Source organism: Dermacentor andersoni, chromosome 2, assembly GCF_023375885.2.
Source record: "Dermacentor andersoni chromosome 2, qqDerAnde1_hic_scaffold, whole genome shotgun sequence".
Lineage (NCBI taxonomy): Eukaryota > Metazoa > Arthropoda > Arachnida > Ixodida > Ixodidae > Dermacentor > Dermacentor andersoni.
In genome coordinates, this window is record NC_092815.1 from 19,141,703 (window position 1) to 19,285,881 (window position 144,179).

General features: G+C 46.3%; 3 protein-coding genes across 8 annotated transcripts; all 3 read left to right on the forward strand.

Moving 5' to 3' along the window:
• Positions 1–5,849: 5,849 nt before the first annotated feature.
• On the forward strand, positions 5,850–33,874 carry LOC126542812 (motile sperm domain-containing protein 2-like). The gene is made up of 8 exons (XM_050189916.3): positions 5,850–6,353; positions 17,932–18,078; positions 19,317–19,403; positions 19,754–19,908; positions 27,728–27,788; positions 29,514–29,552; positions 29,735–29,859; positions 32,536–33,874. The coding sequence occupies exons 1-8, from the start codon at positions 6,236–6,238 to the stop codon at positions 32,593–32,595; spliced, it is 792 nt and encodes a 263-aa protein (XP_050045873.1). The 5' UTR covers positions 5,850–6,235; the 3' UTR covers positions 32,596–33,874.
• A 14,644-nt stretch (positions 33,875–48,518) lies between these two features.
• On the forward strand, positions 48,519–73,605 carry LOC126542810 (motile sperm domain-containing protein 2-like). 3 transcript variants are annotated; one of them, XM_050189914.3, is made up of 8 exons: positions 48,520–48,936; positions 59,971–60,117; positions 65,255–65,341; positions 68,198–68,352; positions 69,161–69,221; positions 70,089–70,127; positions 71,881–72,002; positions 72,558–73,605. In XM_050189914.3, the coding sequence occupies exons 1-8, from the start codon at positions 48,822–48,824 to the stop codon at positions 72,615–72,617; spliced, it is 786 nt and encodes a 261-aa protein (XP_050045871.2). In that variant the 5' UTR covers positions 48,520–48,821; the 3' UTR covers positions 72,618–73,605. The 3 variants fall into 3 exon arrangements, with proteins under 3 accessions (XP_054933445.2, XP_050045871.2, XP_054933446.2); XM_055077471.2 differs by lacking the exon at positions 48,520–48,936 and adding an exon at positions 57,049–57,695; XM_055077470.2 differs by lacking the exon at positions 70,089–70,127 and having other exon boundaries at positions 48,519–48,936.
• A 2,189-nt stretch (positions 73,606–75,794) lies between these two features.
• LOC126542807 (uncharacterized) lies at positions 75,795–115,304 on the forward strand. Of its 4 annotated transcripts, none has more exons than XM_055077469.2 (7): positions 75,795–75,845; positions 96,590–96,614; positions 104,687–107,067; positions 108,918–109,012; positions 109,858–110,153; positions 112,816–112,961; positions 114,313–115,304. In XM_055077469.2, exons 1-7 carry the CDS (start codon positions 75,810–75,812, stop codon positions 114,562–114,564), a joined length of 3,231 nt encoding a protein of 1,076 aa, XP_054933444.2. In that variant the 5' UTR covers positions 75,795–75,809; the 3' UTR covers positions 114,565–115,304. The 4 variants fall into 4 exon arrangements, with proteins under 4 accessions (XP_054933444.2, XP_050045870.2, XP_050045845.2 ...); XM_050189888.3 differs by lacking the exon at positions 75,795–75,845 and adding an exon at positions 94,155–94,471; XM_050189897.3 differs by lacking the exons at positions 75,795–75,845; positions 96,590–96,614 and adding an exon at positions 94,396–94,471.
• The last annotated feature ends 28,875 nt before the right edge of the window (positions 115,305–144,179 follow it).

The following is a 144,179-nucleotide window of genomic DNA, read 5'->3' on the forward strand; positions in this document are numbered from 1 at the left end:
TTTCGACCACCTGGGGTTCTTTAACGTGCACCTAATTCTAAGTACACGGGTGTTTTCGCATTTCGCCCCCATCGAAATGCGGCCGCCGTGGTCGGGGTCCGATCCCGCGACCTCATGCTCAGCAGTCTAACACCATAACCACTGAGCAACCACGGCGGGTCCCGCAGGAGTTGTACGCCTCATTTAACCTACAGTGGTGCCCTATTTGATCAGTCAAGGTGGACCAATCTGAGCTCGGTTATACCGCATGGATGGCACTCGGCTAGAGAACCTGGTATTTATGACCTGCACATGTGAGGCCATACATATTTGAAGATATATCTTTCTTTTTTTTTTTTACGAGGGTTCCCGTACAGTGATAAAATAAAGGAAAAGACATTAAAAGAAGGAAAAAAAAAAGAAAGAAAAAGGGGCCAAAAAGAAAGGAACATAACAGCTGATTTGAACTCGTGACCCTTCGATGTTGCCCGAAAAGATAGCTCAGTCGGTTGGTTCGTCAGGCCCCAGGCTAATTTCAAGCGCCACAGCTCCTGCTCCGAGCCTCACACTTACGTGGAAAGAGACTCATGTTGTCCGCGATAGTCGGTTGACCGCGATAGTCGGTTGTGCGCGATAGTGGTTGGAAGGCATACTTTCTAGGAAAAATGGCCGCTCGAGGAGAAGAGCCAACTCGAGCGGCTTTATAGGCTAGGAAAACTGCCTTAAAATATTTAGACTTGAGGGAAAGCTTCGTTAACAAACTATAACACGGCAATCAGCACTCGAATACGACGAGAGAAATTACTGAGACGTGGAAAATTCCCTTGAAAAAAATCTGGTTTGCGAGACAAATGCTTGTATGTATTGAACCTCTTAAAAGATGAGGGGGGAAATATGCGCTCACCGAGAGGGCATCGTCAGCACGAGACCACCACAAGGCACCTTACAGAGATGTGGAGAGCTTCGCGGCCGGAACGAAGCCTCCCCTCTCCGCCGGCCAAGAGGGGAAAACGCGCTTTCCGATCGCTCAAGGTTGCGCGGACAAAGCATAACTCTAGCGTCTAGGAAAAGCTTAACCAGGTGCGATGGCGGCACGCATAGCGTGGGAACCTAGCCGCCAGAATAACTATACCAAGGACTGCTGCTGACGAGGGCGAAATACCTTCGTGTAATTATAATAACCCTAATAGGACTACTTTCGAAATAAAAAAAAAAGGAAACGGCCCAGAGGGCTATACTACGAGAGCTATGACTGATAGTTTTCTATATATATATATATATATATATATATATATATATATATATATATATATATATATATATATATATTCATCTCATCTATGGGATCGCATGCGCGCGCTGTTGCTTTGTCTCTGCGTGTAGTAGTTAAGAGAGCCAGTTTAAGGGCGGAGAAGAAGAAAGGAAAGAAAAGCAAAAACTGCAGCGCCGTGGTTTTAAAGCGCACCCGTGGTAGAGAAACGGAATGCGATATAAGCGTGCGTAGCCATGATACGCACACGACAAACTGCCTTACAATATTTAGACTTGAGGGAAAGCTTCGGTAACAAACGATAGCACAGCAATCAGCACTCGAATATAATTATAACCCTAATACTAATTGTAAATATTCGGGTATTCGGGAGCTCGGGTGCTCCTATCTAAATACATGTAAAAGGAGAATTCGTTTTTCTCGGCAACCACTGCACCAAATTTGACGAGGTTTGTTGCATTAAAAAAAACTATAAATCTAGTGACTGTTGGTTTTGAATTTTTGATTTAAGTTGTGAATTTTTTATTAAACATTGGCGAAAATCGAAAATTTTCAAAAGACGAAACTATCAAGTTTACAACTTTGTAACTCATCAACAAAAATATAATACAATTCAATGAATTACATCTAATAGTACATCTAAAGCGGACAAAATTGATATGTTATACATTAATCTCAAAAACATTAATAACATGGAAATACAGCTTTTGCAGAACCCTTGTAAGCAACGGAACAAATTCACGTAAGATGTAAACTGACATATCAAATTTGTTCGCTTTCAATGATCTAATGGATGCCGTTCACATAACCACGATATCTGTTCTTGATGAAGAGCTATGAATTTGTAAACTTCGTGCTTCTATTTTTTTCGAACGGTCGAATATTTCAAAATCTGTTTAACAATATTCAAGCTCTGAATCGAAATTCCGCTTTAAATAAATCGTTATTATTATTATTATTATTATTGCTATTATTGTTATTATTATTATTATTATTATTATTATTATTATTATTATTATTATTATTATTATTATTATTATTATTATTATTATTATTATTATTATTATAACAGTAACTAGAATATAACTTTCTCTCTCAAATGCAACAAATTTCATTAAAATCGGTCCAGGGGTTATCTCAGAAAAATGTTTCGTTTTTGCGTTTTACATGTATTTGAATAGGCTGCGTCGGAGTTGGACCGGAGCTAAAGCTTCTTCTTAAGAAGGAGTGTGCAATAGAAGTCGGTGGTACCTTCGTTAGACAGGATACCCGTAAGCTATTGCAGGAGACGAATGATCTGATTAAGAAACGCCAATGTATGAAAGCCTCTAACCCTACAGCTAGAATAGAACTGGCAGAACTTTCCAAGTTAATCAAAAAGCGTAATATAGCTGACATAAGGAAGTATAATATGGATAGAATCGAGCATGCTCTCAGGAACGGAGGAAGCATAAAAGCAGTGAAGAAAAAACTAGGAATAGGCAAGAATCAGATGTATGCGTTAAGAGACAAAGCCGGCAGTATCATTACTATAATATGGATAAGATATTTCAAGTGGCTGAGGAGTTCTATAGAGATTTATACAGTACCAGTGGCACCCACGACGATAATTGAAAAGGGAATAGCCCAGAGGAATTTGACATCAAACAAGTAACGCCGGAAGAAGTAAACAAAGCCTTGGGAGCTATTCAAAGGGGGAAGGCAGGTGGGGAGGATCAGGTAACAGCAGATTTGTTGAAAGATGGTGGGCAGATTGTTCTAGAAAAACTGGCCACCCTGTATACGCAATGCCTCATGACCTCGAGCGTACCGGAATCTTGGAAGAACGCCAACATAATCTTAATCCATAAGAAAGGGGACGCCAAAGACTTGAAATGTTATAGACCAATCAGCTTACTGTCCGTTGCCTACAAAGTATTTACTAAGGTAATCGCAAATAGAATCAGGAACACCTTAACCTTAGTCTTCTGTCAACCAAAGGACCAGGCAGGATTTCGTAGAGGCTACTCAACAATATACCACATTTACACTATGAATCATGGGATAGAGAAATGTGCGGAATATAACCAACCCTTATATATAGCTTTCATTGATTACGAGAAAGCGTTTGATTCAGTCGAAACCTCAGCAGTCATGCAGGCATTACGGAATCAGGGTGTAGGCGATCCGTATGTAAAAATACTGAAAAATATCTATAGCGGCTCCATAGCCACCGGGGTCCTCCATAAAGAAAGCAACAAAATCCCAATAAAGAAGGGCGTCAGGCAGGGAGATACGATCTCTGCAATGGTATTCACAGCGTGTTTGCAGGATGTATTCAGAGACCTGGATTGGGAAGAATTGGGGATAAGAGTTAATGGGGAATACCTTATTAACTTGCGATTCGCTGATGATATTGCCTTGCTTAGTAACTCAAAGGACCAATTTCAATGCATGCTCACTGACCTGGACAGGCAAAGCAGAAGTGTGGGTCTAAAAATGAATCTGCAGAAAACTCAAGTAACGTTTAACAGTCTCGGAAGAGAACAGCAGTTTACGATAGGTAGCGAGGCACTGGAAGTGGTAAGGGAATACATCTACTTAGAGCAGGTAGTGACCGCGGATCCGGATCATGAGACTGCAATAATCAGAAGAATAAGAATGGGCGGGGGTGCGTTTGGCAGGCATTCTCAGATCATGATATCCCTCAAGAGAAAAGTGTATAACAGCTGTGTCTTACCAGTACTCACCTACGGTGCAGAAACCTGGAGGCTTACGAAAAGGTTTCTAACGCAACGAGCTATGAAAAGAAGAATGATGGGTGTAACGTTAAGGGGGGGGGGGGGGGGGGGGGTTAAGAACAGAGCAGATTGGGTGAGGCAACAAACGCGAGTTCATGACATCTTTGTTGAAATCAAGAAAAAGAAATGGGCATGGGCAGGGCATGTAATGAGGAGGGAACATAACCAATGGTCATTAAGGGTTACGGACTGGATTTCAAGAGAAGGGAAGCGTAGCAGGGGGCGGCAGATAGTTAGGTGGGCGGATGAGATTAAGAAGTTTGCAGGGACAACATGGCCACAATTAGCACATGACCGGGGTAATTGGAGAAGTATGGGAGAGGCGTTTGCCCTGCAGTGGGCGTAGCCAAGCTGATGATGATGATGATGATGATGATGATGATGATGATAGAGCAGTAGTGGTAGAGTTAAAAAATATGTCGTTGCACTCTAAGACGACGTGACCAAATGCATGTTGCTCACTTTTGTATGTCTTAATTTGTTTTATGCCTAAATTCATGGTGTATTGTATCCTTGTGCATGTGTACGGCGAGTAAGCTCGTGTGAAAGAAAGTTAAATGCGCAAGTGAACGTTGGGCGCCTAGTAGCAACAGGAAGCACAAGGAAATTGCAGAGTGGAGTTACTAATCTCTTAAAATCATATAACAGTTGAAGGATAACTCCTTCTTCCGCCCATTCGAGTTGTAGACGATTTATCAACAATACTGTCAGGTTGATTTCACCATGTCAAGGGCTGCAGCGCACGAAAGCGTCCTTAACGTCTAAAACTAAAGGGCCATAATGCAAAGCTCGAAGAACGTCAGATAACGATAAGGTGACCGGACAACGAAACCTCCACACTGTTTTGCTGACGGCAGCGCCCTTGCCTCAGACGTTATTTTTGCTTTGCGGGCACAATCATTACAGTGACGTTTGTAATCGCACGTCTACAAGTGCTTGGTAATAGAACTCATGGCCCCAAAGCTGACACGAAATGCATAACGTATGACCACAGAAGAAAGAAAAATGAAGAAGTGGCGTTGAGATGCTGAAATGTGATAAGGCTTTTCGAAAGAGATAAAATCCATGGAAACGCGTTAGAGCGTCTTATCCACATATCTTCTATCTAGCCCGCTGTCCGTCGTCCCTGATTGTTATGGACGCCCGAAGAGAAATTTCCCACCGCCCACGAAACACACACCAAGAGCAGCTCGATAAACAGTCATGCACCGTTGAGTCCGAAGCCTTTGGACGTTTGGAAAACACGGCTCCTTGAGTTGCGTGGCCTGCCTCTCGATGTGAGTACAGTTCCAGAAAGTCCCTGAGTGCTTTTCTTCTCGCTCTGTCTTTTCATTTCTTCAAAAACCTCTCTGCGTCACTGCTCTTGAAGCGAGCGAGCGCTCGAGGGCCGAACCGAACGCCGTTGAAACCGGTTAACCTTCGCTCCGCGCCGGGGTCGCTTGTCCCACGATTCCTACAGACGTCGGCGACGGCTGCAGCCCGCAGGCCGCTCGTTACCGCCGCCACTCTCACGTCACCTTCTCCTAGCTTCATTTTTATCAGAGGTGTCTTTTCTCGATACGCGATACGATTGCCTCCCCGCAGTTTCTTCTGATTGCGCTCCACGCAACGGATATGACGTCGGTGCGCCGGTGTTTTGTTTCTTCGCCCCTTGAGAGCGCCGCGAGGCTCCTGTCGCGAGGTTGGCGGCGAAACGTACGCGACGGTAGCTCTGCGCGGTAGAGAGGGGGGAAGGGTATAAGGCGAGACGGGAAAGGGGGCGAGGCCTTCCGTCGCGGAAGTCTGGTGGTCGACGCATGACGCTCGGCCCTCGCTCGCCCGCTTGCTTATTATTACGGCGCGTAGAGAAAGGAGGTCCAAGGTTGCCACCGCGCGTACAAAGGCAGCCACCGAGGAGAAGCTATAATGCAAGATGAAAAAACACAAATCAAAGGCGGTGAGAGCGTCGATGCGAAAAAATAGAGAAGGATTACTCGAGCACAGCGCGTCGCGTGTACGAAAGGGAAAGCACGCCGAACCACCGTTGCAGTCCGCCAAGTGTCACGGTGCGCGAAACGCACGTTGTTCTGCGAGACAGCAATCGGAGTAGTCACTCGCTCGACCGGCGCCGCGGACTGAACAATTCTTCATCCCCTCACTCCTCACACGGACTTGTCGCTTGCTCCGAGGCGATTTAGTGTATCTAACAGCAGCAACAGCAGCAGCCATGCCGTACATGTTGGAGAACGACGTATTTGGAGAAGAGAAGAACTGGGATCTGGTAACGCCGGAACAGATCCGCGAGCTGCGCCAGCACTTCCTCGACACCTGGAATGAGGAGGACGGTGAGTGCGCGCGCCGGGTCGAAACTCCGCGACCTAAGCGTGAGGCACGCCTGAGCAGTCAGTAGACGCAAATCCTGCGCTGTCCAACTGAAGCACGTATGGTTTCAGGCGTTTAAAGGTACTACATACGTAAACGTTAGAATGCGTTTGAACTTCTGATTAGCTAAAGACAGCTGAAGTGCAAGAAAATGTGCCCACAAGAATAAACTGTGCACTTGCTTGGGACTTGACGTTTTTCAATGTTAAAAAAGCTGCGCCGTGGCATTTATCAGTGCACTTAAGGCAATCAAGTGTTCATTTAGATAAATCTCGCAGATTCCTTTGTGGTAAGTTATGTCTGAGGAGGGACGGTGTATTAATGTCAGCAAATAGAGCATAGGAAAAGCAAGCAAATAACCATACATAAACAAAAGAAAAGAAAATATACAAAGTCTAAATGCAACGGTAATTAGTTACAATGCAAGTTGTCATTGTGCATAAGAAGTTACGTTGTAAAGATATTGTGTATAGTCTACAGTCCTTGACGTTGGTGCCTGAAATATGGAGTTGAGCGATATTGAGGAGTAAGGTGACGTTGACGGTAAAGATGTAATAGAGGGATGATGTAGAATTGGAAAATGCAGGATTTGTCCTAGTTGAGAAAAAGTTGGTAACCTTGCGAACTACTGCATGAAACAGTGCGTCTCGACAGCGACCGTTTTTATGCTGCGTGACCATAGATGTGAGCCGAGGCTGGGTCGCCCATGACTTTTTGTTTCATTTCACTTGAAATAGTTTCAGAATGGTCACTGTGGGCAAATTCTGAAAATTCGAGTGTTTCGCCGAGTTCACACGGCTTTGTGCTTGATGACTTTTCATGATACGATTTCATAAAATGTTTGCGACGTGCCTTCAATAGCAGAAGCGACTGAAATGTGTTGTTCTGTGAAATCGCATGCACTGACACTGAGGCAAAACGCGCCTGATGCAGTGTGCTAAACTCCAACTACCTGTACAAGTAAATAAGATGTATTCAACGTAAAAAGGAGCAACAACACTGAGACGATGTTGTAGGCACAATAATATGCGCCAAATGACGAGACGTCTTATTTTGCTCTGATACATTGTTCTGATCATGCTGTTCGTGCCCAGAAAGCCATTCTTTTGGGCAACTAAAAATGCCATTCACGCACATAGATCGCATTAAGTAACACTAAATGTCCACGCGTCCAGTGAGAAGTCAAGACTGTTCTCCTATCAGCGACACTGTCGCAACCTCGTCGCAGAATTATGCCGGAAAGTTCTGCAGGATATTACGCGCAGCTCCTCGCCAGATACTGAAGATACGGGCAGTACGAAGGAGATTCGGTTTTCCTTATAGCGCGTTATTCTGCATGCTGCATTGCATGCTGAATAAGTACCTCGTATTCGTGGCGAATCGTGTTTGGAAGTCTCATTTTACGTCGTTCACGACAACTATAGCATAGTAATAAGGCGACTTTAAACAGCGCCTTGAAGAGAGGCAGGGAAATCTCCCCCACCGCAGAGAAAAAAGTCATCATACAGCTATTCGAACCTGAAGGCAGTATATTCTACTTGCTCTTCAAAATATTAGTCCGGTTACGCAGCTTGCCTCTGCGCCGTCTCATTGTGAAAACCTTTCAGTTTTTGCACGCAGCCAACAACGCTTCCTCCAAGAAAGCTTTCGAATTCTCCAAAACTAGCTGTGATGCCCATCAGAAGCACAATATACATAAGATTTTGTAGGAACAGAAATGGACGCCCTTTCTCTTTAGAATATCCCGATTCCTATTGAGTTTCCTCACCCTTTTTATTCCGATGAACAGCATATCTTGACATGCCTGTGGGGTCGGATATGATAATTGCGATATATATGCCGCTGCAAGACAAAAACGGAATGGTAATTAAAGGACCAGCTCGCGCAGTCGTGAAGGGAACTACGCGTGCCACCGAACCGCGGCGATGTGAGAGCCGATGTTTGGATAACAATAAAAAAATGCCATCTTCCACGCATGCGTCGCGCGCTCGTTAGACTCCGGAGAGTAACGCTGGCCCACGAAGTATAAAACGTGCAAGTATAGCTGGCCACACGTTCTGCCAAGATGAGGGCGACAGAAAGCACCAGAAGTAACTTGATGCCAAGAAAACGACGCTTCTCTGCTCATAACACTAATAATTCGCTCGCTCAGTGCAGCTTCCGGGCATTACACAAGCGCTGCAATGAAATTTGAAACGACCTCTTAGGTTTTAATTTAATTGTGCCTGTAATACCCCCGTGGTCTATTGCCCAGGATTACATATGCGCTTCTGTAAGCATTTTGATTTATTTTTGTTTGAAGAGTAGAGCACTTGGCTCGCTTTTGTTCGTCTGTTTTATTTCTATAACGGTCCTAACATGTTCTCGCGCTGTCTCTGTGCACGCTTGAGAGCTTCAAATGCAGAGCGCGCATGTAAAATGATTTTGCTTCGCTTTTGTCAGTAGTCGTAAGCAGGGCGGGCCAGTGTACGTGGTCATTTGCGTTCCGCCCACATGGGTTCTCGGCTACGGCCTGCAACAGAAACTGCGGCCGCCCGCTCAGCTCGCCGACTGTCTGTTACAATATCTCTCATTTCTGGGCAGCCTTCGTGGATGCTTTAGCATGAGCGTTGTCTTGCCGTAGCAAACGAAAAAATAAAAAGCAGGAAAATGCGATTGACGTTTTTCGTGGCGTTTAAGCAGTTTGACCCAGCTTGAAACAAGGAAAACCTTTCTTTTCCTTTTTTTTTTGTACAGGGGAAGGCGAGAGGGGACGCTTATCTTCACGCCTCGCCACACGTCTCTCTACCCCTCTCTCTCTATTTTCTTTCTATTCACTGCTTCCTCCTCCAGCGTAGGGTAGCCAACCGGACTCTTTACTGGTTAACATCCCCGCCGTCCTTATATATATATATATATATATATATATATATATATATATAGATTATAAGAAGCCAACCAACACTCACACCAAGGACCACATAAGGGAAATTACTTGTGCTTAATAAAGGAAATAAAGAACCGACATATGGTTGGATCGTTCCCCACCTGCGGCAAGTTGTTTTTTCATCCACTTTCATTTCCATATATCGTTTCTTTATTTCCTTTATTAAGCAGAAGTAGTTTCCCTTATGTTGTCTTTGGTGTCAGTGTTTGTTGGCTTCTTATAATATCGCTAATAAAAATCGGGCCCCTCGGTTAACCCCCTTTCTTCTTCTCGTTTATATATATATATATATATATATATATATATATATATATATGGAAATTTGTACTTTATACCTTTACTGTTTAATATGCCCCCCTTACTTTATGCCCTGCCATAGGGCCTGTAAGGTTCTTTGAATAAATAAATAAATAAATATATATATATGGCCGCGCGAAGTGCTCAACATGCACTCTGGTAGTAGTTAACGGGAAATGCTGCAACTTGAGCATGCTAAATGACACGAAAGAAAGCTTTTCATGCCTGGGTGCGACTTAAACAACACTACTTTGGAAGAAACTGCAGATCATGTTTAGTCCGTTTCTTGTGGCAAACGCGACAGAAAGAGAGGCTGAAAATTCTTTTGTAGTTGCACAATTCTCTGGCCAGGATCTCGGCTTCACTTTAATTCAATTAGCTCATGTTATGTAAGCAATTCTGCAAGGGCTTAATGAGCCTCACGCCATAAGAAGACTGAGCGTGTTGTCAAATAGTAAAAAAGAAAGGACTATCTCAATAGACGCAGTCATCGTCGCTTCTCCATAATGGAGCCCTTATTTATTCCACTCATCGCAAGATGTCGATTTCTTTAAACACACTTCTACTACATTTCATACATTACGTGCAACGCTGGAAAGGCTAGCGCGACTTCTAGCTGTAGCTGCGTTGGCACCAAGAAATAGTTTTGTGTTTCTCTAAGCAATCACGTGAAATCGTTCTTTATTGAGGCTCAGTAATAAAGAAAAAAATCATGGGCCCTTCCACTCTGTGAAGGTGGTTGACCAGTGAAGTTGTTTAGCACACGACACGGAGGTGAGACAATTTTGAACAAAGGTACGAACTTGATGGGTGGTCATCGTGACGAAAGGTACGCACACTAATTTATTGTTTTGATCCGTGGTCACTATTTCACTCGCAGCTTCAAACACATTCTTTCATAATGTCCTCTGGATGCACGTACGCTGCTGGGTGGCCGGTTGGGCCGGATCGGTGCGGCATCGCAAGGGATATGTCTGCGACACGGAGCGTGTAAACCACTCCCTTTTCGGTACCGACACATCCACATTGAAATCAACGACAACGACAACGTAGATTGTGTCATTGTAGATAATTCACGCAAAGTGAGTAGCCATGAACCTTGCGGGACTACGAGTAATTGCATTTTTTGCTTGCTCACGGGGATAGAGCCACTGATGATGACAGTTTTGGACATGCTGTTCTGAACGCTGTATTGGTAATTAGAAAGAACTTATGCACTGTTCGCTTCATTTTTCTGGGTGCTTGTAGCCTCTGCCTTGCGGGGCTATGAGCCATTGCATTTTTTGCTTGCATACGGGAGCATGAATGCTTACGAGGGTATGAACAACTGATGATGATAGTTTTTGTTCACGGCGAATAAAAACGCACGGAATCATAGCCATATACAGCTTCGCGGTAAAAAGTTTCTCACCTTAAAAATGAACAAATTGCGCTATACCACTGTTATTATTGTTACGAAGCGGAAGCCCGATGCACAGACGTATGTATAATTGCTTACATAGGAAAAAGTTAGTGTTGAACGCGCAGGCTGGTACAAAGGTCACGGCTCCAGTAGACAGTCTACCACTTCCTCTTCGTCTCCCTCTTGCGCGCATGGTCCTCTCCAAATGCACCGTAACAATATGTCGTTTGAGATCTTTTGTTTTTCGTTGTTTTCCTTTCAAAGTTTTTTTTTCATTAGCAGCCCGTCGCGGCTCCTCACGCGCAGGCTCGCGAAAACATGTGTGACCACGAAGATTGAGCACGAAACGCGCTGATTTATGCATTTCAATGACCTAATCATTGCCTAGCTTGGACAGCGTTGCACGCTAAGTATAAAACGGAGTATAAAAATAGTCCTCTCGTACAAGAGCCGTGCTGTCTGCAATGGTTCTACGCAAATTGGTCAGCTATAGATCTGGTTGCAGGAGAAATGTTATCGTTTTCTTGCCCAGTTGTTCTCAGACCTTTCGCGACAGGCAGTAAGCAAACTGTTCTGCCAGGTGTTTAAAAACCCTGTCGACTTTTGGTCATTATCGTTAATGTCTCCCGCTAAGCTACTGAACGTATTTTCTGTTTCTGTACCTGCACATCGCCCTCTCCCTTACCAGAATTTATATATATAATTGATTAACTGTTGCCAAGGTTCGCGGTGGTACGAGACAAAATGTAATGGTAGCGTTTTTCTGCCAAAACACTTTCAATCAGAAACTTTTCCTCTCGACGAGACGAGAGGATAAACAACAAGCTTGCTCAAAGTAATCATTCATTTGTGTAGTTAACCTTCACGACGATAACCTTTATTTCCTGAGCGCGGAGAAAGAGTACGTCAGTAGGCCTGTTTTGATTTTCTGCTGCTCAGAAATGACCATATCTACCGGACTTTTCCTGCTCGTGCACGTGAGTGTTTAGCTTCATAGGGGCAAGCGGTAAAAAAAAAATAAGAAAGAAGGAAATGTCTCGTGTAACTACCATGGATTGCTTGTCGTTTCTCGCAGGCCATTGAGGAAAAGGGACATAAAGATCATTTCGCGCCCAACACGCTGTCCCACATGCGTGTTACACAATGCATGCGATGAAGCACACCGGTGACTGAAAGCAACGGCGACGGTTTTGTCATCAAGAGGGCTCTTTGTCACACACACGCACAAAAAGAAAGAAGGGAAGAAAAGGAACAAAGCACTTCAGCATTTGTGGTCCCTCAGGTAGCCCCTCATAATGCATAGCTACGCGTGTTATGTAGATCAACAGACGTACGGGGCCAAGGAAACACCAAGGGCCGGCAGCATGTTTGGAGAAAGCGTTTCTTGGCCATGCAGTATGCGCAAAGAACACGCATTTAAACGTCACAAGATGTCAATTATAGCGTAGACGACCGTCCGGCGCGAGGCTCCCTTTGTTGTAATCCGGCGCGCATTAGTGTCTCCAGCGTGCGCAGATGAGAGTGCAGAGACGTTTCGGGTCAGGGAGAACGGAGCGACAGCCGCTCATACGTGGCTCTCTCGAATAGGGACAAGGTTGACGAAACGTCGCGATGGCTTCGCTTTTCTCTCTCTATTTCTTTTTCTTTCTTTTTGTTTCGCATTTCCGTGTAAGCATCAGTAGAATATACGTAAAGCTGTGCGGACATATCTCTTCAAGCTAGCACGGTTGTTTGCTAGTCGCCCGCTTTGTTAAACATGACCCTTGAAGGACTTCCTAGCCTGCGACGGTGCATAAAAAAAAACCAAAGAAGAAAGAAATCGCTAGTTTCCCGCTTACTTGGCCAGTGATTCACTTAGACCCGTTGAAGTGAGCAGGCCTTGGCTCAGTGCTCGAATCTGGGGCGTGAAATCTTTCTGCGGCCTTCCGTTACTAAACAATACCTCCCGGTCTGCGGCGGACCGTGCCTACGTGGCCTGCACTCTGGAAGCTTGGGGAGAAAGAATGCAGTGACCCTGTTAACGCATGCGCGAGTTTTTAAAACACCGTGATGTTTGTGTAGTCGACCTTATGTCTAAATATTGTTTCACTGCAATTGTAGAGTTTCAAGGTCCAGTTTTGCTCTGCTGACGCACTTAGCGAAGGACATATTGAGTAAAGATTTCCTCTTGTTTCCATGCAAGAAAGTAGATAATGAATGTCTGTTATTTGACTTTTCTTTTATTTCTGCGTATTACATTCTTGTTGTTACACTCAAGGAATTTGAAAACTGCACTCAAGTGGAACTTATGCGCGCTTTGCTCGACGGCAATTGTGCTCATTGTTGTCTGCATCAGTGCGGACATTTCCTATGCGCGAGTAAACGTGGCCTGCATTTTCGCTATCAGTCAGCATAATTCACCAGACATCGCTACTTCTGAACCCCGACCATATGATCACTTGTACAACGCCTTATTATGGATAATTACGCATGTGTAAACAACGAACTTAAGTGAAAATAATTATATTCTGGTACCCTAAATATTGGATCTTACAGTAGAGTTGATATTCCGCTGAATCCAGTGATAATAATTTTTCTCAGGGCACTCGCTAACTACCCCACGCCGCTTCACTTATTAGAAAATGCTTAGCAATTATTTCTCTTTCTTGTGCTAACTGGTGTCATCTACTTTTAGTTACTGCGCGGAATATCTGTAATAAAATGTCAAGGCAACTGCTTAAAGGCTATTTTGTCGCAGTACTCTGCAATGAGTACATATTCTATAGGTCCTGTTGGAACCATCCATGTTCAGGTCAGATCTCTTACCCGACCATCGAAAGGCTTGAAGTATTGCGTATTAAAGTAGTGAAACGGCCTTCAGCTGGTGCTCTCTGCAAAGGCGCTTGCGTATTTACTAAAGCGTTAATTGACCAACGTTGACCTCGCGCCTTCACTGTGCCTCCTCCAATACTGAGAGCCGAATTCACGAAGCTTATTGCTCGCAGCAACCGTTTGTCATTGGGCGCGCCTGTCTTTGCCGATATTATCTCTGCTATCACGACTATCCAACGCCTGTTCTTGCAGATTTCTTAGTCATGCGTTGCCATTTGGACCGCAGCGTTTGACTTTACTATATTAGAGCGATTCGTTGGTCCTTTGTATTGTTACCCCCTTCCCCCCTACTGTAATACCTTCCGGCAAATGTAGATATCGAAATAAAATTTGGCAGCATGTTACACTCTCAGACTATCCGTGAAGGCGAAAGCCTGCAACGCACGTGGTAATACATTAAGTTATACGATCGGAGAGGTCAGACTTCTTGCAAAACATAACAAGCCGCAGTGTGAAGTAAACGTATGGCGCTGTAAGTCGACCTCCTCAATGACACACGCGACCACCTAATGCTCTACCTAAAGGTAATTTCGTTCTTTCTTTCGTTCTCTCTTTCTTTCGTTCTTTCTCTATTGTTCTTTTTTTCTTTGTTCTTTCGTTCGTTCTTTCTTTCTGTTCCTTCATTCTTTCTTCCTTTCGTTTCTTCATGACTACACGCCGCTTTTTTCGGTAAGCCATTGCAACGAGCCACTAAAGGCTTTCACCTTAAAAAGAAAAGTGTACACACTGTTGTGAGAATGCGGCACCTGCTGTGACATAAGTTGAGAGAGAGAGAGAGAGATTTCTGAGAGAGATGGGAGAGATTGCCGTAACAGGAAGGAACGCGGCCAGCTCCACGCATATTGAACAGGAAGGATGGTGATGACGAAACAAAAAATTAGCAGGAACAAATATGAAGCGCTCACAAATCCGAGCTTTGAAGACAAATACGCAGTAGCTAACGCAAACCCAGGTTAGCATACAGAACAAACGCTTGGTATTGTTTGCAACAATTATACCACGCACGTCCATATGTGGTCTCACTAATCATGCAGAGAATAAATCTTTGTTCATGTAAGCACGTGCGCACACGAATTCAAATCTACATAAATCTAATTAGTATCAGTTTTACAAATCAGCAATCTTTGCGTCTTTTAGGAGAATGTAGCAATTCACATCCAAACTGAGAAGCACTTACATCGCCGCAATAAATGTTTCGATGGCGTATGATACACCCGGTCTCTGCGTTATGAAAAGCCTTACTCAAGTGCAGTGTGATCGGAACCTATATTTTGGCACACGTGTAGCGTCCTAGTAAAAACTGGCTGCACACACGAATTCACTACGAATTGGTATCACGCCACGCACAAGCGCGCGCTAACCGACAGGTCTCCCTGCAGGATGGACCTCCTTCCAAATATGAACGTCGTCTTTTGGATACTCGCCCATCGTGCTTTTCTGACCTTGCGCACGAGGAAAAAGAAATCGCAGCTCTCGAACAAGGACAAACGTTATAGTGCACAGCAGTCCTCTTCCTCTTCCACGTATAAAGAGGCCGTCGGAGCAGCGGGGTTAACGTTGCATCATTCTTACGTTCTACGTTCCGCTGACTTCCAGGAACGCCGTCTTTGTGCCACACAGTACACGCCTTCTATAGCGGGTAGTCCAGCAAGATGTGCGCACATGCGTGCACTTGATTGTTATGTTGATTACTTATAATTACAGTGGCAACGGCCTTGCCAGCGGGCGCGTGGTTACGGGGCACGCGACGACTGCGACACCTCCTGGATCTCATAAACTTCCCTACGATAGTATATGTACTTAGGCGCATTCCGTCACTGAGTTTCGGTGTCTAGAAGATGTAGCTCCACTTCAGTGTAACCGCTTCTCCACTATTCCAGCGTGTACTGCAGGACGCATCGACTGCTGTGCCGCATGAATAATTCGCACCTTTTGAATACGTCAGTTATCAGGCAGTCATTAGGACTTGCAACTACTTTTATTCTCCATTGTTTACTCTAAAGGCCCGAACATTAATGCAATGCTATGCAACTATTTAGTTCACAATTCATATTCAAGTTTGCCATATGGGGTCCGTTCGGCGAAGACTGATAGCACTTTGTATGTGGGCGTGTCGGTGAGGTCAGCCGTCGCCATTGTAATCATAAGCAATTACCATAACAAATAAGTGCACAAATGTGCGCACATCTCGCTGGACTGCCAGCTCTATATAGAAGGCGTGCACTGTGCGGCACAAAGACGGCGTTCCTGGAACATGTGCGCGCCACGTGTACTTAGGCCAAACGTCCTGATTATGCCCTGTGGCATAATCCTAACGCGATGGCGGAACGATGCACTTCTCTCACGGACACTGCGCTTAGCCTTGTCTAACTCGTGCACCACCAAGAGCCAACGTGCACAGCTACCACTGTGGTGAGTTACGCTGGACACGAACGGACACGAGAAAAGCGGACGGCATTTTTCTACCATAGCAACGCCTACGAAAACGCCCGTGCAATGTGTTCGGCTCTCAACTCGACCCACAAGGGTTCTGAGAGTGCCGTTGCGCCGCTGCCAGCGACAGATGAGCGCTTGTCTTCCACCTTCCGACGAAGATCTGAAGCCGCGTTTGTTTTGTTAATTCTTCTAGTACCGTAAAGTGCACTTTTTCTTTAGGTCAAACAGCCACTTTATTGATAACTTCATCTCTAGTCATCATACTACCCGAACGTTATCGTCCGCGCCCCTTTGATATCTGCCGGTACGCTCCTCTCCTAATTCTTTTTTTATCATGTTACTTTATAGTGTTGCCTGTGATCAACTGCCGCAGTAAAATTCTTTTTCTTATTTTATCCTTCACCGTGTTCTCATTTTGCTCATCCTTCTAAATTGTTATACGAGAACTCACGAACATTCTTAGCGAGAAAAAGCAATAAATATATAAGCGTATTTTGTCATTGTTATGGCAAGGGGGGATCATAAAGCAGTTGAACGAGAATTCGAAGACATATTTGATCTTGCCTTATTAAAATGTGCTGCTGCAGAAATCGCACCTGCGTTAGTTGCCACGGCCAGGCCGCTGTCAAGTCGGAGGGGAATTTTCGGTCAATATTGCTAGATTTTATATTTCTGCCTCTCTAAAATAGAAAAGGCAGAATCCTGAGTGTTGTCACTTTGCATATGAGCCTTCATGAATATGCGACAGGTAGCAACACTTCTTTTCCTAAAGTATTTGTGGTGTTGATCTTTACTAAGAAGAACCGTTATTTTCAAACATTATTGTGTTTGAATTTCGTCCAAGCCTAAGCGTTATTCATACGTGTTTATCGTAACCATTATTCGTTGTTTAAGCGATAACAGTTTCGATTCCTTTGTTACTGCGGTGTTTTGAGCAAATGTAGTGCGAGGAATGAGATCTACGACCAGTATTATTGAAGAAAATCAGCACTGTATAAGCAATATCCTCAATTCTGGGCTGTTCTAAAGGCGGTAGAACATCAGGCCGTTTTCATAAAGCGCATATTTTTACCAAATAATAATATAGGCTTCCGATATAGGGCAAAGATATGAAACATTTGGTAGGATATATAAACTTGACTCGTATATCACATTCATGCACACACGCATGCACCGGCGCTCGAACACATTCGCGTAATGCGTCCAAATCACACAAGTTGCGTCGTACAGTGACGGTAAAAAAAGAAAAAAAAAGGGGGGGAGGGGGTAGGATAAGTTCCTACCCGTCCCTCGATTTACAATGATCCATGAATGCGCGCCTACATGAGGTTGCCATTTTGTTTTTTCCAGTTCCCTCATTTAGGTCAAGTAAAGCTTTTCGGCCTGTATTCTTAAGTGATCCCGTGTTTCTATTTCTTTTGTTTTCGGGTACCTGTGATCATTTATGGATCTTTAATTCGGACACTGCACGCTTCAAATGCGCTAAAAACGTTCCACTGGAGTGATCCATGACCAGTTCACCGGAATGCATGCACCTCGCTTCTATGCGTGTGACTGACGATTCCTTTTGCTCATGGCCACGTGCGCTTCACCCTTTCCTACTTCGCAGATGTGTACTACGACGAAGATGTGAAGAAGATAAAGGAGAGCGATGATTTCTGTCGGAAGATAATCGCCCACGTGCGGCTCGACATGGAGTTGGCCCACAAGGTCGCCGCGTACCATCTTCGCTGGAGACGTTATGTCAAGATCCGAGGTACGGTTATCGTTACCGTGTTCGTTATTCCTGTTTTCGTTGTCATAATCATTATTGCCATCATATAACTAAAAGGGCTTTGACAGCGCATAGAGTAGAAAAAAGGGCGATAGAAACGGGGATAAAGAGCGAATTGGACATTTCCTCGTTTCGTACTTTCTTTGAGCTCGCGTCATCAGTGGTGCTCGTATCGACAGAAAGTCCCTTCGTATGCCATCACCATGTTGCACGCGTTGTGACAGCGGAGGACACATTTTGAGACAGCACGCGCGGTTATACTGACTCAGAGGTCGATTACAAATGCAGGAAGAGTGCACTGCTGTGTGGCCTTGCTTGTGCCCGTCGTCTTGCCTGCTTCGTCTACAGAGCACGTGGCTCCAGATTACATTTAATAGGTGTGACCGTGAAGAAGGAAAGCAAGACCCAGAGGGGTTCAAAGCTTGCGTGGTTAAAGACAGCATTGCCAAGCCCTCCTTATTTTCCTTCAGTGCACTACTCGGCTGAAGCAGAGCGTTCTTATTTTCGTCGTCTCGTGGCGATGAACAACTGGAAACGTCGATTCGTTATTTTATTTTTCCGCGTGATGGAATAGAATTATCGTTCATCGGAGATCAGTCGTGTTAACGCAACCGCCAAGCAAACGCTTGCTCGCTTTCAAGGCTGTGGCCGTCAGCAGGTTCACTGCGCTCGGCCAGAACCGCTCAAGGACAGCCTCTTGGGCCGATGCATTATCGATGAAATCGCCCAGCGCGTTTGCGTCGTGATCCAGACGGCAAAAAGCGATATTTCACTGGGAACACACTTTTCGCTAGACCCTGGAGATGAAAACCAGGGGCGAAAAGCCAGGCGGCGCTTGATCTGTCTGCGAGATAAGGCTGAGCTCTTGCCGAGTTCTGTTATGCCTGCCGTCACGGCCTCAGATAAAAAGCACAGGTAGACGATTAACTACAGTTTCATTCGAATTTATTATAACTGTACAAATATAAACAAATACCTGCACAGACTTTGATGGCATCTGTTATTGAACATAGGTTTGGCAGGCTTGTGAGCCCTTTATTTCGCTGATGAACCACTCAACTAGTGCGGAGCTGACCTGAATCACAACATGAACATGCGTGCTACAGAAATGCAAATTCATTGTCATCATCACCAGCCATACATGGAATGTTATAAACGCTGCTTTTGAAATTTAAGCGTAACTTTGCATGCTACACGATTAAAGAGATGTGCTCTTGCAGATATCAAGGAGGAATCCATACCTAAGGAGTATTTTGAGCAAAACGCAATCTACCCATACGGCAAAGACAAGCTTGGATGCCACGTGTGTAAGTACTCACAAAACTAAGTTCAACTTTTTTTCTATCACAGTATGTTGAGGTCTTAAGCTAGTTTATTGACAAAATATTTATAAAAGCGAGGCTTCACAGCGCTATGCCGTTGATGACAACATGTGCAGGAGAGCTTGTCACCTGGGCACTTGCAACACAACATCCGTAGCAGTTCTTAATTCCTTTGTCATATTTGCAGGCAACCCTTCTTGAGCTGTAATGAGACAAAAGCGTAAAAATTAGGCATCCAAGATAACCGTGCGCGCAACCTTACATTATTCACGAAAAGTGTTCACACTGTGATTGCTATCGGTCATTTAGTATCTTGCCTTTCCTCGACTCACCAGTGGTGCTCCGGTGCAAGAACTACACCAAGGGTCAAGCCGACGTTCTTGAAGTGAAGCGGGTGTTCCTGTTCTTCCTGGAAAAGCTGTATAATGATCATGGCGCCAAGAAGGTCACTATGGTGTTCGACTGCAGTGGGGCCGGCCTGAGCAACATGGTACGCGCCTTTTGTTCCTTGCCTAGCTCGTTCGCGCTGTTGGTAGAGGACAACGGCAGCACTTCCTTTCACCCCGTTTCACTACCTTTCACCGTCCGCTACGTATCAGAAAGAGAGCGCGCCTTTGAAGGCGGTACTGCACCTTCAATGGGGCTCGAGCTTGGCAATAAGGCACATTCTCGGCCCATGGGAGAGCACCACTTGTGCGTTACGGGCCATGAAAGCGCTGCTGGCGTTTTTGCGGGCCTCGAGCCTTAACTAAATTCACTAAACCTTGCAAATATCTCTATAATATATATAGGCTACAGCGCACGCGCTAGGAGGCCTTCAAACTGCACGGAAAGACCTAATGTTTTATTTAGATTGACTGTAGTTTATGAACCACGCCTATAGCAACAGGCTGAGCAACGGCGGGGTGCAGACTTGGTGTACCAGAGCACATCAACGAGAAAAGTGCCGTGCTGCGAGCATCGACCACGCGACGCCTTCCCGTGTGTCTCGCCCGGCGCGAGAGCTTCACCGCTGCCGCGAGTACTCGGCGCTCGCATAACTGCGGCAGCCTTCACCGCAGTAAGACAGAAATGCAGGTGCTCGATGGCAGTGAAAAATGTTCCAAGCCTACGTTGGTACGACCCCGTAGGCGAAAAGTTTATCGAAGGAACTTAAGTGCTACAACATATTCACGCATGGCGAGAACTGCGGACGTCGTCGTGAAAATACTCGCTTGGTGGAAGTACAGACGGGTGAGCACGGTTGGCAGAAATGCACGACATGATGACAGGGCAAGGTAATGTAACTTACGTGAAAATCTTGGTCGACGTCACCAGTTACGTAAAGGCTACTTCAGCTATGAAAAGTTTATCTTCCGTGCAATATACGGGGTGTTTCAGCGAACACATTCAAAAATCTTTAAATGTTGCCTATGGCAGATATCACAATTCTAGTTCATGAGCTGGTCTACTCGAAGCGGCGGACAATACTTGCACAAAAAATTTAAATGCAAAATCGACTAATTAACGACAATTTACTGATTAACTTCTAGCTAATTATCTTATGACCCATATTGCAATTTACAAATTCTAGCAGTGGACTTCGCAAGGCGGATCCACTTGGAACGAATCTTCAAGATGATACCAATTTCGAGATGTAAATTCCCACACTTTGCGGAGAAATGCATTGGCGTTCCAGTTAATTTGTTAACGAAACGTCGTTTCATGCACTGAAGCACACAAGTAACTGGAACGCCAATGCATTTTTCCGCAAAGTTCGGGAATTTATATCTCGAAACTGTTGTCCTGAGAATTCGTTCCAAGTGGATCCGCCTTGCGAAGTCCTGTGCTAGAATTTGTAAATTGCAATATGGGTCATTAGATAATTAGCTAGAAAGTTAATTAGTGAATTATGTTAATTCATCGATTTTGCATTTCAATTTTTTGTGCAAGTAGTGTGCGCCGCTTCGAGTGGACCGGCTCATAAACTAGAATTGAGCTATCTGCCACAGGCAACCTTTAAATATTTTGAAAGTGTTAGCTGAAACACCCTGTATATGAAAAATATGTTACTCAGGTGTACTATTAAGATAACGACAGACGACTTTAAGCCCCGACACATGTTATAGCACATCTTAATCAGTGTTTGAAAAGCAATCTCCCGCGCGGCCATGAAAGCCATTCAGGTGAGAGAGACAACCCTGCGTTGAGGCGTGTGCATCTGATATCTAAAGATACAAGGACTTCCCCAAATGCAAACACTGAAACTTGAGTAAAAACTCGTAATAAACTACAAAAATAATAAACCGAGCAAATCGTCGACCTACGCTTCGAGCAGTTTCTGCTTTCTCATTAAGTTTCTGCTCGCGTGGGCCACTAGCTCAGGCTATCCGATACCTTGCCCAACAGAAAATGCTCTCATTTTTTGCACACTGAACTGTATATACTATTGCATTGTATGTGTATAATTGGTAGTAATGACATATTTGTGTATTAATAATATATTAATGGAATATACATTTATTATGGCATTATTTAGGGGTATATTAATGCAAAATACCATCACACACATCTTAGGTGCAAGAACAAAAGAAATGTATCTTCTCCATTTATTCTGCTGTAAGACCATAAAGCAAATGTTCTCGAAGTAGGCACAATTGAATGTTCTTGTTTAATTGCGAGTACTGCTAGTAAGAAGGAAAGGGGGTTTTATATCCTGGAAAATTCCTCAAGAGCCACAAATTTCGTCGAGCTTCTACGAACTTCATAAACCCTGTTCACCTTCTCCGTTATCACCCGTTTGTTTCTGCAGTCGCCGCAGGAAAATAGAGGAGAAAGCTCTCAATGCTATCATATGCAAATGGCCCAAGGGTTGTAACTTAAAGCATGCCTGCGTTTTCACTACACAGGGTGTTTCACGTAATTTGAACTAAGTAATTTAACAACGAGGTTAACCACAGCTGAATGAAACAAACGACATATGGTTTGCCGTCATGTGGCGCACCTTAGAGTGTTTCTTATATTCCGCTTCATTAGTTAATTAACTGAGGTCTATTATGCGAAATGTTTAATATTCACTTTAGGCCTTTAACCTGGCTCTCATTGGTCTTGCTAGCAAGTTACAAAGCATCGAAGGACTTAGCCACACAGTCTATGCAGACGACATCATGCTATGGATAAACGATGACAGTGATGGACTGATTGAACAGAGACTACAAGAAGCAGTTGAAACAGTCGAGAAATACCTAGAAGGCACTGGTCTAACATGCTCGGCCAAAAAATCTGAGCTGTTGCTATACAGACAAACGCTAAAGGGGAGACCTCCCAAGAACCAAAACACACAAACCTACACAGACATACAACTCAAGACCTAAGATGGACAAACCATACGCAAAGTCGAGAAGGTAAGGGTGTTGGCAATGATCATAGAAGCCAAGGGCACCAACGGAGCAACCATTCGCAAAAGCGAAGCCAAAGTTTCTCAGACGATGCGATTGACCAAGAGAATCACCAACAGGCACGAGGGCATGAAAGAAGCAAGCGTCATGAGAACATCAAAAAAAAATTAAATTATGGGGTTTTACGTGCCAAAACCACTTTCTGATTATGAGGCACGCCGTAGTGGAGGACTCCGGAAATTTCGACCACCTGGGGTTCTTTAACGTGCACCTAAATCTAAGTACACGGGTGTTTTCGCATTTCGCCCCCATCGAAATCCGGCCGCCGCGGCCGGGATTCGATCCCGCGACCTCGTGCTCAGTAGCCCAACACCATAGCCACTGAGCAACCACGGCGGGTATGAGAACATACAGGCGTTTTCACAAGTCAGATCACGTATGTGGCAGCATACCACAGATGGTACGCCGCGGAAAAGAAGAAGCTAGATGGCCTGAATAGGAAGGTATATAAACAATTGCACTCATGCTAAGCACGAGCACGGAGAAACTCCTAGAGCTGGGACTGCACAACACGCTAGAAGAGCTAATAGAAGCGCAGCGTATAGCACAACACGAACGCCTCTCCAAGAATACGGTGGGCAGACACGCCCTAGATAAAGTAGGGATTCGCTAACACACACAAGACGGAGGCAAACGGGACATACCCAATGAAATAAGGGCCAAACTCACGGTACCCCCCCCCCCCCCACCCCCTACCCAAGAATATGCATCCTGTACACCACGAGGGCAGGTGAAAAAGCAGAGGAAAGAACATGACCAAGAAATACGGAAGAGACAAGGACGCGGTCTTTGTAGACCCTGCACGTTACAAACACAAACGTAGCTTTGTCGCAGCAGTACTTAACCACAAGAGACAATGCTGCACAAGCTTGACTATAAACACGGCACGCATCGAAACGGCGGAAGAAGTGGCTATAGCGTTAGGCATAGCACAAACCAATGCATACTATATAATCAGCGATTCCCAGGTGGCAGTACGCAACTTTGCGAAAGGCCGGATGTCAGCTGAGGTGCTAAACATACTCAGAAAAGGAAAAACAACAAGGGAGGACAGACGCGTCCAAATCCTATGGATACCAGCCCCCACCCCCGACTCAACGGGAAAGGACAACCCTAACGCGGCGGCCCACAACGCAGCTCGAGGACGCAGCCCGACGAAGGTACTCGACAGGGCCGTCCGAAGTATGAGAATGGGAAGACAATGACCAAGTTCAACGACGTCACCAACCATTACAAGAGCCAAAGATGCACTTTTCCACCACCCCATCCACAACTCAATACGTGCTGCGTGGCGATATTTTTCGGCATTCAAAGAAAGCCCGCGATATACGAAATAAAACCACGTCACTGCGCTCATGCGCTACCGTATTGCAGCGCTCTCGACCGTGCTTCGAGCGAAAGAACCGTGCGCGCGGACCGTGGCGGAGTGAGCGGCCGCGGCTCCAGGCATCGGCTTCACAGTGCGTCAGCATCTCTGGCGGTGGCGCACGGAAAGGAAGCGCTGTCATCCCTGATAAGCGATGGGTTCGACGCACGGTTGGGCGCTGCAGTACGATAGTGCATGAGCGCTGTCACGTGGTTTTATTCAATATTTCGCAGGATTTCTTTAAACGCCGAAAAAAATCACCATGCATGTTCGTTGCCACAAGAATTACTTCGGTCGTTTCTGAATCTCCTCTACGAAACGCACTTCGCCTTAAAGTGAATATTAAAGCATTTGAATTGATCTCATTTAATTAACTAATTACGCGGAACATTAAAAATATATTTTTGGAGCGCTACATTACCGCAAATCACTGGTTGGGATTGGTTTCACACAGCTGCGGTTAACCACTTTCTTTTTTTATATCTTTGTTTCAAGTTGCGTAATCATTCTTAAGTTTTACGAAATTTGTAAGAACGGCCTGTTGCAGATAACATAATTTTTGCCCTTGAGCTGAATTATTCGAAGAGGCGGACATTCCTAGCACGAGAAATCGAAACACGTATTCAACTAATTAACAAAAACGCCCTAATTAACTTCCTAATTAAATAATTTACGGCTCATATTGCAATTTACGAATTGTAGCCGGAGAGCTTGCAAGACGTGTCCCCTTGAAATGAATTTCAAGGATAACAACAGTTTCGAGATATTTCCCAATGCGTGGGACAAAATACATGGGCGTTCCAGGTACTTTTGGGCTTCAGCGCATAAAAGAAGCGCTTTCTTCAAAAAAGTAAGCGGAACAACAGTGCATTTTTACTGCAAGTTTGGTGGTGCATATCTCCTAAGTAGCGCCATTCTGGAAATTCATTCCGCATGAATACATCTTGCAAGCTCACCGGCTACAATTCGTGAATTGCAATATGTGCCGTAATGTAATTAATTGAAAAGATAACTAGTGATTCTTGTTAATTAGTTGAGCATTTTAGATATCGTGCGCGAGTAATGTCATCTTCTCTGAATAATCCAGCTCAAGGACTAGAATTATGTTATCTGCAACAGGCGATTTTTAGAAGTTCCGTAAAACTTAAAAATGATAATCCTGTATGTACCTGGTGTTTCACGTAACGGGAATGGTTCACCTTAAAGAATGGTACACCATAACGGAAAGAGACAAAAAATATATTGTTCGTAGCCGTCTTGACCACATTCCAAAGTGCTATTAGTTTGCTAATAAATGAATTTTAGTATGAAAAAAAGAAATACGCCCTGTGAAGTTGTTTATTTACGTGATATTTCACGTAGTTATTATTTTCCGGGACTTTGAATAAAGCCCGCGAAGTACAACATTGCCGTAATTACTTAACTGCGTTCTGGCGCGTCTGGAAGCTGGCGGCGCTCTCAATTGTTTAGGTAGAACGAAACCTCCATACACATCGGAAATAAATAGGAAAAAAAGCTGTCAGCGTACATGACCACTTTCGTTTTGAAGCAACAAATAAACAATTCTTGAATTGAAATAGAATTGAATTGAAGATCGAAAGCTGCCATTGTCCTAAATGATAATAAATAGGCCGGCGTTGTACGTGAATGGTGATACATTTGTCGACTTTTCTTTTTTATGATTGGCATGTGGGCTTTGTTCTTTCAAAACACAATTGAGAGCCGTGCCATCGGGATATGCAATAGCGCAGTTTCATCATTTGCCATACTATTCATATATATAATATTCCTATGGTGGCGCCATCGAAGTTCCTGCCATATTCACATGCCCAGCACTGTGCTCAGTTGCCATTGAAGTAACACCGCTCCAGAGACAAGGATGACACTTACGCAAAGGGCCTCTTGCTCTTCTGCCACTGCCACTTATAAATTTCCTTTTCTCGTCAAGCGCGAAGCCCAAGTTGCAATCTTCGTGCGTCACAATGGCGTACCCTTGCACAGAAAGACAGTAGTCAGTTGGCCTTCGGGGGGGCCATCAATTGCCAAGGCTTGGAAGGCCTCGTGCGGTTCTACATCAATAACTCCGTGTGACAGGCTAAGAAATGCGAAGGAAACCTCACCGTCGCCGCACCTTGACGCTTCCGCGTTTAGTGAAACAAAAGAAGGCAAGCCTTCCTGCATTCGGAACAGCAGCGTTGTGTCTAAGGTCCTAAGAAAGCTACAATAAGAATGTACATGTGTACCCTGTGGATATGCGTAACCCAACGGTGCAGCCTATCTCCATGGTAGTGTTAGCCAGGACACCTTGTCGTCAGTTTAACTCTCACCAATATAGTATTGCAGTTTTTCTTTTACACTTCCAGTACTTTTCTTTTCATCAAGAAAAACAAATATTTAACTTCTATGAACTGTTAAGCGATCCTCTAGCAAAACAGCAACAGGTTTCATACGCTGTTCGTGACCTCAATTCATATTACTTCACAGTAAAATTCCTTGACGCTTAATGTTGTTATCGTAATGACTTTCGGTACGCATTCAATAGATGCATAAAATACTCAGGCTATCGCCTCTATAAAAACAAAGAAAAAACTTGAACATGAACAAGAACATAGCTGGTTTCTTCTCAAAATACTTGCTGTTGGGGAGAAGCCCGCCTTTACAAGCACGCTTGCACTTCCTCTGTGACAGCTCGGGGAGCGCGTCGAAAATGCCTCATAATCTGTCCGTGTCGGTTTACGAATCATAGAAGTAAAACAAAAGGCAACAGGACTCATGCATGTCACATCGACAAGCAGCAAGCCAATACGTTCGCTCGCACATTTCTCTAGTTTAATATATAATCAGACATATTGTATGTCAAAGACGAAATGATTAAGCTCACGCTTTTATGAAGTTAGTACACCAAGGTTATTACGACCGCTAACGTGTGGGAAGCAAAACATGCTCGGACAACTGCACCAACAGAAATACCCTGATCGCCCCCGCACTTACGTAGCATCACGCGTACATTGTTTTGCTTTTTAGCGGTGACCGTATTTCCCCGGATTGTTACCGTAATCGATCTCCCGCTCTGTGCAAGAAGCGCGTGCTGTATTCGAAATTTTTACCTTTGTCGTCGATTCTATGCGAAAAGAAAGTCAACCACACGTAGCGCCATACGCGTAAGCATTTTGTTCTTCAACGTGGTGCTGGGAGGTACTGGAGGTACTGGGATCGATACCCAGCACCTCCACCAGAAATGTTACGTGTGGAAAGACACAGACGAGAGATGCTATTTACACGCTATTTACACTGGAGCCAGGCAGCCAGGCTGACACCCGCTCGTGCCAAGGGCACCGACCAACCTCTTCGTCGTTCTCGCGCGGCTCGTCTCTTGAGCATCGCTCAATCATATCGTAATAATATTATTTTTGTAATTGCTTTATGGAGGTTCATATTTGCATAAATACGCCCTTATAGGTCATTCTGGGGACTGATGTTTCGTTTCCCTTCCCCTTTCCCTTCAGGATATAGACTTCACCAAGTTCATCTTCAACGTATTCCTCAAGAGGTACCCGCTGGGCCTTGGTAAGTGATCCTCAGACTTTCAGTGTACTTTCATACATCATTAAATTTCCTGATAGCTTTTGCAAGATTTTCTTGCATCAACCTTTAAAGAACAAGCTGGCTTCACAATGTCAGGCGTCCCTTAACGGTCGTACACTTCTTTACATTAAGCAGGTATACGCAGCACCTAGCTTGCCCGTGCTGAGATAGTTGGCGCGTCGTTTCGTTTCTCTGTAGGGCAGAGTTCGCGACCTCTCATGTAAATTTTCAGGAGATAGAATAGAGAGATAACGCCAGAGAAAAAGTACTTTCATTTCTGTATTTTCTTTTTGCATTCATCGCACGAACATATGGGATATTGAGGACAGCGCTCTGTAGATCTGTAGGCAACCTGTACGCACCTTCAGATTTCAATCTACGTGGGCAGGGCGCGTGATAACTCAACTTGCTCGTAGCTACCGTGTGTCGAACGCTATTGCTTAACTCCCGGCATTACACAACACCTTGCACTTGAATGAAAACGAGAACGCGAGTTCTTGAGGGTAAAATACGAAGCCATGGTGACAGAAGCAATTTGCAATTTAAAAAAAGTTAGGCGTCGTGATGTGCACACAGCTTCTCATGAGAGGAGATAAAATAGGTCGAGCCTGGAAACGAAGGTGGCGATGGGGGCTTGTTGGCTGATCATCATAGAATGTATGAAGTGTAGCGCAGCAAAAACAAGGACACAAAAAGTAATGAAGCACAGATATCGCTTCTGTTTGTGTTTCGTAGGTAACTAGGCTTCTAGGTAAACGTAAATTGTACTCATATCTTGAATCTTTGATGGTATACCTAATTATGTTGTCTTAGCCAAGCAAAAACTTTTGCATTGACAGTCGTGTAATTATATACTGTATTCACATTCGTTTTGCTGTTCGCAACTCCTACCATTGTACTTGCCCTTCCTGTTATGCTCTCATGAAGTATTGACAGTATGTGAAATGAATGAATGAATGAACTATTCCGCGACTCTGGCTAGTTTTCTGGACTTAGCGAGCCGCTTCTGTTTCAAGAACAATTTCAGTGCTGCTCTTGAGCAGCGTGTTACGGCGATGTTCTTTACAAAATTCAGCCGAATACAGCACCCAACGAAAAAAAAGACGCCGCGAACGTGCACTCCGAGAAAAATGTTCTATCTGTTCCCCATTTACGATAGCTCTTTACGTTTGTACTAATACGTCGAGACAGAATGTCGACATTCGTTGGTGTCGATTTCTACGATTCGCGATTGAGACACAAGCCATTTTGCTTCAGCGCTCACGTGTTCATTTTCAGTTCGTTGCAGCTTTCAGTATCTACGGTGTAACTATTGTAGGCAAAGAAAACGTGTACAGGTACGCACAGACTTCAGCTCTTTCTATTATTACGTATGCACGTCAAGTTCTTTTTTGCTAGCACGTTAAACCTACCAAGCAATGTTTATCGGACTGGTGCTTATTACGGCATTTACGACGAGGAAAAAAAAAGCGCACCACCATGACGGTAAAGACACGCTCGCCCTCCCTCATTACAGTGCCTCCGCGGTGGTCATTACCTCGCTGTCGCAGACAGAGGCGTGGACAAGAGGAAACCCTTAATTTCTTTTTTTTTTTTTTTTTGATAACGCTTCTCTTCTCAAGGTCGAAAGCGAGCGAGTTCGGCGCATGAATTCTGACGACTAACCACATTTCTTTTCTTTTTTACTCCTTTCCTTCTTTCTTCTAGGCTACGTCCTTGTCTACGACATGCCATGGTTGTTTAATGGTAAGTTCTTGGTTCTCATCCTTTACACGACGGTGTCGAGATGTACAACCAGCGCACCAAAGAGCGCACCTTAACAACTACATATAGGAAGAGCCGTTCAGTCGTGATATATGCCATGCACGCCAATATACTCAATCTTGCATAACTGGCTTAATACGTTTTGCCGATCCACTTTTTTTCAGCCGCCTGGAAGATCATCAAGGGCTGGATGATGCCTGAGGCCGCAGCACGCGTCAAGATGGTCAACACGGAGGAGATAAAGAATTACATTGACCCCAAGGAGCTCCCAGTCCACATGGGCGGAACGGTGAGTAAACTATTGGAGCGTGGTCGCGGCTACGCAGAACGATCAGAGTGCACTCTTCGATTTCGTCGGTCGTTCCGTCTCTAACTCGATATTTTTATTGCTCTTACTATGAACACATTCTCTTCACGCATCGCCGGTATCTTTCATTTATATACAACGTTCCTTTTTTTTGCGCTATTGCGATGTAGAGGTTTTTGTTGCACTTGAAACGTTAGAATTAGAAAACGAAATTGTATTGGATTGTGCTTAACCAATCAGCTGAAAAGTCAAGCTCTTCATTTGTATATTTTGGAGACAGAACAATTGATCGCAACACCTATGTTTTTAAGCCTTCCTGTAGACGCTTATGAGTAATTGCACTGGTAACTAAGGAGCAACTTCGCGTTTTCCCCTTGTCTTTAAAGATCAACTAGCTTCGCCGTCAAGTTTGAGATTCATCATTCCAACCAGCTTGGCAGGTGAAGTTTCCCATGTTTTAGTGATTTATGTAAAGTTTCTGTAAATTTGTTGCTGTCATAAAACTCGCTTTTATCGGCGAATCCCTCTGTTCAAATAAACCATTAGAGGAGTTTTCTGACATTTTAACGCTCAAGTGCTTTTTGAAAGGTAAAACCAGTCTAAAATAGATGCCATTTTCATAATCGTCTGCTGCGCATTGAAACTTCCGCTGTGATTTAGCGTGAAACATTTGTTTTACCCCTGGCGGGATTAGTGATGGAGAATATGGACTCAGGTAGCACTCACGGCTCGCCCGAGATGCTTTGTCAATAATTTCCGCCATGATCTCAAGATTATGACGCAACCAATTTCCGCCCGCCCCCTAATTAGAGATTACGACCCAGCCACACGATACGCACACAAGCAAGTATGGATACTCGTCCGTATATCGACATTTATTAGACATGTATAATCGGTTGTGCGAATTTTATGGCACTAACCGATATGTGTACAGTGCCTGCTGCGTTAAGGGCACCTTATGAAGCTTGGCATGTCTCAATAGATAACAACCTTCGCTATTTACAACGCTAACTGTGCACTTGAGTTGATCATTTAAGTTGTTTCGTATCCATGCGCAGTGAATGCTGAGCACAAGCTTAGTACTAACGTACCGCAGCAGGGCCTCAGAGTGGTCACGCTGGCGATCCATCTTGTTCACACCACTAGGAAACAGACGACCGACAAAACCCAGATTCTCGCACTGTGAAGAAGAAAAAAAAAGAAGAGAAAGGGCAACGGAAGACACACCTGTCAGTTCTCCTCTGTGTTTTGTCCTTTGGCACTGGAAATTTGGCGAGTTGACTTTTAAGCACTGAATGCTGGGTGGGTTGGTATTCCATACTGGCCAAAAATGGCACGGAAAAAGAAAACAAGGGACGACAAATAAGAGAGTTATAGATCAGCGGGGTCAGAAGCCAGTGGGTCCAGCGGGCGAGCGGAGACGGCTCGGTCTAGCGGAGTAAGCGGAGCGCTTTGCTGCTCCACCTGTCGAACAACGTTGGAGTTACTGGGAAAAGATGCGTACGCTCGCTTCGGGTTCTCGATCGCGGTCATCTGCTTCAAATCGCCGCCAAACGGCCTCGTTGCTGAAGCATCTCGCATGATACATAGGTCTTCTTCATATCTTGAGAAACGAACAAAGGCACCAAGGAAAACATAGGGGAAATACTTGTACTTACCAATTGAATTTAAGAAATGATAAATTATCGGTAATGAAAGTGGATGAAAAAACAACTTCCTTGCAGATGGGGAACGATCCCACGTTTTCGCATTACGTGTGCGATGCTCAATCGCTCTATCTGAAGACGACGCCGACGAGGTGCCACTGCTGTTCGAGCGCGTGGTCGCCATTCCCTCCGTGAAAACGCTGGCCACCCCAGCGTACCGCACATGCGCAGTGGCGCCTGCGCTGGCCCGCTGAACTCACTGTCCTATAACTCTATATAAACAAGATACGAGTGAGGGCTAGATACTGCAGTTTATTGTCAGAAACACAATTATATACCATGGCACAAACACGCATAAAACCTTGAATAATAGCAGCTGAATTATGAATTTCTAGCTTGTGTAGCATCACAGGCTGCCTCACAATGCACATGTCACCGGACTTGCCAATAAGGAATGCTTCGGCAATCACCCCACGCAGTCCTGTCTTTGGGCCTTAACGATACCCTAGTTTCATTCAGCAACGGTTTACAATTGCATTATTTGCAATGTAGGCACAAATTAGACGACGGCTGCCATTTCAACAAAGCTCTGTGGTCTATTAATTTGTTATTCAAACACTTTCCTGTTTAGCCGATGTACCACTTCCCGCAGGGCAGGGGCATATGATACACTACTCTCTTACCACACTCAACCAACCTGTGACGGTGTTTAAAATCACAATAACTATGTCTTTGTGCACGGCCTTCAACTTTTCTTTCTACCGCTGCGCAGATGCGGCCCAACATATTTCTTGACCTTTACGTGGCAAGACAATGAGCCAAGCCTGGTCAACTCGCGTGCAAAACGTTAGAGACGAAAAGGGACGCCACTTTTCGTTTATTCTAGGCCGGGTAACACAGCTTACGGCGTCCGCCGCCGATAAAGGCTTGTGCTCAGACGTCTCAAGAGATTTACGAGTGAATAAGAATTTCCCATGCGCATAAATGCGGTGGTTCTCATGTATTTTTGCAGGACACTTACGAGTACAGCTACGTCCCAGGAAAGCCGCTCGGAGAGCGAGTCGCTTGTTGAGTGGGGCCCGACAACGTTCGCCTGTCCCACCGGATGACCACTCCCGGTGGTTCACCGGATGCCGCGCACCAGATCGGCCGCTGAGAGCTTGTTTACGGGCGGCCCCCCTCGAGGGATTTGACTGCAAAGACCTCTTTGCGGTGCTCTGCTGAACAAAAAGAAAAAGCAGGCGGTGTGTTTTTCTGTGTTGAGAAAAACGACGACGAAAACCCAGCGTACAAGAAAGGTTGCCTAAGTGGGAAGTATAGAGCTGCTGAACATTGAATGAGTGCTTTTCTTTTTATTTTTGTAAATTTAGCCATTCCAGCATTTCCTGGCGTTTTGTTTGTGGAAAAGCTTATGTACAACGAAATAGAAAGATTGGCTCCTTAAATGGTAGGGCGATGCTCCCTTTAGAAAAATCTATATTTGGACCCTGTGTACATTCTAGCAAACTAAAGTGCAACCTTTTCATACTCAACTGTTTTTCCCATAAGCGTTATTTGCGCTGTTTACTGTCTTTGATGTGATCATTGTCAAGAGATATCACTGTTTTGCTTAAAAGCATATAACGTTAGCACATTTATGTTTTTCTTTGTAAATGATTCTACGGGCCTTATGAACAATGATACCAAGAGAAGGTTCTTTTGTTCTTTATTTTCCATACATTTCATGGAATATTTGAATATGTCACCCTGGAGCACGAGACGTGCATTGCTCAATGCTGTGATATGGAGTGCGGACTGCCATCGCAAAAAAAAAAAGAAAAAGAAAATAGTTCTTTTTCTTGCGAGCGTGCATAACACGCTCGCATCGTTCTGTCGTGGATGACGTTTACCAAAAAGAAAAAAAAAAGCTGACATAAAAATATCGATTTACCGTCCTAAACGTATGTTTTATTCTTAGAATAGTAAAGAAACATATTTCTTATAAGTTCTAACAAAGACAGCATGTACAGTCTCGTCAGTTATACTGGGTCTAGGCGACGTCGAAGTAGTTAATTGTGCGATCTTATGAGAAGCGACAGGATTAGTTTACACTTTTTTCCCCACTTCGGTGGACTCTCACGTTGCCTAAAAGGCCAAATTTCCACTTCAGTGTTCTTCCGGAAGTAAGAGAGCACTCTCTCAAATCAGTACGTCAGCCAAGGACACTGTTGTTTTGCGATTAGGCATTTTAACTGATGTGCAAAAGTTCGTCATGCGGATATAGATGGTAATGTACCTTGCAGTTGGCATGAATTGTGAATGTGTACAAAGACATATTTTTGTATCAGAAAATAAAACCTATTATTACACGATTATTGTAGCATGCTCTATCTCGATGGCTCGGTTCTTTCTGATAACACAACTGTAGCGTTCGAGACTGGTAAGACACTGCTGTTCTCAGTCTTGCAACATTAAGCTGAGCTTAGAAGAGCAAGTATCTACGAAAACAAAAAAAAAGAAAACAGCACAAATCCCTGGCAATGGCAGTGCTAAATGGGGTGCACGAAATAAAACATAGTATGCAGAAATTTAGGGCATGGTGATGAGTTAAAAATGAAACAACTAAATGCTTAACCGAGGGTTATCCCCTAAATACGTGTTTTATATAGACTGCTTTTTAAATTATTTCTAATGAGACGTAACTGCGCGGAGATGTGAAACCATTGCAGTGCATAGTGGCAACGCCGGACGAGTAACACCCCCCTACTCCGCACTCGTTGTCTATTGAGAGTGGAAGTGCAGCACCCGTATCTCTGTTGCCTGCCATAGCAAACCACACTCCACAAGAAATATAAATGTCGATTAAGTAAGGGAAAATGAGACATCCACCCAATCGTAGCTATTGCTACAAAGGAAACCCATAGGCGTTCCTCGAAATGAAAGCCTCGGAGTTGAAGCAAAGTTTGTCCTCGTCCGGGTCCAGGATGGGTGGGTGGATGTCTCACTTTCCCTTAATTAATTACTTCCACCTTGCGGGCTTCCGCAGAACTATTACGTCAGAAAGTTTGATCGTCAGTACGCATGGATGGATGGGAAAACTTTATTTTCGTCAGAACGCATGTGCGGACGATTCCGTGCTAGATGGTCATCAGCTCATGGCTGACGGTGACGTGGGTGGCCCAGTCCACGGCCCTGGTCTGGGCGACCGGGTCTGAGCTGGCCAACACGGCCTCCCACTGCTCGAGAGAAGGATCACGCATAATATCTGCCGGTGGCGGCACTATACTACAGCTCCATAATATGTGGTCATAGGTGGCCAGTTCCTGGCACCATTTGCATTCCGGCTGAACGTACGGGTAGATTTTGTTTAACACGTATGGGTTATAGAAAGAGCTCGTCTGCAATCTTCGCCAGACGCTTTCCTGTGCCTTCACCAATTGCTTGTCCGGGGGCGGGTAAATTCTTCGCTCAAGTTTGTAATGGTTAGTAATGTCGTGAAAGGACACCAGCCCATCTCTTTTGGACCTCCCTGGAAAGTCCGGCTCACCTGCTCGGCTGACGAAACCTCGAGCATTCATGTGAGCCGCCTCGTTCCCAGGGTTCCCAGAGTGTGCTGGTACCCAGACAATTTCGACAACCGTGGTCCCTCGCCCCGTGGCCCGATTTAGCAATCCTGCCGCTGTGACAGAGATTCTGCCCCTCGCTAAATTTCAGATGGCTGTTTGAGAGTCGCTGAAAATCAGGTCAGCTTTAGTATTCCCTATAGCTAGCGCTATCGCCGCCTCCTCTGCAGTTTCTGAGGAGCGGGTTTTGACTGGTCCAGAGGTGACTAAGCGTCCCCGCCCGTCCACCACCGCCACTGCAAATGCGTGCTTGTCCTTATACTCTGCGACATCTACGTAGACTGTCCCGTTGTACTTCCCGTACTTAGCATGTAAAGCTCTGGCTCCTGCCTTCCTGCGGTTCTCGTGATGTATCGGATGCATATTTTTGGGCAAAGGTTTTATGTATAAGCCCTTGTGTATTTCTCGCTTCACCTGAATTTTCATGTCCCCAGCTGGACGATCAGCTCCAATGCCGATCATCTCCAACATATCCCTCCCTACTCTCGTTTTGGAAATCCGACTCAGCTGCATCACCAAGTGTGCCTCCCGCAGTTCTTCCAGGGTGTTGTGCATCCTTAATCCCAGCAGCCTTTCGGTAGTCGTATTGTTAGGCAACCCAAGGGCCGCCTTATACGCCTGCCTAATCATAGCCTCCACCTTGCCTTTCTCCGTCGCGTCCATCTTCATATAAGGCGTCACATACACTATTATACTGAGCACAAGCGCCTGTACCAGCTTACACAAGTCCTTTTCCTTGACCCCTCGCTTACGATTGGCGATTCTCCTGATTAGTCTCACGGTAGCATTGACTGTATGTTTAAGCCATTCAAAGGCGTCCCTATTCTTTCTGTTACGGTGGCGGCACATAGTGGCGGCACATAGTGCCTCGCATGTATCTCTCTTGGTTTATCCCTAAGCACAATGACTCGGACTTGGCCTGAGAGCACGGGAGTCCTGCCTCCCCCGCTAGCTCCTCCACAATATCCCCTGCCTGTTATAGAGTTTCCTCCAATTGTGCGTCGCTTCCCCTTGTTAACCATAGAGTAATGTCATCCGCGTAAAATGTATGCTTAAGTCCCGATGTCCTTGCCATCAAGGCGAGATTAAACAAGAACGGTGATAAAACCGACCCTTGTGGTGTCCCCCTGCCCCCAACTGGAAGGGATCCGATTTAAATTTTCCGACTACAATCTCCGCAGTCCTATCCTCCAGAAATGATGTGATGCATCGGAAGGTTCTACCCGCCGGTCCTATGTCCGATAGGTTCCTTAATATTGCCTCATGGTGACATTGTCAAAGGCCTTTGTGAGGTCGAGCCCCAAGATAGCCTTGGTGCCCGTGCCGTACCCAGTATCAACCACGTCCTTTTTGAGCTGTATCATGACGTCCTGCGTTGATAAATTAGCCCTGAAGCCAATCATCGTTTTAGGTATCAACTCCTTGTCCTCCACATAACCCTGAAGCCTGTTGAGGACCACATGCTCCATCAATTTGGCCAAGCAGGACGTCATCGGGATGGTACGAAGATTCTGAATACAGATCTTCTTCCCTCGTTTAGGAATAAATTTAATCCTAGCATGCTTCCACTCTGCCAGGATCTCCCCGACCGCCCAATATTTGTTCATCAAGTCCGTGAGCGCCCCCACTGACTTGAAATCCAGGTTCCTCAGCATTTTATTAGCAACCCCGTCCGGACCCGCTGCCGACGTAGTACGAAGCTGCCCCATTGCAAACTCCACCTCCGCCGCCGTAAAGTTCGCATATAATTCAAGGTTTTCATCTCCCGAGTAATCCGGCAAGCAACCGCCCGCCTCGCCGTTTGTGTAACGACTTCGGAGTTCTTGAATTAACTCCCCAGTCGTGCCCTGATACTGGTGAACTAACCTAGCCATTTGACCCTTCTGCGCCGATTTGGTTGCCGCCGGATCTAAAAGGTGCCTCAACAACTGCCACGTTGTTTTACATCCGAATTGCCCATTCATCCTGTCACAAATCTGCCCCCATTGTTTGCACTGCAAGTCCAACGTGTAGGTTTCGATTTCTCGTTCTAGTTTCGCCACCTTCCTACGGAGGACCCATTGTGCTTTTGTTTCTTCCACTTCCGAAGGAGACTTGCATGCGCTTCCCACATGTGTAACAGTCTAGAGTCCGCCGTAAAACCCTCCTCCGCCGTCGGAACCTCTTCTGTGGTACCCTTCACGTCCTGCTTGAGCGCCTCAACCCAGGTTCCCAAGTCCTCGATTTCGCCGCTTACTGTGTCTTTCCTGACTTTCCGAAATCTGTCCCAATCCGTAACTCTAGTTCCTTTCACCCTGTCTTTCTGCTTAGCAGCACTAAATACCGTAGAAAGGATATACTCGTAGTGATCGCTGCCCAGTTGGCTGTCCCGTGTTTACCTACTGTGCATCCCCAATACCTTTCACAAATGTGAGGTACGGAGAGGTGTCTATGCTCACGCTGTTGCCTATCCTCGTATGATCAAGCGGGTCGTTCAAGATTGTCCATTGCAGGTCCTGAGCTACCTGCCAAAGCCTATTTCCCTTTGAAGTGGCTCGGATGTAACCCCACTCCGGATGGGGTGCGTTGAAATCTCCAACCACGGCGAGTTGAGCCCTAGCCGCTAGCCGTTGCGTCTTTATCAAGAGGTCTGGCAAGCCCACCCCATTATCTTTCGGAGAACAATATACATTAAGAACAAAGATACTCTTATCGTCCTTTCTTTTGGGCAGAACCTCTAGCAGGACGTAGTCCTCTCTGCGGCTATCTATGGTATGCTGTGTCGCTGTGGTGTTGCGGTGGACTAGCATGGCCGTGAAGACGCTCGATATGCACCCCCCCCCCCCCCCCCGATCAATCCCTGGCGTTGTAAATGCCTTAAATCCTGGTAATTTCACCCAGCCACTAGCCTCTTGCAAAGCTATAATGTCCGGCTTACTGTCCAGATTTTGTATGTGCAACTGCAGGTTCCTCCGCTTGCGACGGAAGCCCCTGCAGTTCCACTGCCAAACCTCAATTTGCTGGCGTTGGGCCATGATTAGGCACTAAGTTCACTAACATCGGCGCTTGGCCGACTACGGGAGGTAATCTAGCCTGTAGCGTAGCATCGAGCTCTTGAAACATGCCCATAACCTGTGTTTGGAGAGCCCGCATGTCATTGGTTAAGGCGTCAAGATGCTCCTCAATCTTGTCTAGTCTGGCTTCGATCCTGTCGATCCGAGCTTCCAACCTATCCTGTATTTCCTCTAGTTTTCCTATTCTGTCCGCAAGGGTAGACATTTCCCCCCTATGACTAGTGACTTTAACGACTGGCTGCGGCGTGTCCGCCGTCAAAGTTTCTCCCACTCTTTTTGCATTAGCTCCTTCATCCGCCGACGGCGGCCTCTTAACCGTCCCCCGATTCTGCACCTCCATAGCTGTGCTCAATATCAAGGTTATGACCGCTCAGCTTGAGCATCTTTACATTCGCATATGCCCCACAGCGATGCATACACGGCGTGCTCAGCGTCATCGTGTTGTTTGTCTCATTGACCCGCACCAGATCTTCCTCCGCCGCTGTCGCATTCGTCAGCTCCGCTGCCGCTCTCAAGGCATATCCGAGTTCCCTCGACGTCACCATACTCAAGTCCCAATTCTTGGGTCGGCACAAAACCTTGAAGTCCTTGGCTGGCAACTTCAGAAACGGTCCCCGTTTCTTCCACACCTGCGCTTTCCCGCGCTTGACTTGTTCTGCTCCGTGAGTCTGGCACCCGTCGCTTCCCCCGCCTGCTTCTCGCTAGGCCTACTCTCGGGGTAGTTCCCGTATACAGATTTCTTGAATCGATCTTGAGCCCGCAAAACGCAGGCCCGTTCTCCCGCCTCGAACTCTTCGGGTGTTACAGTCTCTCCCTCAACGGAGTACTCCATTGTCTTCAGCCTCACAGAGGCCCACAATCACAAGTAACAGCCCCGGAGCCCGGTGCCGTCGGCGGCGGCTCGGCCTAATGATGAGGCCTAACTTTGCCGCGCCGTGGTTGAGTAGGAAAAACGTGGGAAAACCCCTAAAAAGGGGGCAAACTTGCCGAAATTATGTGCCCTTAGGAACAGGGCAACTTGTTGTTGACAATCCCACCAAAAGCAAGTCCACAGCACAGGGCGTTCCACCAATGAAACGGTCTCAAAGCGGGAGCCCATGCGGAGCACGTCCGCGATCTTTGACTTCGTCGTCTTCCCTCTGGTCAGTACGCAACCTTGCCGCTATGCGAGACGTTGTGGTGGAGTTGCCGCGGTAAAAATTGCGTCATCCTAGGTTCCGCTGAGTCATCGCTGCAGGTATAAAAAGCTTGCTAGCTATTTTTTAAATGTCTCACTCGGAACTACGCGCAGACGCACATTCGAATTATCAAGCTTACTTTTGCTTAGAAGTTCTTAATACCGAAAGAATTACGAAGATCGCCTACATGGCCAATTCGCCGTACCGCGATAGTCCCATTACATGAGAACAACATCAGCCATGCTGGCGTAGTGGCTCTGGCATTGCGCCGCTGAACCCGCGGGCACAGAATGAAATCACGGCCGCGAAATGCAAAAACGCCCGTATACCGTCTATTGGGTGCACGTTAAGGAACCCCAGGTTGTCAAAATTAATTCGTAGCCCCCTACTACAGCGTGACCCGTAATCAATGGGGTTTTTTAAGCTCGGAACTCTGAATTGAAAATTGAAAAACCCAGAATTGAATTAATTTAACATAGAAACAAGAAAGAAAATGTCACAATAGCTGGTGCGGCTATCTTGCGCAGATTGCGTCCTCAGCAACAGTTTTAAAACAATGCGGAAATGCGTCACGAAACGCGAACTCGGAACGCGGAACCAAAAATCACCAAGCATCGCGTGGTTCGCACGTTGCGAGGGCTTCCAACGCCGGATCGAACTGATGATTTTTTCTTCCCCGATGAAGAGCTCGTAGCCCACAACTTCTCCGGCGCTATATACTGAATATATCTTCAGCACAATGGCTTGCGTAACGATACCATTTAACATTTACTGGGCCGCTGCATCACTGACTCATGTCTTCTATACGTTACGCGTGCGCGGAAGTGTTGATTGCAAAATGGGTCACGCTCTTTTATCTTCTTTACCTGCCAATCAAGCATAAATTACTGCTCTTGTTCGTCGTACTCATCATCCTCAATAATATTTATTTATTTATTTATTTATTTATTTATTTATTTATTTATTTACTTAACCCCTTAAAGGGTTACTGTAGGAGCGCCCTATGAGGGGAAATGCGGAGACGACAAGTTCTGGGGAGTTTTCACGCCGAAACCATGACCCCATTATGACGCCCCCTGTACTGTGGGCTTCGGAGAAATTTTGACGGCCCGTCTTTTTATTTATTTTTTATTTTTTTATCCCGCGCCCAATGCACGGCTACACGAGCCTATCTTGCACTTGGCTTCCACCGCGGCCGGAATCAAACCCACGCACTCATGCTCAACCTTGCAATGCCATAGCTATCACGGCAAGTGGGGGTGGTGACAGCGGTAAATCAAAAGGTAAGCAAGAAAGAAAACCTATAAAAAAACAAAAGTGTGCAATTGTCATTATAATGCCCCGACATTTTAATATGGAAACAAAATGAAGCCACACGTGGCAGTACATCAAGTTACCCGCGGAATAAAACAATTCCTGCCCTTGCTTCTGCCTGTTGGGAAACACTTCTTGCGTCATCACAACAGCCATCAACCGCATGTCCTCCTTGTTTCGATTACCAAGAGCACTTCTGTTATTTCCAGCTGGCAACAGCAGCTGCTTACGTCACTGTTACCCAGGGCCCGAAAGCTCGCCAAACCTTAAATGACAGGCATTGATCCTTACCTTCTCGCTCGACGAAGTCGCCCTAAAGAAGCAATGCAGCAAAGGGTATATGAAGACAGAAATGGATTCCTACGGTTATTGCATGGCGTCCGTGCTTCCTAGCTTCCCGGAATGTTCACGCGGCACATTCTTAGGAAGGCTTCGAGCTGTCAGCAGACACGAATTTTAATGACTGGTTCCTGCCTTTTATAAAAAGACGCCGGCTTCTCGTCTGCAGAAAGTATCTGGCACGATGCACTAAGCTTCAGTAAATGCACGCAGTAACTATGAAAGTATACCTAAGGTAAACTTCAACTTCAATGCAGCCCCCTTTGTTGCCGCCTTGAGAATCGAAAATACGCTCGGCTTTCACAGCACATCTGGCTGGGCGTGCGCGAACACATTCACGGGCACACACGAACGCACGCGCCACTCCACACACATCATTATTATTATCTGCGTCGGCATCATCATTACTCTTCAGAAGTTAATCGCATCACAAATACCTCTACAAGCGATCTCCACTCACAGTCGCCCCGACTTAACATTTCCATTCTAAAAAAAATTATGCAGATCCAACGCACCTTTTCGAAACCATGTAATCCGAAGCTTTTGTGAAGCGGTTGATTAAATGCTATTAAAGCGCTCGTTTTCTGCACCACGCTTCGCAGCATAGCGCATGCGCGCCTGCGCGGCAAGACGCGGGGACTACTACCGCGTGACACGCGCGATTCGCGTGACACCAGATTACACTGCCTCCGGGATCGGTTAACTTTTTATCACGCCGTCTCTGGCATCAGACTCGTTTACAATTGCAATAGCTCCAGGATCGGCCCACCTTGTTCAGTAAGAAGCCGGTCGAAAAGAAGCGCCAATCTCTGGCAAATAATGCACAGAAAGCGCCGCATTAATGAAGGAATTATGCGCTTGAAGGCGTAGATTTGCTGCGGTTAAGGTATTTAAGTAGCGTTCGTTGTTTCATTGCGTAATTTTGTACTTTGAAACTGTACAGGTGCACAAAGACGAGTATGAAGAGAGAAGACAGGACAAAGCCCTTCCTCACAACTGGAAAATCTTGTTCAAAAGAAACAAATATATGCGCGCAAAAATGGAGTAGAGGTGGTGCGCATGCGTGTCAACGATCACGGGTTAAAGCTTTCAAAGGCAACGTTAAAATTGATTTGTCATGTTTTCTCTCCTTGTATTCGTCTTTGTGCGCATGTACAGTTTCGATATGCAAGTAAACCAACTAGCCCAATTGTCCATTCTGTTACGGTAATTTTCTAGAAAGCAAAGCTGGCAACGCCCCATCTGTAGGGGTAGTATAGATAAGGCTGCATACAAACCTATTCATTATATGAATGCTTGGCTGTGTGTAACATATTCGGCAACCCAGCAGCAGCAGCTAGCAGCAGCTACAGTCGGCAAAGTCCTGGATGGATTTTTGTTTTAATTATGGGGTTTTACGTGCCACAACCACTATCTGATTATGAGGCACGCCGTAGTGGGGTACTCCAGAAATTTGTACGGCCTGGGGTTCTTTAACGTGCAACTAAATCTAAGTACACTTGTGTTTTCGCATTTCGCCCTCATCGAACTGCGGCCGCCGTGGCCGGGGTTCGATTCCGCGACCTCGTGCTTAGCAGCCCAACACCATAGCCACCAAGCAACCGCGGCGGGTGCGGGATGGTTCTCCTGGAGAGCTTCGCTTTATTAACGACGTTCACGCCACCACCTGCGCTGCATCAACGCACACTTCCCTCGCCTGCTAATTTCTCATCATTGCACCCAATTTGCAGCGCTAAAGACAGCGATTCACTTCACTATGAGCCCATTGTGTTGTTCTCGTAGACCACCGATCATCTGCCTTATGTGGCTGACCTGACCTTCTTCCTCTTCATCTCGACCACAATACCCGCGTTTGCTCCTCTAATCCATACTGCCATCTTACTATCTTAGTATTGGACATGTGCTTTTTCCTTTCCAGTGTTCGATGCGTGCGGGGATATTTTTGATATCAACTGTTATAGCGCCCATTCTATACGCCCGAGAAACGCCGGATGCGTGCACAAAGTATTTTCTCTGATTGCACGCTGCCATAAGCATTGACTATTACATTTAAAAGCACGAGATCTTGGCTCTTAAGCTATTATAAGCCTACTGCCACGGCAGTTGAAGCCGACGTTTACCTTTACGAACACCGTTACGAACCTCACAGCCGCCATATTATAAATGTGAAAACTTGTTTAATAAAGAATCCACGCTTCGGTGGCTGTGGCTGTACACGGATAATTTGACGCCATACGCCCGCTATCAAGAGCCCGCAAACGCCCGCATTAGCGAGAGATCGCCCACGTCAAGGCTTCATCAGCTCGCCACCCGAGCGTCGAAGCTGCGGTGGCTGACGAACAGGAAGATTCGCAGCACCAAAGGTAAACAAGCGCGTCAACGAAGCGCGGAAAAGCTGACGCTGCGTGACGGGCGCGCCCTGTGCACGCCGCGCTGCGTCGGGGCGTCGTTGCATGCCGGCCCGGTCGTGGTGTAATGGCTTCGCGAGGGCGCAGTAGGAGGTGTGCCGCGCCGCACAAGGTTGACGATCAACTGGACTCGGATTGCACGAGAATGCGGCGAGCCGGAGAGAAGTGCGTGGTGTATGCTACAAACAGTCGCAACTGAACGGAAAGGAACGACTTCCGCTTGACACAGCGGTCGCCGGAGTCAATTGGCTGGGACAGACTGAGCGCCGTGCGGTGTGACGCAGACGCGGCCGTCAATGACTGCTCACCGTTGTGCGCGGCGATCGCAGGACAGGTGTTGCGCGAAGACCTGTTCGTGCAATCGGGGACCGTGTTGTTTGTAACGAGATAGGAGTGACAAGGCGATGGCCGAGTTTACTAATACAGTAAATAGACAAATGAGAAAGAGAAATGCGATTCTCACGTGCAAATCGTCATCCTTCGGCAAAACTTCTTACTTCTTAAATGAGTTAGCATTCTTAGCGTACTTCACGCACTTACCGGTGGCTATCTATCTATCTATCTATCTATCTATCTATCTATCTATCTATCTATCTATCTATCTATCTATCTATCTATCTATCTATCTATCTATCTATCTATCTATCTATCTATCTATATTTCTGTTTGTGCACGCACGCACGCACGCACGCACGCACACACACACACACACACACACACACACACACACGCACACGCACACGCACACGCACACGCACACGCACACACACACACACACACACACACACACACACGCACACACACATATATATATAACGTTTCGTCAAATGTTTCGGCTTGTGGGGCAGCCTTCGTCAATGACATGTAACAAGACATCGGCAGCCTATTTAAATACTTTTAAAATGCTAAAATGTAGCTACACGAAAACATCTCATGATGCCTGGTCACTCCTTTGATAAAATTCAGGCAACCGTATTGGAATCCGGTTTTCAATAGCACCATGAACGGCAAATCCGCAAATCTTTCCTCATCTATAAGTTTGACACTGTAAGGTCGGGCATAAACGAACACACAGGCGCACTCAATAGTCTGCTCTCCCCTACTTAACGTGATTTCATTCCATCTGCTTTTCTGATTTGTTGCAAAACCCGTTGCACCTAGCTTTGTGTTTTTCTGGTTTTGTATTGTTGCCCGTCCTATTGCTTGTATTGTTTGCCATGTGCGCACCTTGTCGTTACAGTGCGTAATTCATATCGTGCCTAACTCTTATCGTAATTCTCCAGCCCACACATTGAGGCTCTTATGGTGATTAAAGGTGGACGCCATGCACATCGTTACCTGGCGCATTGTGCATGCTTGCAGTTTGTGTATCTTCAATGTACAACCGTATCAATTTACTGCCGAATAATTTTGCGCATATGTAGCAACATTTTATAAATATTTAAAAAGGCTTCTTCAAAGTTCAGCCTGCAGGACCCAACGTAACATAGGCAGGAAAGAGACGACTAACCTTTTGGAAGCAAGGTGTGCTTGCTTAACGTTCTCAGCTGGTGTACCAGCCTTCGTCAGAGTACAGTGGCGAAAGCTGGTCGAAGAGCTGAACGCGTTAAGTAAACACGTTTTGCTTCCAAAAAGTCCGTTGTCTCTTTCTCTTCCCTGCGTATATGTAGATGTATATATATAGCCGTTTTACCGCCTACGTGGGTCACTATAGGTGGCCTGTGGTCGAATGGGTAGCGCATCGGGCTACTGTGCTGAGGAAACAGGGTTCGAAACCAGCGATCAGACCTACTTGTGTCACTGGGTATGTGGCAATGTGTACATACGCGCCGCTCTTCAAAGCAGCCCTTTCACGCCGACATGGGTCGCTGTCCACGCGGAACTGCGTAGTTTCGAAGGAACTCTTTGACGCGGATTGGAGTATTGGTGTGCGAGTACTGGGTAGGCACTTGGTAAGGACTCGATGCTCTTTCGATCTTCTGAATCAGTATTGCGGGCAATCGAACAAGAAATAGTATCGACACGCGATGCGGACTGTGAACAAGGTGCTCCTTATATTTGACTTTTTTAAAAAAGCGCACTTGTTCGAACCTATGTCAAGCGAATCTGTAGTGAAGCGGTCAACCCAATGCAATGCATGCAACTAAAGGCGATGCGTACAATTATGTTTATTTTCATCGTATACAGCGTGCAATGTCATGCGACATCCATGCTTTTGCACTACACCGTTCACAAGCTACGCCAAACTTGCAAACACCAAATCAGATGAATGCGCAGTACGAGACGTCGGCGCAACGATGTCACGACTACGGAGGCGATTTGTGATGCTCGTCGAATTAAGGAAGAATGCATGGCGATGAGATGTATATGAGTACAAAACGTAGAAGACATGTCTAAATATCAATACATATATATATATATATATATATATATATATATATATATATATATATATATATATATATATATATATATATATATATATATATATTCCGTCAGAGGGGCACGTGCCCATTATGAAGGACTGGCCAAGAAATAAGCGCGAAACGCAAATATAACAAAATTGTGACAATCGAAGTGATTGCATATTATGCGCTATTCCATTAAGATGTATGTATGAGCCGACATTATAATTTTTTTTTATGTCGTCATGTGCTCTCTCATTACACATAACTGGCACTGCTTTCATTTCGAGTGACTTGGCGGTCAAAATTTCCTGGAACATCCGATAGCACATATACTCAGTTAATAAAAAATATAGATAGCCTGATTATAACAAACTAAAAGAAGCCGTTCAATTGCATGCGCCATCTCATAAGGAGGTCCGCTTTCTATTTAGGGATACCTGTTAGCCGACGCTATATGTACAGGCTTGAATTCGTGATTTATTTTCACTTGCTTACGCAGAACGCACGCACTCTCACTGTCACTACATAGTCAAAATTCGAGGCTATGTAAGTTCTCTATTCGGGGAGATACGTTACTTGAGTACTTCTTGCACCGTTACGCCGAGCTCCAGGAAGGTTAGACAAACAAAGCTATGCCCGAAAATAAATATTAATATTAATATAATATTAGCGTGAATTGTACAGACACGGCGAAGAGATGAGACGTTCGAGCAAGTCTTCGGGGACAAAATTAGCTTCTCGGGCAGACGTAAGTGCCAAATGACTTAATGAGCCAGACTGGTCGGCTGGTTTTGACTCAGAATGACTCAACCACCGTCGCGGGATAGCTCGGCCTATTAGACAACGTGCGTGTAAACGCGGTTGGATCCGTTACGCTGTGTTTATCGATTTGCGAAAAAAAAAAAGAAATAGACTGTCGGCAGTTTCTGCTGTCCAGCCACCATTACGGTCATCGTTGCCACATCGCGCAACCTCACACGAGTCGATCGAATCGCTATCGGCTCCATCAGGCGACTTCTGACTCGAATCACTCACACTCGCGTAGGTTGCTTGAAAGACTCGCGAACATTCTGCGTGCCTGCCCTGCCAGGGCAATCATGCGTCAACAGGCTCTCAGCGGGCACCCCATTCCCGAGTCTGGTGGCGCTTACCTATTGCTGCCTTTGGGGTTGTAGCTGATTCTAACGTCCCCCCTCCCCCCCCCCCCCGCACTCCACCCCCCGAGCGATGAGGAACACACTTGTCTAGGTGCTTACGCTTGCTCCTGCTTAGGCCATTAATCAGTAGAGGCAAATAAACGGAGATCGAGATGGCAAATCGGCATACTGCTCTAGTGCTCTTTCACGCATAGTCTCTTACACAGAGCGTGAGCAATTACGCTTCTTCGTGGCAGTTGAGAACTTCAGCAGCGCTGTAGAGTAGTCGAGTTCCAAGGTTATCTATACAAGGTAGTCATTTCTAACTTTTACGGAATTGTTAAACATTATCTGTTTCAGCTAACATAATTCTAGTCCTTGAGCTGGATTATTCGGAGAAGCGGTCATTACTTGCACGAGAAATCAAGACACATGTGTATTGAACACATGTTCAATACACATATGCAAGTAATTACTGATTAAATTCCTTATTATTTACTGTACGACACATATTGCAATTAACGAATTGTAGCCGGTGAGTTTGCAAGGCGTATACAATTGGAATGAATTTCAAGAATGACACCAGTTTAGAGATATGCGCCATCAGACTTGCCATAAACATGCACTGTTGTTCCACTTACTTATATAACAAAACGCTCTTTTATGCATTGAAACGCTAAATTAACTGGAACGCCCGTGTATATTGTCCCACCAATTTGGGAAATAATATCTCTAAACTGGTGTCATCCTGAAAATCCATTTCAGGCGAATACGTCTTGCAAACTCACCGGCTACAATCTGTGAATTGCAATATGTGCCGTAAGGTTATTAATTAATAAGTAAATTAGTTAATTTCCATTAATTAGTTTAATATGTTCTTCAATTTATCGTGCTAATAATGTCCGTCTCTTTGAATAATCCAACCCAAGGACAAGAATTATGCTATCTCCCACAGGCGATGTTTAAAAATTTCATGAAACTTAAAAATGATCTCCTTGTAAGCGAACTATCGCGGGCCTCATGTTTGTTTGCTTGCTTGTTTGTTTGTTTTGTGTTTGTTTGTTTGTTTGTTTGTTTGTTTGTTTTTTGTCACAGCAGGAATTTTCATAAAACGTCCTTGTACTCGAAATTATGTTTTATTACCTTTTTTGTTCATGGCGATCGTTCAAAAACTATACCAATTTTCTTTTTTTCTCGCGATATCGCTATTTCTCCTTTTGTTTCACTGTTCTTCACCTTCGCCGTCCACATAACCGCGGATGAAGCGCCTAGGTTCGGCGAGGTCTCACAGAAGGCCCAACGTACGCGTTTCGACCTCATTGACGTCAAGGCGACTCATACTTGCACTATACGTGTGTTGGCTTCTATGGCAAGCTGTCGTCTCCGCTTTAAGCTCCTAGCGTGTGTCTTACAATACCATTCGCGTTCGCAGAAGTACGTATGCAGTACTACGCTAAGCATTATCGTTTGACAAAGTTACTCTTGATACACGGGCCGCCTGCGAGGCTTTCCGGGTGTAGCAGGAAAGTGGAAGTGTGCGGCGAATGGCATTGGGAGTTTACCTATGCCAATCAGAAAGGAAGGCACCTTCGAGGCCACTGCTAGCGTGCGCCATAGCTGATGGCGGAGACATTGAACGAAGCTGAGCGGACGTTCCCGGGGGGCGAGGTGACGTGTGCGAGCTGGCGCACGCGCGAACGTTCGGGAAAGAGCTGGCGCACGCGGCTTCGGCGCATCGGAAGGCGGTGTCGTAACGCTGCCTCAAGGCTTGTTGTGGACACACTAATGCACTAGACCGAAGGGGGCCGGTGCCGCGTTGGTGGATGCTCGTTATCAGTGTGTCTTTGAGCGTCGTCAGCCATGCCTTACATGTTGGACAACGACGCTTTCGGGGACCGAGAGTACTGGGACCGAGTGACGATGGAGCAGATTCAAGAGTTGCGTCTGCGGTTGCAGCAGTGGCCGGAAAGACATGGTGAGAGCAGCCGATGGCGTCATGTGTCGATAGAACTGGTTACCGAGTGAAATGTTTCCGACACCTTAAATCCACCCACGCACAATTGTTATCGGCTACGGATTAAAATACCAATAATACGAGTTCCCCGTTCAACTACGAGTTTTCTTATCACATTACCGTTCTATGATTACGTCTTAAGTATACTGAAAAATCATGGCTCTGTCATGTTCATAGCATTCGGAAATGAGCACGTTCCATAAAAAGGAGGCAGTCTCGTAGCTCAAGATGCTGTAGCTTTCTTCCTGTGTGGTATGCCCCGCGGTTCTGCATGCAGTGAGTGCTGGCGAAGTGTTCTTATCTCGGAACACTGCTAATAGAGTTAGCAATTTCCAACGGGTAGGCGAACAAGAGTATACATTAGAGGTTCAGACGAATGGACGTGCGAATGTCTAGTTGCGAGCATATGCCTCAATGTCTACATCCACACGTATTGAAAGAAAACAAAGAAAGCAGTATGCATTTTTATCATTCTATATCACATGCCCTATAACTGACATGGAAATGATTCTGAGTTCGTACAGGGTTCCTACAATTTCGGCGCGAATAATACAAAAACACGTCGAATTGTGAGAGTGTGCGCGCAGGCTTGTCAGGGACAGTGTTCCGATCTCGTTAATGCGAATCTAAGCGCCATGTTTCAATCTTCGTTTTTATATCAATATCTTCAAACCTTTGTATCGAAACCTTCAAGCTGTGAATGCAATTCGCTTTTGGCTTTTCACTTTTGCTCGTCATCACAGAGAGATGACTATACAGAATGTTATTTTTGCCAAAAGGCAAACGTAGATTAACCAGAATACACAAGCAGATATTACCTCATGTTGACAGCAGGAGAATAAATATTTGCATTTTGTAACCGTCGAGAACCAATCACTCAGAAAATTTCCTGATCACATATAGAAATGTATCGGTCACTAGTCATAAAAAAAGGAGGTGGTTTTCTTTTTCAAGTTATGTCATCTGTAATCGCTTTCAACAACCATAAAAAAAAGAAGAGTGACGTTACAGTCGCTAAGTACATGCAAGCGGGAACTTTCTATCTCAAAAATTTTCTCTAAGCTCAAGCGAAGCTGAACTCATGTAACACTGAACGCAGTAGCAGTACAGATCACGCTGTCATTTATTTACTGTCAAGAAAGCAGGAATGTTTCCATATTGATCACCATTTGCAAACATCAGTGAATTATTAGCGCGCTATTAGACAGATATAGGGAAGTACGAGCATGCGAGTTATCAAAAATCTAATTATACGCCCAAAAATATATTGACAACACTTGCACCAAGTATTGTTTCCAGCTGCTACGCTATAAAATTGTACTAAAATCGCAACGCACTGTATACTCAGCTCATTGTGCTGTAGTAGTTGCTATTGGGGCAGTTTCACACATGTATGATTGTGTTCGATACACACTTGGACGCACAACTAAGGTAGTAAATAAATTTTGCTCATGCAAATATGTCAGGTAGATAAAGAAGGCACCGACCATGATGCGTCTGACGAAGGCGTGTGTTTGTTTCGGCTTCTTATTGACGGTGTCTGACAAACACAAATAAACAAATGGCCCTTGCGCATACGAACATGACTGCCTCCAGTTTTCATTATCTTTTGAAGTTAAACTTCTACAAATGTTGAGGCAGCTGGTTACACGTCTGACAGAAATATAGATGCTTGGTATCTCGGTAATGGTATTCATTTGGTTCTGTGAGACGGCGAGAGAGAGCGAGAGTGAACTTTAATGAGCACCAGCAGTTCAGTCGGCTGGGCCTAGGCCTCCCACGATGGGACGTCGAGGTCTTGCCTCTTCACCGCTTCGTAGGCCTGCTGGGTCGCCCAGAGTTGGTCGTCGAGATGGGAGCTGCGCAGGGCGGCGTGCCATCTCGACGAGAGGGTCACGTGATTAAGGTCTGGGTGTTGATGTTTGCACTCCCATAGCATGTGGAGGAGTGTTGCTGATTGAGTTTTACAGATCTTGCACGTCTGGCTCAGGTAAATGTCGGAGTATATGGTGTGATAGCATGTGAGCGAGGGGTATGTATTGGTCTGTAACAGGCGAAGGGTGGTTGCCTGTGCTCTGTTTAACTTGCGGTGAGGGGTGGGGAAGGTTCTTCTTGCGAGGTAAAATGACTTCACAAGGTCGTTGTATCTTGTAAGGCGGATATCTTAACTTTCATAAACAATAGAAACTACGAAACCTGTGAACACCGGTTGACTTTGTCTTGCAATGCTTCTTAGTTTAAACGCCTCCGTCAGCGAATATAGCTCAACAATTAAGTGCGAAATCTGTAAAGACGCAGTTCTTTCGATCCTTTGGTTTCTGGACTTTTTTCACCCAGCGTGCACTTGCAGCGAATGCTTACCGTCGTTCAAACTGAAATAATCACGAGCTTTTGAGTGACGTGCTATACGTGTATTACCACATTGCCCTAATACTAAGGCATAGCTAAAAAAACCACGGTGGCGACGTATCTTGACATTGTACCCAATCATAGCACGTCAAAAACGATCTTGTTCTGTGCCCATTATTCTTGCCACCAATATAGTGAAACATATTCCTATGACGATAGCGGCATTGATGAAGAATTTACGTCAGCATGTGTTATACACACGAAAAGTTATACACAGAGAACAAACACTGAAGTGGAATCAGATGCAAAAAAATCTGAAAAATCAGACAATATAATAAAGATAACTAGTCGTCAGCAGGCGTGCAAGCCGGAAGAAAGGAGGCAAACTGGACAGACACTCGGCATATCGCATATACTCTATACCGAAGTCAACCCTGTGTGGGTTACGCCATCGCACATGCATACAATCGAAAAAAATAAACAATCAATGCACGAAATTTTCACCGGCAACCGATCCCTCCAGACGGCTGTTATAGGCAGGCGCGGCTCTGCTCATGCCCAACGGGCCAGCGCTGCAAACCCCGGCCGGACCACCTGCTTCTAGGCTGTAATACGGCGCAACCGTTCTCTGTGTACCAGTGCACGAGAGCCGCAGCTGGTGGAATCACCGAAATCCCAGCCCTGATGCCCCAGTAATTGCACACCCGGTCCCATAACGGCACTCAAAGCCCCAACCTGCCTCTTTGTGACTTCATATATGGTTTCGCAGATGCCTCAGTCCAGCACTTATATCAAAGCAAAAATTGCCTCGACCTCATTGCTGCGGAATGCTGCGAATGGAATTAGCTCAGTTCTCAGCTTACTTTCGTTTGTTGTTGAAAAAGCATTAGCTGGCTGGGCACTAGTGGCTGTCGCTTCATAAGATCAGGCAAAAAGTTGGTTGGCAGGTGGCAACACGAGGCCGCCAGCTCGAAGCTCTGTAGGCATAGAACAATGAGTCGTCGAATTCCACCCAAATTCGAAGTTTGGAAGGATTTAGATGGTTTTACCGCCATAAACCTCGCGAATTTCCGCAGCCTTTATTTAACGTTGTAACATGACACGCATATTCGAGAGAACTTTTGCGTCAGGGGCAATGATGGCAGCACGTTGGCGAAGAAGGTCGGAAGATTGCTCAAACCTCAGTACTTTTCTGGCTTACAGTAAAGTATATTTTTCTTAAAATAGCGTCACTTTGGATTTGAAGAATTTTGGGGCTCTACAATTTCGTCATATCACAGTGAGGTGCAGTGGTATGGCTATTTGCATTAATGAACATCATACATGTTTGTGGAGACAATCGTTCATCTTCTGCGTCTTTCAACAACGAATTTGCCATTGTAAGACGAAATAAACAAACGTGTCTGTGAATTCTCCCTCTAGCTTCTAGCGGAGCTCCAGTAATTAAGTGCCGTTGTGTTTCTGCACATCAGTGGTTACACAGTGCGCATTAGCGGAAGCTCATTGACAGACGTTCATTATATAATTTGGTGTTTAATGCCTACAGAGTCCGTCGATAAATTTTGAACGAAGTAGTTTCGAGTGTTAATTCTGCGCACGTTTCCCAAACTAAATAAAAAGCTCTTGAAGCGAAGTAAAGAAAAGAGCTAGTGAGCCTGCATGTAAAGTAAACACAAGCATGGAGTTTTTCTGTGGCTTCATTGTCAGCCTTGTGAATTATGCATCTATTCTTCGAAATCCTAGATATTTCGCAGCAGTTTTCTGAGCTACATTTAGATTTCGTACCTTTAGGCTCGTGTGATGATAGCCACGTGTAGCTACGTAAGCTAAACAAACTTCTCCAAAATTTATATACAGGGTGTTTCAGCAAACACATTCAAAAATTTTTAAAGGTTGCCTGTGGCAGATATCACAATTCTAGTTTGTGAGCTCGTCTACTCGAAGCGGCTGACACTACTTGCACAAAATAATGAAATGTAAAATCGAATAATTAACAAAGATGTGCTAATTACGTTCTTAAATAATTACGTTATGGCACATATTGCAATGTACAAATTCTGGCCATGGAGTCCGCAAGGCGGATCCACTTGCAACAAATTCTCAAGATGTCACCAGTTTCGAGACATTAATTCCCGAACTTTACGAAGAAATGCATTGGCGTTCCAGTTAATCTGTAAAACAAACGTCGTTTTATGCATGGAAGCACATAAGTAACTGGAACGCCAATGCATTTCTCCGTAATGTTTGAGTCCACCTAGTGGACTGTCCATTTCGGCCGCTGCTGATTGGCCAGGGCCACTCGTCGTCTCCGCCTCTCTCGTACAGCTGCATCTAATCAGCAGCAGCCGAAACAAAAAGTCCACTAGGTGGACTCTTAAGGAATACCGCCCCCCCCCCCCCCCCCCCCCGATTTGCCATATCTATAGCTGGCTTCAAAAAAACTTGCTCTGTAGGCCCCAATGTTTTAAACTGCCGCAGATGCTACCGCACTCCGTTGTTTTTGCCGGCGTTTTTAGCACATGTAGACACACTTGCTGAAACCTTGCCCTCGTTTAGTGGATTAGCTAAATTTACCAGCCCGTTTTCTTGGCAGGTTCAGGGCCTATGCTGTACACACAGCATATTGCCATATTTTTCAGAGGCATTTCACCAACACTGTTACAATTTCCCAGCCGTCCGCTTCCACATGCCTGCGAAGATATTCTTAAGCCATATTGCTCATATGGCTTCTGTTGAATTTACCCACATGCTCTTTCACCGTCCCAAAAGAATTGCCGGACACTGAAGCTGATGGCATCAAAAAATATCCTTCGCTTAACTTCTTCCTGCAAACGAACGCAAACGAAAGTAGGATCACATAGCATTGTTGGATTATTTGCTTCATTATTGGGAAAATAGTAAAGTGAGTAGAGTCATAAAACTTCCGCACAACTTTCTGGTGAAATACTTGAATTTACAAGTCGACACAGTGACCAGAGCGAAAGGTGGGAAACAAAGACGTTAGCTAGGAAAGCGTCCCTACACTGGGAAAGAGTGCTCAGTGAAAAGACGGATCTGGCCTGGTGTAATGTAGCAACGCTTTCCGTTTGATTCTATGTCACTCTTATCAGCCACCGTTCATTGCCAACTGATACTATTGACAACACGGTCGGAGTGTCACTCTGACCAACACTCTTTAAAGAGTTTACACCCTTTGGGTCCTATCTCGTCCCACAACAATATTCTTCATCTATCTTCCCCATATTTCCTTTCTCTAACGCTGCGAGCCCGGTTCTTCCAAGTCACGAACGGCTTGCGCGTTATCGGCGTAACACAGCGTTCTCGACAGGAAATTAGCGAGGGTTGAGTTTTCAAGAAAGGAAACAGAAGCAAGACAGATGACGATTATCGTGGTACGACAAGATGCGACCCAAAGGGTGTAAACTTTTTAAGAGCGAATGAATGAGTACGAAAAGCGCACGAAGGACAGACATCGGAAAAGGCATCGCTACAAAATCACGGCTGTGTGATGTGAGGATCCTTGTTGATTTCTTATCACCCGTGGCAGTGAGTGACCGATGCCGTCGACAACGGTTTCGTGCGAACTAATAACGAATGGTGAAAAGAACAGAAAAAAAAATCCTTACGTCATACGACCCCCGGGCTAAGGGGCCTGTGCTGAGACCACAAAAACATCTTCGCTTATAAAACTAAACATGTCGTAAGCAAGACACAAAATAACGTACAGTTGCTTGCTAGTTCTTTTTTTAATGCATGGCAATTTAGTGGAATATAGAAAGGTTGTTTCTTAGCTTTATTTCTTTCTTGCTTTTTTGAGGACGGAGTTGATTTTTTGCCCTTGGATACGTTTCATATTGGTCGCATGAGCAATAGCCAAACCCGAGTTCATAAAAAGAAAATAAGAACTTTGTATTGCGCAATTTTGTCGGCCAACAACAAAAATAAATGCCCGAGAAGGGATTTATCACCCGTGGCAGTGAGTGGCCGATGCCGTCGACAAAGGCTTCGTGCGAACTAATGACGAAGGGTAAAAAGAATAGGAAATAAAAATCATCCTTACGTCATACGCCCCCCCGTGATAAGGGGCTTGTGCACAACTCAGTCAATACACTTTGAAAAATGCCCGCAGCCCTTTCCCCTAGAGTCAAGCTTACATTCCACAGCAGCGCCACACAATAACGCGAACTACTGAATTTCTCAAGAAAGCTGACAACATTCGGGAATACGTGCACTTCAAGTAAATTCTGACGCATGAGCATATTGTGCTACACATAAGGCACAGTTGTCTCCGACATGGTTTTATGGTTTGAAAGTATCTATTACCCGAAAGTGTTTTGATGATTGATTCAGTCCGATTCGGCTCGTTAAAAACGTGCGCACTATTTAATATCGAACTTCATACCCTCAGTTACCAAATATAAAGCGCCTTCTAACGGTCCTTGTTTCTCAATGCTTCGACAACAACTTCCGGTTTGTGTGTTCTTGTGCCTAGGAATATAATGCATTTCTGCGTAAATATTTTTATTTCTTCAATTTATACGTACTTACAATTCAACACAAGATTTCAAGAAGGGTACAAAAATATGGGATATAATAAAATCAATAAAAGTCGTGCACTACAATCTAGAGTGGTATGGTGGTGATAAACTTTATTGAAAGGGGGAAGGGTAAAGGGGGACATGGCTTAGGGATTGGGCTCAAGTAAGGCCCTGGGTCTGCTTGGCCTTCTCCGCCCAGTCCACCAGTTCAAGCTGTCGGTCGACGTCCTCAGAACAGAGCCAGGCTGTCCAGAGTGGTATGAGTGTATGTATGTACTCGTGGACAACTTTTGTTGGCTATGAAGCGAGAGCTATGGGGGCAGAGCTTCTGCACATGACTGTATTCGTGCGCGATGTAGTCCGGGTGCGCTCGAAATCGGTTTCACCAACCTCGCACAACCTCTTTACTTTAGTCAAAGCACATATAATTAACTCGGCGCGAATCAGTGTTTAGTCACATCCGATATGTACCAAGTTCTGAACAGCGAGTATCTCAACCTGCGTCGGAGCTCCGAAGCAGCCGTGTGGCCGCGATTAGGACTTGGACGCGCAACCGACGCTGGCGTCCGTAAAGCCGGCGCAGCAGTCAGCTCGTACGCTCCCTCACTTGTACATCCCGATAGTAGCGATTATCGAATTCCCAGATGGCTTCGCTTGGTTTCCGTGCAGACGCTTGGAAAGCTTTTTTTTGTGTGTGCTTCAACAGTCTTTTGTTGCTAAAGCTGTTCAACAGCTTCTCAAGGGAGTTGATTGGCGGGACAGCAAGCGACGAACACTCACCAGAAGACACGGGCCTCATTTTTTCTTTGATGACTGTGCGAAACGTGCAACGGCCTCGGGTGTTTGAAAACTCGAAAGAGCAAACTAAAAATGCAATAAGATACCGATAGCCGACTGGTGAATATTGTATATCGTTTCAAATTAGGTGCTGTAAAAAACAAAAAAAGTGTTGTTTTCTATTTCTCACGTAAGAAAACGAGAGCAAAGCTTCGGGTCTACTTCCAGCAGCGGCGAAAGAGGCTGGCTTAGTTCCCGTAGCCTTCGCTTCATAGCCAAGAAAAGTTCTCCGCGAGTATAGTAAAGATCAGTGGAAACGCAGTGATGGTTAATGAATACGTGGTAGCAGGACAATATATTTTACGAGGCAGTACTAGGTAACCAACAAATTTATAAATACACAACGAAGCGATATATGAATGACAAATTTAATACTCTTTTAACACTTCGGAGTTCATACGCGCAGGCACTACAAGCGAAAGAAAAAACAAGTATTTCTTTTAAAAATTAATTCTGGTGTTCCGTGCGCGAAAGCCGCGTTCCGATTATGAGACACGTCGTAGTGTGGAAATCCAGATTCGTTTAGACCACCTCAAGTTCTTGGACGTGAACCTAAGTACACGAGCGTTCTTTCACATTTCGCTCCCACGAAATCCGACTGCCACGTGCAGGATCGAACCCGCGACTGCAAGCTCGGCAGCACTACACGATAGCCACTGGGCCACTGCGGCGGGTAAATCGTTTATCTAACACATGCTCGGTAGCAATGCCTGTTTCACATCGCGGTGTAGATGGTCTCCTCATAAAGAGCCGTAGACTTCTTCACGGGGCGTGCAATTCCCCTTCATCTGCGAGCTTGCGCTGACCTTGTTTTCGAGGAAAACAGCCGAGGCGAGGGGAACTGGAGCCGCTTCCTCGTGCAACACCGCTCGACGCGGCCAACGCCGTCCTTTGACGTCATTCGAGTGAGTTCAATCCTTGGAGCTCGCCAATCAACTGCACCGGTGGCGCCACTCTGCCAACTTGGCATTCTGCGGCGATCCTTGTCTCATGGCCGTAAGCTGCTAAATTTTCCCAGCCGGTCTTGTTTTTCTTCTTTCCTTTTTCCGCTCTGCAGTTGTGCGCATGTTTTCAGACTACTTGTGAAGTGCTAACCACTGCACAGCACGCACAAGAACGTTCTCGAGTTCTTTTTTCTTGTTCTTTCTTAAAGCCCCACGACTACGACCTTATAGCATTGTGCAAGCTATATTGTTTTCTGTTGTTTTTTAACCTAATTGCAGAAAAATGGGAAGTTACTCCGCAGCGTTTGGTCATAGTAGCCGAGCGTATTCGTGCACAATATTTCTCGGAGGCCTTCAGTATGGGTCAATTAAACTTGACAAGGACAGCTGCCCTATTTTGCGCGGATGCTTACGCGGAAGGTTTACTATCATGACCTGCAGACTAGACTTCTTTTCTTTCTCATTTTTCCCGCGCAAATGTTTGTGCAATGCGTAATAGAGGCTTTTATTGTCCGGGCCCAAAAGAAGATGGTGCAGCAATCTTCTATCGAGTTAAAAACTACATCTAAACAATGTTTCCAGCGGGAGGGCAAATTTTTTCGAACGCACGGAACGACAAAATTTCATGTTCTGTTTTTCTTGGTTCGAATAATTTTTTCCGATAAATAATGATATTAGTGATTAGAGTATTAGTGGAAGTCTGACGTCCACCACTTTTGTGAAGCTTGTCAAAAAAAAGCTATCATTTCGCCTCGAATCCTCAGCTTTTAACCGTCTGAGATATTCGTCACAGAAACGCGCGGTGAAAGACAGAAAGAGAAAAAAAAGTAGAAAATGGTAGTCACTAGCCACGGCTAGCTACCACGGCGGCTAACGCAAAAAATAGTGCGACGGGAATTAAAGTCACCCGCTGAACATATTCCGACTGTGCTGCATGAGTGCTGATCAGATCCCACGACCATGCGGAAATGCTTATGCAGCATATGCCACTGACTACGCCAACAAACACACAGGGGAGCACGTGCTGCCTCTACGGAGAGCACCAAAGGGCGCACCTAATACGCATTACCGTAACTGCGCATGGAGATCTTAATCACAATGGTCGTGCGAGTAAAACGTCGCGATGAGACTGATCATTTTAACTTTTATCCTGAATTATACATGATGTCTGCATATGTAACCAGCTGGGCTAGTTTATTTGCGAATATAGCTTTGAACGAGTGGTGGTACTGCCTCTTATTTTTTTCCCTCTCCTTCTTTTTCCTTGCTCTTGTATCATGTTTACTGTCACAGTGGCGAAAGCTGAAGCCTGATACACTCTCTTTAACCTCGATTTAAAGATGGGGTAACTGACCTAGTCAAAACAAAAGTTCCTTGGCGTTTCGAGTTTCGTACGTAACTCTTGTTGATATTTGGCACGTAATGTGAAGCCCAGTTCCCAAACACCGTGCACCCATGGTGCTGCACGGGGAGTACACACGCGCAGAATTGCACGCATTGAGTGGTGACCACACGGAACGCCTTGACGACGTATTTTCGGCCCCTGCGAACGAGAGTGTTGTACGGAATCTGAAAAGTTCAGAAGTTCTTGTTTCGACTTGGTAAATGACCCAAATTGTTCAATCACACACACACACACACACACACACACACACACACACATATGTATATATATATATTGAAATACCACGGTCGAGACGACGCTTTATTCCAAAAAGGAATAATGGCGCCGATGCAAAAACGAACACGAGCCGATGATTGATGATGACTTTGTACAGATGAAGACGAAGTCCGCATAAATGCTTACACTAATTTCCCCCGTGGACGGAAGCGGCCAGCCTGGCCGCACATTAGACAATGGAACGGAGAGGAAAGGGCTTCAGGCGAGAAACGTGCACGATCTCCGTTCCGCGGCAGCGTCGGTCAGTTGGGGCCTCAACAGGTGTAATGCGATAGTTCACCGGCGAGGTACATATATATATATATATATATATATATATATATATATATATATATATATATATATATATCGTAAGAAGCGAACAAACACTGATACCAACGACAACACAGGAGAATTTACTTGTGCTTAATAAATGAAATAAAGAAACGATGTGTGTGTGTGTGTGTGTGTGTGTGTGTGTGTGTGTGTGTGTGTGTGTGTGTGTGTGCGTGTGCGTGTGCGTGTGCGTGTGCGTGTGTGTGTGTGTGTGTGTGTGTGTGTGTGTGTGTGTTTTGCCTGACCAGACAGCGTATTCCCGTTAAGCTCTCAGATGCATCATGTTTCACCTTCTACATGTCCCTTCTCCTCCACGAATGTACGCTCACAGAACTGTGCTACCCGGATGAACTGCAGCGTGTGATGGAAGACGACGACTACTGCCGCAACATCGTGTGCCAGGTGCGCCTGAACATGCCAAGTGCACACAAGTTCGTGGCTGACATGCTGCGCTGGAGGCGTGCCATGAAGCTGCACGGTGAGTACATGCCCGCTGAACTTCAAGCACTGAGCTGAGGCTGAGCTGAATTTCGGCGCCTATCGTCGCCTCCATGGCGTCTTGCCGATCCACCATTTCACGCTGAGCGATGGCGGCGCTGCAATGGCCAATCGAAAGCTATCGCACGTATTTGCACAATCAAACGAAAGCATTGCGACATTAGATTTCTTACGATGCAACCCAGAAAAAAATCCGGCGCCACCGTCTCTGTGACTTTACAAAAATGCGCTTTGACACTATACACCAACGCGGGGTACACACTCAGGAAAATTGCACCCTAAAAAGTTGAATGACAAACTGCCTTTTATCGCCCCTACTTTCTCTCAAACTTTCGAAAATGGGTACATTCGTTAGAGGAACACTCTTAGTGCACGCTTTCATTAATTTCAGGTTGCTGAGAGGTCGTTTCTACGATGCATATACCTTGCAGAAGTTAGAGGTGCTCGGGCACTTCAACATTTAGAGCAAGTAAAAAGCCATCAGAGTTATTTCCCAGCGGTATGCGCCCAGTCATTGTTCGAGCAAAGTCATAAGTTCACAGTAGGCTATTAATCTCCATCTGTACGGATCCCAACAATTCATCTACAAGGCGTCCCCGGTGGTGAAGCGGCAAAACATTGATTTTTATTTTATTTCCTACGCTGCCTGTCGCTTTTTACCCCTGGCTTCGTTTAGGTTATTTCAGCTCGGTGTTGCTTTGCAGGTCAGCTATCAATCGTCAGCGAATCAGTCAGAACATCCTAGTTCTTCAGGCGCATGTTCTCTCTGGTGTAACATTGACAGTGGCGGAACATTATAAGCATTTAAATACTGCGCTGTTTCACGCAGTATCGGTCAGAAAAAACATTCACAGCTGCATAGGGATCAATCTACTATCGTTACGAGCACAGCATTTATTGTAAAGAAGACACGGCCAGGTGGTAAATGAAATGACACAACCACGTTGTCCTCTTCTTTTATTTATTTATTTATTTATTTATTGATACTGCAATCCCACTTTGGGGATTTTGGCAGGAGGGTACAAATGCTGAAAAGATCACACGAAAGGCAACCGACAAATACATAGATACATAAGGGTAAATAAACTAATATAAACTAAAATAGAAGGCATAAGGTAAGTACTAAGTTAGACACGATGTAAACAAGGTAAGTGAAGGCTGTTGAACTTGGGTGTTAGTGAGCTGGTTCCATTCAGTTATTGTCCGCGGAAAGAAAGAGTATTTGAAGGAGTTGTTACGTGTGCGAAACGGAGCAATTGTTAATTGGTGTCTTTGTCTAGTGGGATACCCGGATGAAAAGGTTATTACGTCTGAAGTGTCTAATTTATAGTGCCCCTTTACAATCTGATACATAAATTTTAGCCTAGATGACCGGTTTCTTTGCGTTATTTGTGGTAAGTTTGCTCTGGTTAAAAGGGCAGAAACATAAGAACGTCCAAAGCTGTTATATATGAATCACACACCCTTTTTCTGCACGCTTTCAATCTTGTTAATATTGGTCCTAGTGAAGGGGTCCCAGATTATGGCTGCATAATCTAATGATGGGAGAATAAGCGCTTTATATGCGGTCATGCGGACATCAGGAGTAGTAAATTTTAAAGCTCTTCGTAAAAAGAACAACTTACAGTTTGCATTTCTTACGACATAATCAATGTGTTTAGTCCAGTCTAAGTTACTTGTTATCCAGAGGCTCAGGTATTTGTAATGAGGTACTTCGTGAAGAACACTGCTGTTGATAGAATACACAAAGGTTAATGGTCTTCTTTTGTGAGTAACACGCTGCCTTTCACACTGCCTTACACGGCCTTACACTGCCTTACACTGCCTTTCACATCTTACCACTAGTTCCGCTTAAACTGGTTCAACTTGGTACTGATGTGTGATTGGTACACTGAAGGACAGCTAGAGGTGCTACTGCGCTCTTATGGTGCTGTACTAATCCTCGTGGCTGTGTCGGTGGTCATCGCGAATGTATTGCACTGAAGTTGTTCAGGCAACGAAGAAAAGAAGAAGTGGAGTGGTAGAGCGGTAACGCTTACGACTGGCGATATGTAGGTACACAGTTCGAATCCAGGTTGCTCAGCTTTCATTTTTCTTCGCTTCTTTTTTTCTTTTTAAATGTCTCAGAAAACATTTCGGGATTTCTTCGGTGAATGTCCGAAATATCAGAGTAGCAATAGAATAAAAGATTGCGCTGTAACAGAAAACGTGGTGGCCATTTTGGTAAAACAAGCACTGAGAGAAAGGGTGCAGTTTCAAAATATCTCACTTTCAAATGGTTCTATTAGCTCGCTTAAACACCTTTTCCTATGGGTGTAAGAAGGTGAGTCGTAGACACGAAAAAGCATCTTTAAGGGTTAAATTTTTCTTAGCGTGTATTGGGAGTTCGGATTGTCTTGAACGTGGATCGGTCACAAACATGGTTTTGGCTGCTCAAGAAAAGCGATCACGGGACGAAGCCTTAATTACAAAAGTCTTTGTTTTTCCATCATACAACTTCCACTGATGTTCTCTCACGTATAGTACGGAGAGTAAACGAAAATAGTGGGTGAAATCGGCGCACTACGAGTGACGACCTCGTCTTTTCTCAAAGTTTAGCGACCCGCCGATACCGTTCACGTTAGATACAACTGCACACCTTAGCGTGTGAACTGCTTGCGTCCCAATAGATGGAAGAGGGGCCGCCAGGCGCATCTTCGAGGCATTTACTGGCTCTCCGAGACTTTCATTACTTTCATACATTCAACAGCACTGCATCGCTACTTGTCTACCAGTGTGTCTCTTTTTATACTCTACATCTCCCAGTAAGCACTTTGACCACAATACAATAGTGAGGTTATAAACGCGGTGAACTGGACCCAATGATGCCAGGTGGTGGCATGATAAAAATACGTCACACGATCCCCGCGGTTGCCGCTTTATTGCTGTAGCAGTCTCATGGCCGCCAGAACACGCTTACTGTGCAAAATATTTTGTGAAGGGCTTTTTATTCCTCAAGGAGGAACTTTTGTGTGGGTTCATTTCTGTTTCCCATCCCGCCACAGATATGAATGTTAAGTAGCAGTGTTCAAATAGCGAAAGTTTCAATATAATCGAATACAAACAGCCTAGAAAGAGCCCCCCAATATCAAATTAAATGTCGATATTTTCTCAATTCGGAAACAACCAGAAATATGAAGACGAAAAGGTTTAATTCAGTATTTCACAAATGCATGCGATACCATTCGCAACAAGAGAAAGAGAGAGATAGATATATAAAAAGAAGGCAGGGATGTTAGCCGGTCAAGAGTCCGGTTGGCTACTCTGCCCTGGGGAAAAACGCCAGGGAAACTAAGGAGCTTATAGAAAGGGCTGCTTTGAAATATAAGGAGCATCGCGGGGAATCAACGCTACTGAAAGAAGATAACAGCACGTCGTTACCAGATGCACGTGAAATGTTCTTTTAGCTAAGGTAAAGAAGTTGGGTACCACAGAATCACACATAGTTTTAAAGCGATGAAGCATATATAGCGACACTGGTCTGACAAAAAATAAAATTATTTCGTATATGGACAGCCTAAATGCGAGCTATTTTTATAGAACGACTGCAAATTATAAAGCGCAAGCTGTACCTGCCCAGTGCATTCACACAGAAAGGGACGCCCCTGCGCAACAACCGCACCATCCCTGCACCAGAATGATTCGGAACAGTCCACAGAGCCATCTTTCTCTCTTCCTTTAGACCCCAACAAGTGTAGTTATTCCTTTTATATTAAAAGAATAAAAATGAACAAATATTTGGTAACTTCGAATAGTGATTTCTCTAATCGAATACGTATCAAGTAACAGGTATTATTCTATTCGTATTCGAAACTTGGTATATTCTCCCACTCCTCATTGTTGAGCAACTTCACTTTAGAGCTTCCCAATTCAAATACAAGTGAAATGAAGAAAAGCAATCTCAATTTAGGCCTGCCGAATCAATCTGTGGGAAGTTTTCGTTGCATTTAAACAAAACAAAAAGGAAGTTAAATTTTACGCGCTGTTCTTAGCAGATTTTCGATTTAAGCCCGCAGGCATTTACAAAAAATTTCTAGAATAATGAAAGTTCGAGAAACTTACGAAATAAGTTTACAACTCCTTGAGAAAGAGAAAATAAATATCAAAATTTCGTAAGCGGACATGTAAAGCGAAGAAAACCGACATAATTACACAACGCTTTCAGGTACGTCGCTACTTTTGAATAGAGTATTTACAAAAGTGACTAGAAAGTTACGTGAAGTCCTTATAACTTTCTAGTCATTTTGTTTCAATGAAATGCAAGAGCTTGCTGCAATGCCGCATAATGCACGCGAAGGGTGAGGTTCTCTTTTTCGTTCTTTCTTTTTATTCTTTTGTTTTTATTCTTTTTTGAAGGTGAAGAAGCGACCAGAGCCAATTGTCTTAAATTGCTAGTTCGCGTTGCCACGAGAAGGTTTGTGCTTGAAAGTTGAAAATCTGAGCAGAGTGACATAGCACTCAGTGGACCCTCGCACTATCACAAGTGCTAACTTAAACCTAAAGCAAGGCGGGCCTGGTCTTTAATGCAAAGCAGTTTCTTTTCTTTTCACTGGCTGCTTTCTTTTTAATCTGCACTATCTGAATCAGCCCACGAAAAATGCCTGATAAGAAAACTAGGCTGTTGACTCGTACAAGAATATTTCTCATTAAAGAGCCGAAGATGGGTTGTATGGCGTCTGTCACAGAGAAGCCCTCGACTAAAAGCCTCAACTTTCTAAACAAAGCGTATTCGATTTCTTTCTGTTGATTACAGGCTTTCTTGGAAAACATACTTGCATGCATTCACAAGCAAGGATGAGCTTGCTGTGAGTGAGTGAGTGAGTGAGTGAGTGAGTGAGTGAGTGAGTGAGTGAGTGAGTGAGTGAGTGAGTGAGTGAGTGAGTGAGTGAGTGAGTGAGTGAGTGAGTGAGTGAGTGAGTGAGTGAGTGAGTGAGTGAGTGAGTGAGTGAGTGAGTGAGTGAGTGAGTGAGTGAGTGAGTGAGTGAGTGAGTGAGTGCGCGTGCGTGCGTGCGTGTGTGTGTGAGTGGGGTTTAATGCCATGGAGTAATTAACGCGTTGCGTACATACTTCAACCGCAGAGCTTCGAGAGGAGATCCTACCAAAGGCAGTTCTCGAGCGGTGCATCGTCTACCCTCACGGAAAAGACACGGCAGGGTCCCACGTCCGTGAGTTTTCTTCTTAGCCGCAGTCTATGGTTAGGTTATACACGATTACGTCCCAAACAAGCCAGATCCTATTTCCGGCGATTTGCGTTACACCGGCGAGTGGAAGGAAGCACACGGCGAAGCATAACTTTCCCTCTCCCTCAATGCGCTAGCGTTTAGACGCACTGCTTGAGGGGATCCCCCGTCTCAAGCTACCCTCTCCTGTCGCATTACTGCGATTCGCCATCCTAGCACATTACCGCGGTTTACATGAATGCGATGCGTTAGAAACGCGATGGAATGCTCCACTTCATTCGTTGCATTCACGTAAGCGCCACTTGACTGCAGGTTGACTGCAGGTTGACTTCAGCGTTTCTTAAGGGTGAAATGATAGTTTCTGAGTGACCCCTCCTCTATGTACTACAAAACTGTCTTTCCTTTCTACACTTAGCTCGTCGATTAAATTAAGAAATTAGTCACAGCTGCTTAAAGGTCAACTGCAACAAAATTTCTCTTTTGCTAAATTCGTTATGTGTGGGTACTATATCAATTGGAGCAATCTTGGCAAAGCTGCAGGGCTGGCAATTCTCTATTTATCTGATGCCTTTAAATAGCACCTAAGCAGACGACGCCGGCAGCAGATGCTAAGAAAATATGACTTAAATCCCAGAACGTGGCCTTCGAGATTTTCAGACTGCCACGAGTGCTCGGAGGTCGTGGTCAGGTGCTGCGGTGTTTCTCAACGTTTTGTGTTCCGCGACAAGGCGACATTATATGTGCTTCTCTCATTTCTTTTTTTTTATTTTTGCACAAACGTACCTTGTATTGCGAGCTTTTCGGGACACACGCACTCATATTTCAAACTAACATGTTTGCAGGGAGGCTACAACATATATTCACTGTCTGAGACTTCGCGTTTTACGCGGTTCGACAAATTGTTGCGATTCGCCTTTGAAGCTAAATTGTTTATGGTAACCTATGGTGGGGATGGGAAGAGAAAATCGCGAATAATTAGTCACAGAATTCGATAGATTGACACTGCAGTTTACAGAGTTTGGTTTGTCTTCTGTAGCAACCATCGGAACGCAATACCACAATACACATTCCACGTTAACGGCCGTCGCCTAAACTACAAACACGTCACCCGACTTTCCTATTTTACGCACTTTCTCGAAAACGAAAATGTGTACAATGGGAAGCTTTGTCTGGTCCTTTGTGCATGGTGACAGTTTCGTGTGCGTAAGGCACCAATGGCTCCGTTTCTGTACTTGCGCGTAGGGAGTGTTTTTATATTCTATACCGTAAGCCTTGAGCTGAATAGACGTAACGACCACCGAAAGCGGAGTTTTCAGCAACACGTTGAACACGCCCTGCCATTTTCAGCGCGCAGTCTTGGCTGGTGCGTTACGACGGCTTCTCGAGGCAAGCTCCATTATTGTAAACGAGTGCTTTATGGCCACCGGCATCGCAGGCCTTGTGTTGCACGCATAAAGGAAAACGATGCAGCTTCCCTCAGTCACTCGTGAGTAGGAATGAAAGAGGCAACGAAGCGGGTGTCACGTAACCGCTGCTCCCTCGCTTCAGGGCACACTTCTATCAGAGCACGAGTATGTCTACCACCCACGCGGTGCGCGTGCCTTAAGAATGGAATATTCTATTTTCTTTTTTGCAAAATTCCTACCTGCATAGACGTGTAAGGAACAAGCAACTGCACGAGCAAAATAAGCAACCACATTTTAGAGCGCGAAAATTGCTGCCATCAGATGTTCCAGTCTCTGAATTCAGCCCGTAGTAAAACGCCTTGTGGACTTTTTGCCAACAGTAACTTGGAAAACAGCAGTGACAAATCAGTAATTGCAGTTTTTGACCAGACATCTGTTTTCTCCTATCGTAACAATAACTACCTACGCGGTAGTAGCATCACACCATAATTTCATAAGATAATATAACACATTGCATTTTTTTGATGTTCGCATCTCCGAAAGAATTAAACGACAAAAGAAAGGTGAAATGCAACACGAAGTGCTGTGGCGTGTTCATCCTGCGGTACAAACGTCGGAGATGATGTACCAGCACGCCGAAATTTCAACCATTAAAAAAAAAATTATTTAAGGGGTTTTACCTGCCAAAACCACTAATTGATTATGAGGCACGCCGTAGTTCGGGACTCCGGAAATTTGGACCACCGGGGTTTTTTTAACATGCACCTAAACCTATGTGCACGGGTGCTTTCGCCCCCATCGAAATGCGTCCCCCATGGCTGGGATTCGATCCCACGACCTCGTGCTTAGCAGCCCAACACCACAGCCACCAAGCAACCACGGCGGGTCATTTCAACCATTCTGAAGTTACGAATACTCAAATGTTCTTTTTGTTAAGGTTATGTATACCACCAATTAGGCGAACAAACGGATAACAAAACAACATCAGCAATATTAAAAACACCTAATTGTCTTCCTAGTGCTGGTAGAAAACAGAACTTCGCAGCTTTACGAAATCAGTGAATGGGACAAGAAACCGGCAGACGCAGTCAAGAAACGCTGCGACACGGCCCAAAGAGGCTTTTGAATTCATTTATTTTATTTATTGATACTGTCAACGTCATCGCGCCTGCCGCGGGATGGAAAATAACATTGCTGACAAATAAAAGGCATTTCAATTACACGAGCAGCCCGGCCTTGCATATGAGCCAAGCACATGCATGCAGCAGAACGCAAAGTAGCCGATACTGACTAAAACTACGGTGCGATGCATGGCGTCGAGCCAACTCCAAAAATTCTGCGAAAGATGTGAAATGAAATAAAACATTATAAAATACGCTCCTGTGAGATACCCAATAGAAAGTTTGCTACATAACATCTTTCACCTATTTTTCAGTGGTCCTTCGTAACAAGAATTACATCAAGGGACTGGCAGACCGTGACGGCGTAAAAAGAGTCTTCATTTTCTTCATCGAGAAACTCTTCAATGAGTGTGGCGCCAAAAAGATCACTGTTTTGATGGACTGTAGCGACATTGGAGTATCGAACATCGTATGTATAGCCTCATACCGGTGGCTGGTATGGGAGAACGCAGGGAAGGAATTTCGCTTGCGTAGGCTAGACGGGGAAAGTGGGGAGAGTGTCCCTTTTGGCATTGGCGCTCGCCTTCTGAAATCACGAGTCCGCGGCACTGAAATATTTCTATCTAGGCTATTAATGAACCAATTTGAAAAATTATTGCGGTAGAACGCTCCCTAAAGGACACGTAACAACTTGCACCGTATAACCAAAATTTTCTATGTGGCCTGGTGAGGGGTGCTTTAAAAATTTGACCTACTTGTCAAACTATCACATTGAACGCGCACGTCTTATTTCTGAAGCCTTTCACACCCATAATAGTGGCGACACATGTGTACGCCTCGCCTCAATTTCACTCCTTCCGAAGGAGATAGCTTTCGTATCTCATTGATTACAATGTATTACCCTTGCGCATGCTGAATTTATATTCTTTCTGTTTTTGTTCTGTTCCTCGCGACAGTGGTAGAGTATAGATACTCTGACTGACATAATAAAAACACTTGGTTGTTGGTCAGCACTGCGGTCTGTGTCCTTCTCTTCGTCCTGTCGTTTAGCGCTGTTTTCTGCTCGTAATCAGGAACCAGCCAGCCCAAACACGTACCTTTCGAGGTCCCGAAGACGTGAAACTGGTGGCAATTAAATCTTCTATTCGGTGTTCATCTGCGTTAAAACTTACCAGGCGTCTAGAGTTCCGTAGCAGTGCAACGTTTGTGAAAACTGAAAACATGTGCATCACGACCTGCGTTTTTACTTCATTCTCCTTGTTGTTTGTCTTCTGCAGGATGTAGACCTTCTCAAGTTCGTAGTGGATGTCTTCATCTCAAAGTACCCGATAGGACTCGGTAAACAACCTTCTTTCACCTGAACCTATCTACTCGGTTGCCTGTTTACGAAGCTCCGATGGAACAAATAGAAACTTGGAAAAGCGAGTTCCTTATGGCCCTGACGAAGGCGAACACACATGACAAGACTGATAATGGCGGAGGCTCGGGCCCTTTCATGAATGCGATCTTCGATGGGGACAGAACGCACCGAGTGCAGATAGTTTCGTGTGCGCTGTGTTTTCGCCGCTTAGTTCGCGTTGAAGCGAGAGGCAGCGCGAAGGTCGATTCGCTCGCTGCTGCTGCCACGCTTCCTAACCCCAGCGTTTTGACAGCGAGTGTGCGCGGTCATCGAGGAAAATGTGTTCGCGTTTGCTTGAGCATGCGTAACACCATGCATGCTAATTTAGTAAGCGAATGTTTAAAAGTTTATACGGCCGATAAAACTATTGTCCTTGTTTCGTATAGTTGTCTAATAGGCAGGTAACAGGCGCGTTGGGAATGTCACCAAGCGACTAATCATTCACCGATAAATGCGCATTTCCTACACAATACTGAGGGTGCAAAAAAAAAATATCGCACTAGGACTTTTCTTAAGGACAGATGTTAGCCAGTCATGATGTTAGACATGTTTTAACGAAGGCGGCTGGCCAATGGCAAAAAGTACTTCGAACGAAAACCGTTGTGAATTCGCCCTCAGATGCACAACTGGCGGGAAAAGAGAATGAACAATAATACTCCATCCACCATTTTTTTCTGGAAAATAAATGCAACACCTGAAAGAAAATGACAATCGCGCCATACATTAACTGAACTAAGAAGTGACACAGCCATGCAGCCAAGTCTGCCCGGGGATAAACATAATCCGTATAATTCTTGCTTTTCCAGGAAACGCACTAATATACAACATGCCATGGTTGTTTAACGGTAAGTTTGTTGCTGACTTAGTGCTTCGAAGCATGTTTTCTTGAATATTTTGCTTTACGCCGAACATAATGATTATGATACGGAGTGTTCGTAAAGTGATTTACTTCGCATACAAAATCGATAAGTGTGCTTAAATAGGTGCGAACGCTTGGCTGATAACAGTATAGCCATGTAGTTCCAGTACGTACAGACATAGTAGCTAATTTTCATATTTTAACACTATCGCAAATTGATGCTTTAACTGCACATGCAACTCCGTTCTTTCTTCAAATACAGTGCGGCGCCTGTTTGTTTATTTATATTTATTTTTACATACTGCAGCCACATTTAGTGCTTTGGCAGGAGTAGGGAACTATACAGTCGTGCAGCATGCAAACAGTAGAAATATAAACAGCACTACAGAGAAAAATATAAACAAAAAGAAAGGATGAGCAACACTCAAGTTCGAGCTAGAAATTGCCCAACAAAAGAATACGAATGGCTTCAAACAGAAAGTTGCAATATTCGACAGTTAGAAGGAAGAAAATGAAAGGTTAGATTTAGATTTAACGCATAAACTGGTACAAGTTGCCATTATAATGACGGTAGATGATCCTGATAAACAATACAATATCCGATTACATATGACCTTAAATATTCCAGCGTTCTTACTACCCCGTTGAAGTGGGTGTCCTCCCGTCTACCTCCCGATTGTCGTATTAATAGCGCTCGAGTTAATTTTAGTCTAAGCAGTCTTTCATTTCTCACAGCTTCTGTAACATTATAAAGCGGGAAAGAGCTGTGGGGCTCAGACCTGAAGCACGTCGACTTCACTTTGGTGCTGTGCCACTCGAGAATGGTTTGCAGGTACTTGGAGCAGACAGTGAACCATGGTTGCTTATGGGTACATACTTTTCTACACAGGAAACGCTTTTTTCATCTGCCAGTTTGATTTTTTTTTTGTCTAGATTAGAAGTAAAGAAAATGAATTAGGCCTCCTTTTGGCCAGTGTTGCTGAATATATTACCGCAATACCTAAGCTGGAGCTCGTATTACTTGATGAGAAGTCGGATCCCCGCTGTTCGTAATTCACTGGTATGAACGGCCGCTATTTCGTAGGCACCTTGGTTCTCGTATTGCTTGCTCTAATTAAAGTAAAGGCGTAGAAGGTCACCCGTGAAAAACCGTTTTCATTTCTTCACGTTAACAGATTTGGTATTTCAGCCTCTAGCTTTAACAAAGCTGCATGATATTAGACACATCTTATATACCAGCAATGAATGGGATCAACGCTTACCGTTGCCCGAGCGGCCATCCGCTATTCATACCGTACTACGCATGGGCTTCTACAGGGAGTTTTATTTTGGGTTAAGTGCAAGGAGTTTCAGTTTGGATTGAGTCTAGATGTGCTTTCAATATTAAAATGACAGGTCTATTAGCCGCATGCGATAACTGATAGCCGATCCTGACATTGAAGCAGTAGAAACTCCACTTCCTGAAGGTGGACAAAAAAAGGAAATGGCTGGTTACTGTCGCAGACAGTTCAGTGTCACTAAACAAGGTGCATACCTTTATTTTGAGAACAAAGTGCCAACTGACAACAGACGAAGCGAAGCAGATAGAACCGATCGATTTGCTTGCCTGCTTCACTTAGTCTTTTGTCTGTTGACACTTTGCTCTCAAGATGAATGTATACCAAACACGTATTTTAAAGGTGCATGCGAACAGCGTACGTACTAAATTCTTATCGTCGCTTTAATTCGTATCTGTGCAGCTATCCTGAGAATGATCAAGAGTTTACTTCCCTATGGTGCCGAGAGGCTGAAGACGGTCAACAACGACGATGTTCAGCAGTATATCGACGCCAAGTATCTTCCCGTCCGTATGGGTGGAACGGTGAGAACGACTTGCTCACTGACGACGAAACGAGGAACTCAAAGATTTACAACTTTACGCGAAACAAAAGAATGGCGTGCCTCCCAATCAGATCGTGCTTTCGCGCTTAAAATCCCAGAACTTTTAAATGAAATACCTTTTTTAACGCACGCCCGCCATTATAAATCCATTGGGACGTTTGTTCGTCAGTTGAACTACTCGCTATAGTTTATTGTCTAAAAAGAGAATATGCTGTGTACGCCTTTGGCATCTCATCCTTCTGTGAACGAACGTGCATGTAGGAAATTGAGACAACCAAGAGACGTAACTAACCTTATCTGGAAGACACAGAAAAAGAAAAAAATAAGCCCTTCATGGTTGTCGACACATCCCTGCCTGATGCGTAGGTAAAAAAAAAAAAACACACACACACCGCATGCTTAGGGAGGAAAGGCTTGTGCGTTTTTACTGCTCCATGAAAATGAACTGATTTAGCTTAAATAACTACAAATACAATTGTTCCAGTTTCAGCTCATGGATTTATATTATCTTCATCCGTCTCTCGGCTTCATCTAGGACACCTACGAATACAGCTACGTCCCAGGAAGACCTCTTGGAGATCGCGCCCACTACTAGTCACAAGTTGCTCACAAACGCATCGTAACGACTACCAACTACTGGAAGAGTGCGATTAGTGTGCCCAAAAGAGTTGAGGAAAGACACTTCCTAATATTCCCCATTATGTACTTCATCAGCCTCTGCAAGACAGCTGCATCAACTCATCGAGTAACAACAAAGGCGGCGTGTTGTGTGATCATTGAGAACATGAAAACGCCGACGTTGATGACTTGGACTAATTTGGTGAGCGCCCTACAGAGTTGCCTTGCTTCTGTGGCGAGAGTCAGTTGTCGTGTCCCCTTCTCTACTAGGAGGGAATCGCGTCGACGGGTGTAAAAACTTCATGTTACTGTCAAGAGATTTCCTGCAGTTGCTGACCAAATAAAGAATATAGCACAGTGGTGAAGCTATTTTCCTGTATGTAGTATGGTTTACGAAAGGGAAATTGTCATCCACGCAACTGTAACACGAAGCTACAATGAAAAACCAGGCGTGATTCTTAGACAGAAAGCTTCGCAGTGAAGGAAAATGTCGTCCTGGTCCAGTGATCAAACCAGAGAACAGCGACTTCCCGCAGAATTTATTTCCTACATTCAGTGTCCCTGCGCTTCGAGTTGTCGATCAATTCGCCCTAGCACTGCGATCTGCTAGCCTCTTGGTTAGATCAGACGGTAGAGAGACCGCTCCAAAAAGTCACTGGTCTCGGGGTCGATCCCATGACCAGGACGAACTCTTCCTCAACTGCGAACCTTTCTTTGTGGGAAAACCTGTGCGGGTTTCCTTCGTGCTTCATTTGGGTGGATGAGAATTTTCCATCTGGTATGAACGTTCCTCCAATTTGCGGGCTCCCGCAGAACTTATTTGTACGCATGTAATATGGCATTGTGAAATGTCCTATCGTTATGTTTATTAGTTGTAGTTTGTATAGTGCGTGTACACAAGGATTTTTTCCCTCGATATATTGTTTGAAGTCATGCAAAAGCAAATAAAAGCGGACATAAAAATATCTGCTTCACCTATTTTATTCTTTCTGAAAAGAATGAGTGTGCGTTTTCCGGCTAAAGTCATTTTCATAGAAAAATAAATGCTACAGTGAACTAAAATAGGTAGAATCAATAAAAGTGTGCCAAATCAGTTCGGTAACTGCAATTAAACGCGGCTCTGTGACGAACTTGGGTATGCCTCAACTGGCAGACAGTATTCTACGGCATGACGTCGGTTATTCCAGGAGGGGAACATTTACACATCAACACCTTTGTTATAAGTGCCCTGTGGCTTACGGAAACATTTCCAGTTTTTCACCTAATTTTTTTTTATTCCGCGACTGTTAAGTAGTGGAGGACAAATTTAACTGGTACACCAATGTATTTCGTCACACATATTGTGTGAACGGGGGTCCCAAATTGGTGCAAACCTTACAATTTCTCCTAAGAGGGACCTCTCGTGCAGCACACGCTTTGAAAACTCATAAGTTCCACTTCGTAAATCGTTATACATGTACTAAGGTGATTAGATTTTTTTTATTTAGCACATAATCACATAATGCCAACTCTACGGAGTTCCGAGTACAGTAAACAAGTATCGACAAAAGTTTGACTATTTCGATGTCACAGAACAGAAAGGTTGCACAATGTCAGAATTCTACATTTAGTAAACCATTATTCGTTATTATTGTCCTAGGAAACAAAGAATAAAAAGAAATACTTGAGCGTGTCAGTTCTGGAGAGGTAACGTAACAGGAAATGCAGGTTCATGCGTAAGGTGTGCTTAATTGATAGGGGTTAACAAATATCTAGCAAGTTTTTTTTTTTTTCACTATTTCAGAGACGACAGGGGACGTTGGGGAAGATGGAACCCGGTGCTCTGTAAACAATGCAAGCACACGTATCCTACGTTCTCAGTCAAGTAAACGCATAAAAACGCCGGATCACCGACATGAGCTGGATTAAAAGGCGATAAATCAAAAGCGTGAGGTCGATCGAGGCGGCCCTTCCCGCTCTGAAACATTTATGCGATTAATTGCTAGAAGTGACGTAATAGTTCTGCGGAAACACGCAAGGTGGAGAGCAATTCGTTCCGGACCAGGACGAATTTTTCTTCAACTGGGAGAGTTTTCTTTCGAGGAACCCGAACGGGTTTCTCAGCTACGTTTGGGTGGATGTCTCGTTTTTTCTTTATTAAGTATGCACTCCACCGCGAGCGCACCACGTACTGCAACAACAGTACGGCTAGCCTTAGTGTTTTGCGAAACTCCGTGGTGACTTGTCATATATTGGAAGAAACCTTAACTTCAGCTGCTCATCACTTCAGAGCAACAATTTAGAATTTTTCTTGTTAAATATTCGTATAAACTACGTTTTTCTGAAACGCATTGTTCTCGCAGAGCTATCTTGGTACCAACACCGAAACAAGCCATTCAGCGGAATGTAGGCCTCTGGAGAAAAAACAATAACAGAACCCTTGGAGAAAAATACCGCGTACCATGGATAGATGTTGCAGGTGATAGTGGGTTGTAGTAACAAGCGGGTTTAGCTTTCAAGGACGGAAATTGCTTCGCCCGAGCGTTTCTTATAATATCACTGAGGTGTTTAACTACATGTCCTTCAAACCAGTCTCTCTAAAGAATGCGATAAGAAGACATGAAGTTTGTTTGCAGGGTATAACTGATCCCTCGGGGAACACAAGCTGTTGCAAGTACGCATGCGGAATGTCCTTTCTACGCAGATTCTCCAGGGGAGCGTCCCTGTTATCGTGGAATTTTGGGCACAACCGCAGGTTGTTCACGTTCCGACATGAGGACAGCACCACTTAAGGCTCCTGTTTCTGCAGCTCTCTCAGGCACTTGGAGGGGTCCATGGCGCCGGCTCTTCATCATGGGCATTCGACAGAGTCATCAAGGACAACGCAATGCACAACGCTTAGAACATCAAAGGGGCGACATTGGATGCATCGGTTGAACTGCAATCATTGCGAGAAGACGATGGGATGGCGTGCGCAGCTTTCCCGGCATCGTTGCTGCGGGACGGAAATGCGGGTGACGGCAGGTGCCCAGCAGCAGTGAGTGATGTGGCTGCGTGGACATATCTCGACATGGCCACTGCACATTGGATTAAGAGCGGCTTCACGACCACATGTCAGCAAGGCTCGTTACGTGATGCCGGGCTATTTAAACAGCTACCACGCTCTGCTTAAGCGGGTTCCCGTGCCGACATGAGGACAGCACACTTAAGGCTCCTGATTCTGCAGGTTGGTGAATTTTACAAGTTGTTTACAAGACCAGTTTACAAATTTAAATGTCGCTGCTGGAACCCTACGCGTCACCTAGGATGGGGGGGGGGGGGCGGGCTTGTTAGATTTATAACTGGTGTGTGGTGTGCTGTATGTTCAACATTTTCTTTGATGAAAAAACTTTTACTCATGACCGGAGATGTTAAGGAAAATCGCCGCCCTCTTTCGAAAAACGCAGAACACGAACTACTAGAGGCAATAAAATGCCTTCCTAAGCTACTAGAGGGCCAAGGGAAAATCGTCGTGGAACTTGAAGTTTCGCGGTCATAGTAGAAAATACTGCACGAACAAATTGAAGTGACGTCAACAAAGGTTGAAGCACACCAAACTGGCTGGTACCGTGCGCAATGTATTGGCAAAACAAGACGATATTGAAAATCGGTCGCGTAGAAATAATTTACTTTTCTTTGGTTTGGACGACACTAAAAAAGAAACATGGGACGAGTCCGACTACAAGGTGATGTAGTTTTGTGGGGAAAAAGTCGAAATAGAAATTTATCCGTCCTCTATAGAGAGGGCGCACATGATTGCCCGACACGCAGTTGACAAAATAATACCCGTAATTGTGAAGTTCAGTGCTTTTAAAGATAAGCAAAGGCTCTTGACCGCTGCCTCCAAGCTTAAGGGAATCAGCCTTTCATTAAGCGAAGATTGTTCTAAACATGTTCGTGAGGCAAGAAATTCTCTGCGCGCATATGCCCTGGAACAAAAAAAAGTACACACTAAAGTATAACCAGCTGGTGATGCGTGGAAAAACACATATCTTTGACGGATCTAGTGTTTGTGTTCGAGAATGTACCCAATAGCAAACAACACAGCCTTCTTCCCAATTTACTAGAAACAGACCCGAACAACGTTCTATTATTGTCGTAAGCTGCCGAAGCCTAAAGAATAAAACTGCTTATTTTGTGGCCCTTCTGTCGAAATCCGAGCCTGACATTGTTATGGCCACCGAATCCTGGATATAGACTCTGACATTGCAGATTCTGAGCTTTTTCCATCAGACTATGTTGCATATAGAAAGGACCGAAATGCGCGCTGAGGGGGGGGGGGGGGGGGGGTATTCTAGTTCGTGACACAATCGAAAGCACACCATTACTTACAGCTGATGGTTCGTCAGAATCTGTATGGCGCAGGCCATGTTCTTCAGATGGAACCGCGCTCATTGTCGGTTCTTTCTACAGAGCACCCAATTTGATCACTCTTGAACCAATTATCAGCCTTGAAAAGTCACTCTCAGCCCAGTCGTCTGAAACGGCAATTCTTGGTGGTGATTTTAACATGCCAGATATGGAATGGCGCGATCTATGTCCTGTGCAGAATAATAGGCCATTGCTTCAGTCTGCATTTTGCGAGCTAATAATGACCTCTGGGCTTTTCCAGTTCGTTGATTTTCCTACTCGTTTTTGGATGTGCAGACGGAAATATGCTAGATTTGGTTTTTAGTAACCAGAGTAACCAGATCAAAGATGTCATTGCCCCAGTACCAGAGATTAGTGATCATGAAGTAGTTTTACGCAACATTAGTTGCAAAAAAATTGAATTTGCCAAAATGCGGCCGAGAAAAGTATCTTCTGAAAGGGGTAATTCTGAGGCTATCTCTAATGAGTTAAATAATTTTCTACCTATATTTGTGCATTATAGTTCATTTAGTAGCATCGACAGCCTGTGGGTCATATTCAGGGATAAAATGCTTTCATTGACCTCATATTTTATTCCGTCTAAAGGGGTTTCGGCTAAGCGCCGCAAAGATAAACCTTTAATTAATTAGAGTTTACGTTCATCAATTCAGAAAAAATCTCGGACTTGCAAAATATACTGCAAGACATAAAACCCTAGCTTCGACACAAGAGAGATGAGCACAAAACTTAAAAACGAATTGAAGGTTGCGAAGAACGCATATCTATCAGCTTTAACAGATAAGCTCAAAACGAATCCCAAAGAGGTCTGGCGGTATATTATGAGCAATAAGAAGAATGACACTGGCATCCCGGCCATCGCAAATGGTGGTAACCTAATCAAAGATGACAAAAGAAAAGCAGAGATTTTCAACAAGTATCTTCATCCAGTTTTTACAGAGCCTTGTAGCACTGAGATTTCAAACACACCGCCATGATATCCGGAAATGAAAATTATTGCCGTAAACGAGGTAGGAGTGGAGGCTTCGCTGTGTAATCTGAACCCGCATTCAGCTCATGGACCCGATGGAGTTTGTAATCACATTTTGAAACACTGCTCACGACAGATAGCACCTTTCTTATTAATATTATTCAACAAGTCACTAGAAATTCGAAAGCTACCCAAACATTAGAAAACAGCCAACGCGACTACGATGTGTAAAGAGGGGGATCGTACACACGTAGGTAATCACAGGCCAGTATCTTTAACTTTCGTTTGCTGTAAGACGCTCGAACACGTCCTGTATTCTAATCTGATGAAGCATTTTCAAGCAAATAACTCTTTTACCTCAGCTCAGCATGGGTTCCGCTCTGGTTTTTTTTCGTGCGTAACACAACTAACCGAATTTACGCATGCCACTGCAGTCAGCTTGGACCATGATGAAGAAATAGATTCGCTCTTCCTAGATTTGCCGAAAGCATTTGATTTTGTCCCGCATAATGTCTTGCTTAAAATTATCATTCCTGTGCATTCCTGGACATATTATCGGCTGGATAAAGGATTATTTCCACCTGCGCAAAGAGTAGGTTGTTCTTAACGGGGTGACATCGGCTCCAACGCAAGCGCTATAGGGAGTGCCTCAAGGCCCTGTACTTGGGTCACGTTTATTTCTTGTTGATATTAATGATTTAGTGGTAGGCCTTAAATCAAGCATTCGACTGTATGCCGACGACTGTGTCATGTATCGTCCAGTGAAATGCCGTGCCGAAATGTCTGTATTGCAGAACGACCTTGAAAAAGTGTCTATCTGGTGCAACTGGTGGCAGATGACTCTGAATACCGGTAAATGTTACCATGTGTAGTTTACAGAGAAAAAGAAAAAGGAGAAATTCCGCAGTTCCTATAACGTAAATAATATTGCGCTAAGTACCACTGAGCGTTAAATACCTCGCACTTAAGTTTTCTGAAACGCTTGGCTGGTGCAATCATGTTAACTCAATTACCGCAAAAGCTTACCGTCTTCTTCACTTTTTCCAATGAAATATAAGCATTCTCCGTCATCACTGAACGCAATATTGTATTTGACTAGCGTTAGGCTTATTTTAGAATATACATGCGTAACCTGGGATCCCTACACTAAACAGCTCATGGGCAAAATAGAACGTATACAAAAGCAAGCAGCACGCTTCCTAACAGGAAATTATAATTTTGCTCTCAGAAGACCCGGAATACGGGAAGGGTTAGGTTGGAAAGCTCTCTCTTCGCGCAGGAAAATCCTAAGATTGAAATTCCTTTACAACATATAAAAAAGTAGAACTGGTATTGACAAAACACTGTTCATTAAGGAGCCGCATAATGTTTCATCTAGGTGAGACCATGCTAACAAAATTAGAGCGTATCATTGCCGTACGAATCTCTTTAAATTAATAAAAAGAAAATTAGACATCCAACCAAACGTAGCAAATTGCTACAAAGGAAGCCTACGTTTGGTTGGATGTCTAATTCTCCCTTTATTAAATGCTGATCTCCACCTTGCGGGCTTCCGCAGAACTATAACATCAATCTCTTTAAACATTCATTTTTTCCTCAAATGATTAACGATTAAAATGAGTTCCCTAATAAAGTTACGGCAGCTTCTAGTATTGAAAATGCTATTGAGAGCCATATTCTTTGAACGTTCTTTTATTCATTTCTGAACATGCGATACTGTGTGCACTCTTTTTTCCATTTTTGTTGCTCTAGAAATTATTGTACTTTTTGTTAGTTTGTCTTCCGCTATTGCGAATTTCAGTGCTTAACCGATGTTACATTTACTGATGTATTCTTTTGATATCGAAATTTTTTCCATTGTTACCTCCTGTACTTAACCCCCCTACAATAATGTCGTACAGGCGACGTAGTATACCGAATAAATGAATAAATAAATAAATAAATAAATAAATAAATAAATAAATAAATAAATAAAAGTGTTCCATGTCTCCTATCAGGTTGCATGCCGTACAGTTCGGAGAACTTATGCGCCCCGTCTTCAATAACCATGCTAGTGTACTAGCAGAACTTGTCTTTATTCGATATTGGAGTGAGGATTCCTCTCGACGAAATCTCTTGGTCACGCAGGACATATGTGGTGGAACCCACAGTGACCCAAAGTGATTTCCAATGTCAATTTTTTTTTACTTGATTACTCCTTGTGATATTGACTTTAGGGGGATGATAGCACTCTGCGTATGCAAAATCATCAGCTTTTTCGACGCCAGCAATGCCAATATAGGAGGCAATCTACTGAAACTTAACTGTGAAGCATTTTCTGCCGAGTTCTTTCACGAGGGCTACTGATCTGCGCGGCAACTTGATGGATGGTAGACCACGGTAGAGTTGTTGCAACTCAGCCTTTGAGTCCACAAGGAGAACCACATTCCGTGGAGGCGAAGTCTTTAGTTTGCGCAGAGCAGCAGCTATTGCAACAAAACTGTCGACAAGGTTATAGAGTCCAGACGGCTAGACCATGTGTGTCTCAGAGAGGGAATATAAAATGAAACTGCGCAGCGGTCTTCGCCTACTTTGACAAACCCATCTGTGTGTGCTTGGAGGGGATTCAGGTAAGTCATGTTCAACTGTTCCAGAACTAGTTACTTGGCTTTTGCAGAGGGAATGCAGCTCTTAGAGTGCAAGGGTGGTACACTTAAGCTGCATGTGATTTCTTCGAATGTCCAGGGCGGGTCTACCTTTTCCTTCTGTCTCGGGCAGTGCATTCCTAAGACTCGAAGCGTGTTCAGTGCTGCATAAATATGTGAGCGCGGCCGGTTTGTTACCTAAACATCTTAAGAGAGATTTGCCGGGAGAAGACGCACGCAAATGTAGTAGCTGGCTCATGATAGTCTGGGAAGCCTGCAGTCGCAGATGGCGTGACTTAGCTTCGTAGAGCACTATTTTGTTTGATGCCGGCTGAGGGACGCTCAGGCACAGTCGACGACCTTTTCTGTGTATTGCGTATTGACTACCTGGGGGTGACATATAGGGCCGGACTGGCAGCCAATGCTGTGTGTAGCCGTAGCATCGACGTCAGGTGGTTACCCCAGCGTGTGCCAGTGACTCGCTTGAGCACATGTAGCTCTGTGACGATGAGGCCAGAACATGGTCAACAGCGCGGCGCCAGTAGCCTGTAGTCCAAGATAATGCTAAGAAATCGGTCGTTGGTGACCTGTCGAATCTGTTATCCGACCAAATTCAGCTTCAAGCTCAGAATTTTCTTTTAATTCCAGTAACTAGTATGAATGATGATTTGTCCGCTGATGGTGGTAAGCTACGCGTTGCCAAGTGGCCCTGAATGGCATTTAGTGCTCCCTGGGCTATTCGTGCGAGGCGGCGATGCTGGTAGCCGGCGACCCATATGCAGATATCATCTGCATATACAGGGTGTTTCAGTGAACACTTTCAAAAATCTTTAAAAGTTACCTGTGGCAGATATCCCAATACTAGTTGATGAGCTGTTCTACTTGAAGCGGCGGATAATACTTGCACAAAAAAATTTAGATCCAAAATCGACTAATGAATAAAAATTCCCTAATTAAGTTTTTAACTAATTACAGTATGCCCCATATTGCAATTTACAAGTTCTAGCCATGGAGTTCGCACGGCGGATCCACTTGGAACGAATTTTCAAGATCACACCAGTTTTGACATATAAATTCCTGAACATTGCGGAGAAATGCATTGGCGTTCCAGTTAATTTGTTAACAAAACGTCGTTTCATGCACTGAAGCACACAAGTAACTGGAACTCCGATGTATTTCTCCGCAAAGTTCGGGAATTTATATCTCGAGACTGGTGTCGTCCTGAGAAGTCGTTCCAAGTGGATCCGCCTTGCGAAGTCCACTGCTGGAATTTATAAATTGAAATATGGGTCATAAGATAATTAGCCAAAAAGGTAATTAGTGAATTCTTCTTAATTAGCCGACTTTGCATTTCAATTTTCTGTAGAAGTAGTCTCCGCCGCTTCGAGTAGACCGGTTCATAAACTAGAATGGAGCTATCTGCCACAGGCAACCTCTAAAATTTTTGAAAGTGTTCACTGAAACACTCGGTATAGACATCTTCACTGGTGTTCGATGGTTTAGTATACTTGTGAGAATAGCCATAGAGATGTTAAATAGTAAGGGAGATAAAACACTTGTGGTACGCCGCGAAATATATCTATTTCCTGGCTCAAAGTCTTGAAAAGATGAACTCTGATGCCGCGATCATTGAAAAACGTATGTATGAAGCAAAAGAGGACCCTTGACGCCCGTAACTTGTAACTGGCTCATGATGACTGTTTGAGACACGTGGTCGTAAGCCTTGGAAACATCCGTCAAAACAGCAAGGGTCGACAGGTCATCTGCAGAGGATGCCAAAGACGCCATCTGCAGAAGATGCGGAGAAGCAAACCCCGACGCTCCGCATAGGTGCGATCCCAAATGCAAACTGTGTGGAGGCGACCACCTTACCGCTGCCAAGGAGTGCAAGCGAAGATTTCAGACGCCGTATCTTGTAAGGCGCAGAATGTTAGGTGCAGAACGCTCCCGCGTCCTCAACGCCGAACATTTCCCACCCATGGAAGGCGCGAATCAAGCCCAGCAAGCATCGCCTCAACGCCGATACGGTCGCAGCCGCTCCCGGTCCAGGGGTAGATCCAGGTCTCGTGGCCGCTCCCGGGGTCGCACCAGGAGCCGCTCCGTCTCCAGAGCCAGGTCGAGGTCAAGATCCCGAGTCCGATCCAGATCCAGGCCCAGATCCGGTTCCAGGGGCCGCCCGGGTTGCAGAACCCAACCAGCATCCGGACCTCAGCCTTCCTCCACACGTTGAGGGAAGCAGCCGACCCTCGTTTGGGCCAATCTGGCGCGTCCCAAGCCCGGGGAAAATACCGAGGTGGCTCAGGCACCTCGTAACGACCCGCCCCCAGAGCAAGCTAGGGATGCAGAAGTCGTTCGCTTACGCAAAGAGAACGACGACCTCAAGAACACAATCAAGCGGTAAGTTAACGAAATGGCAGAGATCAGGAAACTCGTTTCGAATGTGTCGGGTAATGGTGCGTCAGGCAGGGCCACAGAGACTCCAGTCCCAGTTCCGGTAGATGGTACTGCGACGTCTTCCAAACGCAGGGCAGTAGTAAAAAAAAAAAACAGGTGAATCGGGAGCGTTGTCCGCAGAAGTCAGCGAGATTAAGTATACTCTCATTGGGCTGGCAGACGGCCTCAAACAGGTCACCGCTAGCGTCAGTTGCCTCACCGATAACGTTCCCAAATTCAGGTTGCACTCGGAAACCTCAACAGGGGCCTCGGAACTCCCGCAGATCGCATCGACGCCATTGAGGCGCGAATGGCTTCAACCGCCTCCGTCGTACAACCGCTAACCTTTCCCGCCATACTAAAGGAAGCTAGACTTCAGTACCCCACCAGCGCGGCGACAGGAGGTCCCAGTCATTGCGCAGCCCTAACTGCCCCGTTAGGTGGTAGTCCGTCCGGTCCGCCATAATGGATCGATCCAAAGAGAGTTTTCGCATTTTGCAATGAAACTGCAGGGGGTATTCTAACAAAAAAGCCCCTCTGCAGCAGTTTTTTCAGGTCTTTCGCTGTCAAAGCTCAGGTCATTGCTCTCCAGGAAAGCAGCATCAGTCTTCGCACTTGTGACGGAGGGGTGATACCCAGGGTCGACGTTATTCGGGTCCTGGGGATGTTTGTCGAATTCAACGGCGGGAACGAAACGGCTCTCCGCAAGATCATCGCAAAGATGGACGACGCTTTCCGCCTCGTTCACAGAATTGCAAACCGGCACTGAGGCATGAAGGAAAACAATCTCCTCAGGACGATCAATGCATTCGTACTATGTCACTTCACGTACACGATTTTTATGGGCAACTGGTTCAGAGCGGAGCGAGACAAGCACAACGCTCTCATCCGCAAAGTAGTCAAGAGGGCTCTCGGGCCACCCATCGGGACCTATACCGAGGATCTCCTCAAGCTGGGGGTGCATAACACCGCCAAGGAGATCGTCAAAACCCAAGAACGCGCGCAACTCACCCGCCTCAGCACCACAGCGGCAGGTAAACGCATCCTCGAAGAGCTGGGTTACCACCCTGCGGAATTCCCGATGGTCAGTACCTCGATACTTCTTCAACTTGGGTGAAGCGGATTTGACTTGCGGGGGGGGGGGGGGGGGGGGGGAGGACGGAGGCAGGTTTGCCAGGACCTGCTGGAGGACCGGATAGCGCTGACGTGTCACTCGCCGGCGCTTGCTTCAGGGTGGGGTAGCGCTCGTTGCGGGCCCGAATGGCTCAAGACTATAGTGGGTCATCGTCAAATTCTTGGTACGAAAGCTCTTCTCTCTCGACGTGGGGACCATATTGCATTGCGGAACCGGGAGGTGAGACGGGGCAATGAGTAGCCGGCAGCGTTCCTCAGGCCTAGCGGGCCACGTAGGCGTCGGACGAAAATCGACAGAAAATAGAGAAGTCTGTACGGAAATGGTCCGGAAAGGGTGGCAACTTGTGCCGGGCACTTTCACTGACCGATTCTGGTAGAATTCAGGTGATTCTCAGTCGATTACCCGCCACGAAGTGTGAAAAATGATGGAGCCAATGTGGAGCGCGTCCGCACCCTCCGGAGGCAAGCGGCGCTTCCGACGGTAGTTCCCTACCCTGCCCGACGTAACAACTGGGTCTTGTCCATGCCATTTTCTACATTAGCTTCGCTGCACAGGAGGTCAGCGACATCATTCTGTATGAGTCCAGAGCTGCAAAATTCTTTCCAAGCTCCAGAACCGGTACCGCCCATGTTATATTCCATGAATGTGTAATATTCCCTATGGCCCACTCTTGGTTAAAATATACCAGCAAATCACGCCGTCTCTCAACCGGTAGGTGAGCCAGCACTTGAATACTGATAAGGTCAGGTCCCACTGCACAGCGACGCTGGAGGTTGCTCATAGCTAGCTCCGATTGTCTAGTATGAAAGGAAGATCTATCACATATGACGATAGCGGTGGAGGCTGGTGGGTTATGCCGGCTGACCTGCCGGAAGAGTATACTTGAGCAAAGGCATTCGTAAGGCAAGCGAGCCTCTTCCCTAACTTCAATGCTAGGGCGTCAAATGGCTCGTTTGGTCGAAAGTTTCCAGCAATGTTATTAACGACCCATAATATACTTGGCACTGGCGTGGAAGCCGATAGGCTTGCACAAAATACTGCCTATTGATCTCTTCTTAGTTTCCTCGTGTAACGGCGAATCACTGGGTTAATTATGTTATTCTGGCAGCGCATAGATTTTTTATATTTAAGTCCGGAACGTCGAAATGATGGGGGAACTTCAGCTCAGCGATAGCTAATCTGTCGCTACGTAGCATATCCGCGAAAAGCTCTCCGGAAGATTCGCTTAGACGTCCCTGTACGTACCCCAATGCGTCACAGGACAGTATCTTCGGCTGGTGGTTCGAAATCCGTCAATATTGACGAATACTGGAAAATGGTCGCAGCCCATTCTATCTTTACTCTTTCTTGATGGCATGGGGATGTCAGCTGAGTGCAATGTCAAGTCAATGACACTGCAATAGGCCGGTTGTCGGAAAAAACGTTGGCTGTAAGTCATTCGCCACACAGAGTCCCCCTGTATCTAAAGCACTAACAATTTGTTTCCCACGAGCATCAATCCCCTTGTCATCCCAGAGAGTACAGTGCGTGTTAAAATCTTCGCGTATTATTCTGAGAGCATGGCAGCGGCTACAGAGGTATCTTATGATTTCTCCCATGGAGACCTGCTTACGAGAGCTCAAATACATGGATGCCACGCTGAGGTTTCGGTTTCCCAACCGCACTTGTACAGCAGTGACTTCCAAAGCACTGCTGCAAAGGCCTTGAACTGGTAGGAAGAAATGTGTTATTTCACCTCTGACATATAGCATGTCGCTTCCGTTCGGAAATATCGGAATACTTTGGTTTCCATGAGTGACATAACCAGCAATTGATCTGGAAATTGGAAGACCAGCCTCGAACAGGGCCAATATTGGCAGAGGCATGTTGCGTAGGAAAAGCGACATTTCAGGTAAATGACATGCAAGATCCGCACAGTTCCATTGAAGCGGCACCTTTGGGCAAGACGAACAACACTGTGTCCTGACCGCGTCCATGTTGTTAGGTGTTTTAAGAGGACGCAGAGATTAGAATCACCGACTTAAGAACCAGGGCTACTTCTAGCATGTCCTTCATCGAGCTCGCCGGCATCTTCTCTGCGTGTGAACGCAGGGCCTTCAAGGGAGCAGGTAGAACCTGTTGACAGTCCTCCTGCGCTGTTGCTACACCGCCACCCGAATGAGGTCGCTGCACTGAAGATACATAACTTCGCTTTTCCGGTTCTGCAGCAGGTCTTTGTTGAATGATTTAACTGCTTTAGCTCCGACACCACGGACCCGAGCACACGAGGGTTGGACCCTCCCGCGTGTAGCCGTGCGCGGCTTAGCCGTGTCCGGGGAAAGGGGGATCCTGGGGGTTGAGCCGATGCCGGGTGTCCGGACCTTTAGGGCCCCCCGGCGGAGGCAACACACCTCTTTGGCCTCTGCTTCACGTAGACGGCACCCCCGGACTGACCCACCCGGGGGAAATCGGTAGTTGCCTTTTCCTGTCTCTCTCTCCCTACAACCTTCGTCTTTTTCTTACTTTCCACCTTTCCTGTCTCCTTCTCATTTCTTTATTACTTCCGACCTTCCTGGCAGCAAGGGTTAACCTTGTGTGAGTAGCCAACCTTGGTTATGCCATATTGGGTTATAGTGGCAACGTACAGCTGGCGTTTGCAGGCCCTGTTTTTCAGGCCCTGCAGCGTCCCCTTGTTGGACTCCATGGTGGGTGGCTGGCGTTGCTGCCGAAAACTACACCTCCACACATGGCTACTTCCTTCCCTCCACTACTTGATCGCCCTCAGAAAAGAGGGCGCACCGATGAAGTCTTCCAATTTTTTGGCCGCCAAAAAGAATCCTTCCCGCGCTTCCATGTTATCCATTCTGCAAAACCAGATAAACCAGTAAGAACTATCTCACCCTTCCTTGTCTCGAAGTCATTGACTGAAGCCTTTGGTCCTGGATATAAGGCGTCGAGGATGGCAAGCGGGGATCTCCTCTTGGAGCTCCACGATCAAAAGCAATATGAAAAATTGTCAACACTAGTGTCATTTGGGGAAACCCAAATAATTATAACCCCGCACCGCACGATGAACACCACCCGTGGTGTTGTCTCTGACGATGACTTGATGGAGCTCACTGAGGCTGAACTCTTGGAGGGCTTCAGTGACCAGAATGTAATAAATGTTAAACGAATTAAGATGAGGCGAGATGGAAAAGAGATCAAGACGAAACACCTGATACTCACCTTCGGCTCAAGTGTCCTTCCCGAGTCTATCGAAGCCGGTTATATCAAACTTCGTGTTCGGCCATACGTTCCCAATCCTCTCAGATGCTTTAAGTGCCAACGTTTCGGCCACAGTTCACAGAACTGTCGAGGCCGGCTGACTTGTGCCAAGTGCAGTGACAAAGAACATTCTTCCGAAACGTGCCAGAACACTCCACATTGTGTTAACTGTGATGGCGAGCACGCCGCGTACTCGCGGTCGTGCCCTGCCTGGAAAAAAGAAAAGGAAATCGTTACAATCAAAGTCAAAGAAAACATAACTTTCAAGGAGGCACGGAGGCGGGTATCATACCTGCCCAAGAAAACCTTTGCCGATGTGGCGCGTCAGGGGGCAGCGTCACAACGGCCTCCGGCGGCTGTCCGGCTCACAAGCAGTGAGTCGCCAGTCACGCCATCTGCCCCCACGGTGGTTGCAGCTAGCGCTGCTCCGCCAACAGAGCAGACGGAGCCATCGACCCCGAAGGTGGGCGCAGCCGAGGCTGCCCCAACCTCCGAGGCCCCCTCCAGCGCTGGCAGCGGCCAGCGCAGCCAAATCCCTCTGGGAGCCCCATCGACCTCCGGTCTGGTGGGCGCAGGGGTCTTGCCCTCCAAGGCGGGACTCCCTCTGAAAACTTCCCGCTCGCAAGAGCACGTGTCCGGCGCCTCACAAGAGGCAATGGACACCACACCTATCCTCAAGGCGCACCAGGCGCCTAAGGAGCGTCGAGAATCACTCGAACGCTTCAAAAAGAACAAAACACCTATTACAGGGCCTCGAAAGGGCTCTGTAATATAAGGCATCTTTCCGTTTCCGTAAACACAGCACCAATTTACCTTAAACATGGATACACAAATCATTCAATGGAACATCAGAGGTCTCCTTAGAAACCTTGATGATTTGCAAGAACTCATCCACAAACATAATCCAAAAGTGCTGTGTTTACAGGAAACACACTTAAAATCTAAACACACAAACTTTCTCCGTACGTATGTTACGTTTCGCAAAGATCGCGATGATGCCGTCGCATCATCGGGTGGTGTCGCGATTCTTACTCATAGAAGTATTGCGTGTCAACCTCTACAGCTACAAACGCCCCTTGAAGCAGTGGCGGTTCGAGTTGTCCTACTAAACAAACTCATCACCATTTGCTCCCTTTACATACCCCCGCATTACCAACTGAACAAACATGAATTTCACTCCCTGATCGATCAATTGCCAGAACCCTATGCTCTTCTTGGCGATTTCAATGCGCACAGCTCCCTTTGGGGTGACTCTCGTATAGATGCGCGAGGTCGCCTTGTTGAGCAGTTCCTTTTTTCTTCTGGAGCGTGCCTTCTCAATAAGAAAGAACCCACATATTACTGTCTTGCATACCGATCCTTTTCGTCAATAGATCTTAGTATAGTCTCCCCGTCTGTACTGCCTGAACTTGAATGGGAAGTTACCGACAACCCTTACGGTAGCGACCACTTCCCTATACTGCTAAGATCATATAAAGAAAACGAATATCCACCATACGCTCCTAGGTGGAAGATTGAGACAGCTGATTGGGAGAAATTTCGATCTCTAACTAGTATCTCATGGGCTGACCTGTCTTCGTTAGGAATTGACGCTGCAGTCGAGTTTTTTACAGCATTCATATTAGATGTCGCATTTAAATGCATATCAGAAGTAAAAGGCTTGGCCTGCAAACGACGTGTCCCATGGTGGAACGACGATTGTAGGATCGCTCGTAAAAAACAGAACAGGGCGTGGGGGTTGCTACGCGCTTCTCCCACTGCAGAGAATCTAGTCAACTTTAAAAAAGTAAAATCCGAAGGCAGGCGAACCCGCCGACAGGCCAGACGAGAAAGTTGGCAAAAGTTCCTATCGAGTATTAACTCGTTCAGAGATGAGGCGAAAGCCTGGAACAGGGTCAATAGGATAAGAGGGCGACAAGCACATGCACTCCCTTTGGTAAACACAGAAGGCGATACCCTACAATATCAGGCGGACTCACTTGGGGAGCACTTTGAGAGCGTGTCAAGTGCCAACCATTACTCGCAATCCTTTCTCAAATATAAACAAATAGAAGAATGTAAGCCACTCATGAGAAAATGTCAACAGAATGAACCATACAACTGTCCTTTTAGCATTGCCGAGTTGAGAGCTGCCTTGAGTGCATGCAAGAGCTCTGCACCGGGATCTGACAGGATCATGTATGAAATGATCAAAAACTTACATAAAGACACCCAAGTTACACTAGTCACACTTTTCAACACCATTTGGGCTGCGGGATACCTCCCGACTGCATGGAAAGAAGCTATAGTGATCCCGGTTTTGAAACAAGGCAAAGATCCTTCCTCAGTGGCAAGTTACCGCCCGATAGCCCTGACAAGTTGCCTTTGTAAGGTATTTGAAAAAATGATCAATCGCCGTCTCGTGCATCTCCTAGAGTCCAGGAAAATGCTTGACCCATTTCAGTGTGGTTTTCGGGAAGGGCGATCTACAACCGATCATCTTGTGCGCATCGAAGCGAGCATTCGCGATGCATTCGTGCACAAGCAATCTTTCTTATCTGTATTTCTGGATATGGAAAAAGCGTACGACACAACCTGGCGGTACGGAATCCTGCGCGATCTTTCCGCGCTAGGTATCCGCGGCAATATGTTAAATATTATAGAGAGCTACCTAGAGAACCGTACATTTCGAGTGAAAATAGGTCCTGCACTGTCGCGTACATTCATACAGGAAACTGGGGTACCCCAGGGTGGCGTACTCAGCTGCACGCTCTTTGTCGTCAAAATGAACACGCTTCGTGCATCTTTACCACCAGCTATTTTCTACTCCGTCTACGTAGACGATATACAGATAGGATTTAAATCCTGCAATCTCACTGTCTGCGAGAGACAGGTACAGCATGGTTTGAACAAGGTGTCACAGTGGGCAGAGAAAAACGGATTTAAAATCAATCCTCAAAAGAGTTCTTGTGTGCTGTTCACAAGGAAGAGAGGCCTAGTTCCGGATCCTTGCTTACAAATGTGTGGACAACAGATACCAGTAAACAAAGAGCACAAATTTCTAGGTGTCATACTTGACTACAAACTCACTTTCGTCCCCCACATTAAACATCTTAAAGAAAAGTGTCTAAAAACAATGAACATAATCAAACTTCTATCCCAGACTACGTGGGGTAGTGACAGAAAGTGCTTAATGAACCTCTATAAAAGCCTCATTCGATCACGACTAGACTATGGTGCCGTGATTTATCACTCTGCCGCCCCAAGTGCGCTAAAAATGCTAGACCCTATTCACCATCTAGGTATCCGCTTAGCCACGGGCGCTTTTAGGACAAGTCCCATTGAAAGTCTGTATGTAGAATCAAATGAGTGGTCACTCCATTTTCAAAGAACATACATCAGCCAAAGTTATTTCCTAAAAGTCCACTCTAACCCTCAACATCCATGTTTCATTACCGTTAACGATATGACATATGCTACACTCTTTCATAATCGTCCCTCAGTAAGACAGCCTTTCTCGCTACGTGTGAGGGAGCTTAGTGATCAAATGCATGTCCCACTCCTCGAGCTCTGCCTAATGCCTCCAGCCAAGCTGCTACCTCTTTGGGAGTGGCAGCTGATACAATGCGACACATCTTTCGTTCAAGTTACAAAGCACGCTTCAGACATTGAAATCCAAATGCATTTCCGGGAACTCCAACACAAACACTCCTGCACGGAGTTCTACACAGACGCATCGAAGTCGCACGACGGGGTGTCCTATGCAGCCGTCGGTCCATGCTTCTCGGAATGCGGCGTACTGCATCGGGAAACTAGTATCTTTACGGCTGAAGCCTACGCAATATTATCGACCGTGAAGCATATAAGGAAATCAAAACTCAAAAGATCAGTTATATATACAGACTCCCTAAGTGTTGTAAAGTCTTTGATATCGTTCTGTAAGCACAAAAATCCTGTTATAATTGAACTCTATTCCGTGTTATGTAAGGCATATGTATCTAACCAGCATGTGATTATTTGCTGGCTGCCTGGCCATAGGGGCATCCAGGGTAACGTTCTAGTGGACCAGATGGCCACATCAACTTCATTGAATGCAGTTAATCCTACTGCTTCAGTCCCTGTCACAGACCTGAAGCCTCTGTTAAGAAGGAAACTACGAAACCACTGGCAACGCATGTGGGACGAAGAAATAAATAATAAACTGCATGTAATAAAGCCACAATTAGGTTTCTGGCCTCCTGTAACAAAATCCCGCCGGACAGATGTCCTCTTCTGCCGTCTAAGAATAGGACACACTTTTGGAACACATAACTTTTTACTCACGGGAAACGAGCCTCCAACCTGTGGCAGATGCGGGGAGAGGCTGACAGTCCTCCACGTTCTACTGGAGTGTCGGGAAGCCGAATCTGAAAGAAGGAAACATTTTCTCTTAGCATACCGGCAGCACATCCCCCTTCATCCTGTTATGTTACTTGGCCCAGAACCACTCTTTGACACCAATGCAGTCTTAAGTTACCTGAAAGATGCTGTATTGCATGTTGTTAGCCCGACATGTTCGTAGCGTCTCCTCTCTTCAGAGGACGGCGCTGTGATAGTTCTCTCGTATAGCACGTGCCTCTAGGCCCTTGTGTTTCAAGGGCTCCGGCGAGGCAACAGTGCTCCAGCTATTTTTACCATCTCATATATTTTCAATTCTATGTCATTCTTTTACGATGGATTTTAATGTTCATAGTATTCGTCATTAGTCACCGCCATAATTTTATATCACGTAGATTTTATGCACTTTACAGCAACTATTTTTAGGCCACTTTACAGCCAAGTCACAAGTCCATAATACATCGTCAACATCACCACTTGTCATGGCGCTCTTTGGCCACACCTGGCCCTTGCGCCATTAAACACCACATATCATCATCATCATCAACTGCTTTAGCTGGTCCGCTGTGCGATGACCCCACTGCGTCCTGGGTTCCTGATGTAGGCTTCAGGCTTGGGAAATCAATATGCCTCTTTGAGCTTCCAGTGATTTCGTCTGACTCGTTGCGGCTCTCCATATTTTTCGTCGTCTTATTCTTCTCATTCTTTTCCTTTGGTCCCAAGATCAACGTTTTCTTTTGCTCTAATGCCACTGCCCGCATAGGGCACTTACCATAAATAGATGGGTGATCACCACTACAATTTGCACAAAGAAAGTTCTCGCTGCTCGCGCATGTTTTCAAATCATTGCGGAGAGATGTATATGATGTCAACGTAAAGTTTCCCTTCATGGTGTGCATAAGCGCAAGTATTGTGAATGCTTAAATAGAGGAATCTTAAGTACAGTACCGTTCGTTCACACCTCAATGCAACCAGCACACATTTGTTATGCCATAGCGAACATCAGCGTAAGGCTGATTGATGACTTTTATCGTTTTTCCGTAATATGACCTTCAGTGCGCGGCAGAAGCAGCGGTGGACACCTTGTTGGCATTAAGCAGGATGTTGGCTGGTTTGTGAAGTAATGCGTCTTCAGGTGACAAATTACTTGGTATAGTACGCTCACTTGATGCAGATCGAGGTTCAAAAAGATAAATTGACAGAACTAGGTCAAAATGTGATTTATCTGATTTCCCTGACTTTTTGAAAGGCTTTGGGAGACGTGAGCTACGTAACCATTTGAACAACGTAGTACGTGTGTTCTTAGCCCGCACTCTTAGGCCACCATTGGCCCTTGCGCCATAAAACACCGTTTGACACCAATATGTGTGTCGGCGAAGCATTGCATCACACGACAGTCTCCAGAGATCTCCTGCAGTACACCTCTAAATATCAACCTGCTTCGACATTTTATCTTCTAGATAATACTTCTCTAGGCGCTAAGTTAAGGAAGCAATTACGTTGAATACCTAGACCTTCCGAGAGCTTGCGCGATGAAAAAATATAATCTTTTTAGAAAACGTTGCAATGCATGAAGTGTCCTCCTCCTCCGTCGTGGTGGCATAGTGGCTCTGACGCTGCGCTGCTAAGCCCGGGAACGCGGGACCAAATCACAGCTGCGGTGGCCGCATCTCGATGGGGACGAAATGTAAAAAAAAGAAAGAAAAGAAAGAAACTGTGTACCGTGCATTGGGTGAATGTCAAAGAACGACTGGGGTTAAAAATCCCTCATAATTATATTGTGGCTTTCGCACGTAAAAATCCAGAATCTAATTTTTTAAGTCTCTTCCTTTGGAATGGAACGAAACAGATTCTGGTGCAGACGTGATCAAAGAAACTTACGCGCGGCCACACTTCTCGTGAGCGCTATTCGACGTCGCAAACTACACGGCTCCACTGGCACAACGAGTAGCAGAGACGCTGCGACGTCAACCCGTCGTCAAAGTGAAGCACCGTGCTTCGTTGTCATTCTTCCTTGCGAAAATGAGGGCACCAGTGAACCTACTCTACCAACAGTGCAGTCCTCCAAGTCAAGCTAAAACAAGAGGCACGAGCTTGAGCGAAGAAAACTCGGTTTACTCCAAGGAAACGCTCCCTCTTCGAGAACGCCACGTGCGTGCAGCCGCGGGCTGTCTTGACAGACCGCCGCCGATCTCTGCTCGCGTGCGAATCGACATTCGCTTTCTCTCATTTTTTTTTCTCTTCCACGAAAACAAGGCGAACGGTATAGAGCGCGAACAATGCGGCCATCTATCAGGCGACGCGGGCCCGTGGCCTGGCGGCGCCGGAGTCTTCGCGACGCGAGATCGCAGCTGCCGCCCCATCGCGGCCAATGTTGAGGGAACGACGGCTCGCTCCGCCCTTGCGCAGCTGTAACATGAGCAGGCCTTTTCCCGAGCCTGACGTCAGGCGAGAGTTCAACGCCAAAGGCCGCCGCAGTCGCCACGACTTGACGAGCAACGCTCTGTGGCTGCCTTAGCGGCGACGTCGTGTGCCATCATGGCGGCCGCTCTCCGCCGGACACCTCTGACCAGCGCGGGCGGGCTATGACAGCGGGCACACGGCCCTTCCGGCACAAGCTGCCACTCCTCCACCGACTGGCATGGATTCTGGTCCTACTCGAGGCAACGAATGCGGCTTCTGTGAGTGAGCTTTCTTCAAGGTTCCGTACGGTGCCGCGAGTGCTCTGTCATCGCCTAACTAGAAGCGGCAGAAGCTGGTTTGCGGAATGGCTTATGACGCTTAAGCCAACTTCTTAGCAAAGCACGTGCCACGAAATAACCTTTACTTTCACTCGGTAAAGGGGCCGCAGCCAGAAAGCTGTACCTGCAACTGAATGCGAGTGCTTGCGTGTTTTTTCAGCTTTTGCTAGCACCCCTGCTAGTCGGATCATATGTCATTTTTATCACCATGGGCATCGCGGTAGGCGCGTATGTCGACGATCCTCTCCCCTCTCCATTGAAGAGTCTCTCGCCTTCAAAAATGGTAATAGACGCAGGCTCTGGTCATCACAGGCTTGGAAGGTACCTGAAGGTGCTGTACAGGAAAAGGTCACTGAGCATGTTCTGTAGCCAGATTGAGAATGCATGAACTTTTGCGTGTACTTGGACAAAGTAGCTGCAGCTGTTACCTGTTTAAAGATAGGAAACCTGCCGTATTGCCACTTCCAAACATGCTTCCACTCAACAAATACTGTTCATTGCGTATGTTTTGGCGCACTGTGTACAGCAAATGGCACAAGTTGTGCCTTTCGCCATGTGTGCAAGGCTGAAACCTTCTGGTGGGTCTTCAATACGTGCAACATGCGCCGAAACGTCTGCCTCAATATTTGCAAGCAAAACGATATTTACGGCTTAGGAACCGCACTTTTCTTCGCGAGTCATTGGTACTAGCTTTTTGACACGTCCCTATCTTATTGTGATTCAGCTAACTATCAGTTAGTAATTAGTTGTCCGCCTGCAGTGCCGTTTCAAGACGAGAACTATGATTAACGAGACATTCATGTAAACCACGATATATGATTTGTTTATGGCAAAAAAAGAAAGGAAAAGGTTATCTGAAGATGATAACGCAACAGATTTAAACGTGAAAAATATGCATGTATCTCGGTTTATACATTGGGTACTGTGTCTGTGACACTTGCTCCATTAGCGCCCAGGCAACTGGCTCCGCGAAAGTGCCACATCGCAGGCTAAGCTATTCGTGCGTAAGATACGTTCGCACTTGATCTTTCAGTTCACGTTTAAACATATGTAAATAGTACACTACAATTGCATCTCTTGGGCAATGCTTCCTGTGGGCGCATGTAGTTAAACTATGAGCACAATGAAAATCTGTGTTGTAACAAATTATGCTTTGGCAAGCAGATACACTAAGCCGTCACCAAAATGTAGCCAAGTAATCTGACGATGAGTGAAGAAAAAAATGTGAAACTTGATTGCCGTTCGTGTTTCAATTTGAACACCTGCTTGCTGATGTCTCAGCGCCCGCGCGATCGATGGCAACGCGCTGCACCTGGTTACAACGCACGCTTCGTTATTCTTCAAACGTGTTGACAACTACACTTCTTGTTTTAAGGGTTGACTACTCTATTCGCTGCGCTGTTCGTTGAGGTGTAGGTTTAGTTAAGTTGGTTAATCACCTAATATGGGTCATTGTTGTTATTCTTGTTTTTCATCCGCTATTCTTATCCGCGAACAAATCGCAACAGAACCAGGTGAAAGAGATAAAGAGTAACTAAACGAAGTAAACGACGCCGCTCCTGTCCAATTGCGACTTCCCTCCCGTGGAAACAGAACGGGCTTTCAACAAATGTGAAATATATGTTCCAAGCAAATTTTGAGTGCACTAGTAAGCACTACTTGTAATTTCTATCGATAGCGCCAAAATATAAGTTTACACTGCACACTGCACAGGTATTATTTTTGTAGACAAAAAGATAACTAAAATAAAACATTATCCTGGCGCTGCTCGCAGAATGATAAGTCTTGTCTTACTGAGTGTTGTCGTTGAATGTTGTTGCTGGTTCACGACGAGAGTACATATCAGATTATTTCTATCAAACCCGAAAGTCGCAGATGTTCTTGTCCCTCGTTTGCTACTTTACACGTTTGCATGGCTGTCTTCCCACGGCGTTTGCACTTTGATTCTCGCATCTCGCTTCCCTCTTCCTGGCTTGTTTGTAACCTCGACTTACGAAAGTTTATATTTCGCAACATGTTGGCGTTTTGCTAACATCACCCTTCACCGTTCGTTTTCAGATCGTATATCCTGCGTTACAAGTTGGTAAGCATATTTCGTTTATTTTTCTTCACCTAGGCTCGGTGAAATAGCTGGCATAGTTCGCGCGCAAACACTCCTACCCAGAGCACGTTTTTGTAAAGCCCACGTAGCACTTTTCTTTGCTCTGCTTTCACTCTCACCTTTGCTTGGTACGAGACATGGCGTATGTGCACCAAAAGATATACATGTACCAATCGAAAGAATATGCGTCATGAAGAGCGTTGAACTTATGCGCCTTACATGAAGGTTGTCCAACGTTGGCGTTTCTTTTTTAATCTGCTTGCGAGAAAGCGTGTAACATCCTTGTGCGTGCATTGAGCAAAGAAAAAGAAAGAAAGAAAGTTCACGATGGGATCTGAAAAGGCCGTTCCTTGCAACGTCCGACTGGAAAAGACGTGGCTGAGGACAATGTGCCCCTTCCCGTAGATAATATCGTCCTGTCTGGAAAATGTTATTTGCTCGCATTTCAAGGTCCTCCTGGAGACAAGACATAAATGCTATGAATCAGTGTGAAATAAATTTTGAGAAATGCTTATTTAAGTGATGATAAACTGCATTAAATTGACTGAGGGAAAACACAGGCAAGGCGGGAGATCACAATTGAAGATGATGAGCAAAACGAGAAAAAGGTAAGAACAGGGGCCACCATTTCGACAAGTGGACTTGTATTTTTCAAGGCCACTTTACAAGTGGCCTTGAAACTACAGAAGAAAAGCCAGCGCACATGGTTCAAACGGTTTCGTACACGTCAGATCTCGCTCTGCAATAAGAATGTGTGGTTGCTTCTTTTTCATTACCAGACTGTTATTTTGACCTTTTGTTATATTAAGCTTACCGGTAGTACGAAGATAGTTATTTACATCACTGTTTATGTAAGCATCGAAAATTTTGCATATTGCAGTGTTTGCATAGGTTCTGTGAAACAAAGATCGCGGTGATCCGTGTGGTTGTGGAGCGGCGAGACGGAGCCAAATGACCCGATCTTTTAAGACCGTACGCGCTAACAGACAGACAGAAATGAAACGTGGCCACAGCAGCGTATAGTTGTCTACATTAGGGGTCGCGTTACCACGGGACCCTTCGATGAGGCATCATTGTGTAAACAGTTCGTCAGGTTCTACAGGCACTTCGTAGCGCAACATGAACCGTGGCAATCACTTTATCATCGATGGAGAAGACAATGTAACTCCACGTCTGCAGCAGTAATCTGATTTCATTTTCGGGAAACTATACACTGACACTTCTTGCTACGCCGAACACTAATATATGAATCACCCAGTGCTCTGGGTGAAGTATAACATGCTCGGTAAAAACAGTACTACGTATTTGGGTTGCGGCAAAACTACCCAAGTCACCACGCCACTGTCATACGAGATGCACTGCAAAGACAATGCATTGCTCCAAGGGATGCACGTACCGAGGGATATTCGGATGGAGCGACTGCTTATTTGTGGTTGCGGTTAGCAGGCGGTCACGCAACGTGACTTAAGAAACACATATACATAGCTGCACTGAAGGATGCATGGACTGCCGGCGTCCGATGGAAACAAATGTGAGCGTTCGGCCTTCTACTTAATTCTCATAGCATCCACGGTGCTAGAACGCCAGCTAGACAGCCGCCGCTGATACGTAATTCTACAGGCCGACAAATTTTAATCTCATTGTAGTTTTTACAATGCGCCTGTCTTCTTAGACAACAAGGGACGCGGGCATTCGGAAAGCTCCGAGCCTCCCAGAACATTTAAATAGTAAGACGCGTCGAAGAGAGAAGTATTTGCCCTTGACGTTTTCGACCCCGTTAAAGATATGCAGCTCTTCGTTCAGGACTCTGAGTACAAGCTGCGAAGACCGTCCGCCCTGCTATTCCGCACAAGGAGTTTCCGAAAGACAGGCGGTTACGACGCGCGTGCATTCGCACGACAGACATGCGAATGGTAGAAACTAAACAGTGAGAAATATCGACTACGTCTTATTAACAACAATGCCATGAATGCAGATATCGTTTATAATCAGGCACAAGAGGCCCGTTACTGATTCGTTCACAACGCAGGTAACATACGCACCTGGGCGACTAATTAAGCTTGACCCTTTAACTTTAATGCCGCTTTGTTTACAAGGAATGATTGGAAACATAAATAACATCTTAAATGCGCATCGTCCGATAATGAGTGCTGAAGCTTAAGCTGGAGTACAGTGTACGTTTACTTTAACAAATACAAGTGACAAAGCTTCCCTTCTTCGCATACGACCAAGCTGATTATGTACCTCAAGCTTCACCATTTTCTCCGCACAGTCTCTTGTTTTATAGAGTGCTAGGGTCCCATTGCGGCCGCACGCTAATTTTGGCAATCAAGCGCCAGAAATGAGTTCTCATCTTCTCAGAGCAAATAATCCAAATTAATCAAGAGGTCCCGAGAGATTGTATGTTGATGTTATAACGTTCCATTTATCACTAGATGCAATGAGCGGAACACGCGCGTACCTTTCACGTAATTGGAAAATTGGCATGACGGATGAAGAAAACATTCGAGTGGGCTCTGTGCTTTCATTGATTTCATTGACGCCATTTTAATTGTGAATTACAGCAAATGATTGAGGACCCTAACAGAGAAAGTGTAAAAGTGTGGTTGAAGATTATTATGCAGACGACAAAGATAATGATCAATAGCCTGGCAATAGCCTGGCAATAGCCTTGCTTCTAGAGCCGGTGAAGGAGTACGTTTATCTAGGTCAATTACTCACAGGGGACCATGATCAAGAGAATAAAATTTACAGAAGAATAAAAATGGGTTGGAGTGCATACGGCAGGCATTGCCAGATCCTGACTGGGAGCGTGCCACTATCATTGAAAAGAAAGGTGTACAATCATTGCTTTCTACCGATGCTAACATATGGGACCGAAACTTTGAGCTTGACAAAGAAGCTCGCTAACAGGTTAAGGACCGTGAAAAAAGCGATGGAACGAAAAATGTTAGGCGTAACGTTAAAAGACAGGAAGAGAGCGGTGAAGATCATAGAGAAAACGGGGATATCCTATATTCTAATTGACATTCAGAGAAAGAAGTGGAGCTGGGCAGGCCATATAAGGCGTAGGATAGATAACCGGTGGACCATTATAGTTACAGAATGGGTGCCAAGAGAAGGGAAGCGCAGTCCAGGACGGTAGAAAGATAGGCGGGATTATGAAATTAGGAAATTCATAGACGCAAACTGGAATCAATTGGCGCTGGACAGGGGTCATTTCTGGGGTTCGCTTTTTCTTAGCTTCCTTGGAGTAGTCATGTTTCCTATTCTTCTTGCGTCTCTCATTGGAGATCGCTAGGAAAGGCCTTCGTCCTGCAGTGGACATAAAAATAGGCTGATTTTATTATTATTATTATTACTATTATTATTATTATTATTATTATTATTATTATTATTATTATTATTATTATTATTATTATTATTATTATTATTATTATTATTATTATTATTATTAAACGAAATTCCGGACTTGTTACAAGTCACAGGCACTATTTCCGTTGTGTAAGGAGCATTAGTATCTGTGTTTCACGCGAGCTGAAAAAAAGAATGACATAGTTGCGTGACAATTGACATCCACTCCTTCCCGCTTCTGATTTGTGCACAATGAGCTCAACTTCTACCCTGAATTCGTTTCCTATTTCTCTTCTCTACCGTAATGAATCCACGTCTATTTTGGGTTTGCTTTTTATTACCTTCCTCGAAATAGTCATCTTTCCTATTCTTGTAGCGTCTCTTATTTTACTGATTACCTTTATCGCCAAATTTCTACTGAGTCTAACCAGGTCCTTCTTCAGAATCACCTGTATTTAATAGATAATTGGTGTACGAAGTGGTTGGTGCAGCTTCACATTTCTAAATGCAAACTTATTCAAATTTCCCGCAAGCACGCTAAAATCACCCATGCGTTCTTATTACACACAGTCAACATCTCGCAAGTACAAACGTATCGCTACCTCGGTATCCCAATCGCTAGCAATCTAAACTGGTCGGAACACATCCCGAAACTGATCGCCGACAACTCTAAAACATTAAGCTTCATCAGAAGAACATTATCGTTGTCACCCCCTTCCGTCTGTAAACTGGCATACGAAACTTTTGTTCGAACAAAACTTTAATATGCTTCCGCAATTGGGTGTCCATATCAAACATATCTAATCAATGCAATAGAATCTGTCCACCCGCCGTGGTTGCTCAGTGGCTATGGTGTTGGGCTGCGGAGCACGAGGTCGCGGGATCGAATCCCGGCCACGGCGGCCGCATTTCGATGGGGGCGAAATGCGAAAACACCCGCGTACTTAGATTTAGGTGCACGTTAAAGAACCCCAGGTGGTCAATATTTCCGGAGTCCTCCACTACGGCGTGCCTCATAATCAGAAAGTGGTTTTGGCACGTAAAACCCCATACTTTTTTTTAATCTGTCCAGAACCATGCTGCTCGATTCATATCTTCAAAATATGACTACAAAATTAGTATCAGCAGTATTAAGTCATCGCTCAATCTACCCACATTAGTCTATCGAGGCAAGATATCACGTTTGTTGTTTTTTGTCCACTTTGATTTCCCTTTTGCTTATCATTTTACACTTAAACGAACACCTACAAATGACTTCCCCTATGTGTTCCTTGACCTCATTATTTTTTGGCTTCATATGGTTGCGAATAATAAAATTCGGGACCCTAAGTTTTCCTTCATCTCGTTCATAACCCAACATCAGTAACTCAATGTCGCATAACTCGCCATCTTCTCAATACTGTACAGCTATCAATGGTCAGGTTAGTTCTGTAACTGGGCCAGCGCACTTGCTGCTTAACCAAAGCTGGTGAAGTTTACTAAGTGTCTGTACAGAGAATGATTTTTCCAGCAACGATCTTCGAATTACACGTGAATAAACGAAACTCGGCAGACCTCAAGCGTCCACACGATACGCCATTATACGACGTCACAGAAACAACCAGCGCAACAGGATTACAACATCACGCGACGGTGTAGGAGTCGAGTGTTGGTTTCTATAGACATCATCTCAAGCATATGAATTGAAACAGTGAGCACTGGCGTTTAGAACAAATACAGTACTTGCCAAACCAATTGTCTGCATATACAATGCATTCAGAAAAGCAGCATAGGACAGTTAACTCAGTATCGTAAAAGATGATACAGTTAAAGTACGTCAGCACTGCGACACATCGGGCAGTTGCGTGTATTAATTGAACATCCGCACCATTTGCGAGTTTCTAGCATAGCCGAATGTTTACTTAAAGTACGCAAACTGAAGATCTCGGCAAATCAAGCTGTTACCACCTGATCACTATTTTTTTTTTTTAGCATGCATCGAACGGCAGAGACGCGAAGCACTAGGAGAATTAGGAGTGAGTTGCTTTCTAACCACCAAAGTATGCATGAACACTGTATATCTCTTAATTTCTCATATTTATGCATCAGTCCATTGTCAACTGAATGCACACCAATAAGAAGTAATTTAATGGTGAAGACAGAACGAATTTTACGAGCGTTGTGATTGGGGGTTCATTTCCATCGCTCGTGATCCGTTGTCAAGATTGGAGTCGGGCATGAATCAGAAGTTAGCTCACCCATGCCGTCGTCCAACTTATCCATGCTGAGGACGTTGATGAAGGGAAGGACTGCTTCTCATCGAGAACGAGGACAATATTTATATCAGTCTAACATGACTGTTTGAGAAAGTACATCAGTCTAACATGACTGCTTGAGAGAGAGTGTCTTGAGCAGCCGCACAACAGCTGTTTTTAAACACTCGGTCCTCTCCCGATACAAGGTGATGCGAACGTTCGTTTAGTCATCGCAAACTAGCCACCTCTCCGCGGCACGGTTTACACACACACACGTACACACGCATACACACAGGGGCGATGGTCCGGAGCCGACGTCAGAGGGGCTTCGTAGAACTCGGGAGCCGTTCCGGGTAGCGCGTTGTCTTGCGTCTTGGTCGGTGCGTGGGAAGGAGCGCAAAACGGCGTTCCCGCGGCAACTCGCGCACCCGTAGCAGATCAGGTCCGCGTTGGGGAGTTTGGTAACAATAGTTGGCCCGCCGAACTCATTCCGTCACAACGGCGATGAGGCTAGAGGTTGGCGGCGGTTTCAGCACAAAGCCTGCTTCATCGAACGCATCCTAGCTGAAGCGACGGAGAGTGGAGGATGCGCGTATTGTTCCCCGACACAAAGTCGATTTAGTCACGCTGTGGCTAGAGGTTGGCGGCGACGCTCCCGGAATGTTGCCGCCATAGTCGTAACTGGGTGGCAAACTTGCACTGCAGCTGGCCGTTCTTAACACGAGTCCCTATACTCGAAGCCATCAACCAAGCCGTCAAAGATGGAGTGAAATACAGCGAGGCGTTTTTCGATCTTTGGTCTATTAACAAAACAGGTTCTTGACTCCGCACCACACAACAACATTGTCAAATCAGAATGGTTATTTATTTATTTATTTATTTATTTATTTATTTATTTATTTATTTATTTATCTATTTATTTATTTATTTATTTATTTATTTATTTATTTATTTATTTATTTATTTATTTATTTATTTATTCTACTACGTTTCCGATAACATCGCAGTGGGTGGACTAGTTACATGACTGAAAAGCCCTAAGCACCAAGATATGCTACTAAATGAAATATTATTGGTTCTATTCGACCAATCAAATTTCCCTTTAGCGCAAGCAGTCGCGCAATTTAATCTACGAATAACCACCAAGCACCTGAGTTGAGGCCATGCCCGTCAATTTTCAGAAATTGAGCTGTTTTCTGGTGGCTCTGATATTCGAACTCACAACATTCCACATTGGGGGTACGTACCTGGGCATTATTGGTTACTTCAGGGTTTAAACAGCACTATATCAAGAATCCGAATGTAAAAGTATGCTCACTCCTCCAAGAATCACATGCATAAAGACAACATGAAACGGTAAGCAACACAGCAATGATTTTGATCTTGAAAACTACACGATCGAGAAACAAAGCAAAAGGCATGCCTAGAGTATATTTTGAAGACCTGCAGATAGGCCGTTGCAGCGCTGCACGGTAAATAACGGGCTAGTTGTCGACAAGGTTTCAATTCTCTCCGTTAACTGCGTCCTAGCACTTCAAAGCCTCTTATACACATTTAGCATTCTATGTTTGACAAAGAGTTCACGTATCGAAACATCATCAGAGCTCTGAGGCGCTTTTTCATTTGTTTTTCCTATATTAAGCCCATTTCCGCATCTTCTAAATACCCCTCTTGCTACAACGGATATTGCAACTGCGCATATTTAAGCAATATGCCCAATTTTGTTAAATGACTCTGCCCGCTTCTCTGCGGCGTTCTCATCGCCAACACCTGTGAACGATCACCGGGATGGTTTCTGGCGTTGTCTGCAAAGGCCCGAAATGATTTGCAACCTCGTATTGATACTCACACCTGATTTACCACTTAAACACCGGTGCCAAAATATGTCAATAACACATCTTACACCACAGGAGGCCGAGATAGAGACATCACATTATCTTTATGCAGTTCATTACATTCCCGTTAACCTTTCTTTCTTTCTCAGAGACGTGACAATGCACATTACACCTAAACAAAGTCAGCAACACTATGAACGTTCAATAAGTGTGAACATTCACGGTTGAAAGAATGCATTCTACTGCCTGACTGTCCCAAGAGTTCATGCCAGAAACATCCCATACATGCAGTCAGGCACAGACACAAAAACGCAGTTGTCAAGCAGCAATACATTCGCATGCATTAGTGATTAACTCATTCTCTATATAACTAGAGTATTCAACAAGAATGAAGACGTGTAGTGGGCTCACGTAATGCTCTACATTTGAACGCCATTAATAGCATTAAAATAGTTCCTCTAAGCAAGCAAGCTCGGAGAGCCAGCTTGTTTCCCCACTTTCCAAGTAGCGACATACCCTCCTTTTTGGGGGTATGTAGCGCACCTAACACACTTCTGTGAGTTAGGTGTGCTATGGCGCTTTAGACAACATGTGAAGCACTGGCTTATAACTCCCATATTTGTCCTAACAGAAACGACAGCAGCCCCCAAGGACGACAAGGACCCGCTGACCAAGACGACCAACGAAGATGTGACCACCACACAAAGCCCCGCTGAACATTCAAGTGTTCAAGTGACCAGTATTGTCAGCGAAGAACCGGCCACCATGAAGAGCACTACTGAAGGTCCAAGCCCTGTGAAACAGGCGGCCAGTGGCAATGTGACCACAGTGAAGACCACCACTGAACGTCCAGTCGTTCAGGTGACCACCATGAAGAGCACCACCGAAAGCCCAGACGTTCGGGTAACCACCATGAAGAGCACCACTGAACGCCCAAGTGTGCCTGTGACCCAGGAGGCCAGTGGCGACGTGACCACCATGAAGACCACCACTGAACGTCCAGTCGTTCAGGTGACCACCATAAAGACCATCAAAAAAAGTCCAGACGTTCCGGTAACCACCATGAAGAGCACCACTGAACGCCCAGTTACTCAGGTGACTCCCGTAAAGACCACCACTGAACGCCCAGTCGTTGAGGTGACCACCATAAAGAGCACCACAGAAAACTCGGACGTTCGGAGAACCACTATGAAGAGCACCACTGAACGCCCAGCCACTCAGGGGACCCCCGTAAAGACCACCACTGAACGTCCAATCATTCAGGTGACCACCATTAAGAGCACCACAAAAAGTCCAGACGTTTGGGTAACCACCACGAAGGACACCACTAAACGCCCAATCACTCAGGCGACCCCTATAAAGACCACCACTGAACGTCCAGTCGTTCAGATTACCACCATAAAGAGCATCACAGAAAGCCAAGACGTTCGGGTAACCACCATGAAGAGCACCACTGAACGCCCAGTCGTTCAGGTGACCACCATAAAGAGCACCACTGCAAGACCAGAGGTTCAGGTAACCACTACGATAAGCAACTTAGAGCCTCCGAGCGTCCACGTGACAACCATAAGGACCACTACTGGGCATCCAAGAGTGCAAGTTACTAAGGCAGTCAGCGGTGAGGTGGCCATCATGCAGAGCAGCACTAAAATTCCGAGTGCACAGGCGACTACTATGAAGAGCACGACTGAATCCCCAAGTGTACAGGTGACAGAGGTGGTCAGCAGCGAGGTGACCACTGCGAAAAGCACAACTGAACGCCCTAGTGTCCAGGTTACTACCAAGAAAAGCACCACTAATACCCCGAGAGTCCAGGCGACAAAGGTGATTAGCAGTGAAGTGACTACTGTGAAAAGCTCCACTGAACGGCCAAGTGTCCAGGTGGCAGAAGCGGTCAGCGGGGAGGTGACCACTGCAAAAAGCACCACTAAACACCTAAGTGTTCAGGGAACCGAGGCAATCGGCGGTGAGGTGACCATCATGCAGAGCACAACTGACTCCCCAAGCGTCCAGGTGACCAAAGCAGTCAGCGCTCAGTTGTCCACCACAAAGAGCGCCACTGAACGCCCCAGCGTCCAGAAGACCGTAGCCACCGACAGTGCAGTTGCTACCATGGAAAGCACCACTGAACGCCCAAGCGAGCACGTGACAAAGGTGGTTGGCGGGGAGGTGACCACCATGAAAAACACCCCTCAATATCCAAGCGTCCATGTCACAGAGGCTGTCAGCGGCGAGGTAACCACCGTGAAAAGCACCACTAAACACCCAGGCGCCCAGGTGACCAAAGTAGTCAGCAGTCATGTTACAACCATGCAGAGCACCACTGAATCCTCCGAACTCCAGGTGACCAACATGGAAAGCACCACTAAAAGTCCAAGCGTGCACGTGACAGAAGCAGTCAGCGGTGAAAAGACTACCATGGAAAGCACTACTGAACGCCCGAGCGTTCAGACCACCACGCAGAGCACCACTGAAAGTCCAAGTGTTCAGGTAACTAAGTCGGTCAACGACGAGGTGACCACTATGGCGAGCACCACGGAACGCCCAAGTGTTCAGGTGACAAAGGCAGTTAGTGACGAGCTGACCACCACAACGAGTTCAACTGAAGACTCAGGCATCATCGTTGACGTCGTCGTGGTGACCAGCCCGAAGCCAGCAACGTCTACTACGCCCCCTCCGGCTAATCTTGCCGCCATTGTGGAAGGAGCCGTCGTAGTTCCACAAGGCAGCCCAATCGTGGAAGGCGGAGCCAGCGTTGTAATTGAAGTTGTTCCTATCGTAAACGCTAACGTCACTACCGGGGAAGGCACCATGGGTTTTGACACGCACTCTACCTTTAAGCCAAGCTCAGACACAGTAAAAAAGCCGAAAAGAAAACGTACTCGCCTCAAGAAGCAGTTTACAAACAAGTACATGCGAACTTACGTCACCAAGCACTGCGGTATACCCCATGAACGAATGCGGCGAATTGTAGGAGGCAAAGTCACAACGCTCGAGCGTTATCCATGGACGGTGAGTGACATTTCAAGTCTCCGCGGTTCGCGGTGTGAAAACATTCTGCTTTATCGAAGGAGAGTCACTTCACAAAGCAACATCGCATAGATAATATGAATGGCGGCGTCGACAGGTGCCACACACTGTCGGCATTTATCAGCTGCGACAGTGTCCCAACGCACCAATTAAAGTTCGTTTTGTTCTGTCACTACTATAGAGGAGCAATGTAATCGTATTGTTCGATTTGTGGAGGTTGGAATGCTTATATGAAAGCATAAGCTACACCCTTCCCCCCCTTTCTATTTCAAAACTGCCATACACTCTTAAACAAAATTACACCCTTTGGGTAGTCTCTTGCCACACAATAATCGTCATCTGTCTTGTCCGCATTTTCTTTCTTCGACGCTGAGAGCCCGGTACTTCCAAGTCGCAAACGGCATGCGCGTTAACAGCTTGACAGAGTATTCTCGACCGGAAAGTAGCGAGCTCAGCGTTTTCGAGAAAGGAAACGCAAGCAAGACAGATGATGATTATTGTTGTGTGGCAAATATACATCCCAAAGGGTGTCCATTTCTTTAACAGTGTACACTCTTAAACAAATACACCCTTCTGGGTGTATACTTGCCACACAACAATAATAATGTTAATAATAATAACATAACGAAAGTAATAATCTAAACTTCAGTTGTTTGCACACCGACTCCTTCAGTAAGTTATGCTCATGAAGCAGACCAGAAATTCAGAGTCACCTACCAGCGATTTACAGCTAGCCACGGTTAACGCGAAACATTTTCTATATCAAATTGTCATTCTGAAAATCCCTAATTTTATTCGCGACGACACACAGGAGGACGTTAAGCCTGACCACGACGTCGATCAAGATCTAATCAGGTTGTATCTGAATCCATAGACTTAAAAAATATTATTGGGCACATGCGTGTCCAACACAGACAATTATGGAATCTTTGCGCGGTGATCTAAGAGCGCTTCTGAAGAACAGCGCTCGTTTCCCAATACAAAAGTAAGAAACAGATGTCATGCGCATGTAACTAATAGTTTCTGTATGTTCGTAGATGTCCGGAAGATTGGTATCGTTTTACGCCATTCATTTGTCTTTGCTATACATCTAGGGCTCAATTCACAAAGCTTTTCGCTTGTAAGAGCTGTTTGCCATTGATCGGCCGCTATTCCTAATATGTCCAATATAACGATAGCCTGGCACCTACAAATATTTCTGTCGCAAACACATTTGCTTTAATACGAGCTCCAGAATCCAAGGCCTCAAAATTTCAATGGCATACTATAGCGTTTCTTGATTTGTTGCCGTTCGGAGGCGCCCGCCGCTCGTGATAGCATGGCATGAGAACGAGACGACCACAGAGTAAACCTGTGGCCAATCGTGAACGGGGCCTACAAGATCACCCAGCTGATTGTGAATGCCCATGCGAATGCAGCACGCTATGAAAACTGACCCTGTTTATGTCCTGTATTCTAGTACTTGTGCACGTGGACCTTGATGCGGAGAGAGAGAGAGAGATGCAAGGAGCTCAGCCAGAACCGAAAATCCGGTTTTCACCCTACAACTGAGTGACGGAACCATGATGCAAAAATACAGACTGCTAGCCAGTGTGCACAACAATTTATATAGTTGCGTGTGTACACGTACTACGTGTTCTTGGAAGTGCAACGCGTTAATGCTCGACTCTTGTTTGCCGACTCTTGGTGCACCTTCACTTTCGCCCACGAGGGGATGAAATAGGCGGTGTGATTTGCTGGCGCGATCTCGATAAATATTTTTGTCACTAAAAAAACGCAGTCTAGTCTTATAGCTTTACACGTACTTTATTATTTGCCGTTCAAATCTGCAGGTCGGCATTTTTATGAGGTACGGACAACGGCCGTACTGCGGTGGAGTCATCGTGTCCTGGCTCTTCGTCTTGACAGCGGGCCACTGCACACGCAAGTAAGACGGCCGCTTTGCGTCGAGACTTTGTGCAGCTGCTTCTCTTCTGAGTAAGCGCCCTAGAGCACCTAGAGGGCCTCGATTCACGCAGCCGTGTTAATATACATGCAGGAACTGCGTGTGAACTAACCTCCTATACGTTAGAACGTATAGGAAGTCGCATGTTCTGGCCGCTCAAGATAGGCAGTGATGTGACAGCCAACACACCGGGAAATGAGAAATGGCCATTACCAACGGGTTGTATTCTGACACCGGCGCTTGGATTGGCGAATAACTCAATTTTCGTTCTTAATGGATGTCAACGGCCAGTAGTCTTCGCTGATAATTTTCTATGACAAATGACAAGCACCTGTTTTGTAATGGTTATAGCGTATTTACACTCATTGTGAATACAAGCCCTGTTTCTGGATCCGGTACAGAAAGAGTTCAACGAATGGAAACATGTAGGAAAAATTACAGAAGTTTACTGACATATCGGCCGGACCCCGGCCGATAAGTAAAATCCCTTTATTTTTTCTACGTTCTTCTATTCTTTCATACATACATACATACATACATACATCCATACATACATATATATATATATATATATATATATATATATATATATATATATATATATATATATATATATATATATATATATATATATATATATATATATATATATATATATATTGCATATCACCATCCCTTACTCATTTCGCAATCCGAGAAAGTTTGCTTTAGAGTGTTTCATAATTTTTCACCTTCACTCTAATAGTGGACACCTTCATGAGCCTTCTGACAATGTGCGATGTGACAATGCCTTTATCTCTCTGGTGCCCTATCCATTCTTCTTCCAGCAAGGTGGCACATGACCTACGCGTTAGCTTCGGCTTGAGCGAGATCGATCCGGACCGAGTGTTGACTGAGCAGCAGGACCACCTGGTCGACGTGGCGGCCATCCACCAGAACCCGCTGTTCAAAGACATCGTCCACGGTGACGACATCTCCATACTGAAAATGAGCAAGCCGTTGCAGAGTGGCGGCTACCCAGTGACGCCCATCTGCATACCGGAGGCCACCAACACAAGTATCACGCCAAAGGACATCATCGGTACGGACGGCGTCGTCGCCGGCTGGGGACGAACCAAATATGGTGAGAAGACCCTTTGCGGTTACCCTCTTCTTCAAGGGCCGATAATTGAGCAAAGCGACGAGGTTAAAGGTGATGAGAAATGAACATGGTTGGGTCTGAGTAATAACGCAAAGTGTGAACAAGTATATTTATTTTCGTTAAGCTCACTGTTCCCCATTGAACAGGCATTTGAGGCGCTGCACACGTCATTGGTGCAAGCTATGCATTTGCGGTTTTCTTATATACGTGTAAAACGGCAACAAAAATAAAGCGTGGCCAACGAAATATTACTATTAGGTTTGATTCTTTGTACTGGATAGGTCGCAATATACGTTGTGTTCTCCAAGTGCATTTAAAGCACAATGTGATTAAAGCACGTCCTAAGTCATGCTTTTTAATGCGAAAGCATTATATGTCCCATGAGGCAGAAAATCCGGCGTGATCAAGCGATGGCACGAAAAATGGTCGACAGCATAATCTCCCTAACATGGATCCCGGCCCATGCCGGCCCTGTCCACCCACACCTCCCCAATCTCAACGAGGTCACCCACTCCATTGCGCGAGGCCTAGTCAACCGCGCCGGAGTCACTGGAGATGAGTTGGGCACCAGGGACAGTCTGACAACTTATAACGATCTCGTTAAGGCATTTTACCTCAGTCGCCGAATCTTCTCCCCGCCTCACCCAAAGTTCAGCCGGGCGCAGGCTACCACCCTGCGTCTACTACAAACAAACACGTACCCTTCACCCGCCCGCCTCAACCTTATATTTCCGGACGTCTACACTACCCCCAACTGCCGGTGCTGTGGAATTCACCCGGCTACACTTCCGCATATGCTATGGGAGTGCCCAGCACAGTACACCCCGACTAACACCACGACTCTCTCGTCGAGGTTGCATGAGGCTCTGCGGAGCTCCGCCCTTGACGACCAAACCTGGGCGACCCAGCACGCCCGCGAGGCGGCGGCGAGGCAAGCCCTCGACGTCCCTTCGTGGGAGGCTTAGGCCCGGCCATCATAAAGTGCTGGTTCCACAATAAAAGTTTATTCCTCCTCCTCCTCAAAGACAAAAACAAACACGTCAAAAAATGCTTGGATTGATGTCAAATTTCTCAGGGACACCCTGTAAACAAAGTAAATGAATGGCTTTGAAAATTAAATTTGTTACATTTGAGTCTGGGTGAGAATCGAACGCGGGGCCAAGAACGGACAAGCACCGCACGCTACATAGATGTATTGCGATGCTTTGCGCGGCAAATGAAGCCGAACGTATCTCTGAAATATTATGGGCGCTGCACTGTACTGTAGGCAAAGAAATCTTCGATGAAACGCATGTCGATAATACGTTCCACGTGATTGCAGCGCATCGGTTAGACAGCAGTGTTAGAACCAAACCAAGAGGGCAACGTTCAAGATCGGCCTGGTCCACCCATTCATTCATTCATTCATTCATTCATTCATTCATTCATTCATTCATTCATTCATTCATTCATTCATTCATTCATTCATTTATTCATTCATTTATTCATTCATTCATTCATTCATTCGCACATAACAATGGCTATATCCTTACTATAAAAACATCCCCGGCGTACATATTGAACGAGTCCAGTGTGCAGGCTGTCGCATTTCTGAGAAGAACGATAGAGGCGGGCTTTTCCCGACAAAGCTCCTGATTGAGGAGAAGCAATCCTCGGCAAACGCCCACAGTTCGGAGAGTAACAGAGGCATTCAGAAACAGATTTCCTTGCATTATGAAAATGAATAAATGATAAGCTAACATTACTGTTTCAACAAAGTTTATCTAAATTTCCGTTGCTTCGACATCGTTAGTATATCTGACAGCAGATCGGTAGCTAGAACATTTATTCACGTGCACACCCATATAGTGGCCCCGATATTTCTAAATATGAAGCTTCTGCACTTTTTAGTCCTGCCAGGGAAGCGGCATACCTTTTTAAGCGTTTCACTTAACACCTCTAAACAGGCCGAAAACGAGGTTTTAGCAACTTTCCTTTCACCTCGAAATTGGCACACATTTCTAAATTTGTCTGTGTATCGCCTCTAAAATTTTCCGCATTTCCTTAAAATGCACAAGGCAACAAAAATGCAATTTACAGGATGGCCACGTATAATCTCGAGTGACAGGAAATATTAAGTATGAAATTGGCATGCCGTGTGCGTACGTGTGCGTACGTGTGCGCGTGTGTGTGTGTGTGTGTGTGTGTGTGTGTGTGTGTGTGTGTGTGTGTGTGCGCGCGTGCGCGCGTGTGTGTGTGTGTGTGTGTGTGTGTGTGTGTGTGTGTGTGTGTGTGTGTGTGTGTGTGTGTGTGTGTGTGTGTGTGTGTGTGTGTGTGTGTGTGCGCGTGTGCGTGTGCGTGTGCGTGTGCGTGTGTGTGTGTGTGTGCGTGTGCGTGTGCGTGTGCGTGTGCGTGTGCGTGTGCGTGTGCGTGTGCGTGTGCGTGTGCGTGTGCGTGTGCGTGTGCGTGTGCGTGTGCGAGTGTGTGTGTGTGTGTGTGTGTGTGTGTTCCAAAAAATTTTGTGGCCGTGTATGCGCGGACGTGTTTACCCGCACGGTGCACCCGCTGCAGGCAGCTACATGTGCAGCGAAGCTGGCACGTTTAGGTGTTCATTAAATGCACATGGGCAATGCACATATTTTCATTTCCTTTCCTGCTTTCTTAGGTGGCGAAAGCAGTAAGCAACTTCGGGAAGTATGGTTGCCTATTGTGTCCAACAACGCATGCTCGGAAATATTCAAGGACATACTTAAGATTCGGGACGAGATGATCTGCGCCGGTGACATCAATGGCACAAAGGACGCCTGTCAGGTAATGTTGTCTAGGAGCACTCATACCGTAAAGCTATTTTAATCTGTTTCTATTCCGTTTCTGCAACCAGACCTCCACGATTGGTCAACACTTTTTCAGGCCACCTCCACTCCGCTTGCCTGTCACGCGGCGCCAGGAAAACCACCAAAGCTCCTCATTTGATTTGACTTATACACTCTGATTATGCATGATTAGACCGAAGAAAAGAAAAATTCATACTTTCCGCTTCTACACCTTTCTCACCATCAACTTTCCGTAATTGTCAAAACTTTTCGGGCTGTGCCTACTTTACCTGTCTATCACGCAACGTCACAAAACCACGAAAGCTCACCGCGTCAAAGTGATGTGTGCGCAGTAAAGAAGCATTAATATGCCGAACAAAACTGAAATATTTTCGGAATAGCCGGAGACCACCACATTCCGATATGAATAGAAGATGGCTGCCCGCCGATCACTCTGGCACTGACTAATGGGAGCTGCCAGGAAGAATGCACTTATTTGCGTATAAGAAAACATTTTGCGCAGCGGTATAACGTTGTCGAGCCCTTTTAGCACGTACACGACATCGCTCTCCCAAGTTTTCTTCGCTAAGGATCCGTTATAGTTGCATTTTTACGCCTTCTGTTGCACGCAGCCGCGATTTTCTACCAGACACCGAAAGCTGAGCAAGAAGAAGCGTGCCAATCGCATACGCTGGCACCACCCTCCTCATCCGGTTATCTACTTTCACTGCCCTAACACAGCCCCACCGAAATGCTCTCCTCTCCTGCATGTCCTTCGCCTTGGTCAGCCAATTATATAAGGAAAAAACCTGTCAAGTAAGACAATGTTGTTCGCTTTAAAGCGAACAAAAGCTACCTCCTGCAAACCAGCAGAGCGTTTGATACGCCTGTTCCAACAAAGCTGCGAGCCGCCGCCCCACGCGTGCGTCGGCGGTTGCGTACAGTTGACGTCAGGAAGTCGGAATAAAAACACATTGGAATAGTTTTATGTTATATGGCCCCAGTTCTGCATGCGCCAAAATGTGCTCGTGTTTCAATGGGACGCTTTATGTCGACGTGTGCTTTACCTAAAACTAAATGTAATAGCAACATCATTGTTAATTGCAAAATATAAAAACTATTTAAAGGTTTCTTTTTTCTATTTATTAAATTGGTTTTAGCCTCGGACTATCCAATCAAAGTACTCTGTTTGTTGTCGTGGCGCCTCAAAGAACACAAAGGTGTTATAACGCTTATGACCATGCAGTTATGAGAGAGGACAGTTGCCCAAGAGTAAATGGCAGATTTCCTTAACGCGCCGGGGGCGCGCACGAGGACAAGACGCGTGACTAGCCGTTTTTTCTGCGCAGGGTGACTCTGGAGGCTCGCTCATGTGGCGGTCCAAGGCTGATGATCGCTGGTACACGTTGGGCGTCGTGTCGTTCGGCGTGAAGTGTGCCGAGCCCGGATACTATGGTACTTACACTCGCGTGCAGAGCTACTTGAACTGGATCTGCCAAGTCACCGACGGCCTCCTCTGCTTCGGCTCGTCCTCCTACAAGCCCGTGGTTTTGCCTTCGAAGAGCATGAGAGAGAAAAAGGACGAGTCCACGTCCCCGTGAACGTAATTAGCTCTCTTTAGTCTACAAACCGTTCTGCGAGAAAATATAGCACGACACCGTGGGGGATAAAATTTATGAAACAGAAAGGAAAGCAATCGCAGACGTCGCCCGTGGCTACACGTAGTCACGGCCCCTTCGATGCACGCCCAAAGAGACTGCAACGTGTGTGCAAAGCGGGCCGTCACGCCACCGGCTGGGACCCCGTGCCACGCGCAAGCGGGGATTGATTCCTTGTAAATAAGAATCTGCGTGTCCAGTAACAAAGTTCGCGGTTTCGGGCGCACCAACCACGGCGCAGTCAACTGCAGCAGCGGTAATAACGAGCTTCGCGCTTCGGTCGCCAGTGCGAACGCTAATGCAAAGCGTTCCTACGAAATATCTGTAGTTACGAAATACGCAGCCTGGCGGACAGTGAATGACGATTGTCAGAGGCGCTGGCTCCTGAACAAAGTCAATGCCTTGTCTCGTGAGATGGAGAGCAAGAGTTGCAATGTAATATAAGCAACCTTGTTACAAAGGAACACGGCGACAATGCGTGACCACTGAAAAATAGCCATATTATTTACAGATAACCAGCTTATTATGAAAAATAATCAAAATACCATGCTTGAAAAACGAAAGAAAATAGAGTGATACCATGTGTAACAGTGAAGATAAAGCAGTCGTTTTGGAGCGAATCGTAACCGGGTGTTCTTTGAACAACATGTGATATGAATAATAAATATTTTATTGTTTTCGAACGTTGGTGTATGCAGGAGTTGCTCAGTAAAAGGGAGATGCGTGAGACCGCGTGTACAATAATTGCTTATGTAGAAGCTTATGTGAAAGAGCGGCGAATCGAGAATTCTGAACAGCGCTTCATCAACTGGACCATCGGCCACGACCTCACAGGTGCTCTCGAGGTATTTCCCGTTGTGTGTGACGCTCTGACCTATCCGGCTCTAATCTACTGAACTGGCCCCTTTATTCCTACCCCCCTCCTTTAATTAAGTTTTTTATAGTCGGAAGACGACTCATCCGACGACGGCTTCATACCCGTCCGGAGTAAGAGGGCGAAGAGAAAGATCACCAACACAGCGCCGTCACCTCCTGCGAGCACTACGACTATGAAGTCAAGGCCTGCGCGCTGGCCACACGTCATCATCTTTATGCCGGAAGAACCGTCAAGCAACCTGCGGTTGCTGAACAGGCAAGCCCTATCCATTTTTCTGGAACGTGCGGTGCCGGATCAAATTAAAGACATCAGAATAAACCCACGCAAGAATATACTCGCCATAGACGTGTACAACGCGAGTGCGCTTGGAACACTTCAAGAAATCACGGAGCTTGGCGGAATCAAAATGCGCCCCTTCATCCCGATCGACGACACATCGATAGCCGGTGTAATTTACGACATTGACATTGCCATTCCCAATGAAGATTTACCTAGCCTCATCAAGCCGGCAAACGAGGGCACGATCATTACGCAAGTGCGCCGTCTTGGGAATACGCGCTGCGTAAAAGTAATCTTCAAGGGGGATTGCATACCCTCCCACGTTAAAGTCGGACATTTTCGACATCCGGTTCGACCATTCATCCAGAAGCCGCTTCAATGCCATCAGTGCTTCAGGCTAGGACACGTAAAGGGCGTGTGTCCGAACTCGCTTCTGTGTCCCCGTTGCGCTGAACCTCATGCAGAAGTGACCTGCGGTGCCACAGTTCTGAAGTGCGCCAACTGTAGCGGCCCTCACGCAGCCTCGTCGAAAGACTGCCCCCGCATCAAGAGGGAGCGCGCGGTTCTGAAGCAAATGGCCAGAGACAATTCGGCCCACAGGGAGGCAGCCGAAGTAGTCCGGCGTCGGCGTCGACGTCGGCACCGTCGTAAGTCTTCAAAGAAGGCGCATGAGCGAAGCGATAGTACCCGCTCCACTACGGTACCACTTAGTCGCGACGCGATAGGGCCCACCACTTCCACGAGGGCATCAGATAAGACTCTTTCTTTAGAGGAATGGCCTACGCTACCGAGCCGCTCCCTTGCTAAGGAACCTCAGAAGGTCACGGCGCCACCGGAGCCTTCTCCGGCCATTGATGATTCACCTAAAACAGATCAAGTCATCTCGGTGCTACGTTCCCTCATGGAGGCCATCCGAACGATTTTAGTTGAGATGGGGACACCGTCTGCTCGAAGCGCACTTAAAGTGCTGGACGCCTTAAGCCCAGTGCTTGAATCCCTCAACTAGAAAGATGGCTACCCATACCCCATCCTTCCGAAAAGAAGTCAAGGCAGCGTCCGTCATGCAGTGGAACGCCAGAGGGCTAAAATCCCGAATTTCAGATTTCCGTCAGTATGTGTACACCAATGTGTTTCCACTCATCGTCATTTGTGAGCCCAACTTGTCGAAACCAATCAGACTGTCAGGGTACGAATGTTTCATGTCATCAACAAATAGTGCATGCAGCAAAATCATCATTTTTGTTCGTCGGGAACTCACCTATGTTTTGCAACCGATTGCGCCCCACGACGACAATCAGTATATATGCGTCACAGTTAAAAAGAACAAACTCTTGTTTACTCTCATAGGCGTGTATATATCGCCTTCCAACAATTTCGACACTAAAAGATTAGCGGATATCTTGAGTGTTTGCCCCGCTCCATGGGTCATCATAGGAGATTTCAATGCACACCATCCAGCATGGGGAAGTACAAAGACAAATGCAAGAGGACGAAGATTATCAAGCATCGCCTACAACTATGGCCTTACTCTCTTGAACGATGGTAGCCCCACCTTTCTTCGAGGCGTGACATACGGCAGCTGCCTCGACCTTGCTTTTGTCTCCAACTCTCTCGCCAGATATGTGAAGTGGTTTCCAGATATTGAGACCCATGGGAGTGATCACATTCCCACCTATCTGAACATCAAAGGCTTGATGTCTAGATCTGGCCCACGGAATACCATTCGGACGATTCAATGGGCCAACTTCAAATCTGATATGGAAGATGCCTGCAGCGAGGGCCTGCCCTCTGGGTTAGAACAAACAATTAAATATACGATGCGGAACGCCACTCGCATACTGACGATCTCTCACACGCGAAACGACTTCGACATAGAATTAGAGCGACTTCGCGCACTTCGTCGCCGGGCGGAACGTCGATATCGGCGTACAAGATCAATCCTTGACCTTAGGGCAGCCAGGAGGATACAAAAGAAGATTCAGCGTCGAATGAATAGATTAGCGTCGGAACGTTGGGCAACGTTTTGCCAAACACTCGACCCCCGCAAGCCGCTGTCTCACATTTGGAAAACGGTGCAAGGTCTGCGTTGCCTTCCGGAACAGCGTTTTCCATTCAAGGCACTCGCGCTTTTCCAAGGGCGGCAAGACATCAATGTCGCAGAAGACTTTTGTGTGCGAATGGCAGACCAAGCGACACGCCCAGATCCTCCAGCCCGAGATGATGTCCCCCATTCCCGAGATTGCCGCATGGACCTTCCTTTTACAATGGAGGAGCTCGAGGCGGCACTAGCTCTCTGCAGGCGCTCATCATCTCCGGGTCCAGATGGTATATCATACCGAGCCTTGTGCTATCTCGGAGAATCCGCACGGACAGCACTATTGAGTCTCTACAACACCTCATGGCAGGAGGGAAATGTTCCTGACGACTGGAAAGTGAGCCGCCTGGTGCCAATATTGAAGCAGGGCAAATCCCCACTAGAGCTCAGCTCTTACCGCCCGATAGCGTTGGCCAGCTGTGTAGGAAAGATAATGGAACGGATGATCCTTGGCCGCCTGGAATGGTACCTTGAACACTACAAGATTTATCCGAGTTCCATGGCTGGTTTCCGACGTGACCGCTCTTCCATCGACAATGTAGTTGATCTCGTTTCATATGTCCAGCACGAAAGGTCCCGTAAACGTTTATCTGCAGCTTTATTCTTAGATGTGAAAGGGGCATACGATAACGTATTGCATGAGGCTATTCTCGACGCTCTTGTGACGGTTGGCCTAGGTGGCCGAGTATTTTTATGGATTGCAAGTTACCTATCTGCAAGATCATTCTATGTATTAACTGACGATGGCCCAACTACGCGACGCTATACAAGCAAGGGCGTTCCTCAAGGCGGTGCTCTCAGCCCGACGCTATTCAACCTCGCTCTTATTGGGCTTGCTGAACACTTGCCAACTACCACCAAAATTTCAGTATACGCAGACGACATCTGTCTCTGGACTTCGGCAGTCACACGTCCTCAGATACGTGCACGGCTTCAGAGAGCGGCTACTTTGACAGCGAGCTACTTGTGTGAACAAGGTCTCAGCATATCGCCAGAAAAATGCGCCCTAGTGGCGTTTACTCGCAAACCAATGACGCCTTATGTCATCTCAATCAACGGGCGGACCATTTCCTATGTCAGAACCTACAGATTTCTAGGCGTAATTATCGACCGAGACCTCTGTTGGAGCCCGCACGTGGCTTACATGAAACGACGCCTAACAGCAACCTCCCAGTTGTTTAAATACCTGACAGGAAAGACGTGGGGGATGTCAGTAGACGCAATGCTGAGACTCTACAGAGCTCTCTTTCTCGGTTTTTTAAGATACAGTCGACCTGTACTGAACAACACCTGCAAGACAAATATTCGTGTTCTGCAAGCAGCGCAAGCTCAAGCACTCAGAGTTTGTCTTGGTTTGCCGAGATGCACGTCAACTGAGGCAACTATTGCGATTGCTCGGGACCATCCAATGCAGACTCACATCACGGTGGAAACCCTGAGAACGCATATCAGACATTTGGCACGGGCCCCCTATCACCACCTTGCAACACTACCTTCAGACAGGCACCAAGCATCATTCTCAAAAACTATTGTCAAGTACAACGACAAACTTCCCTCGGGCTTCACCGCTGCATCTAAACCATCGATGCCCCCTTGGTGCCTTGTCAGCCCCACAGTCCATCTCAACGTGCCAGGAATCGGGAAAAAGTCTGAGCTGTCGTCGCCTGTGCTGAAACAACTGTCTCTGCTTCTTCTGCACGAGAGGTACGCAGACAGTGCACATATTTATACTGACGGTTCCACAAACATCCAGTGTTCGTCCGGTGCTGCAGTCGTCCCAGAAAGAGGTATTACCATCAGCTTTAGGACTGACCACCCAACGACATCTACATCTGCGGAACTAGCTGCTCTTCGAGCTGCACTTTGTTTTGTCAATCGGGAACCACCTCGACAATGGTCAATTTTCAGCGACTCAAAGGCAGCCCTACAATCTGTACTATCAGCTCTGCGTCGCGGGCCATCTGAACAGCTCGTATTCGATATTAGATGCCTACTTCATACATCACATGAGAAAGGACATCACGTGACGTTTCAGTGGCTGCCAAGTCACTGCGGCGTCATCGGAAATGAAGACGCCGATAAAGCCGCTCGGACAGCTCTTGAAGACACACAGGAAGAGGCCATACCGCTTTCACGTTCCGACGCAGCCAGCAGACTTCAAGTGCTTGCACAGGAGATCACGCTCTCTCTATGGTGCACACCAAGCAGCCAGACCAACCGCAGCGATCATCAACACGACCTGCCCTCCTTGATGCATCTCTGTATGCCAACCGGACTCCGCCGAAGTGAGGCCACCCTGCTTTATCGCTTATGGCTAGGGGTGGCCTTCACGAAATCTTACTCGTTTCGCATTGGAATGGCCGACAACGCTCTCTGCAATGCCTGTCTTTGCGAGGAGACGCTGGAACACATTCTGTGCGACTGTCCTGAATATAATGTTCAGAGACAGTCCATGGCGTCCGTTCTAGCGCACCTTGACAGTAGACCATTGTCAGTTGCAACCATTTTCACATATCGCCGACTGAAGACATCGCAGCTGAAGGCGACGAAGGGACTACTTCGGTTTATGAAGGATACGGGCTTGGACAAGCGACTGTGACAGTGATGTCACGTACCACACAAGAGTGACAGACTGTAACCAACGATGTGTGTGCCGTGTTATGTGCCCTCTATCTCTTCTCCCCATCTTTCATCCCCCCCATCCCCCTCCCATGTGTAGGGTAGCAAACCGGTTAGGCAAAACTGGTTAACCTCCCTGCCTTCCTTCTCCACTTTTTCCTTCCTTCCTTCCTTTATAGAACAAGAACAGAAGGCACGATTCTGTAAATTGCTTCTTTTCGAGAGTTTAAAGTGCACATATTCATTATTTAAACTACGTAGGTAAATATTTTACAAGAAATTCCAGGAGTCGTATTTTTAAAATGGTATTTCCGGTAGACGTGTAATATCATGTCTCGATTATGTCTGCCGTAGATGTACTTACAGATGAAGCGTGCTGAATTGGGAGATATATTTCTGCGCTGTATGGTTGCAGACTTGATGCTTAAAATATAATTTTGAGATATTATGATCTTCCGCAATATCTTTAGAACCATTCGAAGACGTCAAAAATATTGTTTCAGACATCCACTAGAATCGCAAATTTTGTTATAAATCCAACCAATATAATTAGGATTGATTTTGCTTATAACTGTGTGCATAATTTGGGGAAGTGTAACGCTTGTCGAGGACACTGGCAAACGGAAGTAAACTTTTGAACTTTGGAGCTAGCACTCGAACTAAGTGTGCTGAAGCCTTGATGCCCATGGATATCGATGATGTAACGCTTCTTTCGCGCTGTCCATTTTCCGGCACCTCATGAAAGTTGTGCTACTGCAAACACCCCGCTTTAATTCGCTTTTTAGGTAGCGCGAGACTGCAGGTGCCTATATCGCTGCACACGGTGACATGCGGCGAACGTCAGATTTTCGGAAACGGTTTTTCTTTTACCTAGACGGACAGGACACGCAGCTCGTGTACCTATGGTCTCCGAATTATGTTCGTCGCATCTAAAAGAATAAGAAAGGTTGCGGAGGAAGACGGCTCTTTTTATCAGCGAGCATCATGCAGATGTCGAGCACCGTGATAAGCTGCTGTAACCACGCCTTGCTTCAGCAGACGATACTCGCACGCTTGGCGCAAAGGTAAATCACAGCGCTACGACGGGAGCAACTAACGTTTGTGGGTAAACGTTGGCGTCAGCCGCGTCGGAAGTAGAGAAGTGGGCGGAGAGCGAAAGCTTTAGCAACGTCAGGAAAGCCTCATCCGTGCTGTGGTTGAAAGCTCACCTATAATTCATATTGAGACATCCAAAAGAATTTTTAAAGAATTCCGCCTGCATTCCACATTGTGAAAGTGGATGTCCAGCGAAGCTGTTACCGACGTGAGACAACGCTACACAAGCACAACCACCACAAGCGACACACCTCACGCGCGCGCGCACGTGCGCGCAAGTGCAGCATACATCCTCATACTACTAGACCCTCCACCAAGCGTAAGTGTCTTAATGCAGTAAATTACTGTTCAAAAGTATATTGCTTCAGTAAATGCGTAATGTACGACTTACATACTAGCTGTAGACATGATAGTTTAGGATTGTAATAGGAATATATGGAAAAACAGAATTCTGTTACGCGGGAGCTGAAATACAAAGCCCTTATCCAGCTGTCGTTTGAGGTGTGTCTGAGTGGCCACGGCCGCTAGGTCGCGGTACTGTATTTTGGACAGTGCTTGCCACAGTGCAGATTACGGTCGCAGCACACGCTGTGCGACAGATGCAATGAGCGGAGCGCCTACCCATTAAGGACAGTTACATTATGTGCACACGTTCGTCACGCGCGCACGCATATTTCCGGAAGTGCAGCATATATCATCATCCTTTTAGGCACTCCGCCTAGCGCAAGTGTGTTATTGAACTAACTGAATTTCTCAAAGTAAAATGCGTCAGAAAACTCTGAAAGTAAGACTTAGGTACAACCTGCAGACAACATTGCATTGTATTGTAATTCCATTATACGAGAAAACATGATTCTGTTATGCGGAAACTCAAAAAACACGAAGCCCTTTTCCAAATGCCATTTTATGTCTGTCCGATCGGCCGCGGCAGCTAGGTGAATGTGCTGTTTTTGGGTGAGCACCCCACGAAAACTGCCGATCAACTAGAGGCTAACAACTTCGTTGTAAAATAAGATGGAAGCGCTGCGAAGGGCTACCCCATGTCCCCATAGGCGACGAAGTTGCTAGCTGCATAGCGGAAGTATTGTCGAAGATCTGCGGAACTGTTCGCACAACGATGCTTCCTTCAGTCTTGTCAAATGCTCATATGTTGCGACCTATAAGCCTTCGGTGCAAATACATGCATTAGGTATAGATATGCCACTTTCGTGGCGAAACAGAAACCGCGCTGAAAACGAGACCAGAGTGGGTCGGACGCCATTCTTCCCTGTCCACTCATTATAACTCCACTTTCCAGGTTTTAGAGCGCAATTCTTAAGCGCCCGTTCCTGCAGTGTGCATTGGCGTCGTCCCTCGGCGTCCTCGTAACCGAGCGAACGAGCACAGCAAAAGGATGAAAGAGCGAACGCGGAGTGCGGATGAAAGATGGCGAAGGCGAAGAGAGCGCGCGGAGGAAAGCGGGAGAAGAAAAGCGTAGTGCCGCGCGCGACGAGCTTTGCGGTGATGACTGCTACAAGATGGCGCCAAGTAGCGCGAGCTGTATGGAAACAAAGCGCTGCATGAGCGGAAATCTGTCTGCGGCGGCTTTTACATGTGAATCGCACCCATGCGTCACGATTAGCAAGGCAGCCGCGCCAAACTTCGCCCCGTTTGCAACGTACGGCACGAGTCGGATATTGCGCGCCAGCCAACATATCGCAAAATGAAAACACGTATACAGCTCCACTCAAATTTCGCATTACGAGGCATCGTAATCGTCGATGAAATTTTTAAGATGTGTAAGCATTTCTATGCTTACCCAACGAGAAAAACTATCTGTCCATCCGTCCGTCCAGCTTTCCCGTAAAACGATCGCTTTCAAGATTGGGGCCCGCGCGTCCCTTTTCAACACGAACTCAGCCGCGAGAACACAGAGCACACGGGGCTGTCATCACTGAGCAATTGGCGCTCTCTGTCACTATCGCAGATCCTTTTCAATATATGGTCATTGCGGCCGCGCCTGACGCAGGCGCCGCCGCCAGAGTTGCGTTGATTACGGTTCATAATGGTTCGCCGCAGATAGATAAGGAGCTAAAAGCGACATCAGCGCATAATGATCGGAACGTCATCAGCGCGCCTGACGCCGCCATGTGCAGTAGTTTGCTTGCGTCAATTCACTTTGCGCCCCCCCCCCCCCCCCCCCGTCGGCCGTAGTTCGTGTCACCCCAGCGCTATCGTTTCTAATGGTCGAATCAAGTTACATAACAGTGATGATATATGCCGGGCTGCATGGAGATGAACAAGTGGCACAATGCTTATACATACTCAGACAACTCCCAGAGGAGTTTTTGCGCAGTTTTAGAGCGCAGCTCTTAGGCGCCTGTTCCTGCGTTGTGCGTCGGCGTGCCTCGGCGCCGTTCCTCGGTGTAACCGAACGGATGAAAGCGAACGCGGAGCGCCGTGGGGAATGAAAGAAGAGAGAGCGAGGAGGAAAGCGGAGGAGGGGACAACGGCGAAAGGGTGAGGGGAAAGCAGAGTGCCGCACAAGACTACGAGATGGTGCCATAGTATTTGCAATCCGATTGAACGCGCGACGCGAACAACGATGACGGCGATGACGGACTCCGCTCGCCGATATCGCTGTGTTTGAGTGTTACTTGTATTGCTCAGCACAAATACGCCCAATAAAAGTTAAATTAGTAACTGACAGTTTTGGCACTGTTGTTATTTACTGCCACAACCACGTGACAATAGAATCATATTACAATACAGTGTCAGCCAGTTCTTTCTGAACAATGAGCGAATTACAGTCTTTGTCGAAAACTTATTTCAAGTGTTCCAGAGTATAATACTGCCGTCATCTGAAATGGTTCCCAGAGTCCTAAATTTACTGCGCCAGACTCCAACTTCAAATTCGATGAAGATAGGGGGAATGTTCAGTGTAACGTGCAGCGAAACTTCCGTGCTCCTGGCTAAAACAGAAGCGTCGGAAATAATCACGGAACTCTCCTGTGTCTTTTTTTCTTTTTTTTTATGTGTCATATACGAGGTTTGTAGGTATGCGTTCTCCGGTGTCCTCAATGCACTAAATGTATCAAGCATGTGACGCCCCCTCGGGCATAATCTTCGTTGGCCCGCCAGTCTCGGTGGCTTGCCAGGCTCGGGGACAAAGTTGGTCACCGCACCAAATAAACAGCGACGATCACAGCTGCTTGCGGTCAGTCATTGTTCACCACCACCACACTGTGGAGCGCCACTCTGATGGAAGGTGCCTCGAGCCCCTCCCCCCCCCCCCCCCTCGTTCACGAACCCGGGCGGATTGCGACACTGGCAACGGGTGCCCATGCATCGACCCACGCCGCCGCGAGCGGCGAAATACCGCCCTCCGTTCCTGCCGACATGCCGCTGCACGGAAGGCTCGAGCCGTTCGAGGAAGATGGGTCCGCCAGGCTAGTCTACGAGGAGCAAGTCCACGTGTTCTTCCGGGCAAACGACACAACCGAGGCGAAATAGCGAGACATTTTCCCGGCCACCTGCGGGACCAGCGTCTTCAGTCTCCTGTTCGACCTCTTCAAGCCGGTCACATCGCATGTTAAGACATTTAGTGAGCTGCTCACCATACTGCGCTCGCATTTTAGCCCGGCACCATCCACACTAATGGAGCGGTTCCGCTTCAACAACCGCAGCCACCGGGAAAGAGAGACCCTCTGGCATTTCGTCGCTGCGTTACGAGGTTTAGCGAGTGCCTGCGCCTTCGGGGACCAGCTGGACTCGCTGCTCCGGGACCATTTTGTTTGCGGCATAAACAACCCCGCCATGCAGACACGACTCCTGTAACTTCCCGACTTGGACCTCGCTAGACGACGCCGTGAAGGCCGCGCTGGCGATGGACGCTGCGGCAAAGGACGGCGGCGAGATTGCACGTACGGCCGGCTCACCGTCGGTGGAAGCGGCGGCTAACAAGTTGGTGACAAAGGGCAGTACCTGACACGGGTATGCCGAGGCGGAAGGACGAACAGCAAGCAGCAGCAGCAGCCTGGATCAAGCCCAGTTTCCACACAAGCCCTGGGCCAGGGCGGCCCAGGCCCCAGGGCAGGTTTGCGGCAGGAACGTGCGGCAGCAGGCTCGGATCCCTCCGCGGTCAGGCTCCAGGAGATCATGGCCGAGGACCCGCCTATTTTCTACATGTGGCGCAAAGGCATTGCTCCGCCGTCTGTGCCACCGTACATGCCGACCGTCGGAGTCTGTGGGCACCCTACTTCCATGTAGCTGGACTCAGGGGCCAGAGTGTCGGTCATGGGCGGGAAACTGTTCAAGCGTACCTTCCCTGGCGTGCGCGTCCAGGCTTCGGGCGTCATGCTTCGCAGCTACTCCGGACAGCTCTCCCAGGTCCAGGGTCAGGCCCAGGTCAGCGTTCGCTTTGGCGACAGGGAGGGAATCCTTCCCCTTTACTTAACCAAGGGGTCGTCGCCGACGCTGCTGGGCCGTACTGATGTCGTACTTCATTTTTCCCGCATGTTTCCGCACACTGGAATAGGCTTCCCAGGAGCATTGGTGAATGTAAAACGTGTTCAGAGTTTCTGTCTTTATTGTCACGCAGTCTGTCGTAGTATATTATCCCGTTTTCTTTATATCATTTGGCTGGCATTGCACTTCGTGCGATAGTGTACCCTTTCCATTTCTGTCTTGCAAATTTGCACCGCATTTCACAAGACCGTTTTGCCGTCGAGATGACTTATCTATGTTACGTATTTTGTTACTTTTACCACCTGTGCTCTGCTGTATCAAGTTTTTGTCACATGTTCACTTTTCTTCAATTTGTCCCCCCCTGCAATAATGCCCTTGTGGCGCTGCAGGTACTTGTATAAATAAATAAATAAATAAATAAAAATGAAACTGGATTCACGCACAGGGCGTTCGTCTGCCGCAGTACCAAGAAGCCGTCCTGCATGTTTTGAAAGACGTACCAAGCCTCCTGACCGATTTCAAGTCCCTGTTCCAGCCAGGGGTGGGCACATTCACATGCATGATGCTGAGGGGGAACAAAGTACAGCAGGCAGCAGCAACCTGGCTCGAGCCCAGGTTCCACAAAAGCCCGCGGCCAGGGTGGCCGTCGCAAAGGTACGTGGCAGGGACGTGCGGCAGCAGGCTCGGATCCCTCCGCAGTCACACTCCACGTCGTGGCCGAGGAACCACCGAGTTTCGCCATATGGCGCAAAGGCCTTGTTCCGTCATATGTGCCACCGTACATGCTGATCATCGAAGTCTGTGGGCACGTCACCTCCATGAAGAGCATGGGAACCACGGGAACACGGAACATGTTCCATGGGAACACAGAGGCAACAGTGTCAGTCATGGCCGGGAAACTATTCAAGCGTACCTTCCCTGGCGTGCCCGTCCAGGCTTCGGGCGTCATGATACGCAGCTACTCCGGACAGCTCTCCCAGTTCCAGGGTCAGACTCAGGTCAGCGTTCGCTTTGGCGACAGGGGGGGAATCCTTCCTCTTTACTTAACCAGGGGGTCGTCGCCGACGCTGCTGGGCCGAAACTGTATTCACGCACTGGGCGTTCGTCTGCCGGAGTACCAAGAAGCCGCCCTGCATGTTTTGAAAGACGTCCCAAGCCTCCTGACCGATTTCAAGTCCCTGTTCTAGTCAGGGGTAGGCGCATTCATATGCACGATGACTGGCATCTGCGTAACTGAGGGAGCCCGGCCTCATTTTTCAAGCCTCGCCCGCTGCCGTTCGGGTGACTCCTGGGTGACCCCTGAAGGATGGGGTCACCCAGGATCTGCAATGATTGCAGCGAGAGGGCATCCTGGTGCCCGTCAAGATGTCTGAAGAGTCGCTCCCATCGTACCAATTCTCAAGCGAGAAGGCAGCGTCAGTATCTGCGGGGATTACAAGGTTACTATCAGCCCGTCGCTACCGTCGAGAAGTGCCCATAGCAGATCACGGGATCACGGTCAAGCGCTTGTGTTGTCTGCTGCTCAATTTGTCCTTGTTTGTGTGCGCTTGACCGTGATCTGCTATGCGTAACCAACTAGCCCAAAAATCGGGGCTCTTGAGAAGTACCCGCTTGCTCGGATTGAAGATCTCTGGTCAGCGTTGTCCGGATGATAGAAGTTCACGAAGCTCGACCTCACAGACGCTTACCAGCAGCTGGTGCTCCAGGATGCCTCCTGGAAATATGTCTCTATATCGACAACTTTGGGACTCTTCCAGTACACGCGCTTACCGTTTGGCGTGGCTTCACCTGCGGCCATTTTTCAGAGAGAGACGGATAACTCCCTTCAGGGGCACGAGGCACGTGGCGGTGTACTTGGACGACATCCTGGTTACCGGCACCTATAACGGGGACCACCTGCAGAACTTGCACAACGTCCTGGCACGACTGTAGGACACCGTTCCCAAGCTCAAGCTGGAGAAATGCGTTTTCATGGCCCCCAGTGTTGAGTACCTGGGATATGTCCATTCCCATGCCAGCCTATAGCCCCAGCCCCCCGCAAAGTTGATGCTGTGCTCAATGTGCCTAAACCCCAGAACAAGGACCTTCATAGCTACCTCGACCTCATCAACTTCTACAAAAATTTTCTGCCAAACCTGTCCGCGCATCTATAGCCACTCCATCTTCTGCTTCGAAATACATGGTCAGCAGTGAATCTGGAAGAAGGAGCTGGACGTGGCTTTCCAGCGCATCAAGGAGCTAATCACCAAGGCTCCAGAGCTGGTACAGTTCGATCCGGCAAAGCATGTCGTCCTGACCGTAGATGCGCCGCCGTACATCGTGGGAGCCGTCCTGGCGCACCGGGACAAGGTTGGCCGAGAACGCCCTGTGTCGTTTGCTTCTCGTCGGCTTCATGCTACAGAGCAACGTTAGAGCCAGCTGGACAAGGAAGGCCTGGCCCTTATGTTCGGGGTCGAGCGCTTTCACCAGTACCTGTGGGGCCGGTAATTCAGAGTGGCCAAGGACTACAAGCCGCTGTTGGTGCCACTGGGGCCTGACAAGGCGGTTCCCGTGCAGGCATCACCTCGAGTGGTACACTGGGTCTTGAGTGTGGCAGCCTACAGCTACCAGCTGGTCTACCATCCGGGAAAGGACATGGGACTTGCTGATGCCCTGAGCCGCCTGCCCCTACCAGAGGTGCCTGCTGCTGTTCCAGAGGCTGCCGAAGTGTTCATGCTGGAGCAGGTGTACGGACGTACTCTCCAGGGTTGCGGTGTCGCAGGCGACCAGCCGGGACCCAGTCCTTCCCCATGCGATCAAGGTGGTGTCCCGCCGGGAGAAATTGGTTCAGCGGGCCTTAAGCCACAAGGCCGCCTAGCTGAGATTGCAGCAGGGTTGCCTACTATGGGGTTCCAGGGAGGTGATTCCACAAAGACTCTGGTTCAGGGTCCTACATTTGCTGCGCGTGGGTCATCCTGGCGTACAAAAGACAAAGATGGTGGCCGGTCCCACGTTTTGTGGCCTGGCATGGACCAGGAAATCGCTCACATGGTGCAGAGCTGCCAAGTCTACCAGGAGCATCAGCAGGTGTCACGTCATGTGGAGATCACCTCTTGGCCATTCCCTCGGAGACCCTGGTCCCACCTGTACGTGGATATTGGGGAGGCCGTTCAAGGGCCATTAGTTCCTGGTGGTGGTGGACGCCTTCTCGAAATGGGTGGAAGTTCTACCTGTCACCACTCCATCAGCAGGTGCGACCATTGCGGCGCTGCGACAGGTCTTCGCCGCCCAGGGATTGCCGGACGTCATAATGTCCGACAATGGTCCCGCTTTCGCCAGCACAATGTACCTGGCCTAGTTGACGAAGAACGGAATCCACCGGATAATGGTCGCGCTGTACCACCCTGCTCCAAATAGTGCAGCCCGAGTGGGTGGTGCAGACCATCAAGAGCACGCTCAAGAAGAGCTAAGCTGGGGACTTCCGGACGCAGGTTGCCCGGGTACTGTTCCAGGGCCGGACCACGCCCCATAATGTCACCGGTCGTGCCCTCTGTGAGCTCCTACTCGGCCGGATGGTCAAGACACCCTTCGACGTCTTGCATCCGGACCACCAACCCACAGTGCTCCTGAAGCAGCTGAAGCAGAAGCTGGCTGCTAACCTGGGGTGCCGTCCCGGGCCGTTGCCGGAGTCGGGAGCTTCAGTCTTCACCAGGAACTTCCGCCCTGGTCCACCTTGGTCGGCCGGACAGGTTGTATTTCCTGTCAGTGCCTCATCGCTGCTCGTCCGCATGCCGGATGGGACCACATGGCACCGGCACGCCGACCATTTTAGGCCTCGCCTCGGGACCTGGCATGCACTTTCGGCTGCCACTTCAGAAGTCCATCCCGCAGAGGGACCAACGGCACCCCCAGTCACTGCCAGCGAAGCACCGCCCACCTCGGAGGCGGCAAGCGTTGCCAGTTGTGCAGCGCCGCTGGGCCGGTGTCAAGTCCGGCGCCGCTCTGAAGGTCGGCCACTGCGAACCCTCCGGACGGAGCGAGGCTGGCTCAGGCAACACCCGGCGTTGCCACACCCCGCCCGTCAACACCGATGCCCAGGCGGAGTACTCGACCGCGGAGGCCACTCTCCTGGATAACAGGCGCCGTCAACCCGGCTGGGACGGCGGCAGAGCCTCGACCAGGCGTGAACTTATATTATTCTTTTACATTGAGCCTGGACATATTTTGTTTTTATTGAACAAACAAACTGGGGGCAAGGGGTGTGACAAGCATGTGACACCCCCTCGGGCATAAGTTTTGTTGGCCCGCCAGGCTCGGTGGGAAACATTGGTCACCGCACCAAACAAACACCGGCTCGTGGTCAGTCATCGTTCACCACCACCACGCTGTGGAGCGTCACTCTGACGGAGGATGCCTCGAGCGCTGCCCACCTCCTCCTAATTCCCGAACCCGGTCGGATCGTGAAACTAAACAAGGCATTTTGTTTATATTTGGTGAAAATAAAATGAACGCTATGGTTATGGAACGTGCAGGCAAAGTTCACAGTATGTGGGTCAATTGGAGCCTTTACAATAAATTACGTATGCAAGTGCTCCGGAACATTATGAGTGTTATTTACGAGCAGCGCAAATTTTTGAGCGCTGCCATGACGTAACTACAAATGGGACCAATATCATTTAACGAACATAGAGGAATGCTACGGCGAATTCGTGTGCGAGGTTAATGCCTCTGCACCAAACACAGCATTTGTAAATATTTCTTTATCAAGTGCTCGAAACCGTTACAGGGTCATATTGCGTTCTGTTTCCATGTGTCCCGAGTGAATTCTACTTTGAACAAAGTTTATATTTGGCGAAAACAAGGTTGAGTTTTACATGATACATGTTTTAACTTTACGATCAAGCGGCGCAATATTTTGCACGCAGCCCTGCTATAACTACAAATGTCCCCAAAATCAAACTTAGCAGCCTCGTGCTGATGATATTGGCAAACCTGTTTGTGTAGTTAAATGTGTGTGGATGAAAGATCGCTTTAGCAAAAAGAATATTTAAGCGCTCTAAAGCGTCGTACGGCCGTTAACAGATATGTTTCCCAATCTCGCGAGATAACCCTACGTTACACCAAGTTTATATTTCATGGAAAGGGTGGTCGTGCTAAGTGAAATTTGTGGCTAAACTTTAAGAGTTCTTGACCTAATTGGAAAAGTTGCAATTAATTATTGAATTTCTTTTTTTCATTTCTTCCTTTTTTCATGCGTTATAGGTCTGTATAGTAAAGGCTTTCCCGGTGTCCACGGTGAACTAAGGAAGGCCCTTGTTTATATTTGTTTAAGATTAGGGACACGTTATATGGGCAACGCGTAGGTGTAGTTCAGAGGGTGTGGACTAATTACTGTGTTTGCAGTATACTACGTATTGGAGCTATCCGGAGCGCGCTATAAGTGTGTTTTGCGAACAACGCAGAATTTAGCCCGTTGCCCTGCATGGAAGACCTATGAACGCAACGCGGACCAAATTTAACGAAAATGGTAGTGGGGGAGACACACTATGGCCCATGTTCTGGCGAAGTAAAATGTGTGGATGAGATACTGCCTTTGCGAAAATTTCTTAACAAGAGCTAGAAAACGTTATATGCGGGCAAAGTTTCAAATGGACCAATCACATGCGGGCAAGGTTTTAAAGTATGTGATTTAATCAAAGGCAACTAAAGTTCTTATTGCAACTGCTCGGAAAACAGCTTCGCTGGAAATTGGGTTGGGATTGTGCATGGTCAGCACAAGTCTGTCGCCATCATATCTTTCTTTTCCTTTCCTTTTTATTGTTTCTTTATTTTATTGGTGAACCTTTATTTTTTAAAGATCGCCTTGTGAGTGCAATTTGGCCAATTCAAATGGATCGCCTGGAGATGCTAAGACTGCTTGCACGACAAATCACTCAGCTGAAATTCTGGAATATGAAGGCGTGCAATACACCTCTTACATGATGCCGACAACTCTGTGAGTACAGTGGGTTCTCGCCAACATCGTGAAGGAAGACATGCGGGTGTGCACAGGACGCGCTCAAAAAGAGTGTGTGCCGCGCCTGATCTGCTACAGGTGCTACGTCGCTAAGTTTGCTGGGGTGCTCTCACATGCGAATAAGGTGTTCGCCGTATAACATGGCCCTGCGAGTGCAATACTGCCTCCCCGCAAAGGGATAGGTGGAGTATTCTTTCATGCTCCCGCGCTTGGGGGCACGGGGACGCGGCGTTGGCTACAAACCAAAAGCATGCAGCGTCAGGGAGAGGCATTGCAGAAGCTACGGCTTTTCTCGAGTCTTAAATCATTCCAGATTCCATCAGAGCGCACCAGAATATTTCAAGATCTGGCAATGGAACTGTAACTCATTCAACAAAAAGAAATCTAACCTAACGGAATTCGTCAGATCATGTAAAGAAAAGCCACACGTCATCATCCTACAAGAATGCGGGGCGGAAAAGAACATACAAAACATGTCCTTCTCGGGGTACAGGGTTTCCAGGCCGACCCTGGACCCCGAGTTCAAACAATCCAGGGGCGTTGCCACTCTCATCCGCAAAGATGTCAGCTTTGTGGAAAGGGGCACACCGACGTACAAGAAAGGCCTGGAATCCATGCTCACAGAAATCATCCCCAGTCGTGCCCTAAAGACCAACCTTTACATATTAAACGTCTACAGTTCCCCGACTGACAGACTCAGAAACCTTAACAAACTTCTCACATCGGTCGTGTCGCAAGCCAAGGACAGGCCACTGATCGTTGCCGGGGACTTCAACGCGCACAACACCGTCTGGGGCTACGCCACAAATGACAGGAAAGGAATTAACCTTGCCGAGTGTGCGGACACCCTAGGCATGCAACTCATCACGGACTCAAGGTTTCCGTCGCGCAGAGGCAACTCGGTTCAGAGGGACACCACCCCGGGACCTGACGTTCCTCAGAAACGCTGACGGGTCGTGGGACAACCTGCAAGAGGACCTTGGCAGTGATCACTACATCCTAGAAATCAACGTCCGCATCACACCCACCTCTCCCAAGAATTACACCTACGTTGACTGGGACCTCTTCAGAAGAATGAGGGGTAATGCGGACAAACAAGGAGAAACCTTCGAAGAGCTCCTGGAAAATCTGAACATTACGGTGGCCAATGCCACTAAAGAAATAATAGTGGATCTGGAGGTGCCAGTCATGGACTCCAGATTCGCACACTTCCTGGAGGCCAAGAACGCGCTAAGAGAAAGATGGAAAAAGCAGAAGCTAAACAGGAGGCTGAGGTCTAAATTAACGAAAATCAACAAAGAGATCGAAGAACACTCCAGAAAGTTGAATGTGCAGCAATGGGACGAAGTGTGTAATGAGGCGGACGGTAAAATGAGAAGGGGCAGCAAGTGGAGCCTTCTTAAGAACCTATTCGCCGACAACAACAAACCGACCAAGAGTTATGCCCGACTAACGATCGAAAGGCTCGTTCATCTTCACACAAAAAAAAGGCACGAGTCCGCGGGACTTTGCTGACGCCCTGGCAGACATCTATCTACCAGTAGAGCGCAAACCTGTCCCGTGGGACTACCCGACACGCGAGTATAAGGGGATACCTCAACTATCGCTGGATCGTCCTTTCGAAGTTTCAGAGATTGTGCACGCCCTTCATGAACTAAACGGACGCTCGGCCCCCGACCCAGACGGACTAACAAACTACTCAGAAATCTAGATGACAAAGCCATACAAATCATTACGAGCAAAATTAATGAGGTATGGGCTGAAGGCCGGGTGCCGGACGAATGGCGAACTGCCAATGTAGTCCTCATCCCCAAACCCGGAAAACCACTTCATGCAGAGAATCTGAGACCCATCTCCCTTACGTCGTGCCTCGGGAAGGTTGCAGAACACGCCATCCACAATAGAATTGGAGAGCACATTGAAGAAAACGGCCTATTCCGCCACAATCTCATAGGCTTCAGAAAATCACTATCCACACAAGACGCCATGCTACTCATCAGGAACGCGTCATAGACAACAAATCCAGGGATGTAAAAGGCATTCTGGTGCTCGACCTAACCAAGGCCTTCGACACGGTCAGGCACGAGCACATCCTCAACGAAATCTCCACTTTAGATCTCGGAGTAAATTTCCACAATTTCGTAAGATCGTTTTTGGATAACCGAACGGCCACCATAAACGTCGGACAAATCAGAAGCAGGAAGCATATGCTAGGTAACATCGGTACCCCGCAAGGGTCAGTGCTTGCGCCACTTCTTTTCAACATCGCAATGCATGATCTCGCAAACAAACTCTCGAAAGTCCCGGGGGTAGGGCACGCGATTTACGCCGACGACATCACCATTTGGTCCACGAGCGGCCCGCTAGGCACTCTGGAGCAGAACATACAGCAAGCGCTGGACACCCACGGAAGCTTTTCTTGCAAACACAGGACTGAAGCTCTCCCCCAGCAAATCGGAGCTCCTTCTGTGCAAACAAGGCCCCAGGCTGAGACAGCCCCTTAGCTCCCTCGCCGTTCACCTACACACCAGGGACGGAGGAAACATCCCCAGGTGTAACACAATCAAGGTCCAGGGCATGGTCATTGGGGCTTAAAGCAATGACAACGCGGAGGCACTAAAACGCATCACAAAGAGCACCCTCAGCTTCACCAGGGTCATATCACGGGTCGCCAGCAAAAGGGACGGACTGAAAGAGGACAACCTCATGGAAGCATTTCACGCCTTCCTCATCAGCCACGTAACCTACGCCGCCCCCTTCCTCAACTGGAAGAAGACGGAGCTGAATAAAATTGATACACTAATCAGAACGGGATTGAAAAAGCTCCTAAGCCTCCCTAGAAACACTAACACGGAACGACTCCTCCAATTGGGGCTACACAACACGGCAACCGAACTCTTTGAGGCACAGCGAAACTCCCAAATTAGTCGGCTCTCACTCACAAGGGCGGGCATCGAGATCTTATTAGAAGCAGGCATACAGCCCCTCATCATGCCACCAGAGAAGTCGCAACTATGCACAAACGCCAAGAGATCAATAACCGTTGATCCTATCCCACGAAACATACACCCCACCCATACCGAAGGGCGGAGAAAAGCGAGAGCGAAGGCAATCCTTGACAACATCAAACGTAACGAAACGCAAGTCCTCTTCGTTGACGCGGCCAGATATTGGAATCGAGGCGTCTACGCGGTCTCTGTGGTGGACGCCCATGGCTCACTCGTCAACGCAGCCACGGTAGTAACCAACTTCACTCACGAAGCAGAAGAAATGGCCATCGCGGTGGCCCTTCGAAGCTGCAAAGGAGCGTCAGTCATTTACTCGGACTCAAGAACAGCTATTAGAACCATCTCGTCGGCCCTCGTCTCTAGGAAAGCAGCTACGGTTATCAACACCATCTTCTTCCAAGAAACGGGAGGAGACAACCTCACGTCCCCACACATCACATGGTTCCCGGCCCACATGGGCAACATTTCCGGACCTCCTGACTATAATCCGAACGAGCGGGCACACCAACTGGCGCGAGAGCTAAGATTCCGCGTCTGCGGTCCGCCCTCTCGCTTCAACCCAGCCTGGAGGGACCTAGACAACAAAGGCCCGCTCGTATCATACCACGAAATCACTTCAAATCATAGGTTATCACGAAGAATTTTTCCTCCTCCTCACCCAAAGCTCAAAAAAGCACAGGCCGTCACTTACAGACAGTTGCAGACTAGGACATGCATCACACCAACAACACTAAACAGGATCAATCCTGACCTTCCTACTGAATGCCCACACTGCGGCCACGAATACAACAACTTCGAACACATGCCCTGGCTGTGCATTGCCAACGCGAGCACGGACTTACCCGACCAGTCTTCCTGGGACTCAGCGCTCAGAAGCACAGAGCTCATCGCTCAGCTCAAGGCCGTCCAGAGGGCCCGGGCCGTCGCTGAAGGACTCTGTCTAGCGGCCCCGACCTGGGTGGAGCCGCCGAATTGATTTCCCCTCAGGACCTAAATAAAGTTCCAACTCACTCACTACACGAAAGAAAAGAGGTAGCAAACCAAGAAACGCCAAGTGCTGCGATATCATGTCTGCTAGTGAAGCAATTCCACGCGATCACCAAGCACGGCCGTAGTGGCCTCGCATACGCTTGAGTACTCGACCACCCTAATGGATCAGCTTAATTGTCGCAGCCAGCACTGCCCGTCATATCATCATTGGTTCAGGGAGCGTGTCCGTCGTCGCCTACATTGCTCTAGGTGAGTGACGCAGCTCATTACGACGGTGCTGTAGCTCATAATGCTGTAGCTCATAATGCATGCAAAACGAATAACTAAGCATGTGTGCACTGCAATGCACACACTACCCTATATACTATATACATCACTCATGAATCAAATCTCTTCTGCAGTGCTTCACACGTAGAATTAGTGTGGAACACAGACGAATTACCGGCACGGCCCCGAAATGGTCTAGCTTTCATGTAAAGTTCAGAGCTCCCGACCCAAACCCCGCCCCTTCTTCTATAAGATGACACACTGCTGGGCCAGCGGAACGCAGCTGTAAGTCAACATGTCGAACTTCAGCAAATGAACACGGGAGAAACAGCACAATACGCACAATCGCGCGGCAGGAAGGTAACCGCCAATTACAGCGTGAATTGTGAGGAACAGACATTGTGAGGGATAGATGATTGTCTATCGCTCACAATACCGGCCGAAACCAGAGTCGCGTCACTGCAGCAAAGGTTCGTCATCTTAATGCAAGTCCCTTATCAGGTTTTTCCCGGCATTGCCTATGACCTTAGTTTAACAACTCTTAACTGTTCACTTTATGTTAATGTTGAAAATGCGAAATTGAGCAGTTGTGCAGTTGGCTGCTTAGCAGAAATCCTAGCACCTATTTTGACACCAGCTGCGTCTGTAAAATATGTGATACGAAACATATTCGCGTTCGGGATATCAGTTTAACGCGAAGTGCTCGGAACGATGATAGCTGCAACGCCAATGCATACTTTAGCATATTCCATGGGGATGGATGTCTCGAAAATGTTGCAGTCTCACGGTTTCTGCAATGCCGACATGATTTGACTCCGTCTTCGTTTCAATTCCGCAATTTCCACAAGTGAATAACTAAAAAAAGCGATTAGTGAATTTTTTAATTAGCTGCATGGCCATTTTGATTAGTCGTGCGGAATGTCCGCCTTTTCGTATAGTCCACCTAAAGAGACCTAACTGCGTTACCTCTCACATGCGATCTTTAAAAACTTCGTTCCAACAAAAGAAGTCACAGTTTCCCTTGACAGCCGCTGCACTGAATGCGATAGAAATTATCACACACCTATACGAAGCATAGCTGCCTAATAAGTATACCAGTATACCTGCACACAGCAGCCGAGCTGCTTTTGCTGATACCACGGAATTGGAAGACGTGACAGCGTACCACCACTACTTCAAGGATTTCGTCCACGTAACGCTGTCCAGTGGGCGTGTGATCGAAGATGGGACAGATGGACTTACTGGATGCGACTTTTCATGCGCAAGAAATTGGAAGGCACGGACTTGTAAATTGGCCGACTAGGTCACCTGACCTCTCTCCACTCGATTTCTTTCTTTGGGGTTAAGTGAAAGATCGTGCTTTCATGATTGATACGGATGTCAGATTAGTTCAAGAGAAGGATAACGAATGTCTACCACAGAATTCGAGCGTCGGTCATCAAGAAAGCCACCGAAGATATGATAAAGCGGACTCAGTGCTGCATAGCTGCAGGAGACCTATTCGAACACGTCCTTTAGGCAGCAGCTGGTGTCCAACGGCGCTTACGAATTCATAGATAATAAGGGCATACTGAAATCTAATCTATTTTTGTTTGTGTGCAGGATTGCCAATTCGGCTCATTTAGAAGTGGTTATTTACTTTCTTGAACGTATCGGTATTGCATTTTCTCAATACGTTTTTCTCAAGCGTTTATTTCGCTTTTATTTTATGCCATGAACCTGTTTTTATAGCACGCATACAATCTCGCGAAAACTAAAACCGTCGTTTAATTTGGCTTTGCTCCGAAGCAAGTTTCTGGCACGAAATATAACTGCCTGCGCACTCTTTCGATGCGGTGCGAGGAATGCCGGGATTTTGAAACATACTATGCCTAGTACATTGCTTTTCGCGTTTCGTGTGTGGTCAGAACAGCGCTTCGGCCGCGTTACTAAAGGGCCTTTGTTGCCAATGTGATCAGTCCGCCTTGACAGACGGATAATAAGTGTGACGCAGAGAGGAAGGAATAGCTGCAAAGCCACGGAACCTGCTCTTGGTGCTCCTTCCGTACCATTATCAAGGTGATGTGCTCTTTGGGTTTGCAATAGGCAGTGCACTTGCTTTCAATCAGCTTAGTTGAGGGCGCTGAATTATTTATTTATTTATTTATTTATTTATTTATTTATTTATTTAAAATGCTTTCAAGGCCCGAAGGCATTACAGAAATTAGTGGGTGAACATAACAAAAAAAAAAAGAATTGTGCAAAATACAAAAACATATTCAACGTGGCGTTTTATGAATGGTGTTTTGAAGTTGTCAATATCCAGGATGGCTGCAACGGTGGTGGGAAGGTGGTTTCAATTTTTGCTTGTGCTAGGGATGAATGCATTACTACAAAGTTTAGTACGTGAAGACGGCGCACCAACTTTGAAACTGTGGTCAGAGCGATATGATATGTAGAACGGTTGGGTTATAAGCTGTTCTTTCAACAAAGGGTTGTGGCGGTAGATTTTATGGAAGAGCGAAAGGTGGAAGCATCTACGACGGAAAAAAAGTTCTAGCAAGTGTTGTTTTCATTGAGGTAACGCTAGCATATCGGTAGTAGTTTGATAAGCAGAAACGCGCTGCCCGATTTTGAATGGCTTCTATGCTGCTTATGAGTGTAATGTTAGCCGGGTCCCAAATGGCGCATGCGTATTCTAGTTTGGTGCGAACTAATGTTTTGTAGAGAGTTTCAGCGACGATGGTGCCGTTGGGAAATTTCGGCGCAAATAGCCCAACATGCGATTGGCATTGCTACATATAATGGCGACATGCATGTGCCAGGAAAGGCTGCTGGTGATGTTTAGTCCAAGGTATTTGTACGATGAGACAACTGAGAGAGGGCTATTATTGAGGAAATATGTAAGCAGATTAGTAGTATTGGTACGCTGTGATACGCGCTTGCATTTACATTTGCTTAAGTTAAGCTTCATAGACCACATGTTACACATAACAAAACGTTATTAATGTCGTATTGAAGTTTACGAGAATCATTGAGGTCAGTAGTTTTATTTTATAGAACGCAGTCATCAACAAAGAGCCTAATGCGGGCGGGAGCGCAGTCATGTGGTATTTTTCATATTTTGTGAAGTTTGTTTGCCAGTCGGAAAAAACTACACGCAATTAGTACGTCTCTGAAAACACAGTAGTTAAATGTCATTTGGGGGTGCCTGAGGGTGCCTACAAATGACTCATTGACCGTTTGATAAATAGGACAGTACTTCTCGAATTAGATAATTCAATGTAATTGTCGAATTAAATTTCAGGCACTCCACTCTACTACAGTATAGCGGCTACTCCACTATACTGAAAACAATACGCACTAGGTTTTGTTGGAATAACGCAACTGCTCCTTTTTTAAGTATTCGTGCATTATAGTTAGGGCACCTTGTATAATTCACTCAATAATCGAAATGAGGCCAAGCCGGATTCACTCGAAATCAGAACCAACAACAGTCATGCGCAGGAGCGCTTGTACTCGGACTCACATAAATTGAAAAAAAAAAAGAAGACAGAGAGAGCTGCAGTTTAGCCGGAAAGGCGAAACAGTATTAGTGATAGCGAAGTGCACGACAATTACACGAAGAAAGATTGCACCACCGAGAGAGGCCAGATTCTTCGTGGTGGGAGGGAACTCAGGCTGTGAAACTGAGTCCTCTCCCACTATATATACATATATATATATATAATGATTATTATTAATATATTATGATATATTATCTTATGATTATGAACAGCAGGTTGCCATTATCCCTCAAGAGAAAACTGTATAGCAGCTGTAGCTGTGTCTTACCAGTAGTCACGTACGGGGCAGAAACCTGGAGGCTTACGAAAAGGGTTCTGCTTAAATTGAGGACGACGCAACGAGCTATGGAAAGAATAATGATGGGTGTAACGTTAAGGGATAAGAAAATAGCAGATTGGGTGAGGGGAAAAATGCGAGTTAATGACATCTTAGTTGAAATCAAGAAAAAGAAATGGGCATGGGCAGGACATGTAATGAGGAGGGAAGATAACCGGTGGTTGTTGCAAAAAAAAAGTGTGCGTCTTTCACCTTCGACAAGCAACAACCAAAGAATCTTTATTATCAGAAAGCAGCGGCTTTTATAGACCGCATCACGAGTGCCCCAGCGGCGCTGTAACTGCTGACGCTGCCTAAGCTGTCGAGCTATCTTATCAGACAAGGGTTACGGACTGGATTCCAAGGGAAGGGAAGCGTAGCAGCGTGCGGCAGAAAGTTAGGTGGGCGGATGAGATTAGGAAGTTTGCAGAGAAAACATGGCCACAATTAGTACATGACCGGGGTAGTTGGAGAAGTATGGGAGAGGCCTTTGCCCTGCAGTGGGCATAATCAGGCTGATGAATATATATATATATATATATATATATATATATATATATATATATATATATATATATATATATATATATATATATATATATACATATATATATATATATATACATATATATATATATATATATATATATATATATATATATATATATATATATATATAGAAATGGGCCATAGTGCAGGTAGCGCGCCCTCTGCTCGTGATACGGCGCCTTTAAAGCTGTGTATGTGTTGTACATGCGTTACTGTACTCTGACGAAGGCTGGTCCACCAGCCGAAAACGTTAAGAGAAGTCTTCCAAAAAGTTCGTCGTCTCTTTCCTGCGTATGTTACGTCGGGCTCCTGCGTGCTGATCTTTGAAGAAAACCCCTATATATATATATATATATATATATATATATATATATATATATATATATATATATATATATATATATATCCGCGCAGTTAAAAAATTTTTTTTGCTAATATGCACCAACTCGCCCAACAAGTTCTAAATTTGCTAGTTAGTAGTTGCCATACTTACCTCATCTTTTGAAGTCACTTGAAATATCCAGTAGGTTACCCGTGTGGTGCTTCGTGTGAATGCCGGCAACCAAACGGCAGTCACCGTATTCCTCAAACAGATGACGGCCATGAGTGACGCGGCTCACAGGTCACGATCATCATGGAGCAACGTAATGTTGGAATCTAAGCCAAGCGAAGCTTTCGTGCTAAGCTGTATTCTCAAGGTCAGGCAAGGTCACTTTGAAGTTCGCACAACGCAGCGTCCATTGAAGATCCAAATGCGTAACCCTGACTGAAACGCAGAAACCGCGCACTCTTAAAGAATGTGCGCCCCTTTCGGGCTTATCTTGTCCCACGACGATAATCGTCATCTATCTTACCCGCATTTCTTAAACGCTGCGAGTCCGGTACTTCAAAGTCATGAACGGGACGGGCGTTATCAGCATGACATATTACATTCTCGACAGGAAAGTAGCGAGCGCGCTGTTTTCAAGAAAGGAAACGCAATCAAGACAGATGACGATTATCGTTGTGGGGCAAGTCCCAAAGGGTGTAAATTTGTTTAAGAGTGAAGGGTGCAAACCTTAGAGGGCGCATGCTCGAAGAGGAGACACATCGAGTACGAGAGTGATAAAAGCACGCATAGCCCTTGCACACGCTTGCATGAATTCTTCCTTGTCTTGCTGCAAAGAAGGAACGCGCGGGGATGCCGGCAGAATGCTCCAATTGGGCTGGTGCCCGTGTAGTACGCGCCGTAGTTGCGCAAGCTACGGCATCCAACCTGCGAGCAACACGTAATTGATCGCACACCCGCTGAGAGACGTAGCAAACTGATTTGAGGACGTGTTGAAAGAAGATGTCAACTTCAGACTGTAGGATAGGTGTCTTTCATGAAATGAGGACCCGCATGCTTTAGAGTTTGTGAAAATCGACTTTTATAGTCGCCATGTGACAACCCGAGGCATCCTGTTTGTGTTGTCCAAGCCCGGAATTACACCCAAGGGAGCATACTGAACTAAACTCCTTCCTCCACCTGCCTATACTTTGTAAAGTATATCTACATTTTTTCTCTCCTCCTCTTCAAAGGAAACTTGTGTTCAAAATGCCTCAAATTTTATACGCATGTTACTGTCCAGTAAAAGCATTACCATGCCAGGTACGTATGGGTTTCCTTTGTAGCTTCGTGCTACATACAGGTGGATGGCGATTTTTACTTTCTTGAATTATTGTTGTACAACAACGAAAACATTTGACACAGTGTTAATAAAGTTACTCACGCAAGTGTTTGTAGTGTTTTCGATTTTACGAAATTCTTAATACAATGAAATCATTCTCAGGATTCATTGACTTAGGTAAATCGAGGTTTAACTGCATGTCCAAACAAGCGCTATTTGCAGTTACTATGTTGAGGCGCCTTGAACTATGATCACCATCCCCCCCATCCCACTCCCATGTGTAGGGTAGCAAACCGGTTAAGCTAAGTTAGTTAACCTCCCTGCCTTTCCTTCTCCACTTTTTCCTTCCTTCTTTCAATCCTGAGTTGCAAGATGTGTGCTGTAGTGATTATGAAGCTGTCAGGAGAGATTCCAAAGAGCCAAGGCCTTCAGCTGTTCATGGGTTAACTTCCAGGAATTAGTTAATTATTCATTTAATTAATAAACTTACCACACGCAGTCAGTGCTGCGAGCCTCTGGGTTAATTTCAACCCCTGGCTCCCGGTGCACTAGTGTCTATGCATTCCACCCATATTTATGAACGTGGCCGGGAATCGAACTCAGTCGCGACCTTGTGCTCAGCAGCAGATCATACCGCACAGCCTACAATAAACCACCGCATAGGTGGGTTCGTAGACTGGAAATCGGTGCACAATAAAGCGCATGCCCACTTCGCTCCTGTAACGTATACCGAATAATGCATCATAGAAAACAACACGGGAAAACGGAATACTGAGTGGACGCACAACGCATGTGCTCCAAATGGCAACTTATGGTTTTATTCTGGACACAGCAGAATATATAATCACACAGAAACTGAGCATAACGGTTTGGGAGAACAGACAGAAAGAACGGAACACGAGAAAAAAAAAGAAAAAAAAAGACATATTTCTGACGACAGCACCACTGCTTTTTCTTTGCTTTTCTTTTTGATATCCCATTTGCTGCTCCCATGCTTCAACTGTTTTTGTTCCCATCACATCTTCCAAACTCTTGTGCATTTTCACTTGTGCTCACTTTCCGAGTCATGCGTTGAATGAACCTTCAGAAGCTGTCAACGGTTATGGCGTCATGAAGTTTCAAGACTGGTGCACTTCATTTCATCTTCACATCCTTTTTGCCCACAGAACCTGTGCTCATGATAAAACAGAACAGTTTGATAGTCCATATGTTCCACTATCAATCTAACATAATTGCAGTGGGTTCACATTGCACCAACTGGCAACGCTTGCCGTCTCCGAGGTGGGCGGTGCTCCGCTGTAAGCGACTGGTGCTGCCGCTAGTCCTCCTGCGGGCTGGAACTCTGAAGTGGCAGTCGATGGTGCTGGCCAGGTACCGAGGCGAGGCCTAACATGGTCGGCGTGTCTGTGCCACGTGGCCCCGTCTGGCATGCGGACGAGCCGCGATGAAGCGCTGGCAGGAGACACCACCTGTGCGGCGGACCAGGGCGTGCCAGGACGAAGTTCCTGGCGAAAACTGGAGCTCCCAACTCCGGCAAAGGCCCGGGACGGCACCCTTGATCAGCAGCCAGCTTCTGCTTCAGCTGCCTCAGGAGCACTGTGGATCGGAGGTCCGGATGCAAGACGTCCATGGGTGTCTTAACCATCCGACCCAGCAGGAGCTCGCAGGGGGCACGGCCAGTGATATCGGGGGGGGGGGGGGGGGGGGGGGGTTCCGGTACTGAAACAGTATCCGGGCAATCTGAGTCCGGAAATCCCCAGTCTGGCTCTTCTTGAGTTTGTCCTTGATGGTTTGCACCACCTGCTCGGCTGCACCATTTGAAGCATGG

Bases quoted from the DNA above. Each gene is read 5' to 3' on its own strand.
- LOC126542812 (XM_050189916.3), top strand. From the start codon at position 6,236: ATGCCGTACATGTTGGAGAACGACGTATTTGGAGAAGAGAAGAACTGG. The intron at 6,354-17,931 runs GTGAGTGCGCGC...CCTACTTCGCAG, and splicing joins CACCTGGAATGAGGAGGACG to ATGTGTACTACGACGAAGAT. The intron at 19,909-27,727 runs GTACGCGCCTTT...CTTTCCCTTCAG, and splicing joins GGGCCGGCCTGAGCAACATG to GATATAGACTTCACCAAGTT.
- LOC126542810 (XM_050189914.3), top strand. From the start codon at position 48,822: ATGCCTTACATGTTGGACAACGACGCTTTCGGGGACCGAGAGTACTGG. The intron at 60,118-65,254 runs GTGAGTACATGC...CTTCAACCGCAG, and splicing joins GCGTGCCATGAAGCTGCACG to AGCTTCGAGAGGAGATCCTA. The intron at 70,128-71,880 runs GTAAGTTTGTTG...GTATCTGTGCAG, and splicing joins CATGCCATGGTTGTTTAACG to CTATCCTGAGAATGATCAAG.
- LOC126542807 (XM_050189888.3), top strand. From the start codon at position 94,376: ATGACAGCGGGCACACGGCCCTTCCGGCACAAGCTGCCACTCCTCCAC. The intron at 96,615-104,686 runs GTAAGCATATTT...TTGTCCTAACAG, and splicing joins ATATCCTGCGTTACAAGTTG to AAACGACAGCAGCCCCCAAG. The intron at 112,962-114,312 runs GTAATGTTGTCT...TTTTCTGCGCAG, and splicing joins GCACAAAGGACGCCTGTCAG to GGTGACTCTGGAGGCTCGCT.